At 34.6% G+C, this 144,179-nt stretch overlaps 3 protein-coding genes, 1 long non-coding RNA gene, 1 other non-coding gene and 1 pseudogene across 6 annotated transcripts; 3 read left to right on the top strand and 3 right to left on the bottom strand.

Annotated features, from left to right (window-relative positions):
* The first annotated feature begins 17,394 nt into the window (after positions 1–17,394).
* On the top strand, positions 17,395–19,069 carry LOC150038525 (uncharacterized). Its single transcript, XM_090313463.1, is given in 4 exon segments — positions 17,395–17,633; positions 18,426–18,510; positions 18,589–18,727; positions 18,852–19,069. Coding segments are annotated over 4 exon segments (681 nt in total).
* Positions 19,070–32,743: 13,674 nt separating this feature from the next.
* Positions 32,744–34,306, top strand: LOC150038524 (uncharacterized). Its single transcript, XM_090313462.1, has 6 exons — positions 32,744–32,836; positions 33,090–33,224; positions 33,331–33,475; positions 33,631–33,717; positions 33,881–33,965; positions 34,078–34,306. Exons 1-6 carry the CDS (start codon positions 32,744–32,746, stop codon positions 34,304–34,306), a joined length of 774 nt encoding a protein of 257 aa, XP_090169588.1.
* An 8,502-nt stretch (positions 34,307–42,808) lies between these two features.
* On the bottom strand, positions 42,809–52,833 carry LOC150038523 (serine/threonine-protein phosphatase 7 long form homolog; annotated as a pseudogene).
* Positions 52,834–60,268: 7,435 nt separating this feature from the next.
* LOC120089417 (uncharacterized) lies at positions 60,269–97,939 on the bottom strand. 2 transcript variants are annotated; one of them, XR_005485185.2, is made up of 7 exons: positions 97,665–97,918; positions 97,483–97,580; positions 86,212–93,500; positions 79,287–85,089; positions 63,078–63,146; positions 61,975–62,046; positions 60,269–60,586 (listed from the first exon to the last, which is right to left on the bottom strand). It is a non-coding gene; the product is annotated as an uncharacterized LOC120089417 (long non-coding RNA). The 2 variants fall into 2 exon arrangements; XR_016527385.1 differs by lacking the exons at positions 60,269–60,586; positions 61,975–62,046; positions 63,078–63,146; positions 79,287–85,089; positions 86,212–93,500 and having other exon boundaries at positions 96,071–97,580; positions 97,665–97,939.
* LOC120070369 (small nucleolar RNA R71) lies at positions 77,056–77,162 on the top strand. Its single transcript, XR_005479865.1, has one exon. It is a non-coding gene; the product is annotated as a small nucleolar RNA R71 (small nucleolar RNA).
* Positions 97,940–119,062: 21,123 nt separating the features above from the next.
* On the bottom strand, positions 119,063–122,137 carry LOC120088078 (uncharacterized protein At3g27210-like). The gene is made up of 3 exons (XM_039045126.2): positions 121,653–122,137; positions 119,962–120,042; positions 119,063–119,880 (listed from the first exon to the last, which is right to left on the bottom strand). Exons 1-3 carry the CDS (start codon positions 121,822–121,824, stop codon positions 119,474–119,476), a joined length of 660 nt encoding a protein of 219 aa, XP_038901054.1. The 5' UTR covers positions 121,825–122,137; the 3' UTR covers positions 119,063–119,473.
* Positions 122,138–144,179: the final 22,042 nt, after the last annotated feature.

Raw genomic sequence — 144,179 nt, 5'->3', positions numbered from 1 at the left:
CTTTGCGTCAAAGCCACTGTGGCAAACTTACCAATACCTCTCTTTTTGGTCACCATATCCTTAAGAAACTTCGCATATGCGGGCATCTCCTCAATCACTTCAATGAACAGAATATTAATATGCAATTGTTTTAACATAGTCATGAAGCGTTGGTACTGTACCTCATCATTCTTCTTCTTTCTGAGTCCCTGCGGGAAAGGTGGCAACTGTACTCTCACGGTCCCCTGTTCTTTTGGCTCTGATGTGGATGCAATTTATGGCTCTATCGCTTCTTTTTCTCCTTCTTCTTCTCGAGTCATCACAATCTTGAGTTCCAGCGCAATTGGAGTCATCCGGCTAGGCTCCTTCCTCTCCCCTATCATAGTCTTTCCACTCCGCAATGTCATGACTTGATATTGCTCTTTACCTGTTCCCCTTGGGTTGCGTGGAAGTTCTGTTGAACTCGACAGGGCTCCTTGCAGTCTGTTTTTGATTTCGCTCACAATCTGGCCCATCTGTAATTCCAGGTTGCGAATGGATGTCGCCTGGGTTTGAAGCACAGTTTCGTTCTTCTCGATATACTGCTTCAACAAACTTTCCAAGGAGGAAGATTGTGGCGGTTGCGAACTGCTGGCTTGACTACTCGTCTGACTGTTCGCGGGAAAAATCGGGTGGCCTTTCTTTTTTACGCCACTGATTTGAAATTTTGTTGCTGATTTTTCCACGCAAAGTTGGGGTGGTTTCTCCACCCAGGGTTGTAGGTGTTAGAGAATGGATTATTTTTCACAAAATAAATAGACCGTGGGTTCTGCGAGCATTCTTCCATTGTGTGTCCTTCACCGCAAGTCACACACCTTGCGGCAGTCTGATTAATTACGTTTACTTGCCCACTATGCGATGTTGGGCTGTTGATTGCGATTCCCTGAATTAGGTTCATCATCGTAGTCATCTGACTCTAAAGTGAAGCGATAGCACCATTGTTTGCGTCATTATCCTTTATTCTCAATCTCTGATCACTCTCTCTCCAGTCCTCGTGATTTTTAGATATGCGATCCAGGATGTTCTTAGCCTCATCACATGTTTTGTCTAGCAGACCACCAGCGACTGCTGCATTGGTAGCGGTCTGCGAAGTGAGATTTAAACCGTGATAAAAGATTTCCATTTGCAAGCAGTCTTGTTATCCGTTGTGTGGACAGTCTATTACTAGCCTCTTAAACCTCGCCCAGGCATCGCTGAGCGATTTGTCCATGTCCTGTTCAAAATTGGTTATTAGTTTCCTTCGTCTGGCATTCTCAGTAGATGGGAAATATTTCTTCATAAACTTCTCTATGATTTGTTCCTAGGAATTGATCTCCCCCAGTTCGAGAGAATACACCCATTTTTGTGCCTGATCACACAGAGAAAATGGAAATAGAGTTAGTCGAACTTCTTCGGTAGAGATATTTGGGAACACAAAAGTGTTGCAGATTTCTATGAAGCTCCGGAGGTAGGCTTGAGAGTCCTCGCCACGCTTTCCTTTGAACTGTCCTGCAATCTGGATCATCTGCAGCATCATTGGTTTCATTTCGAATCGGGATCCATTAAGGGTAGGCCTCATGATTCCCGGAGAGAAATCGTAGAGGTTTGGCGATGCATAGTCTCGAATGAGCCTATTACGATCATTTACTAGTAGGATTGGATTTGCCATGACATTGTTTTCGTTTGGTGCTCCGTTTTAAGGCTGCTCTGCCATATCGTCTTTATCTGGTTGTTGTTGTTGGTGGCTGTCTCTCAATCTTCGTCAGAACGTCCTCTCAATCTCTGGGTCGTAATTCGCCAGAGATTGAGAGCTGCAAAGAATTCAGAAAAATTACCGTTAGCATACTGATTTGCTGAAGTCCCCGGCCACGGCGCCAAAAACTTGATGCGTTATTTCATGTGATGAAATAATAGAATGAAATGCAGTGATGGAAATGCATTGAGCAACATGTTTTCTCAGCAGAATCCAAGTGTAAACCCTACTGAGTTTCCTGGCAAGTCCAGGGTCGAACTCAAGGACTAGGGAAAATGGTATGCGGTGATAATTTTCGAGAAGACTTTGCGGTAACCAATAAATCAAATAGTTGTTTTGGGTTGTTGTTTGCGGTATAAAATAAATGAATGCGGCGGCATTACGAAAAGAGTTGATAATACGAAAGATACGATGAATATGCGGGGAATGGGTTGAGAAGGGGTTCAGCTAACACTTCCTAAGATGCGTTCATGTTATGTGATCGTGCAACACACGTAAAATAGAAAATCAACTCTCAACGTAAATGTTACGGCTTCTAGTACTAGAACACATGCGATATATGCGATGTGTCTATAGGACCTACACATAAGCCTCTATTCTTATTTATGCGATGACAACATGACACACACACAAATAAGGCGACCATATAATATCATAACCTATCTCTAGGGTGCATGCGATGCATGTTGGCAAACAGAGCTTATCTTTAAGTCTCTATCTCTCACTTATGTAGATCTAATTTCGCTCTCTCGAGTCTAAATTCTAACCTAGCTCTCTCAAGTCTTAGGTTCTTTCTTTAGACTCTTTCTCAAGTAGCTCTAAAGGGATGTTGGGCACAACATAAAACAAGATAATCGCATGCAATGAAGATCCTAGGTCATGTTAGCTTAGTTCTTCTCAACCCATTCGATAAATTTAGCTACTCATGCGTGCTTTTAAGAGAGTGAACAGATGTAGATAAGCAAGTTCCATTGTATAGATATAGAGTTGAAATAATAAATAACAATGCAATATGAGAATAAAGAGTCTTGTAGCAATCTTTTGCTTCCCAAGGCTTTTACACTGTCTTTTCTACTCTGTTCAAAAGATAGTCTCGCTCTCGCGAAAGTCGGACCTCTCTCGGCTTTCCACGCCTCTGGGTTCTCTCTCAAGCTGACCAGAGCGATCTTCCAGCGTCTCTTCCCTTCTCTCGCTCTGCCTTCTAAATAAAAAAGAAAACTATGAACAAAGTTTTTTCTTGTTTAGGGAAAAATTCTCTAACTGTTCGAACTCTTTACTGAAGGTTGCTTTCGGTATTTATAGAGCTTCGGGGTGAAAGGCACATTCTCTCTTATGATTGCACTGATGGGATGACATTAATTCTCTGTCTGATGCACCGAATATTTGTCACCAAAAGGTTGAATGTACTTGCTACAGTAGTTCATTAGTGGCTTGTCAACTTAATTCGGACTCGACCGTCATCAACTTTCTATCTCCATCATGATTTATTATGATTTTCATCCAGATGCGCCCACCAAGTTGCGGTGGCTCTAAGTGGCAATTCTTCTTGAGCAGATATTTGCGAGCACAAATCACCACAAAGCTTGCGATAATGCTGCGCTCAGCCATTGCTTTCTTGTGATCGCAATTTACACTTTGCATCAACGCATATTCTGCACAAAAATACAAAAGTTAACTGTTTTTATGCAATGGATGCATGCGACTACAATATTACGTACTTAATACTTTTTGGACGCAGTTTTATATATTTTATCAACACAAACCTTCATTGTTTAATAACTTAGCACTGTAATAACGTGCATTTCTATCCGTTATCACTTTACAATTAGTTTATGACCATGAGTCAAATATTTTCCATCTGAGAATTTTTGGACGTGCAGTATTTGTTCAACTTGCTCCACCAAAATGTACTAAGATGGGTCCTCAAAGGAGGTTAGGAATATGTGTTGGATATGAGTCTCCATTAATTCTCAAATATCTTGAACCCCTGACGGGTGAGGTATTTATTGCATGATTTACTAATTGCCATTTTAATGAGACAAATTTTCCAACATTAGGGGGAGAAAGATACTATCGTTTAGTAAAACTCTTTTACTCGATAGTTTTTTCTTTTGTGAGACGATACGAATGAATCATCCTTTGATTTGGAAAACTATTTTCCTTTTTATCTCATAGTTATCATGAACCACAAATAACCTCCCACTCAAGTCGGTTATTAAGAAAAAGAACAATAATTATCACATAATCAATATATTATAAATAAATATAATAACTAACTTATCATATTATATTTATAACCTATAGGTTTAATATTACATCATATGCAACATATAAACTATAGTTCTTTTTCTATTTTATGACATTTAATATAAATCATATTTATATTAATTCCTCCAACCAAATAATGTATCAAATACATCATATCAATTCTATCAAATATAATTGAATTAATTGAATTATATCATATATAATCAAATTCCTCTTGTTAATTTGAACACTTCAAACTAACCCAAAATATGATTCTCAACTTGAACCCATTGAGCTACCAAGGGGACCTTATGGACTTGTAGCTTGAAGCTCCAACGGTACGTGAATAGCTAACTAAACTCTTTAATCACGATATATACCATCCATTAACTGTCAGGCATCACTCTAAAGATCGACAGTTGCACTCTTTGCACTACAAATATATTTCTGTGTCCATATAACCAATCACAATGTGATGACCCTTCACAAATCGCTTGTAAGTACAGTTGGGCCAGTTTACCGTTTTGCCTCTGTATTACATCTAACCCCTTAAGTACCACTGATTCCTCTAATGAACAATAATTCATAGTCCTACTATGACTGAATCATTTCTTCCCAAGAGAGGGTGTGGCTAGTATGCTCAAGGCCCAGAATCAGCTCTTAGGGATCAATTTATCTACTTATCTCTGCTTCGGGGAAGGAGTGAATTCCATCTTATGTAGCTGAGTTCCCAGCTCCCCAATCAGACGAATCCGTAAAATGGTAGGCTTGTTGAGTTGGCAATCTAGCCACTCTCACCTATACAAATCAAAGGACGACCCTCATAGGTAGGAGTTCTCAACTCACGCAGGATTAAGGTCATGTCACCTATGGTCATCCTAGTGAAATATAAGTGTCAATTATCAACGATGTTATATAAAGAGACTAATCATTTCGTGGTTTGGTCTTATACAAACTCTTTGTATAGGATACCCCTACTCACATGTCTCCATATGAATGGTCATGATCAGACCATTTGTAGCACTTTACAACACTTGTAACATCTACAAAGCAGGTCGTATCCGTAGTGTCACCAGGATAAGGTATCCCTCATTTATCCATCTACTACAGACCATTTAAGTTATTACTTAAGGCATGATCCACTTGTATGTCTCAACATACATGCCTAAGTTACATAAAATAACCACGAATCTTAGTTTATTAAATTGAGTAGATGCTTATAAAATGACACTCATTTTATTAATAACAATATGTTTATAGAATGTTTACAAACTACGAGACTACTAAAAGATTTAGGACACCAATCCCAACAGTACAGCACCTCGACTGCCCCTTGACTGGCAAGCCATCTATGACACCCTCGAGTTAAACTGGTTTCGCCCTCCCATGGGCTCATCAGGGGAGTGGGATAGCTCCCGACCATCCATCAAGATCCCTCAAGAGTAGGCACAAGCCTGTGGCACGTAGTCCGCTTGTTCGCTATCTCGCATGCCCCAATGAGCATATATTGGGACTAGCCAGCCCACTCGTGTCTCGCCACGACTGTCACGATCTTTGATCCGTGACAATAAGCCCTGCAGGAAGATTGTGTTGAATGAATTTTCTAGTGAAACTACTAAACCTTCAACAAGAGTTGTTGAAGTGCCCAACACCTCAACAAGAGTTGTTGAAGTTAGATTATCTAGTAGGTTACATCCACCTCAAGTGTTGAGAGAGCCTCGACATAGTGAGTTGTTTGTGAACCCGCATGTTCGTTATATGGGTTTAACAGAAACCCTTGCTAACGTAGCTGGTGGAGATGTTAAGGATCCATTATCTTACAAGAAGGTAATGGAGGATGTTGACAAAGATGAATGGATCAAAGTTATAGATCTCGAAATGGAGTCTATGTACTTCAATTCAGTTAGGGATCTTATAGATAAACCTTATGGGGTAAAACTTATAGGTTGCAAGTGGATCTACAAAAGAAAATGGTGTGTTGATGGCAAGGTGCAAACTTGCAAGCCTAGATTTTTGGCATAGAGTTATACCTCAGTTGAAGGAGTCGACTATGAGGATACTTTCTCAATTGTTGCCATGTTGAAGTCTATCCGGGTACTTCTGTCCATTGCCTCATATTACGACTATGAGATTTGGCAAATGGACATCAAAACTGCTTTTCTTAATGGAAATATTGAGGAGACCATTTATATGGAGCAACCTGAGGGATTCATAACCCAAGGTCAAGAGCAAAATGTTTGCAAGCTTAATCGGTTCATATATGGATTGAAGCAAGCTTTTCGATCTTGGAATATAAGATTTGATACTACGGTCAAATCTTATGGATTTGATCAGAATGTTGATGAGCATTGTGTTGACAAGAAAATCATCAACAGTTCAGTACCTTTTCTTGTGCTATATGTAGACGATATCCCACTCATTCGTAATGTAATATTTGGGAGAGGTGTAGTTTGTTCTGGGCATTCAGATCTTTAGAGATCAAAAGAACAAAATGCTAGCCCTATCTCAGGCATTGTACATTGACAAGATGGTTGCCAAGTTTTCGATGTAGAATTCCAAGAGGGGTTTACTTTCTTTCAGGCATGGAGTTATATTGTCTAAGGAACAGTGTCCTAGGACACCTCAAGAAGTTCAGGAATGTGACGTATCCCCTATGCATCGGCTATTGGTAGCCTGGTGTATGCGATGTTATGTACTAGACCTGAAATCTGCTATGCAGTAGGGATAGTCAGTAGATATCAATCTAATCCAGGATTTGATCATTGGATCGTCGTTAAGAACATCCTCAGCTATCTATGGAGAAAGAGGGACTACATGCTTGTGTATGGTTCTAAGGATTTGATCCTTACAGAATACACGGACTCTGATTCTCAGATTGATAAGGAAATTAGGAAATCCACATCAAGATCAATGCTCATTCTTAACGGAGGAGCAATAGTCCAGAAGAGCACCAAGCAAGGGTGCATTGTTGACTCCAATATAGGTTGAGTACGTAGCAGCTTGTGAAACCGCTAAGAAAGCTGTGTGGCTCAGGAAGTTTCTGACTGATCTGGAAGTGGTTCAAGACATACCTAAACCCATCACCCTTTATTATGATAATAATGATGTTGTGGCTAATTCCTGGGAGCTTAGAAGTCACAAGTGCGAAAAGCACACAAAGCGGAAGTATCATCTCATTTGGGAGATTGTACATCGAGAAGACGTGATCGTCACGTAGATAGCTTCAAAGCACAATGTTGCTGATCCATTTACAAAGGCTCTCATGGCTAAAGTGTTTGAGAGTCACCTACAGAGTATGAGTCTATGAGACAGGCCACATGTAGTCTAGGGCAAGTGGGAGATTTTATACTGGGTGCGTATTATGCCTTAGTTTATTGTTTTGTGTGTACTCTTATATTAGTATGACTTTTATATTGTACACCCCACTAGCTTTAGAACAAGTGGGAGATTGTTAGGATTGATGCCCTAGATCTCGTGGATTCTGTAGTTTGTAATTATAATGTACAAATAATTTTATTTATTTGATAAAATATGTGATATTTTATTCGACATTTAGTAGTATTAACCCAGAAACCAATAAATTAACATCGAAGGTTCTCTTCTGTAACTTAAACATGTATGTAGAGACATATAGGTGGATCATGTTTTAGTGATAACCTAAATGGTCTGTAGTAGTTGGATAAAGTTGGGTACCTTATCCTAGTGACACTACAAATATGACCCACTTTGTAGATGTTAGAATTGTTGTAAAGTTCTACAAATGATCCGATCTTGATCATTCATGTAAATACATGTGAGTGAGGATATTCTCTAAAAATGAGTTTGTATAAGACCGAACCACGAAATGTTTAGTCTCATTATATAACGTCATTTGGGTTTTCCCTTTTGTGTTGACAACGGAGTATATTACTTATTCTCTCTTTTTTTTTTCATTATTGCAACGTTTATGTTGAACATATTTGCTCAGACTGATCCCACCGCCAAATTTAGAGAGTGGAAGGATCCTCGCCGAAAACTAAAGACAGAATTGTTTAAAGATGCGGTAAAAGAGGTTTGAACAGAGGTTTGCACGCAACAAAAATTAGACTATCAAAATTTTGAAGAAGCTATTAAAGCAAAGTGAGCCACACAACTTTTAGCGAGTGGATTTAGTGAAATTACACAAGTATCATCATGGATGCTAATTTATCAAAACAAAAGAAGGCAGACAGGCAAAAGAGAATTTCAAGAGGATAACGTATACAAGATAACAAGAAAAGAATAGACGCAGGCAAAACGGTGATCGCATCAATGCTTAGAATTCATGTGGAAGAAATCATCATGCATTGAATAAAGGAGAGAGTCCTTCTTTCGAAACAATGCACCAAAAGGAGGTTATTATTGTAAGGAGCGATCACAACGAAAAACAGTCGAAAATCTAAAACAACAATAATCAAATAAATCAACTAAAGAAGTTAACTAGGAAAGCAAAGTAAAGATATGGTAGAAGACGTCCCTGGAGGAATTGGAGTGAAGTCACTGCAAGAACTCTTCAACATAGGGGGTCGGGCTTGCCTGCTTAGGTCAAGGGATTCGTTGTCCTGAATACTAGAGCCCTCAGCAATCATCGACTACATGACGACTGCCATGCTCTTCAGACTGCTTCCAGCTCGCGCGAGAAATAACCTTTCGATCTCAAGGTCAATATTGAATCCAGGTGCAACACCTTTACTTAAATACTGTTTGCAACTTGGTCGCACAAGCTACAATATGCCTAAGATCAAAAGGAGGCCTGTGAAAACACAAAACTAAACAAACTATTAGATGCCAAGTCCTCGGCAACGACACCAAAAACTTGGTGCTGATTATTAAGTTGATATTTGTTCATGATGATACGATGATCATGCACTGATCTAAGGAGTATGTGTTATGCATTAAGTTTGAATGCAATGATCATGCACTCCTATCACAAGTTTTCTTGCTCTCTCGTCACGTATAACAAGATCGCAAGTTTTTCAGGATGATCCGAGGTCAAACACGGGGACATGCAACTAAAAGAGGAATGTAAAGTGATGCGTTTGAGGTGGAGAAAAAAATAAAAAGAAAAAAGCTGATTAACTATGCGCTACTCCTACTCCTAGCTAAATAGATAGTGAGCAATTAAAATCTAACTATAAGAATCGTTAGAGATGCGACAACCATTAATGTGTGATAAAATACATGGAGAGGCGAAATTGGGGAGGAGACATCACCAAGTCGCTAAGTTTGGTCGCAAGGGTGATCCCAGCTCACCATACTCGTGCATCGCACACCTCTCGGTGGTCAGCTACATGTGTTATATCTCTATGACGCATGATTGATGTTGCGTTGATCATAAGGTTATTTCTATCTCTAGGAACACTTCTTACTTTGCTTAAGAAGTTCCACAACTACTTACTCTCTCGGGCAGTTGGTTATAACTACTTAATTCTATGAGTGATCATAGACAAGCTTTATCATAGTCTCACACTAAGCAAACAGGATTGACTCGCTATACTCGTGCATCGCACACCTCTCGGTTGTCACCTACACGTGTCATATCTCTATTACGCATGATTGAATATGTGATGATTCTTCCGATCCGCACTTAGTTCATGGTAATGAAGAAAAAACGATAAAGTAGAAGAAGATAATGGAAATTATATTGAAGGAATTAGAGAGATGCATTGATTAAAAAATGTATTAATATCTTAAGCCAGAATGTAATTCATGGTAATGAAGAAAAAACGATAAAGTAGAAGAAGATAATGGAAATTATATTGAAAGAATTAGAGAGATGCATTGATTATAAAATGTATTAATATCTTAAGCCAAAATGTAATATAATACAGAGGTGAGAAATAGAGATGGAAGGTTAGATGTAGGCAATTTCTTGTTTCTATAAGATGAATGTCAAGGTTGCCAGTGGTGCAATGGATGAGTGGTGGAGTAGGTCCTCTCGAGCTCTATCTTTGGCGAAGCTCCGGTCATCAATCGGAAGTGGTTGTGAAAGTGAAGAACTCTTAGAGAAATTCTTGCTTATGCTCTTGCCTGTGATCAAAAGAGTCTACCCAAGGCAGAAGTCCCAGATGTTTGAACATTGGCACCAAGGCTCTATTTATAAAGCTTAACGCCGATAGCTTTGATAATCCCGCTCTGATTAGCTGCCATCACTGACGCAGTATGTCAGAATGTCATCGTAATCTGATCCCTTGGATAATCCCGCTCTGATTAGTCACCATCACTGACGCGGTAGGCGAGAATGTCATTATGATCTTATCGCTTTACGCATTCCACCCACTCTTTACGATCATAAATCTATCATGGTTATCATTTTGTATTTCGATAGTGCATGTGACCAACTCTTTTTCATTGAGATCAACACATGCGATCAATTCCTGCGATAACTACAAAATAGACACTTTGACGTAGGATAACACATGATATAGGGTCACTAAGATTTTTAGTGTAAATTAATGCAAGTTTATTATTTCAAATGAACTCTTAATATTATCAACACATATTCTGCTCATCTACCCTCATTATTCTAAGTAAAAAGTCGGGATAGCTTGTATTTTTATAAGCTATCAGTAGCATTACAATGTTATAGAAGCAACGTTGAAGCTTAAAACCAAAATTCTGCTGTTGAGCACCTTTGCTTCTTTCTTCACTTACATCCTAAATTCAACTCCATTGACTTTAATAAATTTACACTCTGAAACACACAATAAGACCTATCAATCAAGAGTCAATTACAAGAATTATAACAAAAATGAAGAGAATTTAATGCCAAAACTGGAAAAGAAAACATATAAGTCTACCATTTTCATACATCTTATGAAAATCACCCACCAAGCTAAAATTACCACGAATTGAGTGCTTAAATTTGTCTCTGATACCAATTGTTGGAAGTGACAAGCTAACAACGAAAGAATCCAGGATAATTAAGCACTCTAATTCATCAATTTTAGCAAGTAATTCAACATATTCATAGAATATCAAGAGGGTTTCATAAATACATTTGATGCACTCCTTTGATTCCATGAAATCAGCTTCAATTACTACTCCAAAAACTTGTGAACCACAAAGGATCTTCCCTACTATTTTCTAGGACCTTAGATTGAGTTGTAGGACTCAAAATAAGCTTAATTTAGGGAAGAATTTTAGAAGTGAAGGTAGTTTTTTTGTGTTTTGTTGAAGAACTCTTCTTCAACTTCTCTAATATGAAAAACTAAGCTGCATGGCTACAATTCTTCAGCAAACTCAAATGGTTTTCATTATTCATTTCATGCAATCACATTGCATAGAAGAATTCCAGCTCCTACTTGATAATTGTATTGGATTTGGATGACACAAGTTGGAAAGACCCACTAAGATTGGGTTTTTCCAGTTTTCTCAATTTTCAAAAATCAATTCTTTTAAAATTGATCTAAAATCAATTATTTGAAATTTCTTAAAAATTAAATTTTAATTTAATTTTCCTAAAAATTAAATTAAATTAAATTGATTTTCTAATTTTGAATTTTCACAAAAATTCAATTTTTAAATTTCAAAATTTAATTAATTTAATTAATTTAATTAATTCTATTAATTTAATATCAAATACTAAATTAATTAAACACTAATTCCACTACCATGAATCCCTCCATATTCATGAAATTGATATTTAAATCATATTTAAATATTAATTAATTTTCCAATTTCATTTAATTGAATAATTAAACGAGCAATTATATTGCATATAATTACTAATTCCTTTGTTTTGAATTTGAATGTTTCAAATTAACTCATCACACTATTCTAAGGTTTATTCCGTTTGTGAGCTAGTAAGAGACCTAATAGACCTACAAATCATGGGCTCCAACAATCAGAGATTAATTTTCTATACTCTTTAAAGCAAATCAACGTCCATTCTTTAACTACCGTGTCACTCCATTAAAGCCCAGTAGTTACATTCCCTCACTGTAGATATATTGTGTCCACTCGATATAACCATGATTAGTAAGTTAACCCTTCACAGGTTGTTCGTAATAACAACTGGGTCAATAGTTGTTTTACTCCCGAGATTACCTCTTGTTTTTTAAGTCTCATTGATCCTCTAATGAACAATTGGTTTGAGATCCAATCACCAAACCGAGTCTCTCTCGAGCCAATGAGAGGGCGGGGCCCCTTACTTAAGACCTGGAGTCAGCATTTAAGGGAACAACCTCTCTACTATCTTTAAAAGTGGGTAGGAATAAATTCCATCTTGCACCCTATGACCCCAGCTATCTACCCGGTCTTACCCTTGAAATAGGAGGCTTATTGAGTCAGCGTTGTTGAGCCAACCCTCACCCATGCAAATCTAACGATAATACCAAATAAATAGGAGTTCATAGTTAGCTTAGGATTAAAGTTAAGTTACCTAGGTCATTGTTATAAAATAGTCAGTCTTAAACAGTAAACAATGTTATAAAGTAAGGGTGACTTATTTCTTGGTCCGATCTTATGCAAACTTTACATAGGAGGCCCCATTCCTCATGTCTCCACATGAACGAATCAGGATCACTTTGTTTGTAGCACTTTACAACATTTATAAAATCTAAAAAGTGGACCACATTCGATAGTGTCCCCAGAATAAGGTATCAAACCTTATTGGTATACTATAGATCATTTTAGCTATTTACTCGTACCCGATCCATTCTTATGTCTCCACAAAAGTTCAAATACTCATGTAATAGCCATGGATCTTAAGTTTATTGGATTTATTTCTAAAATGAAATGAGCAATTCATATATTCAATAACAACTTTATTGAATTAAAACTTTAATAACATCTTTATTGAATAACAGAATAAGTTTATTGTTTATAAACCACGAATTTTAGGACATAAAACTCAACAGTTCCCTTTTGAATCAATTGGAATTTCCTTCAAATTTCCTTCAGCTTGCCATGAACTCTTCAAACTTCAATGTCTTCAGGTGGCAACAACACTTCTTCTTTCAGGCATGGAAAATTTTGGCAAACCATTTCTCTTCTTCATCAAGTTAATTTATACTTAGGTTTGCATCATATTTCAACCTAATTAAATGCACCTGGAATACTTATCTTTCAATTGACGTCTGCAAGGCTGCCACCTGACTTGCTTATCAGTTAATTAAGCTGAACTCTTTAGCTTAATTTTATCGCGTGGCCTTGTAGTCACTTAAACTTCTTTCTATCAATGCATACTTCTACTTATCATCATATCCTCTGGGCATCACCTTCAACACATAATCTTCTGTTGCCTCGTTCGTCAACCTAACCCTTAACATCTGCATACAAGGTTGGTCGTATAGTTCCCTCATATTGCATTGTTGTACTTAGCCATAACGTCTTCTTCTTGGACCTTTATACTTAGCCATAACCCTTAACATTTATTGTTTTATACTAGTTTTATGTACACCCCACTTCGCTTTAGGATAAATGGGATATTGTTGGGGTTGATGCCCTAAAGTCTTGTGTCCTGTAGTTTGTAAACAGTTTGTACGAACGCTTGTGTTGTATAATATATGATATTTACTTCACATCTTGTTTTTTGCTCAGTTGCATGTTTTATTTGCTTTACCACAAAACCAATAAACATAAAATCCCTGGTTACCTATATGTAACTTAAGCATGTAAGTGGTGACATATAAGTGCATCATGTCTTTGGGTGATAATCAAAATGGTTTGTAGTATATGGATGTAGGAGGGAAACCTTATCCTAGTAACGCTACGAATGCGGCCCACTTTGTGGAATGGTCACAAGTGTTGTGACTTGTCACAGATGGTCTGATCCCGATCATTAATGTAGGGGACATGCGAGCGGGGGCATCCTATACAAAGAGTTTGTATAAGACCTAACCACAAAGTATTAACGTCTCGTTATATAACACCGTTCATGACATAGACTTCACTTCACTAGGATGACCATAGGTAACATGACCTCAATCCTGAGTGAGTTGGGAACTCCTGCCATTGAGGACAGTCCTTTGATTTGTATGGGTACGAGTGGCCAAGTCGCTGATTCAAACCTAGCATTTTAGGGATTCGTCTGATTTGGGAGCTAGAAACTCAGCTACACAAGATGGAATTCACTCATTCCCCGAAGCAGGAGTAAGTAGATAGATAGCTCCCTTCAGGGCTGATTCCAGGACTGAACGATGTGGTGTCACACACCTTCTCTTGGCCCGAGAGGTGTTCATACATAGTTGGACTATGTTGTATTGTTCATTAGAGGAATTAGTGGTACTTAAGGAGTGAGATGTAACTATAGGGGCAAAACGGTAATTTGGCCCAGCTGTACTTACGAGCATTTGTGAAGGTTCATCGTACTCATGATTGGTTATATCCGATGGACATAGAAATATATCTGTGGTAAGAAGAGTTCAGCTGTTGGTCTTTGATGGAATGCCTGACAGTTAACGGATGGTGGACCTCATGGCTAAAGAGTTAGTCAGCTATTCACTAACTGTTGGAGCTTCGAGCCACAGGTCCATTAGGTCCCCTGAGTAGCTTGGATAAAGTCAAGAATCAGTATTTGGGTTAATTTGAAATGTTCAAATTGACACGAAAAAGTTCGATTATATATGATATAATTGGACTGGTTAATTATATATGATATAATTGGCTAAATGTATGAGATATATTATTTTGGAGGAAATTAGATATAAATATGATTTATATCAAGTAGAGGAGAAATTACTATAGTAGATATCTGATATCAAACTATAGGGTAAGAATATAATATTCATATTTATTAATTATTTAATTGGTTAATCATATGATAATTGGCTTAAAATTTCTCTCGGATGTGCGTTAGTGGGAGTAGCCGCTTCGGTTATTGTAACCGAAGAATAAAATAAAATTTTGTTTCATTTTGCAAAAGTTTGAAAAGTTCGAAAAATTTGGCATCGGTGTGGAAATGTTAAATGATCGCATAGTCGAGAGCCTATACGATAGTCCCTCAGCACCTAAACGACTGCACACCTCCCGTCTAAACAATTGCACGCTAATTCCTAAACGATCGCATAGCTTTCCTAAACAATCGTATAGTGTGCCGTGTATTCTAAACGACCGTCTATCTTTTTCTAAACGATCGCTTAATAAAACCTACACAATCGTGTAGCTTCTTCTAAACGATAAGCATTTTACGATAGCTTCCTTTTCTCTCCCACTTGCTTATCGTCTACACGATTTGTTCTTCCTTCTACCTCTACCAAACTCACCAAAGACCACACTTTGGATTCTCACTCCGAGAATACCAAGGGCTCCATTTTGGTGGTGTCGTCCCCGCTGCGTTCATTTATTCGTGATTAATCGTGCTGCTACAACCGATGCATTTGCTGGGCGATAGAGATCACGTAGAGGTCTTCTGCTGCATCTGAGCTCCAAAGCTTGAAGAGCGTCTTCAACTGGTATGAGAACTCTTTCCCTTGTATTTTGTGTTCAAAGGATGCCATTAATTACTGTTTGTTTGCATAACTGTATGTTAGAATGTATGTGTTGTATTTCGGTTAGGATGAAATCGAAAAGATCTGAATTCGCTCATGGATGCTCTTCGTTAAGAGATCCTTCAGCTACTGCCTTCGGTTGCTCTTTGTCGTCTTCTTCTTCTTCCAAAACTTCTCAAAATTTTGCTCTTTTCTCTTTCCAAAACTTATAAAAAACCGCTCTCTCTTTTTTACTCTTTTTTCTCTTAGATCATCTTTTCTTTCTTCTTCTTCCAAAAATTGTTACTAAATCCTCTTCTTCCCCGCATCCGCCATCAAATTGTGAGGTTTGTACATTTACTTTACAAATTTTAATTTTTTTAAAAAATAATTATAAGTTTTGTTCCTATTCTCATCCTATTATATTTCTTTTATAGTTTTTATTGTTGTGTGGGAAACAAAGGATAAAAAAGGTAACGTTCACTCAACAAAATTCCTAGCTTTTTTTCTAAATTAAAAATAAGTTATAGTTCCATATTCTCAAAATATTCTAGTTTTTCGTAGTTTTTGTTGCCGAATAACAAATAACAAAGAAAATATGGACCATTGTCACTTTGAGGAAAAAAGTAAAACCGCTATTAGATTTTGTGGGTTTACTTTTTATTTGTTACTAGTTTTTTTTTTTTATATATATTTATATTATTCTAGATATACCATTTTAATTCCTTATATATTGATGTTAGTAGATCTATCAGGTTAATCTTTTTAATAGTTGTTGAATTCAATAATATTTACATATTGGTAATCTTATTTATATTATATTAGACCTACCATGTTAATGTTTTTTTTTTTTTTTTTTTTTTGCATTTTAAATAATATTAGATTTTGTTAGTATCGGTATTGTTCTTTTAGTATTGTTGAATTTTAAAAAGTTTACTAGTTGTTTTTGTTATTTAATACAATTTTTTTTTTGTTATTTAATATATATTTCTTATAACATTCAATGGTAAGTATTTAAGTTTGAGGTTCAAAGTTTTTTTTATTAGTTTTTAATATTTTGTTTATATTTTTGTTTTTTTTATTTGTATTTAAGTTTGACAAGTAGTAAAATAATTAGTAATGTATTGGTTGTCTTTTTTTTTTTTTTTAATTTATTACTAGTTTTTTTATATATTTATATTATTTTAGATATATCATTTTAATTTCTTATATATTAATGTTAGTAAATCTATCAGGTTAACTTTTTTTAATAGTTGTTGAATTCAATAACATTTAGATATTGATGTTAGTAGTTTTTATATATATATATATATTTTAATAATCTTATTTATATTATGTTAGACCTACCATGTTAATGTTTTTTTTTCTTCTGTATTTTAGATAATATTAGATTTTGTTAGTATTAGTGTTATTCTTTTAGTACTAGTGCATTTTAAAAAGTTTAGTAGTTGTTTTTGCTATTTAATACAAAAAGTTTTTTTTATTTAATATATATTTCTTATATATTCTATTGTTTTAGTATTTAAGTTTGTTGTTCAAAGTTTTTTTTATTAGTTTTTAATATTTCTAATATTTTGTTTATGTTTTTGTTTGTATTTAAGTTTTATAAGTAGTAAAATAACTGGTAATGTATTTTTTGTCCTTTTTTTTTAAGAAAATGACGGACAAATATTTGGGATTTATGTTTTTTTTTTACAAATGGTAGTATGGTTGATGGTGTTGATGGAGTAGATTATGACCAACTACCATGTGGGGGGTTTTAGCATCAATGTAAATTGTGGGCTTGTTTTTTAACAATTCGTTGAAATGGTAGGGATGTCACTTGGTGTAGTCACTTGGTGTAGATATGAGAGTAAATAAATTATAAATAATATATAGATATCCTAATCTATCACTTCAGGATCAGTAAGGTTTATGTCATTCTCTATTCCTAATGAACAAGCAATGAACTTGATGTTCTGAATCGCGATGTCACTCTCGAATTTAGTGCATTTATATGTTAGTGTGAATAGCATATGGTTGGATATAAACATGAATGCATCCTTTAGTCAGTTTGAAGATCCGATTCAATGTATTAACCCTAATTCTGAATCAGTTGCACCACCTTGTGATGATAAAGATATGGTGGCTAACAATCAATACATGGATTTTAGAACAGAAACGGATGATGAATTTGAAGAGTTGGATTTTGATGGTTGTGAACATGAGTTACCTTTAGATACAACGATTTGGATATGAATGTAAAAAATAGAATTCAAGAACATGGCCCAATTTTAGCCCTTGTGGATGTTGACAATACCTAATTGTATAAGGAGATGATTTTTCAAAACAAAGAAATGCTATAACACGTAGTCAAATGTTTTTCTATTAAGTGTCAAGTACCATATAAGGGTTTGGAATCGACACCGACAATTTAGGCAATTCGCGGTAAGAAGTGGGAGGAAGGTTGCTAATAGAGACTTCGTGCAACAAAGAAAAAGTCGTATGGTTTTTTTGAGATCACTAAGTATGTTGATCAACATACATGTTTTACTCAGAACCTAGTCAAAGTCATGTGCAGTTAGATTTATCGATGATTCCACTAGAGTTTTGTGATGCTGTAAGTGAAAAACCATCCATCAGCGTGGCACAATTGCAGTCTGGCATAAAATTTTTTTTAGATATCATGTTCCTTACCATAGGGTGTAGGAGGGCAAAAGAAAGACATTGACTGAAGTGTTTGGTGACTGGGACGAGTCATACAAATTGTTAATGTACACTTTGCCCAATTTTTGTACAAATGGTCAAAACATATTGCGGACGATAAGTCCTCTCATATGGTTTCACATTGGTGAGTGGTTTCGAGCAGGATGTCCCATTGCCTTGTAATACTGAACCCCAATTGCATGACATCGACTTAAGAATTGGAGATTGGTCTAAAAAACCTGCACACTTGGTAGTGCGATGGCACTATCGTGCAAGGTTTATTGTAATGGGGGTTTCTATTGGTAATTTGATAGGGATGTCACTCAAAATTACATCAACTGGTACGATAATATTACAAGGCGCTATGTTACTCATTCAGGAGCAGTTGTGGGTCATCTAGTACATAAATAAATATTGTCTAGTTATTTCTAATTTAAGTTTATTTTCAATATTGTCTAATCATTTTATAATTCATAGATATCGAACAACAGTAGACTCTGTGATGTTGCAAATAATCCGAACCAGGTTCTTGCTATATGTCGTAACAACGAAAGCTATATGGAGAAGATACATTATATGTACGATACACCTATTGTTCGTCCGCCAGTTCCTAAATGTAGGGGACCTATTCGAGAATAAGAAGATGAGTTTGATGAGTTGCCACAATGTGGAAGAATTACCTTCTATGATGCAGATGTAGAGCCAAATTGATTATGTTAATCCGATGATGATGATGCTAGTATTTAGTTCAGGATATTATGATTTAGAGGCTGGTCCATCGTCATCATACGTGCATAGACATGGTCGCGGCCGTGGAGAGCATAATGAATATTTATGCTATAAAGTGCCTGCAAAAGTACCAGAGCAACATCAAAAGAAACCAAAGCAACCTCAAGTTCAAAGTCGACGACGACAACTAGCTTGAAATTGACGACGTCCACCTTGTGGGATACATTGATTTTTTAAAATTATTGTTAAATGAATCAGATAATAGTTGTATTAATATGAACATTTTAATTTACATTTTATTAGTTTTAAATTATGAAAGAAAGCGTGAACACTCGACTGTTATTAAGAAATACAACAAGAAATATAATTACAAATAAAATAGTGGTCGAAAATAATAACAAAGAAAATGAAAATGGTTGTCGAAAATAATAAATAATAAAATGCCTTTATCGAGTGTTCAACACTTGACTTGCATACTTGTCGAGTTTTCAACACTCAACTTGCAATTTTCGAGTTTCAAATACTTGAGATACTGAAATAGAAAAAATATAATATTTCTCTAAATTGTACGGGGTGTTCATGGGTTGGGTTGGGTTGGGTTGAAAAACTTTTTAAACCTAATCCAATTGTTCGGGTTGTAAATTTTTTCAACCCAAATAACCCTTATTAAAAAAATGAACCTAACCCGACCCAACCATAAAATATGAGTTGGGTTGGTTTGGGCTAACCGGGTCATTTATTTAAAATTTTGTTCTAAAAAGAAGCAAAATGTAAATATGTAACAATGATCAAGAAGTGATAACTTCTCCTTTCAAAATGACTGATGTACTAGAAAGCGAAACAAAAGTACCAACATTAAAATATATTCAAAATATACAATTACAGAATAATTATTCCAATAAAATTTTACATACAATATCCAACCAAGTGGAAAGAATAGAATCTAAACCCGAACCCTAATATTATCCTATAAAATCACAACCTCAACCAATTAATAAGACAAAACCTTTATTTAGATCTTTTAAAATTTCATATAGAGATTTAAAATTAATTAATTTTTCAAGTAAAGAATTTAATAATATTTTAGACAAAATCAATTACAAAACTTAAATCTAAATTCATCAAAAATCTTAAATACATCAACATCAAAAGTTAATACCGTAAATGAAACTCCCGGTGAAAATCATTTTGACATACATGAACTAGAACAGAATTTGGATAATAACTTGGAAGAACAATTTTACAACCTTACTCTTCAAAAGATAAAAAATCCTAACTAAAATTAAGAAATTATTATTCCCGACCATCTGTCTCTGACATGCAATATGAAAAAAGACATTAATTAACCCAGGCTCAATATATAGGAAATGACATCTATGAATGAAATATAGATGATATGACTGAACATCAAATTCTAAATTTAATATATGAGATGACCTTAGCCGCCACTGCTAATACACCAAAATACAAACCACCAAATTGCTTAAATGCTAATTTTCAAATGCACTAGAAATTTAAATGAATGGTGAAAAAATTGTGTATTCTCAAGTGACAAAACAAGAATATTAACTGTCATTAAAGTTGAACAAAGTGGCTCAAGAATAAATCAAACACAAGATGCTATTGCAACTTTGATTTACAACACTACGAAAAACTTTATAGGAGAACCCGTTCAATTCCAATAACAAAGTTCTGAAATACTTTCCAATCTTATTGTCCAAAACTTCAAGATTTCATATGGTATAAAGATATTTTCTTAAGTAAAGTTTACACTCGAACAGACTGCAAAAATCAATATTTGAAAGAAAATTTTCTCTTAGGATTACCCAAACAATAAGACAAACTTATCAAGGTATAATTCCTTTTGATAATCTAACCTACGGTGAACTAATTAACGTTATCAACAATGGAGGATTAGCTTTATGCACATACCTTAAATTAAAGGCAAAAATGAAAGATGAATTTCATAAGCAAAAGTAGGAACTTGGATCTTTTTATACTCAATATGGTTATGAGAAAATACATGCTTCATCAGCAAGAAAACGACCCAAGAAATGTAGAAGAAAATTTTACAGAAAACTCTACAGAACCCAAAGATGTTTTCAAAATAACTAAAGCAAACAAAATTATAAATTAAAAAAAAGATTTAAAAATTATAGAACTACTAAAAAAAGAAAATAAATTACTTGTTATAAATGTAGGCAAAAAAGACAAATAGCTCCCAACCATCCTATGAAAGGGAAAATTAATAACTTAGAAATAGAACAAGACTTAACAATTTAATTATTAAATTTATTAACACCTTCAGACTTTTCCTCTTTCTTAGACAGCGGTGAAGATATTGGAAGGTATTAAGGTGTAGCGGAAGAAACTAGGATCCATAAGCACCCTAATTCATTAATTTTGGTATAAAAGAAAACATGCTTCAACAGAAATAAATGGGTTTCATGACATACCTTTGAAGAACTTCCTCTAAGCTTTGATTCAGCTGCAAATCTCCGTAGAATCTTGTTGTTGACCACCCCAAGATCTTCCCTACTATCCTCTTGGAGCTCAAGATTGATTAGTGGGACTCAAAATAAGCTGGAATTAAGGGAATTTGGAGAAGCTCACAACAGCAACCAAGTAGAAGAACAACCTTCTTCTCTAAAAAATTTCTCATAAATTTTGTTCGGTTGCATTACCTTTAAAACACTCCAATCTCTTCAATATATTGCAGGCATTCATGCAAAGAAATTTTCTGCATGAGATGCAGCTCATGCTTGGAGTTAATGAAGAGTTAATGTGAGTTGTTGGTGAGCTAGTAGAAGAAGACAAAGGAAAAAACAATTTTTCAATTTTTGTTTTTTTCCTTTTTCTTTTTCAATTTTATCTAAATTGATTTCATAAATAAATTTTATTTAATAAAACTGAATATATTATTAATTTTACAAAATTAATTTCATAAATTAATTTCTTTAATAAAATTAATAAATAAATATTTGAACAATTTAAATAATTATAATTAATTTAATATCAATTATTAAATTAATTTTTACACAATTCCATCTTCAAATATTTAAATCATATTTAAATATTATTTCTCCAAATTCATTTAATTCTAATTTGAACTTCAAATTAACTTACCACGCTATTCTAGAACTTATCCATTTATGAGTTAGTAGGGGACCTCGCGGACCTAAAGATCATGGGCTCCAACGATCCAAGATTAATCGGTTAAACTCATTAGACCGATCTAACCTTCATTCGTTAACTAATGGGTGATTCTACTAAAGCCCATAGCTGAACTCCCCTCACTATAGATAAATTATGTCCACTTGATGTAATCATGATTAGTAAGTTAACACTTCACAGGTTGCTCGTAATAACAACTAGGTCGAATCTCTGTTTTACCACCAAAATTACCTCTTGTTCCTTAAGTTCCACGGATCCCCTAATGAACAATTGATATGTGATCCAATCAACAGATCGAATCCCTCTCAGGCCAATGAGAGGATGAGGACCCTTGTTCAAGACCCAGAATCAGCACTTAAAGGGAATAACCTCTCTACTAACCCTAATCGAGTAGGAGTGAATTCCCTCTTGCACCCTATGTTCCCAGCTATTCATCCGGTCTTATCTCCAAAATGGTAAACTTATTGAGTAGTGGCAATTGGTCTACTCTCACCATTTGTAGATCAAAAGATAATCCCAAACAAAGAGGAGTTCATAGTTAGCTCAGGATTAAGGTTAAGTTACCTAGGTCATCGCTTTGAAATAGTCAGTCTTAAATAGTAAACAGCGTTATAAAGTAAGAGTGAATGGTTTCATGGTCTAATCTTGCACAAGACACCCCCACTCTTCATATCCCAACATGATCGAATTAGGATCACTTCGTTTGTAGCACTTTACAACTCTTTGTAACAACTACAGAGTAGGCCACATCCAATAGTGTTACCAGAATAAGGCACCCAATCTTATTCATATATTGTAGATCATTTTGATTATTTACTCGAACCTGATCCACTTGTATGTCTCTACATAAAGTTCAAGTACTCATATAATAGTCAAGTGACTTAGTTTTATTGGATTTCTAAAAATAATATATTCAACAACAACTTTATTGAATTCTCAGAATAAGTTCTTAATGTTTATAAACCACGAGTTTTAGGACATAAAAACTAACAGAAGAATCCTCTTATTACCAAATATTTGAAATCCAAGAAAATACTGATAATTGTGATTATGAAACATCATTATCCTCTAGTGATAATCAAATAGAAACATATACATGCAATAAAACTATAAATGTTATTTAAGAGATTAAGAAATTCTTTTTGAAGTCATTAGTCCAATTGAAGATCTAGAACTTAAAAAAGAATATTTTGAAAAACTTAAAGACCTTGTTATAGAGTAACCTAAACAACAAAGTTTCCAACATTACAATCTTAAAAATATATTTTCTCACTTCGAACCTAAAACAAAACCCATAACTATTTTGACCTTCAAAGAGAAATAAATTCAATAAAAGAAGAAATATCTAACATTAAAAAAGAAAATTCTCAAATTAAATTTGAACTTTTATCACTCCAAACTCAACAAATTATTGATCAACCTTCTACTTTTGAAAATCCTGAAAATATTGAGATTGATAACAAAGTCAATGAAATTTCTCAAGAATCATTTATCAAACTTATAAATAAAGTTTAGCTACAAAAATTGTTCTCTATTATTAATCTTGTCATAAATAAGGAATACTATTTAACTTCTACGGTTTTAATCGACTTAGGCACTGATCAAAACTGTACACGAGAAGGTTTAATACCTACCAAATATTTTGAAAAAAACCTCATAAAAATTACATGGTGTCAATGATCAAAAATTAAAATTTTGCTACAAACTCTCAAATGCACATATTTGCAATCAAGGATATTGTTTTAAAAATACCTTTATATTAGTTAAGGACTTAGATGAAAAAATAATATTAGGAATGTCATTCCTATTCCAACTTTATCTATTCTCGGTAAATGAGAAAGGAATAATCTCATAGATTTTAGATCAAAATATTACCTTTAAATTTGTAAATCTCATATCTACTAAAAAATACGTTCTATTCAAATTTTCCTCAACATTTAAAACGGTTAATTTTATTAAAAGAAAGTCACAACAAATAAAATTTTTAAAAGAAGAAATAAATCATAAAAGAACCGAAAAATAATTAGATGATCCTTATATTCAAAACCAAATTAATCAATTCAAGGAATTAATTGAAAAAGAAATATGTGCTTCTATTTCTAATACCTTATGGGAAAGAAAACAATACATTATTAGCCTACCATATATTAAAAGTTTTCATGAATAAAAAATTCCTACCAAAGCAAGACCTATACAGATGAATGTTGAACTATTAAAACACTGTTGTCATAAAGAAATTCAGAAACTTTTAGAAAAATGATTCATACGACCTAGTAAATCATCCTAGAACTATGCAACTTTTTATGTTAATAATCGAGCAGAAATTGAACGAGGAGTCCCTCGTCTTGTAATCAATCACAAGCCTTTTAAATTCTACTTTAGATTGGATATGTTATCCCATTCCAAACAAAAAGAACTTAATCAACCGAATACAAAATTCCTTAGTCTTCTCAAAATTCAATATGAAATCTGGATTTTGACAAATTCAAATTGCTGAAAAAGACAAGTATAAAACAACATTCAATATTCCATTTGAACAATATGAATGGAATGTAATGTCATTTGGATTAAAAAAATGCCCCTCCTGGATTTCAAAATAATAAGAATGACATTTTTAACCCATATCAAGAATTCATAATTGTTTATATTGATGATGTTTTAACATTTTCATAAACAATGGAAGATTGAAAAGGGCAAAACCCTCAAACAATACTATTATCAAATAAATTCCAAATTTTGGGATCATCAATCATTTCAAGACCTTTTGCCTTGACAATCAACTCTTCTCCTATCAAAGCTGAGGAGACATCCACTCCTCCAACCACTTCTATCCAAGCCATTACAAATTCAAACTCTCAAAATTTAGAAGTTATACCCTGAAGCAAAATCTTTATTATCGATCATCTTCATCTACCTCTTACCATAATAAAATCCAAACTTCATATATTACAATCCATGAGCCGGAATTTCTAGGTAACTCTATTCCTAAAACAATCCAAAAAACATTTCCATCAAATTTCCATTTTATTCCAAATCATCCACAAAAAAACTCATTTATTCTATGAATTTATTCTTGCTGATACCAACTCAATTGAAATCACTCATAATAGAAAAAAAACGATCCCAATAGAATTGCCTTTTCAAAAATTAGATTCTTCGTGTTCTAACTCTAACCAAATGAAATCAAAGTATTTACATCGAAAAAAATATTTTCTCATCAATTTCTTCCACAAATTTATTTATACATTGATTATGAAGAAACTCAAGTATCATCTTTCTTTCTATGTGGTGTGGTGGTGATCTCGAAGGCAACCGTTTAACCATCTTTCATGTGTATTGTTTAACTGTATTATATATATATAAAAAAAAACCATGATATGAATTATGAAATTAGGATTTCATTATTTGGAGTAAAAAAAATATATAAGAAGTACCGCATAAACTTAAAATAATTTTAAAAGCATAACATTTTTAAGGTAAATAATTCTAAAAATATGATATTCTTAGTTTCAATAATTAAAAAAAGTTAGCATGATTCAAACTTAAGAATTAATAATATTTTAGTTGTCACATTGCAAAATTCACAAATACGTGCATTACACGTGATTAATTACTAGTATGTATGTATGTGTATATGTATATATATCATTTTGTTATATTACATTAAAAGGTAAAGAATCAAATGTTTGAAAAAAAAAAAAAAAACTTTCTGATGAAAAAACCAAAAAATGCCAAAAAAAAAAAAAAAAAAAGAATTAAAGAATTGGTTTTTAAATCTTTTTTTTTTTGAATTAACATTTTATGTTGAATGAAAACCAAAATAAGAATAGTAATAATAGCAATGATATGTTGTTTGTATTTCAAATCTTCCAAAATTAATGGTTTGAGTCAATGTTTTGTTTGAGTTGGCTTCCAAAGAGTACAACATTTTCCATATGTCTCCGGTTCATGTTTTATCTCAGTTAGCTTCTAAAGAATACCTCATTTCTTATGTGATTTGAATTCAATATTTTGTTTGTTCAAATAATGCAAGAATTCATGAAAAACTTTCATAAACCATAAAAACTAAACTCAAAATTAGGTCTAAATGGGTGTGCATAAACCATAAATTAGGACTAAACTTAAAACGAATGTCGTAAACAATAAATCTATCTCATTAAAAAAAAAAAAAAAAAAACCCTAACCCCCTAAAAAGACCCCAAAACCTAAACCCTAAAAAACACTAAATATTAAATCCTAACCCCCTAAAAAAACCTAAACACTAAATCCTAACCCATATAAAACCATAACCCCTAAAAAACCTCAAACACTAAATTCCTAACCCCTGAAAAACCCTAACCCCTCAAAAAATCACAAGCACTAAATCCTAACCCCTAAAAAAACCCTAAATCTAAGTGATTGAGTGTTAAAAATTAAGAGTGGGAGAGTAGATCAGATATTCATTTTATTGGAATATGATATGTCTTTGGGATGTAAATAAAATTATTATGAAATTGGGCATTCAAATTGTGTGGTGAATATATGTTACATTTTTCAAAAAGAAAAAGGAAAAAGTTGTTCAATTTTTGCACTTCTCTTGAGTTCATGATCGGTTTTTAGGAATGAAAAAAATATGTTATGTAGTTGAGTGTTCAAAAACTATATTCCAAATTTGTATTTAGTGTATGTTTACTTGGTAGAAATTTCTTATAATTTAAGAATGAGAAAAAAGGATATTTTTTGGTGCAAAAAGTTTTAGGAAAATATGTGTACATTTGGAAACTAAAGAATGAAAAAAAAATTCAATAAAAAATCAATTTTAATTGCAATATTAAATACAATGATATAGTAGAGTATCAAATGCGATATTAATTTAACAATTTGAACCTTGCATGTTTATTATAAAATGACTCAAATCTATCAAATAATTCTGGATGATGATCAAATAAAATAAGAATATTTGAATTCTATATGTATACCAAACTCAAAATCTAAAAATTAGATTCATAATAAACAATTAAATATTAATTGAATTAAACATAGTATCATTAACAAATAATGCATACTTTAGATTAATCATAATTAAATATTAACTCAAATAAATGCATACTGATCGTAACATGTAAAATAAAAACTAACATGATAGTCATACTAAATCACATATTTAATCACAATTAAATATAACAATATGATTTTAAAAACTAAAACTTTGTTTCAAATAAGAAAAGATAAAACAAGACGTTTATTACATAAGAAAAAATAGATGTATTTTCTAAACCAACATAAAATTTGGAAATTCCAACCTTTATTTATTTTTATTTAAAAATACCAACTAAATCCATGGTGTATGAAATTTGAATTTCATTTCCTACCGTTTTTTTTTAACAAAGTAGTTAAAGTTCATGAAATTAGAATTTATATAATATTGCACACTTAGTTAGTATGGTGTAGAAACAGATATAAAACACATTAAAATAATAATAATTAAAAAAAATAGTCAAACCCAGCCCAAATTCAATCTTGCAATCCAAACACACTAAACTCAATCATGCACTCTAAACATTATAATCAGATCTCAATAATCCTAATTATATTCCAGTCTCATAAACAATTCCATATATTATTTTAGCTTTTAAAAATTATAGTCATTAAACTATGTGAAAGATAAGAAGAGCAGATGAAGGACAACTTTTTCTTATTTATTTTCATTAATGTAATTTTTTTTCTTTAATTTTTGTGTGAGATTGAGATTTAGGTTGAATAATCTTTTCTTTAAAGAAAGTTGAATAGTAGATATAGATATACAAGGGATCGTTTGATAATCAATTTATTTTTTAATTTTAATTTTTAGATATATAAGAAATCGTTTGATAACTAATTGGTTTTTGAATTTTAATTTTTAGTTTCTGAAAATTGGATTTGTTTAGTAACCAAATGAGTTTTCTGCTTTTTCAATTTTGAAAACATTTTTAGATTTCTTTAATAATAATAAATATTTCAACCTCTCAGACTAAGGTTCGAACCCTGGATCACAATTTTTTTTGCTTTTTTACTATATTCTATTCATTTTTTTGGAATCTTATGAAATAAGTAGGGCTGACAAGAGAAACAGCAAAAAGTTTCAAAATAATAAAAATAGCAAAACGAATTTATATACTAAAAAATACTAATTAGTAAATGACAAAACTACCCTAAAACAACAAAATTAAGTACAAATGAAAATGTAGAGATACACTCCTTCAAAAACAATACGAATACCACAAATACATAGTATTTAAACATTCCAGAAGCAAAATTAAAAACCACCCATGGTCCTTTATGCAAGGGATCATGACGAGCAGTCCATGGGGGTCATTAGAAACTTATGGATGTATACAACAATAGACGTCCTCCAAGGTGAGAAAGAGCAAAGAGTTGTTGTTGGCAAATGAATATGCGAAGGAATTGCAACTTCATGACGATGTGACCATTGGAAATATGATTGCTTTGGACACGAAACCAGTTGTAGGGAGTCTCATCATCTTCATTCCTTGTAACCATTTTGCTCATTGGATCTTGGAAGCCAACTTTAAATACTATCAATCCCAGAATGTCATTGTTGAAAATGATGTTCAAAGTAGAAATAAAAGCAGAAAACATGTGTGCAAGCGAAAAGGGGTCGACAACCTAGTGAGGGTGGTCATTAAAAGCTAGCCAAGATGATGGAATTCAAGAAAGAATTGCTGAACCAACGATTGAAGACATGAGATTGCAAAGGAGAAAATGAGATTTTGGGGGCTGCTAAGTAAAGAAAATGAAGAAAATGAGATTTAGGGTTTTTTGTTATATTCTTTTAATAAATAATAATAATAATGATAATAAGAACAATAACAAGAATAAGAATACTAATAATAATATTATTATTAATATTAATATTAATAATAAACTAAAAAATATATATATACACACACCCACATGTTTCAAATATTTAAAATTTAATTCTCATTTATATGTTTTTTTTTAGGTTCAAGAAGCCATTTTTACATGTTTGTATATGAAAAATTGAAAACATAAAAAATATAAAGAAAAAAATATCAAATTAATTTGATAATAATATGTATAAAATAATAAAAAAAAATATTTAGATACAATTGATTTTGTAACAAACATATAAACAAATAAAAGTTAGTTGGATAAAATCAAATTTGATAATAAAAAAATAAATTCAAATATAAATTAGAGAGAAAAACAGTAAATTTTTGTTTATTCTGATTAAAAAAATTTGATAAATAGTTAGATAAAATCTAATTTGATAATAAAATATAAATTCAAATATAATTCGAGGAGAAAATTCAGGAAGATAGTTCGTTTATTTATAATTACACTGTATTCATAATTTCCTTTTCATAAGCTTCAACAAATACACTGTATCAAGGTGAGCACCGCCCCTGTGTCTTCTAGGGTTTAGCATCGCCGCTGTCGTAGGTGGTCCATGCGTAGGTGGTGGACGGTCCGTTCGTAGGTGTGAGGAAATTCGTTTGTGGGATTCCGTTCTTCGCGATCTGTTCTGTCCATTCAGTTCGACAGTCCGTCTTCTCCAAGGCGTTCTTCACCGCTTCAGCTTCAGGTTCGTCGAGGTGGAGGTGGAGGGTCTTGATCGGTTCCTCGCGATCTGTTTTGCTGGTCTCTTCAAGTGGAGGTGGAGGTGGAGGTCGGTTCGTCAGGTTCCTCGTGATCTGGTCTCTTCAGGTAGTTCAGTCGAGGTGGAGGGTCTGATTCGTGTCTGGTCGGTTCTTCTGGTTTCGCTGTTTAGTCGAGGTATTTGGCTGTTCTGGTTTCGCTGTTTAGTCGAGTTATTTGGCTGTTCTGATCCGAGGTAGTTCGTGCCTTTGGAGTATTGAGGTGCGGGCTAACCATAGTGGAAACGAGTGACGATGGTGTGTAAGTAGTCGCCTTTAAGACTAAAGGAGAAGAATGAAGGTCGAGTTGCTCGACAACCCTTTGGCCTGCTTAGACCAGAGATTGATGCTCATTCTTCGGAGGTGAAGGATCTAGGGTCGTCTGACGGTCGTTCTGAGGAGGGTGACGGGTCTGGTAGGAGGAGTGTTGACAATGTAAGGCTGGGGAGGTCGACGGTGGGTGTTTTGGGGGCGATCGAAGGGAAGTCTTTGTCGCCTAACCTAGATTCGGTAGTAAGTCGAGTTGTGGGTGTTGATCTGGGTGGGCAGGGTTTTGGGTCAGTTGATGGGCAGGGGAGTTTGGGCCCTTGTGGAGTTGGGGACCAGGGTCTGAAGGGTGTGTCTGGGAGCATTGAGGGTGTTGGGGGCTCGGATAAAAACCGGGTTGTAAGGGGTGTTGGGTTGGGCCTTGATGGAATTGGGGTGATCGGAGTTGAAGGGGGTGGTCTGGTTCTGGGGGAGCTAGAAAAAGGGTCAAAAAGAGTGGGGGGTTTTAGTGGGTGGGCTGCCTGCTGGGCCGGAGTTGGGAGGCTTGGGGGGGGGGGGGGGTGGCAGAAGTTAGGCAGGGAGAAGGTTTCATGGGCTGGACTTTTGGTAGTGAGGGTCGCTCAGTGGACACATGGGATCTTTGTGTTCGGGAGGAGTAGGATCCCAAAACTGGTTTAGCTAGGGGGTTTGGTTCTAAGTCGATTATATTGGAGGAGGAAGGTGTTTCTGGTGGTTCTGGTCACGGCGTGAAAGGGGGTAATTTGTGGGCGGCTCTTTTTGGGTCAAAGTTGAGGGGAAATTTAGAGTTTATTCCTCCAGTGGTTGAAATGAAAAGGTTATTGTTGAACCCTGTGAGGAAATTATTGAAGAGAGTGTTTGTCTGTGGGAGAAATCTTTGGTTGGTCAGTTTGTGGGTGCTAAACTCCCGTATACTGTTATTTGTCGAATTATTCAGAGAATTTGGGGGCATGTAGAGATGCCAACTATTACCTTGTTGGAGAATGGTTTGATTATCTTTAAATTTTAGAAGGTAGAGTCAAAGGATTGGGTGCTGGAGAATGGTACGTGGCACTTGGGTGGCAAACCCATTTTATTACGATAGTGATCCCCAGGTATTATTCTTGAAATCTTTGTTTTTTATTCTGTTCGTATCTGGATTAAACTAGAGCGTGTTCCCTTGGAGTTGTGGACAGATAGAGGTTTAGCAATGTTAGCTAGTGTCGTGGGTAAATCTGTCTTTTTTGATTTGCAACAAGAGAGCGGCGGCGGTTATCGTTTGCGAGGGTTTGTGTTCAGGTGGATGGTGATTCGTTAATGCCCTCTTCAGTCACTGTTAGAATGCAGGGCAGGAGTTTATTATTCTAATAGTGTATGAGTGGAAACCTCGTAGGTGTGCGTGTTGTGGATCCTTTGGGCATATTGGGGCTGTGTTAAGAAGAAGGGTGTGGAAAAGAGTCAGGAGTTATGTATTGTGGCGGTAACTGAGGGGTGTTGGGGAGAGAATGAGGGTATTGAGAGTATAAAGAAGGGGCAGGACGTGGGTATTGGTGAAAGGAGAGATAACCCAATGGTTGGGAGTAAGGGTGTGAGGAGTGTTGCCGAGTTTACTATGGTCAGTCGTCGTAGGCGGGATAGAAGAGGTGTAGGCCATAGGGGTGGCAGTGGGTCATCGGACTCGGTGCCTTTGAGGAACAGAGCAGTATATGGGTCCCCTGGAATTACGGGGTTTGTAAAGCATGTTGATGATCACAATAAGTTTGATATTTTGTGTGATAGGGGGGAGACTCGATGGCTTTGGCTTTAATGTAGGTAGATCCTGATCCATTGTCTGTTATGGATGAGATGTTCAAGAGTTCGAGCAAAGGCCCAATGGGAGGTGGTAGGTGTGATCTGTTGCAAGGTCCATGATTTGGTGTTCCTGGAATGTTAGGGGGTTGAACGACCCTGTTAAGTGTAGGGTGGTGACAGACTTTCTGGCTTCATCCTTTGTTACTTTTTGCTGCTTGCTTGAGACAAGGGTTCGTCGTGAAAATTTTGGTATGGTAATGGGTAGGTTTGGTGATGCGTGGAGTTGTGTGTATAGCTATAATGTGTGGGGAGTTGGGAGGATCTAGGTGATGTGGCGGAAGAGTGTCTATGAGTTTTCTATTGATGTCAGTGGGGATCAGTTCATTTCTGGGACCTTAGTGAATATTGTATCTACTACTAGGGTACATATCGGTGTTGTGTATGCCTCGAATCATGTGAATTAGAGGAGGAACTTGTGGTCTCAGCTGATGGATATGTGTATCTCATGGCAGCTTCCTGGGGTTGTTTTGGGGGATTTTAATACTATTCATTGTAGTTCGGAGGATTTTGGTGGTTGTCCTAGCTTGAGGAAGATGGAGGAGTTTGATGGGGCGTTATTGGAGGTGGATCTAGTTGAGTTGGGTGTGATAGGCAATTGGCTTACTTGGACTAGTAAAATTTAGAGGAATGGTATCTTGCGTCGATTGGATCGTTGCTTGTCTAATGAGGCATGGAAGGTAGCTTTTCCATATTTGGAGGTTAGGGTTGGTCAGTGGGGAATTTATGATCATAGCCTTATTCTGGTGTCTACAGGGGAGACGAGGAGTAGGCCGCCTCCCACTTTTCGTTATTTTTCTCATTGGCCGGAGGTTGAGGGTTTTATTGATACTATCAAGTCAGTGTTGAAAAGGTCTGAGGATGTGTCCCCGATAGTTAGCTTTGTGCGAAATTTGAAGGCAGTGAAGAGAGTTTTATGTGCTTTGTTTGGGAGACGTATCTCTGTATTAGCTGATGAGATGAGGGCATCTAGGTAGGTTATGGAGGTTGCTCAGGCGAAGGTAGAAGAGGATCCTAATTCAGAGTCGGTGTGTGCAGAGGCGACTCGGGCCACTGAGGTGTTCTGGTCAGTGGTGAGATTGGAGGAGGCGTCGCTCTGATGGTGAGGTGGCTGGAGTTAGGTGATATGAACACAACTTTCTTTCATCGTTGTGTTCGTTCTCGATGCAGCTGTAGTGGTTTATTTACGGTCGGGATGCTGGGGGGACTCACTAGACAATGCATGATAAGGTGGCAAGGGTGGCAGTAGATTTTTTTAGGGGTTATTTAGGGTCTCAACCAGTGAGGTATAGGGATCTTACTACCTGAATTGAGGATAATGTGCAGTTTAGCTGGTCCGATGAGGGGGTGGAGATGCTTGGTCGCCCAGTGAGTCGGGATGAGATTAAGAAGGCTTTATTCTCGATGAAGTCTGAGAAGGCTCCTAGGCCTGATGGGTTTTCGATTGATTTTTACAGAGCTGTATGGATTGTGGTTGGGGATGTTTTTGTGATGTTGTGCTGAATTTTTTTGAGACTGTTACCTACCTGGTGAACTTAATTCTACTGCTATCACTCTTATCCCAAAGAGGCAGGGAGCAGAACTTATGGAGGAGTTTCGTCCTATTTCTTGTTGCAATGTTGTGTATAAGTGTATCTCGAGGACCTTAGTTGAGAGATTGCGGTTGTGGTTGCCTGCTTTCATTAGTGGTAACCAGTCTGCGTTTGTTCCGGGTAGGTCGATTTTCTTACATATTATTGTGTCAGGAGCTTGTAGGGGGTTATAAGAAGGGCAGAGGGAAGCCGCATTGTGTGTTGAAGGTAGACCTTCAAAAGGCATATGATTCGGTCAATTGAGATTTTTCTGTTTGGAGTGTTGCTGGCTATAGGTACGCCCCATCAGTTTGTTAGTTGGGTGAGGGCTTGTGTTACTTCGCCTATGTTCTCTGTGATGGTTAATGGTTCCCTTGAGGGGGGTTTTTTTCCTCGTAAGAAAAGGTTGAGATAGAGGGATCTGTTATCTTCTTTTTTGTTTGTGATGGTGATAGAGGTCTTGTCTAGGTTGTTGAATAATCCTCATGTGTGGTAGGTTCCATGATTGGTGTGAGCGTGTGGGCCTGACGCATTTTGTTTTTGCAGACGATTGGATGATTTTCTGTGCAGCTGAGAGAGATTCTTTGGAGTTTATGAGGCAGGTTCTGGCAGATTTTGCAGGGTTGTCTGGGTTAGTTGTAAATGTTAGAAAGAGTTCCATGTTTGTTGCTGAGTGTAGAGTCTGGGGAGGAAGAGAAACTAGCTGCATTTATTGGTTTCTCTTTTGGCTCGTTACTTGTTAGGTACCTGGGTTTACCTTTATTGGCGGTTTGGTTGAGGGCTGAGGATTGTACTCTTATGATTCAGAGGATTACAACTCATATTAGAAGCTGGGCAACGCGGTCCCTTTCTTTTGCTGGGAGGTTACAGCTTGTTAGGTCTGTCTTACAATCCTTTCAGGTGTTTTGGTGTAGCATTTTCGTGTTGCCTGCGTGTGTAACTCATGAGGTTGATCGTCTGTTACGTAGTTAAAGGGTAGTGCAGTGAGTCGGGGTGGTGCACGGGTGGCGTGGGATGAGGTGTGCTTGCCATTGGGCGGGGGGGAGGGGGGTTGGGTGTGAAGCATGTGGCATATTGGAACCAGACTGCTGTTATGAAGCTGCTCTGGCTTCTCTTAATTAAATCAAGTTCATTATGGGTGGTGTGGGTGGAGGCTTATGTTTTGCGTGGGCGGTCTCTGTGGGCTGTTCGGAGTGAGGTTGGGAGGTCTTGGTGCTTGAGGGCTATCTTGTGAAATAGAGATAGATTCAAGCATTTGGTTCGTTTGATGGTTGGCGATGGTCGGTCTTGTTTTTTTTGGTGGGATCCTTGGCTGCCGGGGGGTGCGATTTTGGATTCATATGGGTCTACGGTAGTTTATGATGCAGGGAGTAGTTTGGAGGCGCAGTTGTTGGAATTTATGGACGGTGAGGGAGGTTGGAGTTGGCCTATAGTGTCTTGGAAGCTTCTTGAGATCTGGGGTCTTATTCATGTAGTAAGACCGAGGGTGAGGGGAGAAGATTATTGGGTGTGGGTACCGAATGCAAGGGGTTGGTTTTCTATCGCTAGTGCGTGGGAGAGTTTGCGTCCTCATCGTCCTAGGGTGTCTTGGGTTGGTATTTTGTGGTCGGGGGGTGGTATTCCACGTCACTCCTTCTGTGCGTGGTTAGCTGTGAGGGACAGGTTGGGTACGCATGATTGGTTGAGGAGTTGGGGTGTGTTGTTAGATGGGGGTGCCTTCTGTGTGGGGGAGGTGTGGAGTCACGAGATCATTTATTTTTTGAGTGTGGGTTTGGAAGAGAGGTGGGTGTGTTGCGTCAGTTGGGCTCGTCGCATCGGAGGGCGAGTTGGGATGTGGAGTTGAGTTGTTTGTGCCGAGTGGGGTCGGGTAAGGGGGTGTGTAATAAGTTATTCTGTATTTTCTGGTGTGCTTCCATATACTACATCTGATAAGAACGTAATCAGCGACTGCATGAAAATAGACTGAGGTCGGTGTCAGCTCTAGTTCACTTTATGGTCTCTACGGTTCGTGCTCGTGCTTTTTCCTGACGGGTTGATCTTCTTGGTCTTATATAGTGTCTTTACGGATGTTTTTCTTGTTGTATTTCCCGTTGTTCTTTGTTTTTGCTGTTGTCCCTTGTTTGTGGGAGTTTGTTTTCTTTTCTCAGGCTTTCTCTCTAGTGGTCTGCGAGTTTGTTTCCTTTTGTGTTGGTTTTGTTCTGATCTTATCTTGTAGGCTTTGTTTTGGGTTTTGTTATTCTGTCTTTGCTTGTGCTTTGATGCCTTGATTCCGGGCTATGAGATCCCCCTTGTTGTTGTATAATAATATCACCTATTCTAAAAAAAAAAAACAAATACACTGTATTTATAGCTTCATCAACCAAAAAAACCTAAACCTATGAAAAAGGCCTAACTCATTGTAGAAGCATAGCAAAAACAACAAGATTGCAAAATTGAATACTTATTTATTTGTCAAAAAGAAAAATTAATTATGTAATAATATAATAAGATGATAATGAATAAAAGGTAATTAAAAAATACAAAAAATAATCAAATGTAAATGAAATATACAGTTTATTAGAGGATAATATGTATAAAATATTATGTAAAATCCTAATTAAAATAAAAAAAAATTAATCCGAATTTAGAATAATAAAAATGAATAAAATAATATAAAAACTAAAAAAGATGTATTATAAATTAAAATCCAAATGGTGATAAACAAATTAAATATTGATTAATTCGAAATATTTTCAAAAAGTAGTTAAATCAAATCGAAACAAATAGTTAATTTGAATCAATTAGGGGAGAAAAAGGGAGAAAAATGAGGAAGAGATTGGTTTATTTTAAATCAATTCGAGTAGTTATCAAAACTTAATTTTTATATTAAAATTAAATTTCAATTTTAAAAGAGGGAAAAATGAGGAAGAGATTGATTTATTTTAAATCAGATCCTAATTGTAAAGTTATAACAAAAACAGTAGATTGTTAAAGAAACTACAAGAAAACCTAAATCGATGAAACATTTGTGTAAGTAACAAAAGTTATGGCAATATATGGAGTAACAGTCTTGTGCAATCAACAGGACCATTTTTTAGGAAGTGATTTCTTTTCCCATAACATTAAAATAATATAAAAATAATATATACAACTAATTTATTAAAAATATGAGAAATATACAGTTAATTAATTAAAAATGTATGTATACAATTATGAAAACAATATAGAAATTTGAATAAAATATATGGATAAAAGAAGTTTTAATAATATATGGATATTTCAAATATAAATTTGGTAGGAAATTTTGGATATTTTATTAAGGTGAGATAAATTCGAAAAGTGATTAAATAGAATCTAAAATAATAATAAAATATAGAGAATATGTTAACTACATGAGCAAAATTAGGAGGGCAATTGTCTTTGACAAATATCAATAATTACCCTGTATATATACCTTGACGTTTTCTATTTGTCAAATATCAATAATTACCCTGTATATATACCTCGTCCTTATTTTCTATTTTGAGATTACCTGGTATTTAGTTTCATCAACAACAACATCTTCGAACAAGACAAGGATGGATTTAGAAATTTATGGTCATGTGCATGTCACATGAGTTGCCATAATTCTTATTCTAAACAGCTTTTTTCATTTTTCAGAATGAAACCTCAAATTCTGTCATACACTCCAATTTTCCAAATAAGTATTCAAATGCACAGGTTTGAATCCCAGCTCTTCTCTATAAATTTGTCATTGTTTGCCATCGCTAATCGGAGTAATCATTCGTCGCTGCTTCGTGTTTTTTTCAAAGTTGCTGATCGTTCGCTACTTAATGTCGTCGTTTGCGGCCACTGAAAACATTGTTGAAGGAGCTGGCCGAATCCTGTGCTGACCTTAGAGGGGTTTAATCCTGTGTTAGCTCCTAATCATCTTGATCTTATAGAGGTCCAGATCATCTGTGCGCTCGTGTCATCTAAGGATGGTGACATTAGTAGGCTCCTTTAATGTTCTCCATCCATTCAGGCTTAGAATATGTCCAAGCCCAATGAAGTTCACCATCCTTCCCCTCTTGTTTCTTTTAGATTATGCAACTAAAACTTATTTCTCTTTGGTGACCTTTTTTTTTTTTTTTTTTTTTTTTTTTGTAGAGCAATGGTTTACTTCATGAAACACAAACACATTTCGTCTGGGAAGAAACATCTTGTAATTCTTGCAAATATGAATCAACCTATAATAAATGGACTTAGCCTTCTTGTGGAAGAGCCATTGGTTAGTCCATACACAAATGTATGACTTGATTTGGACAACGACATGACCCCATTCGAGCCTTTTGTGAAGTTTAGTACCCTTCAACCAAAACTTTTCACACTATGGGGGGTGAACTATCAATTTTCCTATGGGACCTATGGTCATTTGGCGGCCTTTTGATTAAAGGGGGCTTCTATGTAGAGGTCATTCCCTACCTTAGAGAGCTGACCGGCTCATGAGACAAGAAGAGATATCTTCCGAAGACTCGTGAACATCTTTTTCGAGCGTACCATTCGATAATTTTCTTGCATAAAAAGGATCGTGCAACGTCCTTTAAGAATGATTCCCTAGTGACCATTAGTTCTTGGATTTCATTTTAGTTCCTAGGACTCGAAGATACGATAAGCCTACTACACGGAAGCAAAAGAAAGCCTCTCGCTTCCAATTTACTCAAAACCCAGAAGGTGCAAACATCAAGCCTCGGGACCGGTCGAGTAAAGAAAGTATGTTATTCAAGTAACTTAGGATAGAAGAAAATTTGAAGGTTAAAACATACTTGGTTGCAATTTTATCCTATTGGTTGTGTCTTTTTGTATTTCATTTTAGTCTTAATATGAATGAGATTCTTTCTGACGTAACTTTCTTTATGGTTCTTCAGACGAGTTACCAGCGTCTATCCTTCATCTGCATTTTTCACTTGCTCTTCTTTTCCTAGGAGTCAACTTTCTAGAAGTCGGCCTTTTGTGAGGCCTCTATAGGAGAATATATAATAACAGGCTCAAAAGATCCAAAATGGATTAAACTCCCTGTTGCAGACAATCGAATATTAGAATGGATCATCACTGCAGCATGATTTGTCTATGCCACATTGTTGAGGTATAGCTCAATCTTTTTTTCTTGAGCTAACTTCAAAATTAACTCCTTCAGTACGAAATGTTTTTCTACTAGATGACTAACAACTCGATGATACTTGCAGTAATTGGGTTCATTTACTCTCCCCATTTCTGTAGGTCGTTTACATTCAAGAAGTTCAATGAGTTATTTTTCCAGTAATTGCTCTAACATATCAGGCAGATTAGAATCTTGAAAAGGATAGACTTTTTCTTGTCTCTCTTTCAATGTCGGACGCCTTTTCTTGCCCCCATCTTGGCATTTCTCAATCTTTTTCTCCTTGGAGATAAATTTTAGAGGGGTCGTATTGACGACCATAACTTCTTTAGTAGCACCCTTCAATACCTAATGGATTCTCTTCACTTCTTTCTTTTCTTTCTTTACTTCTAGGACTAGCAAATCGTTGTTTCCTCTATTGGCAATGCTTAGTTTCATATCATGAGTGTGGGTTGCCAATTCTTCAAAGGTGTGGAGTTTTATCCCTTGCAGGATATACAGAAGTCCTCAATACATTTCTTGAGTGCACATTTCCATCGCTGACAGTTTAGTTAATCTATCTTTTCAATTAAGACTTAATGTTCTCCAATGATTGATGTAGTCAATGACCGACTCACCTTTTCGTTGTTTTGTGGCAGTGAGCTCTATCATGCTGACGATACGCCACGTGCTGTAAAAGCAGCTGAGGAATTATCTTTCAAGCTGCTCCCAACTATCAATAGTTTCAGGTTCAAGGTCTGTGTACTAGTTGAAGGCATTTTCCTTCAGAGTTCAAATGAACTGTTTGACCATCATATCTTCTCATGTACCAAAATTCTCACATGTTTCGTTGAAATGAACAACATGTTGTTTTGGGTTGCTCTTCTCATCAAACGGTTGGAATTTGGGTGGTTGGTATCCATTTGGCATTCTTAGATTGTCAATCCTCTTAGTATATGGCTTAAAATATAGGAGGGAAATTTGAGTAGGTCTACCATACTAAACCTTGATGGAATTGGCAATCATCACTTGCAATTGTCGGACAGACAACGAAGCAATTGACGTCAAATTTTATGGTTGCCTTTCTTACAAAATACTCTTTCCCTTGTCATCATTCCTGACTATAAGCATATGACTTGATTCAGCGTCGTCACGACTTTTGATGTGATTCTTGAGAAACGCAATTTTATAGTTTCTTTTTTTGACTGCCTTCATAGCATGTTAACTCTCTTTTTGAGTTTCGTCATCCTTTCTTCACTTGTTCCCACGTCGTCTATCATGACGTACATTATATTTGGGTGTGATGCTTCTTCACTTGATTGTTTAGAAGGTGGAGTATGCTTATTGACTGCAGGACTTTCTCTAATGACCCACCTTGCAGTTGTTTTAAAATTTGTTCCCATATGTTCCTTACGATCTCAAAGGGTGCTAGCTCTTCAGATTGTTGAATCCCCTTAGAGCGACTACGAGTAATTGGTTTGTTATGGATATCGCTTGAAGTTTTAGGATCGTTGTTTCTGGACGCCACGATTTCTTTGAGTAGATTGTGTTGTAGAGAAATAAATGAAAGGTAGAGACAGACCCATTGAGCGTGCCAAACTGTTCACACGAGATTTCAAAGAAATTTAATTCGTGGAATTTTGTATTGATTTCAGTATAGTAAAGTGAATACAATATCTAATGTTTGATCCTTTGATGCTTTCTCTAACACAAGGGACAAAGTTTAAAATTTCTAAATCTTCAATCTTCAAGCAGTTTCTTTAAACTTCAATCTTTTAGAATACAAGGAAGTTTTAATCTTCCAAGTCTTCAATCTTTTGGAATATAAGGAAGTTTTAATCTTCCAAGTCTTCAATCTTTAGAAGATTATGATCTTGAGATCGATTTGATCTTTAATTTTCTAGAATTCAAGGAAGTCTTAATCTTCCAAGTCTTCAATCTTCAAAAGACGACAATCTCGAGATTACTCGGAACTTTAAAATCATTAGAGCTTCAGAGCTTTAATCTTAATCTCTAGAACTTCAACACTTTCTTGCCAATGTTCCAACTTCTTTCAAATGAAAGAGAAAGACCTAGAGGACTTCCATGGGTTTTAGGTGGGCTTGGGCCCCATTTGCCTTTGGGCTTTTGGGCTTGGGCCCAACTACTTTTTGGGTTTAAGCTAAAGTTGGGTTTGGGCCAATCTCTTTTCTTCGGCCCAAATTTTCTACCGTGGGCTTGAATTGGGTCGAATTTTGGACCCGAGCAATTTTAAATACACGACCCAATCCAATTTATGATTTGAAGCCCAATCGGTCATCTAGCCAAATTTATTGATCATGGTCTAGGTTTTACCACCTTTGAAGTTAGTAAGCCCAATATTGTGATCAAATGACTGGATGGAAGACAGGTAGCATTTTGTGACTGGACGAAAATTCTTCTCCAACAATTTTTTTTTTATTTTCATTTTATTTGTGATTAACTAGTGCATTTAAAACTATTGATATTTTTTTATTAATATGGATTTTTTTAAAAAAAGGATATTACCTTATAATTATATATATTAGATGAAAAATATTGCAAAAAATGTCGATTTTATTTTTATAAAAAAGAATATAAAACTAAAAAAGTCATCCAAACTTATTTTGAATTTTTAGAAACAAAAAGCAATTATCAAACACAATGGTCGTTTTTCAATTAAAAAGATAGAAAACTAAAAGCAATTACTAAACATGTAATTTGTTTTTTTTTTTAAAAAAAAAAAATAGGAATCATAAAACAGTTACCAAACATGTATCGCTTTTGTCTTTTGAAAACCAAAAATCGAAAACAGATTTTCAAAAATCAATTAGTTATTAAACGAGACCTTAGAATTGAGCTTTTATTTCTAATAAAAGTGGTTAGCTTTTACTTACCCTCCGTTTGGATTCAAGAAAGTGTAAGAAATGATTTTAAATCATGTGATTTAAATTTTGAGAAATAATTTTAAATTAATTACTTTATATTTAACGAGAAAAATTTAAAATGGATGTCTTTAAAATTTTGTGTTTGGATGGTAACTGGAAAGGAAAAAAAGTCAAGAATTTACTAATGTAGGATTTTAAGCATGATATTTTAATTGAAAATTAGAATTTGACAAGGTAATTTACTTTCAAATCATATGAAATCTGAGCATTTTAGTCAGAAAAGTTTTTAAAGTAAAACAGGATTTGAAATCACTTCGGATTTTTAAATCATTATATTTCCTATCGTACTAAACAATAGAATTCATTTAAAATCCATTATGAATTTGAAATCCCTCAAAATCATGAGGATCCAAGGATACCATTAAAATCTCTTACTATAAATATAAATATTATTATTATTTATTTTTTCTTAATATAAAATATTTAAATTAGGAGATAAAAATTTCGATTGAAAACATTAAAAATAGTTTGAGAAAACATGATAATTAATTCAATTTTTTTTAAGTAATATAAACAACTTTAAAAAAAATGTAAATAAACAATCAAGATATTTTACATGGTAAAGTTAGAGTAATATTGTTGTTTAAAAAAGTATTTATAAAAATATTGTTATTTTCAAACCATTTATAAAAATATTGTAGTTTTTTTTTCTTTTAAGTTGTCGAGTCTTCAAAATTCGACCTTCATTCTTTTTTTTTTTTTAATTTTTCATTAATTCGGCCTCCATTTTTTTCTATTTTTTTAATTTAATATATTCCATTTTATATTTTTTTTATTATTTTTTAAACCATCTTAACTTAACTCTAAAAGAACAAATTTTTTTAAAAAATATCTCATAAAAATAATAAAGTGTAAATTAAAATATCTCATTTATATAAAAATAATTACAAAAATCAATGTGTCTCATAAAGCGGACGTCGTCGATTTCGAGCTGGTTGTCGTCGTCGACTTCGAACTTGAGATTTCTCTGGTTCTTCTTGATGTTGCTCAGGTACCTCTGCAGGCACTTCATAATATAAATATTCATTATGTTTTCCACGACCTCAACCATGTCCATGCACGTATGAAGACAAAGTACTAGCTTTTGAGTCATAATGTCTTGAGACAAATGCTGGCATCATCATCATCGGACTAACATAATCAGTTTGACTCTGCATCTGCATCACAAGGGAAAACTCTTCCACATTGTGGGCAACCTCATCGAACCTATCCTCTTCCCGAACAGGTTCTCTACGTCTAGGAGCTGGTGGAGGAACAATAGGTATATCATACATATAATGTATCTCCTCCATATAGCTCTGGTTGTTACTGCCTAGTTCGGATCATTTGCAACATCATAGAGTTTATTGTTATTCGATTTCTATGAATTATAAAATAATTAGATAATATTTAAAATAAATTTAAATTAAAAATAATTAGATAATATTCATTCATTTACCAGATGACCCACAGCTGCTCCCGGACGAGTGACGTAGCGCCTTGTGATATTATTATACCAATGAAGTAGTCTTGAGTGACATCCCTGTCAAACTGTTCAATAGAAACCTCAACTGCAATAAATCTTGCACGATAGTGCCATCATACTACCAAATGTGCAACTTTTTCGGACCAATCTTCAGTCCTTAAGTCAATATCATGTAGTAGGGATTCAGTATTACAAGGCGATGAGGCATCCTGCTGAAAACCAAATTGTCTCATCACTCTGTCAGGAAGATGCCACTCACCAATGTGAAAACATATGAGAGGACTCATCCTCCGCTGTATATTTTGACCATTCCTACAAAAATTGGGCAAAGTGTGGATAATAATTTTGTAAGGCTTCCAAATAACCTGAAACACAAAATATTATATTGAAAAATATTAAAGATAAATACAATAAAAATGTGTATAAAATAATGGAAATTTGTATTGAATAATACAAATGGGAAAAAAATCTGATTATATATACCACATTTTTAATATTTGCTATTATAGCAAACATTGACCAGTAAACCTTTTCTTTTTTTCGGAATTCCAAATTTACCCTCTCTTTCCCTTTATTAACTTTCCTTTTTCACGTTCGTGACCTCCTTTGAAGTTTGCCATTTGTGACCTTCTTCTTCTTTCACAGTGAAATATTTATTGTCTCCATGAAATCAGATCAATGAAGCTCCGTGATACTTTTTGCTTTCCTTTTTGCCATTCTTTCATTTTTCTTTCACGGTGAAATATCGTTGAATCAGTCTCCATGAAATCCCATTCGTGAAGCACCGTGATACTTCGATCAATTCCGATTCGTGAGTTCATTTTTCTTTTTTCGATTTCATCTTTGATTGGGAGTTTTTTTTTTTCTTTTAGCGTTCTTGTTTTTTCGATTCTGTTTTTCAATTTTTCCTAAATAGTTTTCTTGTCATTTAGTCTTGCTTTTCTCAAGAACGTAATGATTTCTTCAGCTCACTGTGAACATAATGGATTGTGAGCAGAGTTTATGTGCTTTCATGAAATTTTACTTTGTTCATTGCGTTGATATTTTGAGTTTTGATTGATTAATTAAGTTAGAGCTTGCATTCTTCACTGTTTCATTTGATACTGTATATTCTTTCTATAAACATATCAGTGTATTTTGATGTTTGATATTACAACTACATTGGCTTTGTGTTTGCCATTGATAATGTCTATCAATGTATTGGAAGATATTAGTGGCTATCATTGATAATATCTATCACTGATAGAATGTGTGATTGCTATCATTTTTTATTTGTTCATTAATTTTTATTGATATCTATTGAAAGACATGCCTAGTTTTAGACTGGTATTAATGATATTGATAGATTTATATTTGCTTTTGATAGCTATTAGAACCTATTGATATTATTATTCAAGAGTTTTTGTTTTACTTTTGCAGGAATTTTAAAACATGGTTATTTCAATAGTTTTTTTTCATAGTGGAATATGGAATGAAAAATACTGTTATCTGAATTACAAATCTACTGGAGTTTTAGTAAATGATATAATGGTTTTTAAAGATTTTATGGGTTTAATAGTTAAGGAGATTTGTTTGGATGTGTCTACTTCTTCTATAGAACTTTCAGTTTTATTAGATTTTGTTATGAATGAGGTTCAAAATGTAGTTCAAATTCGTGAAGATCCATAGCTTGGTTTTTGACTTTAGTTAAGGAACACAATACACGACATCCTTTGGTTGCTCATGCCAGTAGTTCATGTTTGGAAGTGTCTTCTAAAGTTGTTTCGAGTGGAGCTGAAAATTATTTGTCTACTGTTCCTTCTTCTAAACCTATGATTGATGATGGTGATTTTCAAGTGATTATGGATATACATATTGCTCGTGATTTGAAAGAAAAAGATGTGTTTACTAGTAAAGAGATTTTATCAAATTGTTTTTACTTGATAGCGATTAAGAAAAATTTTGAATTTAAGACTATAACGTCAAATTCAAGAGCAATTGTGTTTCGATGTGTTCAAGATGGTTGTCAGTGGTATGTGAGCGCATCCCGTTACAAGCGGAGTGTTTTGTGGATGCTTAGGAAGTTTATTGATATTTATGATTGTTCTATAAAAAGTATTCAAACTTGTCATAGGCAAGCTTCTTCGTCCTTAATAGCTTTATGTTTAAGAAATGATTTTAGATTTAGTTCTTCTCATACATCAACTCCTAGTGATATTGTGAATAAAGTCCGTAAGGAATTTGGAGTAACTATTAGCTATTATAAAGCATGGAGAGCAAAAGAGCAAATAATGAAGTCTTTGAAAGGCGATGCACGTGAATCATATGTTTTGATTCTAAAGTTTTTGATGAAGTTAGAAGAAAAGAATCCAGGTTTTTTGTTTCTGACTTATTATATGATCTATGAATGATAGCTTCTATCACTGATTGGAGTCTATCACCGATGTCTTCCATCATTGATAACATGAAAATAATTGAAGTTATTGGTGATGGACTGCAACCAGTGATAGAAGTTATTGGTGGTGGGCATTAATCAATTATATACTTTTGTAATCTGGCTTAACTGTTTATTTTCTTCTTCATTTACTACCTATGAAGCTGACATAAATAAGCATTTTAAGTATTGTTATATGGCTATTGGAGCATCAATTGAGGGTTGGAAGCATTTTAGGCCTAATATATTAGTTGATGAAACGTTCTTGAAATGTAAATATGCCGACACGCTTTTGACGGCTTCAACAATTGACGGTAACAATCAGATTTTTCCTCTTGCTTTTAGTATTGTTGACTCTGAAAATGATGCATCCTGGAGATGGTTTTTTGAGAATTTAAAGAAAAGTTTTGGTGAACGAGAAGGATTAGTCATTATTTCTTATCGGCATTTTAGCATTCCGAAAGGTGTTATGAATGTTTTTTCAAATGGTGAGTATTGTGTTTGTCTATGACACCTTTTGCAAAATATGAAGTTTATTTATAAGGATTCTTTAATTGATGACATATATTATAGTTGTGCAAAAGCTTATACAATTGATAAGTTCGAGTTTTATATGAAATGGATGGAATCAATATATCCTACAATTCGAGAATATCTCAGTAAAGTTGGTTTTGAGAAGTGGGCACGTCCACATTCTAGGAGAAGAAGGTATAATATGATGACTACTAATATTTCAGAGTGCTTGAATAATATTTTAAAAGAGCCTAGGGAGTTCCCCGTTGCATCATTACTTGATTATATTAGAGAAATACTTCAAAATTGGTTTTATGAAAAAGGTCAATCAGCATTATCCATGAAGACTGTTTTGACTAGTTGGGCAGAGTCTGAGTTGCGAGAGCAACACAATCAGTCAAGAAGCTTCAAGTTATAAATACCTTAACTATTAGAAAATATCATTAATAACATGTTATCAGTGATTGATAGTTTTTATTTTCACTAATATTTTTTGTTTTCACTGATAGCTTGAAAATATTTAATCAGGTAGGGATAGTATCACTTACAATTTCGTTTATATTTTAGTTTTCATTGACATTCCATTAGTTCACCTAGTTGATTATATTTCATTGACTGTTTTATTTTTCAGGTTGATCCTATTAACAATGAAGAATATAAAGTAGTTGATTGGGACAATCACTTTTTGGTAAATTTGGCCTATAAATCATGCAGTTGTCGTGTTTGGTATTTGGTGGAGATTCCATGCTTGTGCTGTTATTCGTGGGCTAAATTTAGATATATATACTTTTGTGTCGGACTACTATTTTTGCAGTACATTGTTATCAACCTATAAAGGATCAGTTTATCCTATTGAAAATCATTCTGATTGGAGATCTATCGATGTTGGTGTGAATGTATTACCTCCAATAGTTAAACGTCCGACTGGACAACCACGTAAACAAAGAATATTATCTATTGGTGAAAAGAAAAGGAGCTCGAAGTGCAGTCGATGTCATCGTCGTGGCCATAATTGTAAGACATGCAAATTTCCACCAGTTGTTTAATGAAGAAGCTTGATTTGTAATTGATGTTTGTAATGAAGAAGCTTGTTTTGTAATTGATGTTTGTCATCAATTTATCAATGATAGTGAGACAGCCGATGTTTTTTTACCAATTTATCAATTAGATTGTAGTTGTTGCTTGTGGTCATCAATTTAACCATTAGATAGTGAGACAATTTGTTATTGATGTTTGTCATAAATATATTAGAGACCTTGTTACTAATGTTTTATTAGTGGAACAGACTTTGTTGTTGATATATCCATTCTTTAGTCAATATGATGCTTCACAATATGGCTTTTATTTATGAAGCTTTCATTTTCCTTTAGCCACAACAATTGAAAGAAATGATATCAAGCTATCTATAATAGCTTCTGTCAGCAATTAATACAATGAAGTGATAGATTCTATCACTGATAGTAGATAAGCATTTTTGTTGAAGATCCATCAATGATAGATTCTGTCACTGATAAAATCGCCAACCAAATGCTACACGATCGTATAGCATTACTGATACCATACTATCAGTGATAGAAGCTGTGCAGCTTGTGTTTAAACAAGTTTGTAGAAGGAAGTTTCTTAAAAAGAGCTCTGGATTGTGAGTTATGAATTTTTGAAGTTGTACCAGGGAATTGGTGCATAAGCAAATAGCTGCTTGTGAAGAACAAGCAAGCAGTTCATCGTGGAGAATTACAGTGGGATTTTTTAAGGAGGATATCGCTCTCGGGGAAATCTCGCTAGGAATTGAGGTGAGTATCACTAAGAATTTCACAGGAAAAGCTTGGGATCGCTCTAGAAGGTATCGTTGGTGTCACTGTCGCTCTAGAGGGTATCGCTGGTGTCGCTCTAGAGGGTATTGTTGGTGTCGCTCAAGATGGTATCGCTGGTGTCACTCTAGAGGATCTCGCCAGTGTCGCTTGTGGGGATTTGTTATTCTTCAGTAAATGTAATGTCTTGGTTGCATGCATGTATTTATGTAATCTTTGTAGAACCTTAAGGGAGGTTTGCTATTTGTATATATTACTAGTGCTTTAACAGGTTGGTATTTAGATTAAAAGTCTTGGGTGGTGGGTGCTGGCAGGATACGCTAGTAACTACCACAGTCATATTCTTTTCCAAAATAAAAGAGTAATCTGGGAGGGGGTGTGACACTATATGATCGCCTACCAAATGCTAGACGATCACCTAGTAAATGCTACACGATCGTGTACCAAATGATATAGATCGCTGAGCTCGGCTAAACGATTGCTTAGCTTTGCTACACAATCGCTTAGCTCTGCTACACAATCACTGAGTAACAAAATACTATACAAAGTTGCAACTATATCAATCACATTTATGAATCAATCACATTTATACTATACGATCGCCTTCTTTTCCCTCCAATCAAACAACCTCTAAAATAAATTGAAAGTTGCAACTATATCAATTACATTTATGAAGGATTCATATTGATTCAATATAACTATCATTGATCTTGTAAAATAACAATGTAATTTCCAAAATCATAACAATCACTGTATATTGTCAAAATAATTTCCAAACTATTGTGAAACAGAAGTTTATTGTCAATAAACAAGTCTAGCTATTGTCAATCAAAGTTGTGTTATTTTGAGATCAAAGCTTTTGGCGTCGTCATTCCACCTTGTAGCTTTGCTTGGAGACACCTTGGTAGACACCTTGGTAGACACATTTAGAGAGACCTTCTTTTTTTCTTTCTTTTGTTTCTTTGCGTTCTCCAAAATTTTCTTCGTTTGTTTTACTTGTCTTTTTGGTCTCTTGTTGTCCTCTATATTTTCGATGACAACCTTTGGTCGATATTTTTTTGGACTCTTTTTAAGAGTCTTTTCAATCACCTGAAATCATGGAATCAAATATAACATGACATCAATGTGCTATCAGTATCGGTCAAGTAGATAAAGCTTCCTATTATTTACACTATCACTAATAACAAACTATCAATGATAGCGTGTTATCACTGATAGTTGGTTATCAATGATTTCAGATATCACTGATAGCATGCTAATGTTATAATTAAGATCATCAATCAATCAATACTTGCATTCTTTTTCGTCATATCTTTTTTATCTTTTTCTTCTTGATCTTCCTCTTCATCTTCAGGATCATCATGCAATTGTTCTTGCTGGTCATTCTCTTGATCATCTTGAGCCTCCTTGTCCTTGGTGTCAACTTCAGTCTGCATGCATATATCATTTTTGTTATTATACTTCTTTACTGAAAAAGAAAATCACAAGTTTTACCTCTAGAACTTCCAAACTTGCATCTAAAAGCTTCAAACTAGATGATGGCACTTTGTTCTTCTCAAGAGATTCTTGAGATTGCTTTTCACCACCTTCTTTTTGTGGAAGTTTATCACTGATAGCTTCTTTTATGTGGCCCAATATATCAAGAATCTTCTTGTGCTTTTCATTGATGTTCTTCTTAATATCTTATTGTCCTCTTTTTAATTCTTCAATTGCCTCTTGTAATGATGCAATTCTTCTCCCGGTTGACATTTGTTTTCCTTCTTTTTCTTTTTCAATATCCATCTCCCTGGTTTCCAACTCCACAAAACAGGCATAATAGTTGGATTGAAATTCTTGTTCAGTTGGAACAAATGAAGCAACAATAAACTGAAAGTTTAATAAAGATGTTAGTGATACAACTAATTTATAGAAAAAATCACTAATTTCAAGCTATCACTGATTGCTTCTATCTACAATAACATGCTATCAATGATAGAAGATATCACAACAGTTCCAAATGACTGATAGACGCTATCACTGATAGTGGTATCTTCTATGTCATAAAAGCTGAAACATCAGTTATAGTTTCTATCATTTGATAGCATGCTAATAATATATATAAATAAAGAAAATAACAGTGATAAAAGACTTACACCAGTGGCTTTGAAAATATTGTTGTTGATGTGTTGTTAATCATTAGGTTCTTGAGACTTCCATTGAGTAAGTCTAGGTCCATCACTTTTTATTCTTCGTGCATATCTAATAGTGGGGTTAGATAATCTTGGTATAATTTCAAAAGCCCAATATACCAAAGCTAGTAGAAATCCTTGGAGGAAAATGGAAGATGGCTTATTGATGATAGCCTTCTTAAAAAACTCTATAGTTAGTTCAAAGGAAACCCTGCCCCATGGATAAGATCTAAACCTTTCTTTGTCATCCAACATTTTTAGATGCTTCCAACTTACTTTGTTATGTCCTGGTGTAGGAATTAGGAAGCTTTCTAGAAAATACAAGTGTGCAAGTTTGACCTTTATATCAATGGGTATGTTGGCATCAAAACCTAACAAATTAAAAGTAGTTGGAGCTCTTTTCTTATAATTTTTGTATTTTTCTTGAAAAAGAAGTTTCTAATTGTGTTGTCCATTGATTCCTGTTCACTATAGATACCATCTATAGGGTAATCATCACAATTTAAACCTGTTACTAAACAAAAATCCTTGAGGCCAAATTCTGAAATATGTCCTTCTAAATTAAAGGCACATATATTTTGCTTGGTAGTTGTGCATTGCCTTCTAATAAGGTGTGATATGAGTTGGTAGGCATCCTTTTCATTTTCATATCTAAGAAGTGCCCAAAAGGACCTTCTCTAAATAGTTGGAGTGATGGCTCATCTAATTTTTCTATGTTAGATAGGACATCTAAACTTATGAAGGAGCTGACTTTTAATGGATTTGTCCATTCACTTTCTAGAACAATTAAGACATTTTCCTTTATATATAACAATAACATAAATGTAAGAAAAAAGCAACCACAAATCTATAAAAATTTATAAAATATCATTAGATTGTGACCTTGATCTTCTTGTGTTTTTTCCCAAATGTTGATCCTTCCAATGTTTTCTATTTTCTTTCTCTATTTATCTTAAAAACAAACATGTGGAACTATTACATTCATATCATTGATAGCAATAATAGTGATAGATACTTTTCCTATGAATAAACAATCATCAAATCACAGTACAGGGAACTAAATTAGCATAAATGATAGCATCCATCAGTGATAGTTTGTTGATAGACAAATCCATCAACAAACTATCAATGAACTGTCAACATATTCCCTAAAGCATCAGTGATAACTTCTATCCTAAAAACAAACATGTGGAACCATTACATTCATATCATTAATAGCAATCATAGTGATAGATACTTTTCCTATGAATAAACAATCATCAAATCACAGTACAGGGAACTAAATTAGCATAAATGATAGCATCCATCAGTGATAGTTTGTTGATAGACAAATCCATCAACAAACTATCAATGAACTGTCAACATATTCCCTAAAGCATCAGTGATAACTTCTATCCTAAAAACAAACATGTAGAACCATTACATTCATATCATTAATAACAATAATAGTGATAGATACTTTTCCTATGAATAAACAATCATTAAATCACAGTACAGGGAACTAAATTAGCATAAATGATAGTATCCATCAGTGATAGTTTGTTGATAGACAAATCCATCAACAAACTATCAATGAGCTGTCAACATATTCCCTAAGGCATTAGTGATAACTTCAGTTAAACAATAATAAATAACTAAATTAGCATAATATTCACTGAAATAACAGCAAATCACAACGAAACACAATACTAATCTTCACATAATTAGCAATCAAACACAGTCAACAATAAACTATCTACACATTCCTCGAAAAACTATCAAATTACAATCAACATTATAAATAATCTTCACATAATCAACATTTTGATGACTATTAGTCTATAATGACTATGCTGTGATGACTACACCGTGATGACTACACTATGACCAAAATGCATAATAAAATGAAACACCTAAAAAAGCTGGAGAATGCATGTAGCCCAAATTTGAAATAACTATTTATCTTCTTATATAAATTGTCAATGGAAGAAGAACGAAGACCTATGTTTTGAATTCTTGCTATCGGTGATGAAGAGATGAACAAAGGAAAAAGAAGAAACGAAGAAACGAAGAAATGAAGAAGAACAATGTACCTTTTGAAGTTTGGAGCGAAATCAATGGGGAAGAAGACGGTACTGTCGGAGCAGAAGAAGACGGCACTATCGAAATCAAAAGGTTGAAATCGAAAGGAGACGGCACTGTCGGAGCTCGAAAGCGTTGGAAGTGTTTTTCGCGTTTTTCGAAAGAAGATGAAGGGTCGAAATGAAATTTATAATTAATAAAATAGTCCTTTACATTGTCGCCAAACGGTTTTATATGGGCCCATGTTCATTTTAGTCTTTTCCTTTTCTGGGCTAAATCTTCAATATAAAAAATCTATATTTGCAAATACTTTTATCTTACTACATAAACTCTAATATTTATTGTAAAATAAATATTCATGCAACTTCCCCTAAAATAATCAATCTGGTTCAGTGTTAATGTACCTAATCAAGTTGAAGTATATCAAATATGTATCTGTACTGGCTGACTACATGTGTAGCTGTCCTAGTCACACAAAATTTGTCTCTCCACCTAAAATTTTAAACTGATAATTTAGATTCTAAATTAACTAGATCAGTCATATAAAAATTAAATTGAATTAAAATAACATACTGAGAACCATGGGCTCGTCCAGCTTACTGAGCCTCATTTACATATTGTAGCTGTGGAGCCATTGTTGGAAATCGCTCCCAAGCCCATAGTTGCAAAAGTATGAGAAGCCCAGCTATCTCACGAACTTCAGGTCTTGTTGCTTTGCATAGTTGTCTATACAACCATGCCAAACATGCTCCACCCCACGAATATCGCCCAGCATCATAGAGGTTAGCTAATAGTGGCAGGAATATCAAATGAACAAAATGACTTGATTTGTTGGAAAACAGACTTCCACCCATCATTTGTAGTATATATGCTCACACATATCTTATGATGGTTTCCTCATCTACATCATCTGCGAGCTCACGGAATTGTGTCCCTAACCATATCAAACTTAACCTCAATCTTTTAATTTTGTCGACAGGTGGGGTCATACCGAAGTACAGTTGACAAACTTGTGACCAGTCATCATACATCACTCCGATGACCGACTCACTGTCAACAGGTAACTCCAATAATACTTCTATGTCTTGTAGAGTGATAGTGCACTCTCCAATAGATATATGAAATGTATGTATCTTAGGCATCCATCTCTTGGCCAAGGTTGTGATCAGATGCTAGTCCAACTGAATAAATCCCAATCTAGCAACCCCATAGAATCTAGATGTACGGAGTAGCGGTATTATTCGAAGGTGGAGTGAGATAGTGTGCTGGACAACTGCCTCTCAACGCCTGCAAGATATTTCTCCAGTCGTACGATCTCGCCATACAACAGATGATCGATGAATGGACTGGTCGTACAAAACATCAGGATCAATAGGTCCTGTGTTTAAAGCCATGATTTGAAAAAAAAAATATTTATTTCTCAATTAAAAAAAAATATTTATTTCTCAATTAAAAAAATATTTATTTCTCAATTAGAAGAATAATGTACAACTTTTTAAATTGTAATAAAAAATTGAAAATACAATAAAAGTATCATCTACACTTAATTAAATATACATGATAAAAAAAATATTTATTTCTCAATTAAATAATGTACAATGTAACTAACAGAACAATGTACAACTTTATAAATTATAATAAAAAATTGAATATACAATAAAAGTATCTATACTTAATAAAATATACATGATAAGAAAAATATTTATTTCTCAATTAAAAAAATAATGTACAACTTTATAAATTATAATAAAAAATTGAATATACAATAAATGTATCATCTACACTTAATTAAATATACATGAAAAAAATATTTATTTCTCAATCCCTAACTGTCTGGAGCTTGTCTTAGTAACAAAGGACACTTCCTTCGATTATGGCCTAACTGATTACAAAATTCACATCGTTGTCAAGTAGTTTGTTCTGTCCAATCCATCTCGTTATGATAAAATATGCTTGAAACAAATTGTTAATGACATATATATATAAAATAATAATATTATCGGATGTATTTCTCGAAATAATACACGCATTTGAAGAATGTTATTTAAGCAAGAACATTTATCAGTAAGATTCGAGCTCCTTTGAGGACACCATTTATGCACTCGGATAGATTTGTCGTCATCCACCATATCTGAACCTTCCATCATGTGCTTGAGTCCATTGCTCTATACCAATGTTGTCATAAAAACATAAACAGCTTCGATTTATTCCTTTGATGTCTTCAATTTCTTTATTGAACTTCCGAATTTGAAACTGACACCCGACACAATAAATATAATTTTTCAATGTATTAAATTTGTACTTTTTATTAAATTTGTTGACGATGTGTCGTGAGGAGAAACGATGGTGACATTTTGGTCCCCTCTAACCATTTGCTGGATTGTTCACTACGGCAATTATGCCAGCATGTCAATCTGAAATTAAACACACTTCTTTATGTGTTACAATTTCTCTCAAGTGTTTCAGGAACCATCCTCATGAGTCCGCAGACTCTTCATCTGCAACGGCAAATGCAAGTGGAAGAAGATGCCTGTTCGTCAACTGATGTAACAATCAACAATTTCCTCGATGTTTACCATACAAATGGGTACCATCTATTTGAATTATCGGTTGACATTTATTAAAAGCTTCTATACAAGAACCAAATTCGCAAAATACAGAAGTTAGGATAACATGGTCTTCAGTAAGTATTTCTTTCACTCTCCACTCTACACGTGTTCCGGGATTGGTCTCTTAACCATATCCAACCACTTTGATAATAATTTGTAAGACTCATTCCAATCACCCAACACTTTAGCCAATACTTTTCTTTTGCCCTCCCATACCCTATGGTAAGGAACATGATATCCAAAATTTGATTTGATATCGAACTGCAATTGTACCACATTGATAGATGGTTTTTCTCTTACGACATCACAGAACTCTAGTGCAATCATTGATGAATCCAATTGCACATGGCTTTGACTCAGTTCTAAATAAAAATATGTATGTTGCTCATCATACTTAGTGATCTTGAACAAGCCATGCGATTTATTCTTTATTGCACGAAGTCTCCATTTGCAACATTCTTCCCACTTCTTACACCGAATTGTCCAAATTTTCGATGTCGAATTCCACAACTTCATATAGTGCGTGACATTTAATAGTAAAACATTTGACCGCATTTGTAGCATTTCTTTGTCTTGACAAATCATCCCTTTTTACAACTGAGTATTGTTAACGTCCATATGGGTTATAATTGAGTCATGTTCTCGAATGCTATCTAGTACATTCATATCCAAATCGTTGAATGTATCTAAAGGCAACTCATGTTCACGACCATCGAAATCCAACTCTTCAAATTCATCGTCCGTTTCTGTTCTGAAATCTCTATACTGATTGTTAGCCGCCATATTTTCATTATCACATGGCAATGCAATTGACTCCGGATCAGGATCAATACATTGAGTTAGATTTTCAAACTGACTAAATGGTGCATTCAAGTTTATATCTAACCCTATCCTATTTATATTTACATGCAAATGCACTAAATTCGGCAGTGGCATCGCGATTGAGAACATCAAGTTCATAGCTTGTGCATTTGGAATAAGGAATGGTATAAACCTTACTAATCCTGATGGTTCTAGGTTAGGATATCTATATATTATTTATTTGTTCCATATCTACACTAAGTGACATCCCAACCATTTTAATGAATTGTTCAAATACAATTCCACTTTTCACATTTATGATAAAACCACCACTTGGTGGTAGGTCATAGTCAACTTCATCAATACCATCAATCATAATATCATTTGTAAATAACATAAATCCCAAATATTTGTCTGTCATTTTCTTAAAAAAAAAAAAAAAAAAAAAAAAAAAAGGAGACAAACAATACAGTACTAATTGTTCTACTAATTATCAAACGTAAGCAAAAACAAATTGCAATAAAAATCACAATAAGAAATATAAGAAATATATTTAAAAAATTACAATAAAACATAACAATAAATTAAACTTTCTAAAACTATTTTTAAACATAACAATAAATTAAAATTTTTAAAACTATTTTTAGACATAACAATAATTTTGTATTAAACTAAAAGTATTAAGGTTTATGAAAAGCAACTTTTTAAACATAACAATAAATTAAACATTTTAAAACTATTTTTTCAAAGTTAATACTAAAAAAATCAAACATCATAAGAAATATATTCAAAAAATCACAATAAGTTTGTATTAAACTAAAAATACTAAAGCTTTTAAACTATAAACATCAACCTTTTAAACATAACAATAAACCAAATTTTTTAACACTATAAACATCAAAGTTGATACTGAAGAAATCAAATATCATAAGAAATTTATTAAAAAAATAACAATAATTTTGAATTAAACTATAAATATAAACTTTTTAAACATAACAATAAACTAAACTTTTTAAACTATACTAAACTTGTTAACTAAAAAACAATACTAAAATATAGAATATCATTAAAAAAAAGGACAAATAAATAAAATTACTTCTTGATCTTCAATTAAAAAATAATATTAAAAAATTAACATTATCATGGTAGACATCAATATAAGGAATAAAAATGATATATTTAGCATAAAAAAATATTAAAAACAAAAAACTACTAATAAATAAAAGTTACAGTTCAACTCATAAATTCGACAGTAGTTCTTTTTTTCTTCAAAGTGACAACATTCACCCTTTTTTCCCATTATTTGTTATCCGACAACAACTACAAAAAATAAAAAAAAAAATATTAGAATCTATATAAAAATAATAATATAAGAACAAAAATAAAATTTATAATTATTCTTAAAAACTAAAAATTTAGTAGAGTAACGAACCAGTATAGTTTGTGATCAAGGGAGAAGTGTATTTGTATCAAACGAAATAGAAGAAGAGAAATGGAAATGGAAAGCAGTGAGGTAAAAAATGGAAGGAGAGGGATTTCAAAATGGAAATTAAAAGGCAGAGAAATGGAAATGGGAAGAAGGTAGAGGTTTTCAAAAGGAAGAAGGAAGAGACTTCATGTGATCTGAGAATGAAAGGGGATGTGTTTCAAAACATGTAGGTTGAGTGTTGAACACTCGACCCACGAGAGTTGAAATTAAAAGCAGTGGTTGGGCACGACAACACGACTATTTAAAGCTACCCAGATTCGGTTAGCAGCGGCGATGAGATGAGATATCAGCTTGTCGAGGGTTGAACTTTCGACCTACAAGTCGAATGTTCAACCCTCGACAAGTCTCCAAGTAGAAGCACCAAGGTCGTCGAGTTCTCAACACTCGACATCCACTAGCGTTAAGTTCTCAACCCTCGACATCCACCTTTGTTGAATTCTCAACACTCGACATCTACATGTCGAATTCTCAACCTTCGACAAATGCCTCGAACACACAAAACTACCACAAATCTCTAATTAGTTTTAAAACAACCATATTTTCCTAAAAAGTTTTCAAAACTACAATATTCAAATAAAAGATCCTATTTTACGTTGTGGACTTGGATATATTTAGGGGTAACTATAGAAATGGCCCAAAAAGAAGCCTATGATTGTCATTATTTGGGGGTAAGGGTACCTTTAATTGTCATTATTTTGTCTAGATGGATTGGACAAATGTCTAATTTTAAAAGGAATTCTTGAAAGGGCTAGTTGCATAAATAGAATTCATGCCCAAAATAATAGAATATTTAGTACATGGATAAAATAATTGAATATATAGATCAAAAAATAGTAAAAGATTAAAAAACTCATGCTTAGCCACCATTTTTCTTGCTTCTTCCTAGTTTTCCCAAATTATAAGCTATCATTGATAGCAATTATTAGTGATAGCCACTGATAGCTACAAGCTGCTATTACTGATAGCTTCTATCAATTGCTATCGATGATAGTTGCTATCAGCAATAACTTTCAATTTGAGAAAAATTAATACAATCTTGAAATATTAGCTTTAAATTTTCTATCAGTTATCAATAGCTATTATTGATTTACTTTCATCCATTGAAATCAACCTTGAAATATCAATACTTAAGGCTATCAATGGCTATCAATGATAGATTTATAAATAGTGATCAACTTTGAAAGAAGACCAACAATTTTGATTACCACAGTAGCTATCACTAATAATCTTTTATCATGGCTATCACTGATAGCAGCTATCAGTTGTTATCAATGATAGACTTTCATCAATTAGAATTAACCTTGAAATATTAATACTTAAAGCTATCAATGATAGACTTCTATAACTGGTTATCACCTTTGAAAGAAACTTGATATATAAATATCACCTAAGTTCTATCACTGATATCACTAACATCACTCACATTGTAGTTATCTGTGATAACTTCTTTTACTGATAAGATGCTATTAATGATCTCACTGATACATGCTATTAGTGATAATTCTATATCACCGATAACGTGCTATTAGTGGTAGCTTCTATCACCAATAACATGCTATCGTGTAGCTTCTATCACCGATAACGTGCTATCGGGTAGCTTCTATCATTGATAACATGTTATTAGTATTAGCTTCTATCATTGGTAACATGCTATCAGTAGTAGCTTCTATCAATCATAGCCACTGAACACCTTTTTGCCCCTTTCTTGTCCTTCCCAAACATTTATAAGTCCCTTTTCTTTTCGATGATAGCTTCTATCACTGATAAACATACTATTAGTGATAACTTCTAGGTATTCCACTAATACTAAGTTGGGTATCAATGATAGATTTCTACAAGTGGCTATTAACTATGAAAATATAATAAAAGATTAAGTATCAATGATAGAAAATATTAGTGACTATCACTAATAGACTTTCATTTGCTATTTATATTTATTATTTGTTATAATAATTAAACTTGATGATTGACTTATTGGTGTTAAGTCACTTATGAATTGAGTACTTTCAAGTCTTGGTATGAAACTTAGCCTCATAATTCTTGTGAAAAAAAGAAGAAAAAATCCAAATAAAAGAAAGAAAAAATTTAAAAATAAAAGAAAGAGAAGAAGAAAAAACTGAAGAAAAGAAAGAAAATTAAATAAAAAAAAAAGGAAGCAAAAACTGGATAAATGAAAGAAAAATTAAAAAAAGAAAAAGAAAGGGAAGAAGCAAAAAATCGGAGAAAGAAAAGAAAAGAAAATAATAAAAAAGGAAGAGACAAAAATCGAAGAAAGGAAATAAAATAAAAATAAAAAAATGAATAAGAAAAAACCGAAGAAAGAAAAGAAAATAAATAAAAAGGAAAAAAAAAAGGAAAAAAGAAGGAAATGAAAGAAAATAAAAATAAAAGGGAAGAAGCAAAAACTAAGAAAGAAAAGAAAATGAAAAAAATGAAAAATGTACAATAAGATAAGACAAGGGAGAGCGAAATTGGAAATTAACTCATTCATATTTGCAAATATTTTAGAGATGTAATATAGTTTTAGATTTTTTCTCTTATTCTACTCTGTTATACAAATATCCTTTTTTAAAAATGTCTAAACACACAAAATCTTAGTTTATTTAATTTAAAAATGGACAACTATACCCCTCCTAAAATTAGTAGTATAGAAGTATTTAAACACAAAATCTAATAACAAATCTAATCAAAAGAAAATAAACCAAATCTATAATCTAGATTATAAAATCAAAATGAAATAAAAAAGATTAGCAAATCTTAAAAAACGAATCAGTTTTCTGGCAAAAGAATAGAACAACGATGGAAAAATCAAATTTTATTTTACAAATAAGAAAAATACCAAAAACTAAAACCTAGATTATAGACAGAGTACAAGTCCCTCAAGTTACCCATATAACAACCCCTATGATATAAGCTCTGACAAGTGTTTCTACTCTGCACTACAACAAATATCACGAGACTTTCTATAGATGTTATTGAAAGTCCCTGACTTTCCATAGCATTTTTTTAACGTTATAAAAATCAACTTTTGATAGCACATATTTAATGTTATGAAAACGTTTCATAGCGTTGAGATGCCAAAACACTATAGAAGGTCTTTTATGGCATTTTTTATAACGATAAAAAATACTATAAAAGACTTTCTATAGTATTTTTTATAGCGATAAAAAAATGCTATAAAAGACTTTCTATAGTGTTTTTTATAGTGATAAAAAAAACGCTATAAGAGACTTTCTATAGTGTTTTAGGATGCTGTTGTTGCCAATGTTATAAAAAGTTCTTGACTTTCTATAGCGTTTTTTAATGCTATAAAAAAAAACTACAAAATATCCATTTTCTATTACATAATTTTAATGTTCTGAAAAATTTTCATAGCATTAAAAAAATGCTATAATTGACTTTTGATTGCAGTTACGAGATTCAAAATACAATATGTTTTTTTAGTAATTTTTTTACAATCGTAAAAAAATTACTAAAAAAACATATTGTATTTTGAATCTCGTCTTGATAGTCAATTTTGATCAAATTGTATATAGTTTACATAGCACTTAAGTATATATATTTAATATAATCAAGTATACATTTACATCAAAATGAATTCTCAAGAGACTAAACTTATATACTTCTCCTAATGTGATGCATTTATCACTACAACATTTCATGTACATAAATAATCATTTTTTTTTTTTTTGGAAGGTTCTCTATGTTCTTCAGATTACATTAGAGTCAATAATTTGTTTCTTAAAAAAAAAAAAGAAAAAGAAAAGTAACTATCTTTCTAATTTCCAGGATATATATGTATCTTTCAATCTTCATTTTTTCAATGCAATACAACATTTATTCTCCACAATCCCAATGATCTACTCAATCTCTTACTGTTGAGTGCTGCAAAAGGAACTCATGTTAGTTAATACAAAACATTAAAAGAATGATAGCATCTTTATCAGCATCATAGAAACCATGGAACTTTAAAATTATAAGATAGGGCATCAAGATCCCGTGTAGAAGAGCTCTATACATAAATCATTCCAAGTCTTACACAACAAAACATGGGAGCTATAATTCTAACCAATGAATTGTAAGTTAACATATCAAGCAACAATCCTAACATATAAATCTCACATAAGCACACAAACTTCATATTTTTTTTCGTAGCACATCAATCTCAGAGCATCCAAGCAACAGTCTTATAAAGCTTGAGCAAGAAGTGAAATAAAGGCATACAAAAATCTCTTATATAGTCTAAAGCATTTGTAATTCATGCCAAACAAAAAAAAAAAAAAATCAAAATGTATAATCGTGGCAAACTTGTAATATGTGACAGTCATTCTTTAAAGCCCAAATGAAATTATCAACCGGCCCATATCCAAATACCCACAAAAACGCACAATGCCCAATCACATAATCTTTAAAAAAACACACAAAGCACACAAATTGGACTGACGATTATAATTTGAACCAACAATTTTCAAAATTGATTATCTTTAACAAAATTGTTGATAATCTAATTTCTAAGCGATTATCTTAACTTTCCTAAGATAATCGCTTTGACTTCTACCAATGTCAATTTAACAAAATTGACGATTATAATTTGAACCAACAATTTTCAAATAAATCTCAATAATTTTGCAATCATCAACATCTCCAACCAATTTTTTAACCTTCCATTAGAGGTAAATTTTGAATGTGAAACTTCAATATTACATTTCACAAAATTAACAAATATTAAACACTAACCTATCTTAGGAAGGGAGCAGTCTAGCAATTCTGCCATCAAATGATGGCTAATAACCCCACACTTGTTCAATCTATGTTTGATGTACAAGTCAATGAACACATCTTTAACAACTCAAGCAATATGAGCCACTAAGAGAGCCTTGGTAGGAAGATCAAGAGACTAGTCTAGAAAACAAAAACTAATAATATGCTAAACAAAAATGAGACCAATACATTATATTATTAGAAAATTTGAACCATTCAAGTACTTTGATCATACATGAACAAGGATCTTAAGATCTTAATAGATAGAACAACTACTTAAGTTATTTCCTATCTGAAAGTGAAAATAGAGAGAGTTGGATGTCAAATGGCAATGAATATATTATGAAAACAACCCAACCCCCCCCCCCCCCCCCAAAAAAAAAAAAAAAAAAAAAATCAAAAACCAAACAACCTGAGATGTGTGGTTTTCAGTTAGTTAGTCCTAAAATGAATTGCAAAATAGAATAGCAAAAGTTCTCCTCTAAGTAAGTCTCAGGAACTCAATAACTTACATTGGCTCAATTTCCATGGTTCAACAAATGTAGCAAGATCCATTGTGTTCATTATTTGAAATGTATCAGTACCTACAAAGTACAAAGCATTTTAGTAGTGAAGCTTTAATCTTCTAAAACATGCATTGATACATGGCTCATCTACTTGCTTCAATTTCTACCAAATTTCATATACTCAATAGGTAAAAGTTCCAAACAAAATCCATTCTTATAAGTTTTTTCACCCAAAAAACATAACAAGATTCCAAGTTCCTGACAAAATCATAATAGAGTCAACCTTCTAGTGATAGGAAATTTGGTAAAGATATAAAATAGTGCAAATACAATGATAAACAAGAAAAATAAGAAAGTTCCAGTGAAGAAGACACATACTATTTGAAGAAGACATAGCATTTCAAAACATTAAGGTTCTCAACCTTTATACTATTCAAATTTAATCATAAAACAACACACCACTAGAACTAATGAAGTTTTGGAAATTTATACATAAAAGATAAAATGGAAGCTGATAGTAGAAGGATAATAAATTGATACATTGATTGTGTCTAGGATATTCCCTTTCATTTGCAAAACCAATATTCCTGGCACAACACACACATGTCTTGAATTCATCATCAATCAACCAATCAACTCAAGCATATTAATAGGCTTCTACTCTACCCACTTCATTTCTTAATGACATTCTATAATTATAACCTAGTCATTCATTTTTCTTGACCTATAACAACCTAATTGACACATTTCCACACACTCATTCCCTTCCAAAACCATTACGTGCTTCAAATGTTTGTCTCTTCAACCTCCCTATCTTCTTCACCAGTCTCTTTTAGTTCTATAGAATCTTGTTGATGAAATAGCTAATGAAATTTTAGTATTTAAATGTCAAGCTACATATTTTCTTTAGGAACGTTTCTTCTTTCTATCAATCATCACTACAAACCCAAATTGCCTAAACCAAAATCATCTTAATCAACAAACAAAACTAAGAATAAAATCATCCATAAACAAGAACCAAAATCATATTCATAGACAAAATAGACAAAACCCAATTGAAAAATAGTTCTAATTGTTAAAATCCCACAAGAATATTAAGGAATACTTACCGATTCACAATTGTTTCCCCAAACCCTCTTTCAAGTTGAATCAATCTCTTTATCATGGCTGCTTCAAATCTAAAAAATACAAAATAATAAAAAGAAAGCCATAAAATCTACTTTTCCTTTTAGCTTAACTATAAATCAAACTTTTGAATTAGATGTGTGCTAATTTACTATAGGTTATCCCATCAAAAAATGCTTCCTCGCCTAAAAAGTTTGTCACGAGTTCCATTTGGCCCAAATGAATGAGGAAAAGCATGTGCAAAATGGATGGAGGTGGAGTACAGATGAGGGTGTTCAAGTAATAAGGAAAGCAAAAGAAAACAGGGACTTAGCTTCTATATGATTTCATTGTTGGATATTGTAGAAGATGTAAGTGAGGAAAATAACAAAGAACATGTTGAAAAATGGTTGTTTTTTCCTAGGGGCTTATTTGTAATTTCTTTGTGGGCCTAGGGCTTTCTATCTGTCTATTTATTTGAGCAAGTTTTCTTGTATTTCTGTATCACTTGAATAATAAAAAACAAGTCTAGATCATGGTTTTCCCTCTAGCCTAGGGTTTTCCACGTACACCATTTGTGTGTTTCGATTCTCTTTCCTCTTTTATTTTTATCATGTTATCAGAGCAAGGCGACGAAACTCTAGCTGCCAATGATGAGTCCCCGTTGACGACCAATTCCGAGATGGCTACCACAATTAAGGAAGCTATCCAACAATACCTAGAGGTTACCTTACCGCATCTTCTTCAACAAATGTGGGTCGACTGACAACCCAATCCGTCGACGAACAGATCGGGTCGCGCCTAGCCATAGAGGATCACACCCAGCCCAGAACCATCGACGGTGCTCTAACTATGCGCGGAAAGAACCCTATCGACGGCAGCGCCTAGACCCACTTCAGATCCATCGAAATCTCAGGTGCAGATGAACAGTGGCGTCCGATCGAAACCCAACCAGCCGTGCAGCGGATTGATCCCTCGGGTACAGATGATTATCGGTGTTCGTTCGAAGCCCAGCCAGCTGCAAGCATACCCATTTCGCGGCAAACTCTCGGGTGCTCGGTTCAACCAGTCGTGGCTTCGGTTCTAACCAGCAGCCGTCAGTGGATCAGCCAGCCCAATCCGACTGCACGGGTTCCGTTCTTTTTCTGGCGAGTTCTCGGGCTGCTGCGAGTAGGGTTTTTCCTGGAGAGATTCTAAAAAAATTTACTTTTCTTCAGTAGCAACTCGCGAATCTTTGTACGATTCTTGGTACAAACTCACCAAGTGCTCAACCTAAGCTGTCCAATCTTCAGTTATACTCCGAGAACCCGATAAACTCTTTCCATTCTTTACCTATTGCAAATTTATTGTCTGGATCAATGGGACATTCTGCAGGAATTATTATTGGCGAAAAGCTGAATGGCCAAAATTATTTCTCCTAGTCATAATCCATCAGAATGGCTCTGAAAGAAAGACAAAATTTGGTTATCTTACCGGGGAAATACCAAAACCTAAACCTGGTCACCCCCAAGAACGCATCTAGAAAGCAGAAGATTCATTACTATGGTCAGCTCTAGTGAGTAGCATGGAACCTCAAACAGGAAGACCGTTGCTCTATACGGCAACTGGCAAAGACATTTGGGATGCTTTTCAGCAGTTGTATTCAAAAAAGTAGAATGCATCTAGTCTATATACCTTACGCAAGCAAGTCCACAAATGCAAGCAAGGGACAATGGATGTAATGTCGTACTTCAATAAATTATCCTTCTTATGGAAAGAAATGGACTTATGCCGTAAAATTATTTGGAAGTGTGCACATGATAGGACTCAACCTCAAGCAGATGGTCAAAGTAGCTCAAGTGCTACCGGGGTCAGTACTATTGCACACTCAGGTATGACTCAGTCTTTTGGTTTTATTAGCATTAGTGGTAAAAAGCCCTAGATTGTGGATTTTGGAGCAACAGATCACCTGACCAGTTCTTCTGATAATTTTATATCATATCATATGAGTGCTAGACATGAGAAGATTATAATTGCAGATGAGTCCTTTGCCCCTGTCGTAGGAAAAGGATATCTTTCCCCTTTTAAGGGTCTAATATTGTGTGATGTGTTGCATGTTCTTAGAATTTCATACAACTTATTATCTATCAGTAAAATTATAAGAGACCTGAACTGTCAGACTATTTTGTCACCCGACATTGTTTTGTTTCAGGATCTAAGCTCGAGGACGACGTTGGCACTGCCCGACACGACAGGATCTAAGCTCGAGAAAGGTGACATCCAGGGATTAATTGGGTGTTAGGATACGACTCTTTGAGACAGTCAAGGGGATTGTGAAAGGCTAAGATACGGGAAGGCATGCAGTTGATAAGGTGGGCTGCTGTGAGGATAGCATCACCCCACAGATAGGAAGGAAGAAAGGTAGATATCATTAGGGAACAAGCGACCTCTACCAGATGCTATTCTTTCTCTCGGCTATTCCGTTCTACTGGTGAGTATAGACACATGAGCTTTGATGGACAATCCCTTTAGAGGCTAGAAAGTCCCGAAATGAGTTATTAACAAACTCACACCCATTGTCACTCTGTAAAATGGCAATTTGTGTGTTGAACCAGGTTTCTACGATAGCACAGAATTGTTGCAAAATAGAGGACACCTTAGACTTATCAGTCAAAAGAAAAACCCAGATTAGTCTGATGTGATCGTCAATAAAGGTGACAAACTAATGCTTACCTGTAGAGGTAGTGGTTGGTGAGGGACCCCAAACATCACTATGAATAAGACTGAAAGGTTTGGATGGTTTGTAAGGCTGAGAATGAAAGAAGACATGACTTTGTTTAGCCCGGATACACACATCGCAATGTAAGGATAATATATTAATATTATGAAATAAATTCAGAAAAGATACTTCATATATTTAAAATTAGGATGTCCCAGACTGCAATGCCATAACATAAAATCATTTTCAGCAGTAGAGAAATTCAAAGAAATAAAACTAGTCCTATAACCATCCCGAGAAGAAGTCTTATTAATCAGGAAATAAAACCCCCTATCGTGTCGGATAGTGCCAATCATCGTCCCCGAGCTCAGATCCTAAAATAAAACTGTCGGGTGAGAAAAAAGTCTAACAGTTCAAGTCCCTTGTAATTTTATTGACAGATAATAAGTTATATAAAATTCTAGGAACATGCTGTACATCACGCAATATTAGACCCTCAAAAGGAGAAAGATGTCATTTTCCTGCGATAAGGGAAAAGAACCTATCTGCAATTCTAATCTTTTCATTTCCGGCGCTTGGGTGATATGATATAAAATGATCAGAAGAACCGGCCATGTGATCTGTTGCTCCAGAATCCACAATCTAACACTTTTTTCCATTAATGCTAATAAAACCAAAGGTCTGAGCCGTACCTGAGTGTGTAATCGCATTGACCTCGACAGCACTTAAGTTACTACGACCGTCAGCTTGAGGTTGATCCGAGGCCTTGTCATTCATCAAGTCACTTACCAGAGCCCGTTCAGGACCAAACTTGTCCTGTGATTGACGTCGTTTTTAATTTGGAGGTTTTCCATGCAATTTCTAGCACTGGTCTTTTGTGTGTCATGGTTTTTTGCAATGCTCACAAATAGGTAGAGGTTTCTTGTCACTATCAGATCCAGAGAACTTTGTGGCAAAAGCAGTAGTGTCAATAGATGTAACTACTAAAATATTCATTGCATTAGACCTATCTTCTTCCAGGCGTATTTCAGAACACACCTCCATATGCGACGGTGTAGGACGTTGGCCCAATATCTTGTCACGAACACCGTCAAACTTCAGATTTAGCCTAGCCAGAAAATCATACACTCGATCAGCTTACTCAATTTTGGAATACTGAGTCCCATCATGTGTACACTTCCAGATAATTTCACAACATAAGTCCATTTCTTGCCATAACAGGGTTAATTTGTTGAAGTACGATGTTACATCCATAGTCCCTTGCTTACATTCATAGACTTGCTTGCGTAAGGTGTATAGGCGGGATGCATTCTGCTTCTTTGAATACAACTGTTGTATTGCATCCCAAATGTCACCATATAGAGCAATGATCTACCAATTTGAGGTTCCATGCTATTCACCAGAATTGATCGTAGCAATGAATCTTCTACTCTCCAGATGCGTTCTTAGGGGTTACCAGGTTCAGGTTTGGGTATCTCCCCAATTAGATAGCCAAATTTTTGTCTTCCTTCTAGAGCCATTTTGATGGATTGCGACCAGGAGAAATAATTTTGGCCATTCAACTTTTCTCCAATAATAATTCCTGCAGAATTTCCCATTGATCCAGACAACAAATTTGCAATAGGTAAAGAATGGAAAGAGTTTACCGGGTTCTCGGAGTAGAACTGAAGATTGGACGGCTCCGGTTGAGCACTTTGTGAGTTCGTGCCAAGACGACTCAAGATGCGTGAGTTGTTGCTGAAGAAAAACAAATCTTTTTTTAATCTCATCAGGACATACCCCATTCACGGCTGCCGAAGAGTTCGTCGGAAAAGTGACGTGTCCCGCGCCACTGTAGACGAATTGGACTTATTGATCCATTGACGACTTCTATTCAAAAACGAAGCCAATGAAGCCACAACTGGTCGAGTCGAGGAAACTATCGTGGCTTCCTGTCTGCACCCGAGGGTTCACCATGAAGTAGGTCTACTGCGGTCGAGTCGGGACGCCATCGAAGGATCGGATCTGCGCGGCTGGCTGGGCTTCGATCAAATTTGGACGCCAATTGTTTGCACCAGAGAGATCGACAAATCTAGTGCTGCTGAAGTAGGGTTGGGCGCCGCTGTCGATAGGGTCTTTTTTGCGTGCAATCGGAGCGCCGTCGACGTGTCTTGAATAGGTGCGTTCCTCCATGGCCGACTGCGACCCTATCTATCTGTGATCCTCTATGGTTGGGTGCGACCCAATCTGTCCATCGACAGATTGGTTTGTCCGTTCGGTGACACTCATTTGTTGATGAAGACGTGATAAGGCATCCTCTATTGGACAGCTTCCTTAATCGTATCAGCCATTTCGGAGTTGGTCGTCAAAGGGGACTCATCAATGGCGACTAGGGTTTTGTCGCCTTGCTCTGATACCATGATGAAAATAGAAGAGGAAGAAGAATGGAAACACACAAATAATTTACGTGGAAAACCCTAGACCAGGGAGAAAAAACCACGATCTATGCTAGTTTTTTTATTATTCAAGTGATACAAAAATATAGGAAGACTTGCCCAAATAAATAGACGGACAAGAAGCCCTAGGCCCATAAGAAAATTACAAATAAGCCTCTAGGGCAAACCAACCCTTTTCGATAATCTTTTGCTCCTGTGGCTGGGAAAGGTCGTCTTCCCCCTTTGAGGGTTTAACTCTACTAGATGTGATGCATGTCCCTAAAATTTCTTATAATCTATTATTTGTTAGAAAGATTACAAGAGATTTGAAATGTCGAGTTACTTTCTCACCTGATGCAGTTGTTTTTTAGGATCTGAACTCGGGGACGACAATTGACACTACACGGCATGATAGAGGGCTCTATTTCCTTGCTGAAGATGCTTCTTCTAGGTTATGTGATAGGACTAGTTTACTTTCATCATGTTTTTCTACTTTTGAAACTGATTACATGTATGGCATTTTTTTTTTAAACACCCTAGTTTTCAATATATGAAATATTTATTTCCCTATCTATTTCACAATGTTAATTTCTCGAACTTGACTTGTGATGTGTGTATTCGGGCTAAACAACCTTCATGTCTCACTGAGCTTTCAATCTTATAAGCCTTCTAAGTCATTCACTCTCTTCCATAACGATGTTTGGGGTCCATCACCTATTACTACCACCACTGGCAAACGCTGGTTTGTAACCTTCATTGATGACCATACTAGACTAACTTGGGTTTTCCTTCACACCGATAAGTCTGAAGTCTCGTCGGTTTTCCAACAGTTCTACAATATTATAGAAACCCAGTTTAATACAAAAATCGCTATCCTTCAAAGTGATAATGGTCGGGAGTTTTTTACTAATTCTTTCCGGGAATTTTTAGTTTCTAAGGTAATTGTCCATTAAAGTTCGTGTGCATATACTCCCCAATAAAATGGGGTAGCTGAACGAAAAAATTGTCACCTTATCGAGGTTGTTCACTCCCTTATGTTGTCAACCTCACTCCCGTCCTATTTATGGGGAGATGGTTTCTTAACATTAGCTCATTTGATAAACTGGATGCCTTCCTGGGTCTTAAAATTTCAAACCTCGTAGAATGTTTCAAGGAGTCCTATCTCAATAATCGCCTTATCTCTATTGTTCCGCTTCAGGTGTTTGGATGTGTTGTGTTTGTCCATACCCATGCTAAACAAAATATGTCTTTGTGAGGTATCCTCTCCGTCAGCGTGGGTACAAATGTTACCATCCTTCCTCACAAAAATATTTTGTCTCAATGGATGTGACCTTCATCAAAGATCAATCCTACTTTCCCATTAGTCATCTTCAGGGGGAGAGTACTAGTGAAGAGACTAATTGGGGTCCAAGTTCGTCCGTGAGTAGGAGTGTCCTTCCTAAACCTGTTATAAGTGTCAACGAACCCATTTTTCCTATTGAACAAGTCCCATGGATCACGTATTATAGGAAGAATCTTAGAAAGGAAAGGCTCTAGTCCATGAGTCAGAACCGTCGTCAGTTCCAGGTACTAGTATTCCTACCCCTAATGATAGTAGCATTTGTGTTGAAAATAATGCTTGTGTTGAAGATGATGTAAGTAAAGACAGAGAAAATGGTGATAGTACCAACAATTGTACCAAGGACGTTGTATGCGGAGAGGACGATAGTTGTGGAAAACCTATTCTAGCAGATAACATTGTTGAAGGTCAAAGAGATCTCTTAGAAGATAAGATTCATGAGCAAAAGACTGAATGCAGTGGAGAATCAGAGGAGAAGAAAAACCATGATGCCTCTCTTGATCTTCCCATTTCCTTGAGAAAAAGTACGAGATCCTGCCTGAAGTATCCAGAGTTACTTATCTTACAGTAACCTATCTTCCGAGTTCAAGCCCCTTACTATGAGCCTGGACACATTTACGATACCAAGCAGTATACATGTAGCGATGGAGATTCCTGAATCGAGAACTATGATTATGGAGGAAATGGGGGTGCTTGAGAAAAATAACACTTAGGACCGAGTTACTTTTCCAAGGGTACACAAGGTGGTTGGGTGAAAATGGGTGTTCACCGATAAATACAAGCTTGATGGAACGATTGATAGGTATAAGTCAAGATTGGCTGCCAAAGGCTTTACTCAGACCTTCGGAATAGATTACTCCAAGACTTTCTCCCTGGTAGAAAAGTTAAATACTGTTTGTGTTCTAATCTCAGTTGTTGTTAAAAAAGACTGGCCTTTCCACTAGTTTAATGTGAAGAATGGCTTCCTCAATGGAGAATTAGAAGAAGAAGTCTACATGAGTCCTCCTCTAAGGTTCGAGAAACAGTTTAATCACCAGATGTGTAAATTGAGGAAGTCCTCGTATGGTTTGAAACAGTCTCCAAGAGCCTGGTTTGGCAGATTCACTACCTTCGTAAAATCACAAGGGTACAGTCAGGGACATTCAGATCACACCCTCTTTACGAAGAAATCAGTATCATGGAAAATTGCAATTCTGTTTGTGTATGTGGAAGATATTTTCATATAAGGTGATGATGCTTCAGAAATTGCCAGGCTGAAGAGGAAAATGGCTGAGGAATTTGAAATTAAGGACCTCGAAAAATTGAGGTACTTTCTCATAATGGAAATGGATCGATTGAAAGAAGGGATTTCAGTTTCTCAACGAAAATATACTCTGGATTTACTTAAGGATACATGTATGACGAGTTGTAAACCAGTTGATACCCCTATAGAAACCAATGCAAAACTCAATAACTTGAATAATAGTGTTTTGTGTTGGATCGATATCATCACGCAGCGGAACAAATCAGGATCTATAAGTATTCTAATTCATTAATTTTGGTTGAAAAGAAATATGCTAAAACAGAGTATAATGGGTTTTAGGAACATAACTTGGCCGAACCTTCGAAATCTCTATTTCCAGCAAATTCTCCAAATCCTTGTTAAATCACCACAAGATCTTCCCTACTATCCTCTTGGTGCTCTAGATTGAGTTGTGGGACTCAAAATAAGCTGGAATCAAAGGGAATATGAAGAAAGCTCACTGAACCAACCCATTGAAGAACACCTTCTTCATCCAAATTTTTCAGCAAAAATTCAATCAGTTCACCATCTCTTTCTTCACTCCAATCTCTTCAATATATTGCAAACTATCATGCAAAGAGATTTTCTACATGGGATGCAGCTCACTTGGAGTAAACTAAAGAAAGAGGTGGATTTCTTATAAGCTAGTTGAAGATGAACATGAAAAACCCATTTTCAATTTTATGTAATTTTTCAATTTCCAAAATCTATTTTGATTTTGAAATCATATTTTATTTCTAAAATCAAAATTTATTAATTTTACAAATTAATTTCATAAATTAGTTTTCTAATAAAATTAATAAATAATTATTCAAGAGATTTCAATAATTCTAATTAATTTAATATCCAATATTAAATTAATTTTTACAAATTCATCTTCATATATTTAAATCATAATTAATTTAATATCCATTTGATTCTAATTTGAACGTTTCAAATTAACTTATCACGCTACTCTAGAGCTAATCCATTTTCGAGCTAGTAGAGGGATCTCATGGACCTACAGATCATAGGTTCCAACGATCCGAGATTAGTCGGCTAAACTCATTAGACTGATCTAACCCCCATTCGTTAACTAATGGGTCACTCCAATAAAGCCCATAGTTGAACTCCCCTCACTATAGATATATTATGTACACTTGATATAACCATGATTAGTAACTTACCCTTCACAGGTTGTTCGTAATAACAGCTGGGTCAAATCTCTGTTTTACCCTCAAAATTACCTCTTGTTCCTTAAGTCCCCACTGATCCCTTAATCAACAATTGTTTGGTGATCCAATCACAAAATCGAGTCCTTCTCATACCAAATGAGAGGGCGAGATCCCTTGTTCAAGCCCCAGAATCAGCACTTAAGGAAAACACTCTCTACTATCCCTAAAGCAGGTAGGAGTGAATTCCTTCTTGCACCCTATGTCCTCAGCTATCTAACCGGTCTTACCCCGGAAATGGAAGTCATATTGAGCCGGCGCTGTTGAGCCAACTCCCACCTATGCAAATCTAAGAGCAATCCCGAATAAATAGGAGTTCATAGTTAGCTCAGGATTAAGGTCAAATTACCTAGGTCATCGCTTTGAAATAGTCAGCCTTAAACAATAAACAGCGTTATAAGATAAGAGTGACTCATTTCGTGGTTCGATTGATAACCGGCAGAAATGCCAGTTATTATAAGCCTTTTATTTAGAATTATGAGGGCTAACAGGTAGAAAATGCAGTGATAATATTTAGAATTTGTGAAAAAATTAGTTTTGCGTCGATCAGCACCTAAATCCTCACTGACCCAATATTATGCGTTATTCCGTGCCAAAGTGTCTATTTTTATAGCTATCGTAGGAATCAAACGCATGCGTTTGAAACTAGTAATCACAGACAAACGCATGCGATGAAGTCAGGCGACTGCAAAGACGAATGAAGATGGTAATCGTATGCATCCGACACATGGAAGTTGTAGTAAATGCATGCATCCAACGCATGGAGAACACGGTGAACAAATAGAGATTGCGGCCACGGAGTGACAGCCATAATAGAAGATCGCAAGATGGGTAGAACGCGTTGATAACTTCAGCTAAATTCAGCTCGAACACATACCTTGAGAGTATCAACAAGATAAGGCAATGTGACAATGACCATACCACGACAAAAGCAGCAGTGAGCCATACCTCCATCATTACAACTGTCGGCGTCCAAATTCTATAAATAACCCTTGAAACCTTCATTTTGAGACATCCGAGCTTCTGCCTCAAGGCAGAGGTTTGTGATCACAGATGAGAGCTTGAAAGAGATTTCCAGTGAGAATTCTTCATCAATACAACCCAGACCGAGTGACGATTGGAGCATTCGCCAGAGATAGAGCTCGAGAGAGACATCTCCACCATTCAACCATGGCACCACCAGCAGCCTTGACGCAGAGTCCTTCATCTCCCTTCTAATCTCTGTATTGTATTACATTTTAGCTTGAGATATTAAGATATTTTGTGATCAATGCAAATCTTAACTCCTTTATTACCGTCTTCTTCATCATCTTCATCTCTATCATGGTTTATCTTTAGTGTTTATTTATTAAAGTAAATTGCATGCTTAATCGTGTAGCCTAGAGATAGGATGCATGAAACAACCCACCGAGAGATGTCGTTGTGCGAGTATAGTGAGATAATCCTCTTTGCTCGGTGAAAGGCTGTAGCAACGCTTGTCTATGGGATGTTGCATTGCTTGTCTATAAGTTAAATAGCTGTGTCTAACTGCCTGATAAGGTAAGAGATGGAACGTATTAAGCAAGGTTCGCATTGTTCCTCAAGATAGGCACAATCTTATGCTCAATGCAACCATGCACTATAGAGATATAGTCATGCGGCTGACCACCGAGAGGTGTGATGTGTTAGTGCAACGAGCTGGGATTACTCGGGCGATTTAAGATAGTAAATATTACTATGCATTAATGGTTGTTGTGTTTCTACTTATTCTCATTGCAAGTCTTCTATTGCTCAATTTGTTTAGTTAGGAGTAAGAGTAGTGTGTAAGTCATTTAAAACCTTCTTCGCTTTATTTTTATTCTTATTTATCACCTCATACGCATTACTTCACAAATATTATTGAATGAAAAGTCCTCGTGTTTGACCTTGGATTACCCGAGACACTTGCATTTATGTTATACTTGGCGCAAGCGTAAGAAAACTTGTGATAGGAATGCGTGGACATTTCATGCTAAGATTAACGCATCATCATTCTGATGCATAACCTCAGACGCATGGGTGAAAACGCATAAGCCATGTCTAACGCATGATTTCATGTTCAACCCCATCCGTCCTTAATAATAAATAAGACAAACCGTTCCTAAAATTATCCCAACAAGTTTTTGGCGCCGTTGCCGGGGACTTGGCAGCTAATGTTTTGTGAAGTTTTGTGTTTTTGTAGGCACCCTTTCAATCTTAGGCGAATTGTAGATTGTGCGACCAAGCTGCAAACAATATTTGAAGTATAAGCGCTGCGTCGAAAGTTAAATATTGACCCTGAGATAGAAAGGCTATCTGTCGCATGAGCTGGAAGCAGCCTAAGACGCATGTCAACCATCATGCATCCAATAACTGCTGGAAGCTCCAATGGTCAGGGCGAACCTCTTGACCCAAGCAGTTGAGAGCCATCTCTTGCATGGGAGACTCCTTATGGTGACAACACTCCAATTCCTCCAGGGACTTCTTCTGCTCTATCTTTTACATTGCTTTCTTAGTTTAGGTTATCACTTTTATTTATTGTTATTTTGGATATGCAGCTGCTTCCTTGGTTGTGGTGCGTTTGCTCCTTGTAGGTGCGATAATAACTCTCCTCGGTCTGCAGTTACAACGGAAGAATCCTCCACAACCTTTAACGCATAACTTCAATCGCATGAACTCCAACACATTGTCGCATGCGTTCTTCTACTTAAGGTTCTTTTCTTGTTATCTTTTATGCATTATCCTTTTGGAATTCTCCTTGTCTGACTGCAGTTCTTTGCGATGCGTCTATGATGGTACAAATAATTCACCGCGTCCTCTAGTTAATCATTACAAGGCGCTATTTACTTTTAATAACTTCTTCAAATTATGAAAGTCTATAGTTTTATTGTGTGCAAACCCTTACTCAAACACTTGGTATCACATTCCTATTAAGTTTGTTTTCAGCTTGCAGTGAGAACGCTGCCACCCTCTAAGTTTGGGGGTGGCAGTGGTCTCGAAGAATTACGTTCATCACATTGTGGTCATTTCCATAAAAAAAAACTTTTGAAAATAACAACTCCTCTGTCATCGCAATGGGGAAATCCATGTTGATAAGAGTTGAGTTGTGAAAGGCATTTACCCGTAGTTGGATGTCCGCATGATACCCGTGGGGGCAAGCCAAAACGAAGGTAAATCGCCAGGATCGACACATCAGCGCAACCCTCTGTCTGGCAAAGCCAAATTAAGCAAGACATGAGTTGAGTTGAATATGGAATGCAACCGAAGTTGGATGCCCGCATGACACACGTGGGGGTAAGCCAAAACGAAAAGCGTAACTAGGTTCAACGCCGCATTCGAATAAGTAAATGCATAAGCTTGAATTGTTTTGAACGAACGCTTGTCTATGGGATGTTGCATTGCTTGTTTATAAGTTAAATAGCCGCGTCTAACTGCCTGATAAGGTAAGAGATGGAACGTACTAAGCAAGGTTCGCATTGTTCCTCGAGATAGGCACACTCTTATGCTCAATGCAACCATGCACTATAGAGATATAGTCATGCGGCTGACCACCGAGAGGTGTGATGCGTTAGTGCAACGAGCTGGGATTACTCGGGCGATTTAAGATAGTAAATATTACTATGCATTAATGGTTGTTGTGTTTCTACTTATTCTCATTGCAAGTCTTCTATTGCTCAATTTGTTTAGTTAGGAGTAAGAGTAGTGTGTAAGTCATTTAAAACCTTCTTCGCTTTATTTTTATTCTTATTTATCGCCTCAAACGCATCACTTCACAAATATTATTGAGTGACAAGTCCCCATGTTCGACCTTGGATTACCCGAGAAACTTACGTTTGTGTTATACTTGGCGCAAGCGTAAGAAAACTTGTGATAGGAACGCGTGGTCATTGCATGCTAAGATTAACGCATCATTATTCTGACGCATAACCTCAGACGCATGGGTGCAAATGTATAAGCCATGTCTAACGCATGATTTCATGTTCAACCCCATCCGTCTTAAATAATAAATAAGACAAACCGTTCCTAAAACTATCCCAACACCGATCTTACAAATTCTTTTGCACAAGGACACCCTCACTCCTCATGTCCAACATGAACAAATTAGGATCACTTCGTTTGTAGCACTTTACAACTCCTTACAACAACTACAGAGCAGGCCGTATCCAATAGTATTACCAGAATAAGGTACCCAACCTTATCCATGTACTATTGATCATTTTGACTATTTACTCGAACTTGATCCACCTTTATGTCTCCACATAAAGTTCAAGTATTCATCCAATAGTCAAGGGACTTCCCGATACCCTCAACATTGCGAGGAAACTCAGTTGAGCTCGTAACGCTCCTTGTGGTCTATTTTTCAGCTCGCACAAAATTTGTCCTAGTTGAATTATGAGTTTTCGATTGGATGTTGCTTGATTCTGAAGCACTGATTCGTTCTTATCAATGTACTGCTTCAACAAGCTCTCTAAGGATGAAGATTGCGGTGTTTGTGAGCTGCTAGCTTGGCTATGCGTTGGACCGTTTGTTTGCGGAAAAAATCTGGGTGGTTCTTTTTCTCTACGCCGTTGGTTGGAAGTTTTGTTGCTAATTCTTCCACGTAAAATTTGGATGGTTTCTCCACTCGGGGTTGTATGTATTTGGAATAGGGATTATTTTTTATGAAGCATACTGACCGGCCATTCTTCCATCGAATGAGCGTTTTCACAAATGACACAACTTGCGGTCGTTTGAGCAATTGCGCTGACCTCCTTTTCTTCGCTCTCGTGTTATTAATTGTGATACCTTGTATTAAACTCATCATCGCAGTCATTTGGTTTTGCAGGGATGCGATGGCCCCATTGTTTGCGTCATTATCTTTTATGCTCAATCTCCGATCACTCTCTCTCCAATCCTCGTGATTTTTAAAGATGCGATCAAGGATGTTCTTAGCCTCCTCATATGTTTTGTCTAGCAGACCAGCAGCGGCTACCGCATTGGCAGCAGTCTGTAAAGAGGGATTCAGTCCTTGGTAAAAAGTCTCCATCTGCAAGCAGTCTGGTAAGCCATTATGTGGACAGTCTCTTACCAGACGCTTGAACCTCGCCCAAGCATCGCTGAGCGATTCGTCATCTTCTTGTTCAAAATTTGTTATTAATTTCCTTCTCCTGGATTCTCGGTTGGTGGGAAATACTTCTTCATAAACATTTCCACCACCTATTCCCACGAAGTGATCTCTCTGGGCTCGAGGGAATACGCCCATTTTCTTGCCTGATTACATAGAGAAAATGGAAACAGAGTTAGTCGAACTTCTTCGGTAGAGATATTCGGGAACACAAAAGTGTTGCAGATTTCTATGAAGCTCCGGATGTGGGCGTGCGGGTCTTCGCCACACCTCTCTCCAAACTACCCAGCAGCCTGGATCATCTACAATATTACCGACTTTATTTCAAACCTTGATTCGTCTAACGCTGGCCTCATGATTCCGGGAGAGAAATCATAAAGATTGGGCGACGCATAGTCCCGAATGGGTCTATTGCAATCATTCGCCAGAAGGATGGGGTTGGCCATTATATTGTTCACGTTTGTGGCCCTTACTTCCGGTTGCTCTGCCATTCTTGGGGTTCTGTCTTGATGTTCGCGGTTATCTCTTAGTCTGCGTCAAAATGTTCTCTCAATCTCCGGGTCATAGTTTGCCAGAGATTGAGAGTCTGCAAAGAAATCAGAAAAATTACCATTAGCACACTGATTAGTCGAAGTCCCCGGCAACGGTGTCAAAAACTTGATGTGTTATTTTATGAGGTGGAATAATGGATAAAATGCAGTGATGGAATTACATTGAGCACTCAAGTTTTCTCAGTGGAATCCAAGTGTAAACCCCACTGAATTTCCTGGTAAGTCCAGGGTCAAACTCAGGGACTTGGGAAAACGGTATGCGATGATAATTTCTCAGAAAGACTTTGCGGTAACCGATAACTCAATAATTATTTGGTTTGTTGTTTACGGTAATAAAAATAAACAAATGCAACGGAGTTTTGAAAAGAGTTGATAATATAGAAAATGCAATGAGTATGCGGTGAACGGGTTGAGAAGAGTTTCATCTAACACTTCCTAGGATGCGTTCATGCTATGTGATCATGCAACACACATACAATAGTAAACCATCTCTCGACGCGAATGCTACGACTTCTAATGCTAGAACACATGCGATATATGCGATAAGTCTATAGGACCTACACATAGGCCACTATTCTTATTTATGCAATGACAAAATGACACACACACAAATAAAGCGACCACATAATATCATACCTATCTCTAGAGTGCATGCAATGCAGGTTGACAAACAGAGCTTATCTCTAAGATTGTGATAAACAGGACCTACACATAGTCTGCGTCCTTTCCAAACACGCTCTTGAGGATCACCTAGCCTTGGTCTCGATATCTAACCTGTTAGATACGCAAATTTGTGATGCCTTTCAAGGACCATCTTAAATGATTGTGATGAAAAATAGAAAGAGAAGGAAAATAGGGCACACACAAGGATACATGGAAAATCCTAATACAGGGAGAAAAAAATCACGATATAGAGTTTTTCTTATTAAGATTTGATACATCAGATACATAGAGACTTCACATTTAAATAGAAAAAAGGGAAACCCTAAAGTACAGTGAAAAGACAAAAATGCCCCTAGAGCTAAAACCCTATTTTCAACACTCCCTTCAAGTTAGGCGTAGATATCAATAAGGTCCAACTTGCCAATACATGAGTCAAATATCTGTCTGGGAAGCCCTTTTGTAAGAACATCTGCAATCTGTTGACTAGAAGGAATATAGAGAATACAAGTATTGCCACTGTCAAGTCTCTCCTTAATGAAATGCCTATCAATATCCACATGCTTTATTTTGTCATGTTGTACTGGGTTGTTCGTGATACTTATTGCAGCTTTGTTATCATAGTAGAATTTCATTGGATCGTCATGACCTTGATTAAGATCACTTAGGACCTTTTCCAGCCAAATTTCCTCACATATCCACAGACTCATGGCCCTGTATTCAGCTTCGGCACTCCTGACAACAACTCCTTGTTTCTTACTTCTCCATGTAACAAGGTTACCCCACACGACGGTACTGAATGAACTTTTATTCAAGAGTATCTATGAATGGAAGTGAATCTTTCCAATTCATTGTGACAGAATTTCCACATATACATTCAAACATATAGATATGCATTGTAAAGCTAAATAACTAGCATGCTTAAATAATCAATAAATAAGATACCAAGAGATCATACCAGTTGAAGACTCTTCTTCATAGTAAATCTCACTTTCGCTGGAACGGCAAGCTATCATTCAGCAACACCCAATCGTCTACCACGAACAATCTCCACACGAACAGAAAGAAATGGGGACGATACAACCACTCAGAGCCCTCAGTATTCTTGGAGTGAGAATCCAAAGGGTGGGCTTTGTTCGGATTTGGTAGAGGGGAGGATGTAAAGAGATTGTATACAACGACCAAGCAAGTGGGAGAAAGACTCGTCTATCGTATAGACAAAATGTTTGATCTTTTAGGTGAAGTATACGATCATGTAGGAAAAGGTAAGTGATCGTCTAAATGATCGTGTAGGAAAAGCTAAGTGATCGTCTATACGATCATTTAGTAAAGCTCGGGCACTAAACGATCGTTTAGTGAAAGATAAGCGATTGTTTAGTACAACGCACGAGCGGGTGTAAGCGTTAAGCGATTGTTTAGCAGAAGGCGCGCGCGGGTGTAAGCATTAAGTGATCGTTTAGCACTATCGTATAGGCTCTGATTTTACTAAGCGATGACACACATAAATGCTATCTCTTATGCTTAACACACTGTGAGTTATTTAAGCGTCTCAAAGTGATTCTTATCTAACTCATCCGTTACGAAAACAGAAGAGATGTCGGTCAATTCCCATAACTGTCCAATTAATAAATAATAAATGTAATCTTATTATATTCATAATCTATGGCTTAATATCATATATTAACCATAGTAATTTTCCTCCACTAGATATAAATCATATTTATATCCAATTTCCTCCAAATTAATGTATCTCATACATAAAGTCAATTATATCATATATAATTAACTAGTTCAATTATATCATATATAATCGAATTCCCTCTTGTCAATTTGAACATTTCAAACTGACCAAAAAACTGATTCTCAACTTGTATACAAGCTATCGAGGGGATCTTATGAACCTATGGCTCGAAGCTCCAACAGTACGTGAATAACTGACTAAACTCTTTAGCCACGATATTTACTATCTGTTAACTGCCAAGCATTCCACTAAAGACCGATAGCTGAACTCTTCTTACCATAGATATATTTCAATGCCCATTGGATATTACCAAACATCAGTACAATGACCCTTCACAGATGCTCGTACGTATAGTTAGGCCAATTTACCATTTTGCCCCTGTAATTACATCTTACTCCTTAAGTACCACCAATCCCTCTAATTAACAATACAACATAGTCCTACTATGTGTGAACACCTCTCGGGCCAAGAGAAGGTGTGTGGCGCCACATCATTCAAGCCTCAGGATCACCCCTTAAGGGAGCAATCTATCTACTTACCCCTGCTTCGGCGAAAAAGTGAACTCTATCTTGTGAAGTTGAGTTTCCAGCTCTCAAATCAAACGAATCCCCAAGTGGTAGGTTTGAGTTGGCGCTCTGGCCACTCGCACCCATGTAAATCAAATGACCGCCCTCAATGGAAAGAGTTCCCAACTCACTCAGGATTGAGGTCACGTTACCTATGGTCATCCCAGTGAAGTGAAGTCTTTGTTATGAATGGAGTTATATAACGAGACATTAACACTTCGTGGTCAGATCTTATACAAACTCTTTGTATGGGATGCCCCCGCTCGCATGTCCCCTACACGTCACAACACTTGTAACTATTCCCAAACTGGGACGCCTCCGTAGTGTTACCAGGATAAGGTTTCCTTTATTCATATACTACAGACCATTTTGGTTATCACTTAAGACATGATCTACTTGTATGTCACTATATGCATGCTTAAGTTACATAAAGACAACCGGGGATTTTAAGTTTATTGGTTTGTGGTAAAGCAAATAAAACATTTAAATGTGCAAAGTCAAGAAGTGAAATAAATATCATATATTATAAATCACAAGTGTTCATACAAAATGTGTTTACAAACTACAGGACACGAAACTTTAGGGCACAAACCCCATCAGGTACAGTATCTAAAGGTCAACTTTCTATCTACCTTAAAGCCTGCCCAATCAGCATCCATGTATGCCTTGATGTGCCGTCTGTCGGACTTTCTGAACATCAACCCTTTGCCCGGAGAGGTTTTTAAATACCTCAAGATGTGCTCCACTGCTCTCATATGTTCTTCATAAGGAGACTGCATGAACTGACTAACTACACTGACCGCATACACAATATCTGGTCTGATATGGGAGAGATAGATTAGTTTCCCAACAAGCCACTGATATATTTCCTTGTTAACCACAACACTGTTACTCAAGTTACTGAGTTTAGCATTAACTTCCATAGAATTGTCCACTGGTTTACAGCCTGTCATACCTGTCTCCTTAAGTAAATCCAGAGTATATTTTTGTTGAGAAACCAAAATCCCTTCTTTCAACCGGGCCACTTCCATTTCGAGAAAGTACCTCAATTTTTTGAGATCCTTGATTTCAAATTCCTCAACCATTTTCCTCTTCAATCTGTCAATTCTGAAGCATCGTCACCTGAAATGACAATATCATCTACATACACAATCATAACTGCAATTTTCCCGGACTGATTTCTTTGTAAAGAGGGTGTGATCTGAGTGTCTCTGATTGTACCATTGTGACTTTACAAAGGTAGTGAATCTAACAAACCAAGCTCTCGGAGACTGTTTCAACCCATACGAGAACTTCTTCAGTTTACATAGTCGATGATTGAACTGTTTCTCGAACCCTGGAGGAGGACTCATGTAAACTTCTTCTTCTAATTCTCCATTAAGAAAGGCATTCTTCACATCAAACTGGTGGAGAGACCAGTCTTTATTAACCGCAACAGAGAGAAGAACACAATCTGTGTTTAACTTTGTTATTGGGGAGAAAGTCTTGGAGTAATCTATTCCTTTGCTACTGGGGACAAGGTCTGATTGAAGCCTCTGGCAACCAATCCGGCCTTGTACCTATCAATCGTTCCATCAGGCCTATATTTAATGGTGAACACCCACTTGCACCCAACTTCCTTGTGCCCCTTTGGAAGGGTAACCTGGTCTCAAGTGTTGTTTCTCTCAAGCGCCCCTATTTCCTCCATGAATACAGCTTTCCATTCGGGAATCTCTATCACTGCATGTATACTGCTCAATATAGTAACTGTGTCAATGCTCGTAGTAAGGGCTTTGAACACAGAAGACAAGTTGCTATAAGATTAGTAACTCTGTCGTGGATACTTTGTGCAAGATCTCGTACCTTTCCTTAAGGATATAGGAAGGTCAAGGGAGGCATCATGGTCTTTCTTTTCCTCTGACTCCCCACTGCATTTAGCCTCCTACTCATGTGTCTTATCTTCTAAGGGATCTCCTCCACCTTTAACAATGTTCTCTGCTGGAACAGGCTTTTCATAACTACCATCACTTGTATCAATCACATTCTCAGTACAGTCATTGGTGTTGTCATTTTCTTCTCTATCTTTACTCACATCATTTTCAACATAAATGTTACCATTATCAGGGATAAGATTACTAGTACCTAGAACTGACACCCGTTCTGACTTATGGACTAGAGCCGGAGAAGTAACAGGTGGCGTTATTTCCTTCCTAAGATTCCTCCTATAGTACGTGATCCATGGGACTTGTTCGATAGGCAGAATGGGTTTGTTGATACTTATGTCAGGAATAGGTTTAGGTAAGACTGACAGACTCGGACCCCAATTAATCTCTTCACTAGTACTCTCCCCCTGAAGAGGACTAATGGGAAAGAAGGGTTGATCTTCAAGGAAGGTCACATCTAAAGACAAAATATTTCTTGGAGGAAGGATGGTAACATTTATACCCACGTTGATGAAGAGGGTATCCCACAAAGACACATTTCTAAGCAAGGGAGGTAAACTTGGTTCAACTAGGACCATGGGTATGGACGAACATAACACACCCCAAAACCTGAAGCGAAACATCAAAGATAAGTCGGTTATCAAGATAGGACTCTTTGAAACAGTCTAAGGGGGTTTGGAATTTTAAGACCCAGGAAGGCATTCAGTTTATCAAATGAGCTGTTGTTAGAACAACATCTCCCCACAAATAGAACGGAAGAGAAGTTGACTACATAAGAGACCGAGCAACTTCGATAAGATGATGGTTTTTTCGTTTGGCTACTCCATTTTGTTGAAGAGTATACGCATACGAACTCTGATGGACAATTCCTTTAGAGACTAAGAATTCCCTAAAGGAATTATTAAAAAAACTCCCGACCATTGTCACTTTGAAGGATAACAATTTTTGCATTGAATGGGTTTCTACAGAACTGTAGAAATGTTTGAAAACTGACGTGGCTTCAGACTTATTAGTAAGAAGAAAAACCCAAGTTAGTCTAGTGTGGTCATTGATGCATGGTTAATGCGATGAAATAATGGTGTAGAATGCGATGGTGGAATATGTGTTGTGTATGCAAGTTTTCTCAGCAAGATCTAAGTATAAATCCTACTAAGTTGCCTGATAAGCTCAGGGTCGAACACAGGGACTAAGGAAATAGTATGCGATGGTAATTTTTGGTTACTTTGCGGTAACAAATAATTCAATGCGTTGGTTGGTTTGTTGTTTAAGGTAAAAGGTTTATGCAACGAAATTGAGAAAAGAGTTAATAATGCGAGAGATACAATGAGTATGTGGATGACTAGCGTTTCCTGAGATTGCGTTCAAGTTATGCGATCATGCTACACACATGCAACAACAGTTCATTTTCTAATGCAAATTCGATAGCTTCTAGTTTTAGGACGCATGCGATGTATTCGATGATGTCTATAGAGCTTATTCCTAAGTCTCTACTTCTTGCCTATACAATGATGAATGATGCACACAGGTACAAGATGACCACATACAATCATATCCTATCTCTAGGGTGCATGCGATGCGTTAATAGCAAACAGAACTTATTCCTAAGCTTCTATCTCTTGATTATGCGGTTCTAATCTGACTCTTCCGAGCCTAGATTCTAATCTGACTTTTCCAAGCCTAGATTCTATCTTTAGACTACCCTCTCGAGTATCTCTAAAGAACGAATGATGCATACATAATACAAGATGATCGCATAAAGTGAAGATCCCAGGTTATGCTAGCTAAGTGCTTCTCAACCCATTCGACAATTTAGCTACTCATGCGTAATGTAAAGAGAGTGGACAGATATAGAGATACAATTTCAATTTTATAAATAAGTTTAAAATATTAATGACAATGGAAGATAAGGATGGAGAGCCTGGTAGCAATGTCTTGCTTTCCAAGGCTTTTACACTGAGTTTTCTCTACCCTGCCCAAAAGATATTCTTGCTTCCGCAACAATTGGCCCTCTCTCTGTTTTCGACGCTTCTCGACACTCTTCCAAGTTAACCAAGACAATCTCTCAACGTATTCTCCCTTCACTCGCTTCCGCCTTCTAAGTATATGAAATTATGAACAAGGTTAACTATCGTCTATATGGTGAATTCTCCGAACAGAACGAACTAAACTCCTTAAACGAAGGTGGCCTTTAGTATTTATAAAGCTTCAGGGTGAAGAGCATTTTCTCTCGAATAATTTCACTGATGGGATGTCATTAATTCTCTGTCTAATGCGCTGAATATTTGTCACCGAAAAGTTGAGTGTACTTGCAACAGTATGTCATTAACGGCTTGTCAACTAATTTCATATTCGACCGTCATCAGCTTTCTATTCCATCGTGATTTATTAAGCTTTCACCTTGATGCGTCGGCTCTATGCGGCCACCTTCTTGAGCAGATTTTCGCGAACGCATAGCCTTGCGGTTGCAATCTCTTAATGTGCTCGGACGCTAATTTCCTTGGATCACAATTCCTCTTTGCGCCAACGCATTTTCTGCACAAAATATATAAGTTAGCTATTTTTAATGCAAAGGACGCATGTGATCACAATGTTATAAACTTAATGCTTTTGGACGCAACTTTATATATTTTTACCATCGCAATCTTTCATTATTTTATAACTTTGCACTGAAATAACATGCATTTCTGTCCGTTATCACACCCCTAAATTTAAAACAATGCTTGTCCTCAAGCATAAGCTAAAGATTTTCTCTAGAAAGTTGACCGCCTTCTTCTTTCCTAGATTTCTCAAGGATGCCTTATTCAAATCCTATCTATCGAAATCTCCTTAATTCTTATCAGGTCTCTTCTTAAAATATTTCAAAAATTAAGGGACCGCAAGTTTAACCTTCAAAAATACTTTCCTAATTTTCAGGGCATCGCATGATTTATTTCATATAAAAAACTTTCTACTGGGATATTTTCAAATGTTTTTTATCCTTGCGTATTTTAGATATTTTTTCTAAGACCTTGCGCTGATCCAAGTACCTAGCCTTTGTTTTGGCTTTCCCCCATGTGTGTCATGCGGACATCCAACTACGAGCAAGGCGTTCTTTCTCAGTCTAAACTCATGCCCATTTGGCAGTGGAGTTGCGATCATTTTATTAATGCGTTGATCACGATTTCTACCTTCGTTTTGGCTTGCCCCCACGTGTTTCATGCGGACATCTAACTACGAGTAGGATCCGATCGCAACGTTATGATTTTGTTTTTTGTAGAGCCTAAAAATAGCAAGGGTGAAAATGAATACCGCACCCCCAAATTTAAACGCAACAATGTCTTCATTGCTGAAAGATTGAAAGAAGTCATGCGATGCTCTTAGGAAATTACGTAAAAATTAGTTTGAAAGAAAGCTGGTGGACCACTAACTTCTAGAAATATTTCATGAGTTAACTGTCCTAAAATTAAGTTGACTCTAGTATATACGAAAAAATAGGGGCATGTGTTTCATCATTGAAATGATAATTGGCAAAGAGAAATAATGCGGTGACCTACTAGATTAATCAATGTGTAATGATTGCGCCGACTAAAGAGGATGCGATGATAAAATTATCAAAGTTAAAATGTGATACGAGAGAGCAAAATTTGGAATAACAAAGTCAAGGAAAGATATAACCCCCAAATTTGCTCTGTCACCCGCATTATTTATGAACACATCCTTCTTTGTGGCGAACTGCTCTCTTCGATTACAGTGGCGGAATAAGCTAGTTGCATCTTTCGTGCAGCTCCTCCACAATCGTTCACCACGATTGTTGCAAAGAAAACATTGAGATGGTCAAATAAAAAAATAAAAACAATTTTTTTTTTAAAGATGCAAAGACAAATATACAATAACAAATAAAAGGGTAATGAAAGTTCATGAATCATTGATAGGAAAAAGGATATTCCAAAAGACTTGTGCCCTTGATGAGGTTCTGTCGCATAACAACGCAGGGGCCACTCGATTTTTCTTCATTCAGGATTTCTCAGGTCTACAGAGGTCTTCTCCCGATGAAAATCACCTCCGCAATATATCTTGACTCTTTGCCCGTTAACCTTAAATGTGCCGGTCCCTTCCTCATTAGTCAGTTCGATCGCACCATGCGGGAATACTTCTTTGATTATAAAGGGTCCAGACTAGCATGACTTTAATTTTCCGGGAAAGAGCCATAGCTGCAAATTGAAAAGTAAGACCTTTTGTTCGACATGGAGATTCTTGCTTCCCTTGCCAACCTTTTTCGCGCTCTTTGTAAATTTTGGCATTCTCATAAGCTTTCGTTCTCCATTCATCAAGCTCAACCAACTGAAGTTTCCTTGCTTCCCTTGCCGCCTTCAAGTCGAAATTAAGCTTTTTAACCGCCCACATTGCTTTATGCTCTAACTCAAGTGGTAGATGACATGCCTTTCCGAACACCAGCGCATACGAGGACATGCCTATAGGTGTCTTCTAGGCGGTTCTGTATGCCCACGGGCATCGTCCAACTTCATTGCCCAATATTTTCGTGAAGGTTTTACCACCTTCTCTAATATCAGCTTGATTTCTCGGTTGGACACTTCAGCTTGACCATTTTTCTGTGGGTGCTATGCGGTGGCCACTTTATGAAGGATATTATATTTGAGCAGCAACTTGTTGACGATGTGATTAACAAAGTGGGAGCCTTCATTACTTATTATGGCACGTGGAGTGCCAAAACGAGTGAAGATATTTTTCTTCAAGAACTTGGAGACTGCCGCCGCATCGCTTGTGATGCACGATACCGCTTCTACCTATTTAGAAACGTAGTCGGCGGCTAACAGGATGTATTTGTGACCATTTGATGGTGGAAATGGTCCCATGAAGTCTAGGCCCCAGACAGTGATGTTCATGGGCATCGTATGCTTCCATGAAATGTTTCCCATGCGTTGTCACCGGTCGCATTTCATCGCATAGTCTCTTGCATCCTTGAATAATGTTGGCCAAAAATACCCACTCTGTAATACCTTTTCTGCTGTGCGTTGGCCTCCAAAGTGCCCTCCATATGGCGAGTCATGACATTGTGATAATATGCGTTGGTGAGCAGCATCTGGTATGCATAGATGCAAAATCTGGTCTGATCCCCTCTTATAGAGATTTGCCTCGTCCCAATAATATGATTTTCATTCATGTCTGAGCCACCTCTTTTGGTGGCTGTATAGTCTTCAGGAAATTGTTCGCACACCAGAAAATTGACCACGTCCCCATACCATGGTAAATCTTCAATTTTCAATAGTTGCTCGTCTGGGAAAGTTGTGTTCACCTTTGACTGGTTGTGGTCAACTTCTAGATTTTCTAATCTGGATAAATGGTCCACAATCTAGTTCACCGTCTCCTTGCGATCAATGATTTCCATATCGAATTCCTAGAGGAAGAGAACCCATCTAATCAATCTCGGTTTCGCATCTTTCTTTGTCATCAAATATTTTATTGCCGAATGGTCAGTGTGAATGAACACTTTAGTTTCCAACAAATAAGCTCTGAATTTTTCCAACGCAAATATCACTGCAAGCAATTCTTTTTCTGTGGTTTGTTTGAGCAGGATTCAAAGTTGTACTCGCATTTGCAATGGGGTGTAGCATTGTTTTCCTCTTTTGTGCCAGTACTGCTCCCATCGCATAACCGTTTGCATCTCACATTAATTTAAAGGGTTGTGTCCAATCCGGTGCGATCAACACAAGTGCGGTTGTTAATGCATTCTTCAGTATCATAAATGCGTTGCGGCATTGATCATCAAAGTCAAACTTTCTTTCTACCTCCAACAATGCACTAAGTGGTTGTGCAATCTTTGAAAAGTCTTTCACAAAGCAACTATAAAAGCTAGCATGTCCCAAGAAGCTCCTGATAGCTTTCACATTTGCTGGAGGTGGAAGCTTTTCAATCGCCTCAATCTTTGCCTTGTCCACCTTCAGCCCATCCTTGGAGACTTTGTGTCCCAGCATAATACCTTCCTTCACCATGAAGTGACATTTCTCCCAATTAAGCACGAGGTTCGTCTCTTCACATATTTTCAATATCTTCTCTAAATTGTTGAAACAGACTTCGTATGTTTGCCCATACACCGAGAAGTAGTCCATGAAAATTGAGAAGTCTTCCATGAAAATTTCTACAGAGTCTTCAAGATATTCCGAAAAGATGACCATCATACACCTTTGGAAAGTGTTCGGCGCATTGCATAGGCGAAACAGCATGCGTCGAAACACAAATGTTTCATAAGGGCAGGTGAATGTGGTTTTCTCTTGATCTTCGGGAGCAATCATGATTTGGTTATAACCGGCATATCCATCCAAGAAGTAGTAGAAATCATTTCCAACTAGGCTGTCTAGCATTTGATCGATAAAAGGCAAAGGGAAATGATCCTTCTTTGTTACCGCATTTAGTTTGCGGTAGTCCATGCAAATCTGCCATCCAGTGATGGTCTTCATTGGTATTAGTTTATTATTTGCATTGGGGATTACCGTCATCCCTCCTTTCTTCGGCACACATTGCTCGAGGCTGACTCATGTGCCATAGGCTATTGGATAGATAATGCCCACGTCCAACCACTTGATTATTTCCTTCTTCACGACCTCCTTCTTCGTAGGGTTGAGTCTGCGTTGATGTTCGATCGATCTTTTGTGATTGTCCTCGAGATGAATTCTATGCATGCAGTATGTGAGGCTGATTCCTCTAATGTCTGCTAACGTCCAGCCAATTGCTTTTATATACTTTCTCATGACGCTTAGCAGTGCAACCTCTTGATCTTCATTAAGTTCAGAGGAAATTATTACAGGTAGCATTTCATTCTGCCCCAGAAATACATACTTCAGGTGGTTTGAGAGGGTTTTCACCTCTATTGTTGGTGGTTGTTCCAAGGATGGCTTTGTTGTTTTTCTTTCTTCACTCGCTGTCGGCTTGTCTTCTTTAGGTGCAACTTCTTTGGTCGTTTTTTTTGTCATTATGTTGCAGACTACTATGGATGCATTCGCATCCTTATCTTCATTTTCATCTTCAGGCTTTTCTTCTTCATTCAAACTTGGTTCATCATCGGATTCATTGAGGTCTTCTTCTTCAGGATATTTCATGGCTCGGATAATATCAAACCTGAGCTTCTTTCCATTCACGCTCAGTGTGATCTCTCCCTTGTACACATCAATCCGAGCACGACTAGTGGATAAAAATGGTCGTCCCAGAATGATGGGTACATCTTTGTCTGCTTCATAGTTCAGGATGATGAAGTCGGCTAGTAATATAAATTTGTCAATCATAACTAGAACATCCAAAACCTTCCCTTCTAGATGCACAAGGGATCTACCAGCTAATTAGAGAGTCACCGTCGTGGGTGCCAACTGCCTCGCATTCAGCTGCTTGAAAATTGATAGGGCAATCAATTTGATGCTGGCTCCGAGATCGCAAAGCGCTTGACCAATGTATGACCCTCCAATAGAGTAGGGTATGGTGAAACTTCCAGGGTCACGCATTTTCGGTGGAATTATAGATTTTGAACTTTGCGTCAATGCCACCGTTGCGAACATACCAGTGCTTCTCTTCTTTGTCACCATGTTCTTCAGAAACTTCGCATACGTGGGCATCTGTTCAAACGCCTCAGTGAACGAAATGTTAATATGCAACTGTTTCAGCAAGTCCATGAAGCGTTGATACCATACCTCATCATTTTTCTTTTTTTTTGAGTCTCTGGGGGAATGGTGGCAGTTGTATGTTCACGGTTCCCTGTTCTTTCGACTTCGAGGTGGACGCAATCTTCGGTTCCATCGCCTTCTTTTCTTCTGTTTCTTCCTGAGTCAAAGGGATCTGAGGTTCCATTGCAATTGGAGCGGTGCGACTAGGCTTCTTCTTCTCCTCCGCCATAGTCTTTCCACTCCGCAACGTCACAACTTGACATTACTATTTTCCCGTACCCCCGAGTTGCGCGGGAGCTCTGTTGAACTCGGCAATGCCCCCTACGGTCTATTCTTGAGTTCACCACAATCTGTCCTATCTGAATTTCCAGATTGCGGATAGACGTCCCTTGGTTCTGAAGAATTGTTTCATTCATTTCAATATATTGCTTCAGTAAACCCTCCAAAGATGAAGATTGTGGCGCCTGTGAACTGCTGGCTTGATTTTATGTTTGACTATTGGTTCGTAGGAAAAATCCTGGTGGCCCTTCTTTTTGTGCCACTGATTGAAAATTCTGTTGTTGATTTTTCCATGCGAAGTTAGGGTGGTTCCTCCACTCGGGGTTGTACATATTGAAAAATGGATTATTTTTCACGAAATAGACTGACTGTGGGTTCCTCGGGCATTCCTCCATTGGATGGCCTTCACCGCAGTAGTACAACTTGTGGTCGTCTGTTTGATTGCATTGACTTGCCCACTATGCGTTCCTGGGCTACTGATTGCAATTACTTGTATCAAATTCATCATCGCAGTCATTTGGTTTTGAAGGGATGTGATGGCCCCATTATTTGCGTACTGTCTTTGATACTTAATCTTTGATCACTTTCCCTCCAATCTTCATGATTTTTAGAAATGCGATCAAGTATATTCTTGTCCTCATCGTAAGTTTTATCAAGCAGACCTCCAGCTACTGCCGCATTGGCAGCCGTCTGCGATGCAGGATTCAGTCCGTGGTAGAAAATTCCATCTGTAAGCAATCTGGTAAGCCGTTATGCGGGCAATTCTCTTAAACCTCGCTCAAGCGTCACTGAGCGATTCGTCAATATCTTGTTCTAAATTGGTGATCAACTTCCTTCTTCTGGCATTCTTCGTCGGGGGGAAGTACTTCTTCATGAACTTTTCAACTACTTGTTCCCATGATGTAATCTCCCCTGGTTTGAGAGAATAAGCCCATTTTCGTGCTTGGTCACACAACGAAAACAGGAACAATGTTAATCAAACCTCCTCAGCGGAGATGTTTGAGAACACAAACGTGTTGCAGATCTCAATGAAACTCCGGAGGTAGGCGTGTGGATCCTCGCCATGCCTACTGCCAAACTGTCCGGAAATTTGAATCATTTGCAGCATCACCAGTTTCATTTCGAACCTCAATCCGTCAAGAGCTGGTCTCATGATTCCTGGTGAGAAATCATAGAGGTTGGGCGACGCATAGTCCCGGATGGGCCTACTGCGATCATTCCCCAATAGAATGGGATACGCCATGATATTATTTTCATTTGGTGCTCCATTTTCTGGTTGCTCCGCCATGTTTGGATCTTTCTCTTGTTGTTGTTGTTAGCGGCTATCTCCTTTTCTTCTTTGGAAAGTTCTCTCAATCTCTGGGTTGTAAATGGGCTCAGGATTTTTTCCTTTGCTCATACGACGTCCGCTTCTTCCCTTACCTAAGGAGAAGAAGTGCACAGAGATGGAGAGTCTACAAAGAAAATCAAAAAATTACCGTGAGCACAATGTATTGTCGTAGTCCCGACAACGGCACCAAAAACTTGATGCATGGTTAATGCGATGAAATAATGGTGTAGAATGTGATGGTGGAATATGCGTTGTGCATGCAATTTATCTCAGCAAGATCCAAGTATAAATCCTACTGAGTTGCCTGGTAAGCCCAGAGTCGAACACAGGGACTAAGGAAATAGTATGCGATGGTAATTTTTGGTTACTTTGCGGTAACAAATAATTCAATACGTTGGTTGGTTTGTTGTTTAAGGTAAAAAGTTTATACGGCGGAATTGAGAAAAGAGTTAATAATGCGAGAGATACAATGGAGTATGCGGAGGAACGGGTTGAGAAGGTCTTTAGTAAGCGTTTCCTGAGATTGCATTCAAGCTATGCGATCATGCTACACACATGCTACAATAGTTTATTTTCCAATGCAAATGCGATAGCTTCTAGTTTTAGGACACATGTGATGTATACAATGATGTCTATAGAGCTTATTCCTAAGTCACTACTTCTTGCCTATGCGATGATGAATGATGCACACAGGTACAAGATGACCGCATACAATCATATCCTATCTCTAGAGTGCATGCAATGCATTAATAGCAAACATAACTTATTCCTAAGTTTCTATCTCTTGATTATATGGTTATAATCTGACTCTCCTGAGCCTAGATTCTATCCTTAGACTACCCTCACGAGTATCTTTAAAGGACGATTGACGCATACATAATACAAGATGATCGCATAAAGTGAAGATCCCAGGTTATGCTAGCTAAGTGCTTCTCAACCCATTCGACAGTTTAGCTACTCATGCGTAATGTAAAGAGAATGGACAGATATAGAGATGAAATTTCCATTTTATAAATAAGTTCATAATACAAAATGACAATGGAAGATAAGGGTGGAGAGCCTGGTAGCAATGTCTTGCTTCCCAAGGCTTTTACGCTGAGTTTTCTCTACTCTGCCCAAAAGATTTTCTTGCTTCCGCAAGAGTTGGCCCTCTCTATGTTTTCGACGCTTCCCTGCACTCTTCCAAGTTGACCAGGACGATCTCTCGGTGTATTCTCCCTTCACTTGCTTCCGCCTTCTAAGTATATGAAAACTATGAACAAGGCTAACTATCGTCTATATGGTGAATTCTCCGAATAGAACGAACTGAACTCCTTAAACGAAGGTGGCCTTCAGTATTTATAGAGCTTCAGGGTGAAGAGCTTTTTCTCTCAAATGATTGCACTGATGGAATGTCATTAATTCTCTATCTGATGCGCTGAATATTTGTCACCAAAAAGTTGAGTGTACTTGCTATAGTATGTCGTTAACAGTTTGTAAACTAATTTCGGATTCGATCGTCATCAGCTTCCTGTCCCATCATGATTTATTAATCTTTCACCTTGATGCGTTGGCTCTATGCAACCACCTTCTTGAGCAGATTTTCGTGAACGAATATGATCGCATAGCCTTGCAGTCGCAATCTCTTGATGCACTTGGACGTTAATTTCCTTGGATCGCAATTTCGCTTTGCGCCAACACATTTTCTGCATAAAATATATAAGTTAGCTGTTTTTAATGCGATGGACGCATGCGATCGCAATGTTATAAACTTAATGCTTTTGGACGTAATTTTATATATTTTTATCGTCGCAATCCTTCATTATTTTATAACTTTGCGCTGTAATAACGCACATTTCTGCTCGTTATCAGTCATCAATGAAAGTTACAAACACTGTTTGCCAGTGGCGGTAGTAATAGGTGACGGACACCAAACATCGCTATGAAAGAGGGTGAATGGTTTGGAAGGCTTATAAAGCTGAGGTTTTAGCGAGACACAAGGTTGTTTAACTTGGATACACACATCACAATTCAAGTTAGAAAGATTAACATTGCGAAACAGATGAGGAAACAAATATTTCATATAATGCAAACTAGGATGTCCAAAACGATAGTGCCATAATATATAATCAGTTTCAGAGGTAGAAAAACAAGATGAAAGTAAACTAGTCCTATCACATATCCTAGATGAAGCATCTTCAGTAAAGAAATACAGCCTCCCATCATTTCGGGCAGTGCCAATCGTCGTCCCTGAGTTTAGGTCCTAAAAAACAACAGCATTAGGTGAGAAAGTAACTCGACATCTTAAATCCTTTGTAATCTTGCTAACAGATAATAGATTATAAGAAATTTTAGGCACATGCAGTACATCTTGAAGAACCAAACCCTCAAAGGGTGACAAACGGCCTTTCCCGGCCACAGGGACAAATGACCCATCAGCGATTCTGATCCTTTCATTCCCAGCACTTGGATTATATGAAAGAAACTATCGAAAGAGCCAGTTAAGTGGTATGTAGCCCTTAAATCTAGAATCCACGACTTGCTACCAGTTATACTAACAAGACAAAAAGATTGAAGAGTACTTGATTGAGCTATCACACTTACACCCACTGTATTAAAGTTACTCTGATTGGTTTCCTGATTCTGAGGATGAGGACCTCTGGTTGCCGATTCACCTGCCAGTGCTCGTCCAGAACTTGACTGACATCGTTTACCATTATGTGGACGACCATGCAGCTTCCAGCATTGGTTTTTAGTGTGCCAAGTTTTTTTACAATGTTCACATACCAGAGTTGGCTTGCCATATTTCTTATCATTGACAGGACCTGACGCTTTAAATGCAAAAGAATCAATTGGCGAAACCAATGTATTATTCATAGCACTGGACCTTTCTTCCTCAAGGCGAACTTCAGAGTAAACTTCCATCAGGGATGTTATTGGACGAGTTCCCAGTATCCGACTCCGTACCGCATCAAACTTAGAATTCAGCCCTGCCAGAAAGTCAGAAACTCGATCAGTCTCCTCAGACTTGTAATGTAAGACTCCCCCACATGGACAATTTCATACCATCTATTGACATAGGTCTATTTCCTGCCAGATAAAAGAGCTTGTTGAAGTACGCTGTAATGTCCATTGTTCCCTGCTTGTATTCATGGACTTGTTTGCATAAAGTATAGAGTCGGGAAGCATTCTATCATTTGCAGTACAACTAAGAATAGATAGAAGTAAAAGTCTTCTCCCTTCCATATACGTTCTTGAGGGTCACCAAGTCTCGGTTTCGGTATCTCGCCCGTTAGATATCCGAATTTATGACGACCCTCGAGGGCCATTTTATGGATTGAGACCAAGAAAAGTAATTATGACCATTTAATTTCTCCCCTACAATAAAGCTAGCAGAATTTCCTATTGCCCTAGAAAATAAATTTTTTTTGTAGATAAGGAAAGAAAAGAGGTTACCAGACTTCCTAAGTTAGCTGGTAGACTGGAGGGGAGTTCTGATCGGGCATTAGAGGTAGCTCCAAGAACTTCTCCAAGGGTAGCCATCTATTGCTGAACTAACTCATTCTGCTGTTTAATCTAGAGTTGAAGTTGAGCGAACTATTCTTAGATATAGTCAAGTTTCTGTTCCGGATATGACGAAGACGATTCACCCATCTCCAATTTTCCACCCATGAGAATTCCTTGGCTGAAACCGCTACCCACACTTGGCTAGAAAGGAGGCATCGTGGCTGGAATAGAGAAAACTGCAGGTGCGGCTAGGCAAGGAACACGACTCAGGTCTAAAAGTTCGCGGCCGGTTGGAATGGCAGCACTGAAGCTGAACGGCTGGATCTATGTGCAGACATCTGCACTAGAACTGAGCGACAGCTAAGGACGATCAGATGTCTGCACTCGACTGGAGTCAGTCCAGAAGGCTTCAAATCGGTGGGCGCCGGACAGATTACTTCTGTCTTCGATCGGCTGGCTACTGCTCGTGGAAGGACCGACGCGAAGCTGCGATCCACCCATCCTTTGGCTTCCGATCATCTAGCACGTCATAGCTTTTGTAGCCACCGTCTGGTGGTTGCTCCAATCAGCTGATAAAGATGAGGTAAGACCGTCTGGAAGTATCATTCTATGGTTGTTTGTACGATAGCTGCAATATCCGTGGTTGTGGTGCGAGATGAAACTTTTGATTCTCTTGTTTCATTTACCTGAATGGTGGCAAGTTTCATCTCTTTGCTCTGATACCATGATGAAAAATAAAAAGAGAAGGAAAATGGGGGACACACAGGGATACGTGGAAAATCCTAATATAGGGAGAAAAAACCACGATATAGAGTTTTTCTTATTAAGATTTGATACACCAGATACATAGAGGCTACACGTTTAAATAGAAAAAAGGGAAACCTAGAGTACAGTGAAAAGACAAAAATGCCCCTAGAGCTAAAACCCTATTTTCAACCGATTGAGACTAGGAAAAGTAATTCTGATTATTCAGTTTTTCTCCTATAATACATTCTGCAGAGTTTCCCACAGACCCAGAAAAAATATTCGTTGTAGGTAAAGCAGGGAAAGCATTTACCGAATTTTCTGAGTACATCGGAATATATGAAGATAATTATGGATTCACCGAGTTCGGTTAGAGGTTTGTGGACATCTTGAGGGCTACCCTGAGTGCTGCAATTTGTTGTTGAAGACTATTAAATTGCAGTTGAACCATTATTGGGGAAAGACCCACTAAATTAGTAGCATCAAGGTTGGTCGGAGTAGGCTGCACATGGCTGGTTGTCATCGAACCAGTTGGTTGATGCCCACTGTTGAATGACGATGACTCCCCCAACTCAGCAACGCACCACCAATCACCATGTCCATTTGATTAAAATGGCCAGATTTTGGTAGATTAAGGCTAGGAATCGACAGCTGCCCAATGGTCGTTACGAGCAGATCCAACGCTGTGGAGGTCGATCTCGCAGCGGCTAGAGCGGCCTAGGGAACCGACTGATGCGACTGGTGCAAATGGCTGAGACGGTCAGCTACGGAGCCGGCTCGGTCAGATCCAACTAGCGCGACAGAATTGGCTGGTGTGATAGGAATGGTTGCTACAAACTGAAGCATATCAGATCGGCATTGCCCATCAGTAGCTGCTATTGCGACGGTGTCGTTTGACCAAGGTGTGTTGGCAGTTGGAAGGTCTGCTGCGTCATCTGACCTAGAAAAAATGAAAAAGTTGTCCTGAGGTAACGATCAACTATCACCTGTATAGTAGATGCGTGGATGTCCTCAGCAGTGGCTCCACTCGTTTCAGCGACTAAATCGTTGGCTCTTTCTGTCGATATAGGCTGAGAGCCTTGCAATAGGTTTTTGTCAACGACGGGTAGGATTTCTTCACCATGCTCTAAAACCATATTGAAATAGAAAAGGGAAGAAAGGGAAAAGGCACAGTTTATGTGGAAAACCCTAGGTCAGGGAGAAAAAACCACAATATAGGAGTTCTTATTAATTTCACACATTTATAAGGTACAACGGAGCCAAATAAATAACTAAGGCACACACTAAAAATAGCAGAGAATAACAAACAACTAAAATGTGCTTAGGGAAAAATACACCACTTTCAACAACATTTAATTGGATCATAAGATCAATAATAAAATAAATCAGGGGATCATTAATGATAAACAAGGGAGAAACACAAAAGGTTCAACATACCCATGCCGTACAAGTTAAATTATTGACTGGAGGAAGAAGATTTGGCCATTGTAGTGCTGTCTGATGAACCCTAGAAGTGTTATGTAGTGGTCGATGACCTGTGTATGAAATGAAGAGATAATTAAGGGAGAAAGGCTTGAAAATAGAGAGAAAGATGAACTGAGAAAGGAAAGAAAAAAGACCAAGAACTCATCAATGAAGATCTTAGGCGAATGGTAGTCATTTTGTTGTGCAGTGGTCGGTGGTCGACGGAGAGGAAAAGAGACATCGAGAGAGGGAAAGGGGTTTTTTTTTATACTTTGATTTTGTGGAAGAACAAAATTTTTGGCAGATGCAATTATGAGGTGAAACCGAAGAAAGTAGAAGAAAGGAAGATATTGTTGGAGATAAGAAGTCAAATTTTTGGAGGGATGTCTGAAAATAATCTCGTGAGAAAGGGAAATAAAAATTTAGGAAATAGGAAGAAGATAAGCACCAAATCACAATTTTATTTCCGTTTAGCACTAGTTTTTTTTTTTTAGCGCAACTTTATTTTTATTTTTCAGCGGTAATAGATCCAATTCTATAAATGGATGCTATAAAAAGTCATATTTGTTGTAGTGCTGCTAGGTTATCTAATATCACTATAAGAATTTTCACTTTTTCCCAAGCAAAAAAATGTCATGTAAAGTCGGGACAAGTTATGCCGACGCATTTTTCTGCGTCGGTATAATCATCGTCATATCCATATCAGGAGAAGTACCTTCTAAAGAAAATTTTTTTGGTCGGCATAAATACACTTCTGTCGACGCAATATATTATGTTGATATATGCGTTTTCCCAACAAACTATATGTTGCGTCGACAGAAGCATACTTCTAAATAACAACAATTCTTAGTTCAATAGACATATTTCTGCCGAAATTTATTTGTGTCGGCATAAGTTGTTTACAATTTTATATATAATTTGTAATAGTTAAATAACCAAAATTTTATTTCCCTAATACTTAATTGTGCACAAACAAAATTTAATCTTCAAACAAATCAATTAGGGATAAATATAATAAAAACAAGCATATATATTAAAAACAACACTAATATTCAATACCGTTTGTAAAATTCTATGAATAAAAGTAATATATATATATATATAATTAATTAATTAAATTTGAGCATTTCTAGCTTCTTGCAAATCCCCTGTACAAAAAAAATAAATAAATAAATAAAGTTTAACATTCTCGGAGCCAAACGAAATGAGATGCTAAACAAAAATGACTCCTCTCCCAAGCTACGAACGCCCCCCCCCCCCCCCCCCCCACCCCACCCCCTTTTCCCCGAAGCTACTAGTTCCCCCTAAACAGCTTTTAAACAAAGTAACAACAAATACATAGAAAGTGTCGAAGTGAAGTATCTATAGTGGCTACCATAACTGCAAGATAGCCACATAACAACCAAATTAAGTTCCTAAATCCACTAAAATACACATTTGAAGTGACTACTATAATTGCAGGATAGTTACAAAACAAACAAATTAAGTTCCTAAATCCACTAAAATACACATATTTGTAGTGGCTAGAATAACTATAGGAAGTCATACAACATACAAATTAAGTTCCTAAATCTACTAACCATAACTAAAAGTTGTCATAACATACCTAACTGTTCGAAGGTCTATCGCTATGTTTAATCCAGTTCTTATTCATCGTTGAATACAATGAACAAATTTTAATCCGGTAAGAGTTAGGGCAAAAAGTTGGATAAACTTTGTTCCATAAACCTAAGGATACTTTATAAGGTCCTATAATCATGCCTAAGTAACAATTTAACTCTCAAAACATATTAAAAATTGTCAAACTCACTTGAAATCTATAAAGTTTCCTAAATGTTTGCAAGTGCTACTTTAACACAAAAAAGCTACAAAAGTTCCTAAAAAGTGATACTTTGACTTTCTCAACACAACCTAAAAGATTCTTTCAAAGTCTCTGATTGACACTTTTACTCTCAACACAACCTAAAAAGTTCCCAAGTGTTACTTACAAGCTCCTACAAAATGTCCAAGTAACACTTTAGCTCTCAAAACAACCTAAAAATGTTTTATAAGGTCATTTGACTCTCTAAACCCAAACTAAAAAGCTTTTAAAAAGTGTCCAAGTAACCCTTTGACTCTCAAAGTAAAGCTTTTTAGGAAAATATCCAATAAGAACAACCAACACAATAATGTATCTTTCCAAAAAATATTGCATCGAGCTTTCTCCATATTTATTAGTATCTATTTATCTTTAATTAGAAAATATTAGAGAAATATGAAAAGTATTATTAACATATTAGGAGGGCATGTTTGTTATTTGGAGATACTAGTAAAAATGTTGTATAGTAAAGTGATGATTTCAAATAACTTAGGCTCCAATGAATAACCATTTTGTTAATTTACTACATTCATGTATGTATATCCTTCTTTGTGTTGCTATCTACTGAATTTACTAAGTCAAAAATTTGAAGAATAAAAGAAAAAAGTTATGTTTTTCAATTTGGCATATGACATAAAATGTATTATGAAAAACATACCAAATAAGTTTGAGCTTATGTTAAGGTAAATTAAAAAGATTGGTTGGTAATAAATAATGTTGAAAAAACAATAGGTTGATATGGTAGGAGAATATCACATTTTTGTTGGTAGAAATGTACCTATTTTCAGGCTTATATCTCATATTGGAAGTCCACCCACTAACCACTATAACTTTATGTTCTTCTCAAATCAGAGAAAAGCCCTTGTTTGTTACTCAACCAGCCCCAGCTTCCCTTAATTTGAAATCCAAAACAAAATTCCCCTTAACCATTACGATCAAACGATTCAATACAACATTCTCTGCTTAGTTGACATGGATAAATATTTGCAGTTATTAAAACTAAATAAAAATAATAAAAGAATGTGAATCACTTCTGCCCAACAAAGTTCCAAGCCAAAAATCCCATACATTCACATTCATCACCTCTTTTCCTCAATTTCTTTCCCAAAAGAAAAAGAACAAAAAAGAAAGATAAAAATTTCCGACCATCAAAACCCAACTCTCCAATTCACATTAACACAAAGAAAGAGATAAACTCACAGTCAAACTAAGACTTTGAAAACACAAATTCATAAAAGAAAAAAACAATAATAAAAATTATGTTGTTTCATTTAATTTAACAAAAAAACCAAATGGTGAAAAATATAATGTAAATCTTCATTGAAATCTATGATTGCAGTGAAATATATGAAACTATGGTACACTTTACAAAGAAATACTTATAGAGAGTTTAAAAAAGAGGAAAAACTTTACAAAGAAATACTTATAGAGAGTTTAAAGAAGAGAAAAGGGGAGGCAACGCGGACAAGGACGAGTGGGGATGGGGATGGAAAAAGTGGAGAAAAGGAAAAATGGGAAAAGGAAAAAGGGGGAAAGAAAAAGTGGGGAAAAAAGAGAGTGGAGAAAAGGAAAAAGGATTTTTTTTAATGACTTTGATCCATGAATATTTTCGTCAGTAAAAACATATACGTACACGTTGCTCTATTTTGGTGACGAATTCGGGGAAATACATCTATGCCGACGAAAATGTATGCATTGGGAATGATAATAATGAAAATTTAAGCAATAAATAAATGAATACCTTACATTTAAAATCACTATCATATGAGTCTCCTTAAGCACCTTCTTTAAAACTGAGCCTCCTTAAGACTAATCACTATCAAATGAAGCCTCCTTAAGACTAATCACAAATATGTTATACTGAAATACAATACTAAACAACTTAAATATTCAATGTACTGGTCGATCACACAAGTATCTCTAAAATCTCTTTATCAAATTGAGTATATAAATACTATCCACTTATTGAGTCATACAAAATACTTTGTACTAACAAACTAGATCTTTCGGAGATAATAAGCTTTTCTAAGAACAAGTTAGTGCAACACGCTTCTAGAAATAATTGGCACACACTCGAAAATAATTGTTGGAAAATAAAATAATGCACAAATACCTTGTATTCTTCAACAATCTTCAATAGGATGAGATGCACTAGTGTTGATTTTTCACTCTCAATCAAAGATGCAAACACAACAGAGCAATCCAAATGGAAAAAATCTACTAAAAGCTCTCAAACATTTAGAGGCATATGGTTGAGATTATAGGAATTGAAGAAATTAAACCCATGCCCAACAACCCATTTATGCAATACCCTAAAAATTTGAGTATATGGTTTGATCCAATGTATTGAACTGTAAATGAAATTTGACCTAACTATTGGCCCAATTTGGCCAATTAGGAATGTATTTAATTATTATTTTTTTCTCAAAGATATTGAATTACTAGATCGAGTAACGAACTTCGCAATCTGAAGTCAAGAAACAAACCAACATAACCACAAGAGTTATAATAAAAGACGAGAACATAATTAATATGCCTAAAGGACCCTTAAAACACATCTGAAATAAACAAATTAGAGATGAACCTATATAAATCCTTTCAATGGAAGCTCCAAACCACTTAAAACAACAAAAGGATACATTAAGCTAAACAATCTGATAAATAATCGGGGGCACAGCACCAACGACCCAAATTATTATTGTTGTTGTGGAAAAGTTCCAATTTACTTGTCACGTTTTAATCAATCTTGGTATTAAAATTTTAATTTCATCGAATTGGGCCTTAAATTTGATTAAATGAGACAATTTCTACTATATATTCAACTTTTACTAGTTTACCTATTTTTAACCAAAAGTAACGTGAAGTCTCAAACACACTAACCTAAACAAAATCTAATTTGTAAACATTTAAATTTGGGAAATTATCAATTTACATCCTTAAACTTTAGAGGATATATCAGTTCAAATCCTGAACTAATAATTTTATCATTTAAACCCTAAATTTTTATAACTATACCAGTGTACACCCTCATTTGGACTTGGTTCGAAAAATATCGTGTGAAACATATAATTATTTCAATTAAACTTATAAATTGTTATAAGTGGATCAATTTAGAACCTTTATTAAGATAAAATTTGAAAATCTTCCATGCATTCAATTATTACACGTGTGTAAACATTGATTTATAATTGATGCATACACAATTTTCAAAAGAAATCTATTAAGACCCGATGTCTTAACTTCGACCTATTCCTCAGATACACTCCAAAAAAAACAGACAAATTGAACAATAGAAGAATGAATACATAGATAATATGAATACTTACTAGCTTTCGTATTCCAAAGAACAATAGAAAATTAACAAAACAACTTCCTTGGAACAAAAACAGAAACAGAGAAGCAACAGAACAAAATTAACACTAGGAACCTAGCGAGAATTCGAGAGAGCTAGGAAATCTCTCCATGAAGACTCTCTTCCTTATTTTTCTTCACGCCCCCTTAGGTTTCTGGGCGTCCTATTTAATCAGTTGTTGGTGGTCCCTGCCTCAACCGAAATCCTCTCCCACTATTCCTCCTGAAACCGTATCTTCACCTCCCACTTCCTTCATAACCGAATTTCCTTGCCCATTTCCCTTTTTGTCCTTCTCTTATAAGTGTAGATTATCGGGGGCTTTACAAAATCTTAATTGAGTGTCTAAATTGGTTAGTTTATGAAATCTTAGGGGTTCAATTGATAAAATTATATTCTCATGTGATGTTTATCCAAAGAGAATATAATGGAAAGAGTAAATTGATACAAAGTTTAGAGTTTAAATCGATACAACTATTAGTTCAAGGTTGAAATTGATACAACTCCAAAATTTAGGGGTATGAATAGATACTTTCCTTTAAATTTAATTATGCACAAATAAACTAATAACTTTGCCATAACTCAAAAATTTGAACAAAAACATATGAGAGGATTTTTTTTTTTTTTTTTAATGAATTGTCAAATGAAAAAGTATTCAAAGGGTAAAAATTGAAACTTTTTTCATGTTTCAGGTTAAAATTCTATTACTTAACTAAAATTGAGGTGTAATTTGATGATATTTAGGAAGCTTAAAGTAAAAATAATACAACAAGACTAGTTTACGAGAAAATAATAATAATAATACTATTTATTATGGTAAAACATGTAGAGTAAGGATTCAAATCTCTAGCTTATTGTGGATAATATAAAATTTTAAATAATGTTTGAAAATATAGCATTACAAATGTGAAGGCATGAATAGAAATTTTCAATTTAGAAGATAGGTTAAATGTCTTAATATTCACTTATGTACACCTCGACTTGAATAAAACAATGGCTAAATTATATAAAATATTTATAAACTTTATATTTTATGTCAAATATATTTCAACTTTAAAATTTTAAAAAGTATTCTTAAACTTTTAAAAATGTGTTAAAATATATTTTTACAATAGTTTTGGATGGAACCGTTAGTATTTTATTTCAAAAGTACTCCTAAAGTTTCAAAAAAAATATCCTTACTGTTAAGTACATAAACATAAATCTTTAATAGTCGTTTTAAAAATAGAGTAGGTTCCACAAATAACAATCAGTTCAAAATAATAAAAGTTGTAGCACAAGGATAAACATATTAGGGATATGACATAAAATTAGGACCAGATATTACAGATAGTAGCTATCAGTGATGGCCATATTGGTAAAAGACTAAAAAGCTCGTGTGCAATCCACCATTTCACACGCTTCTTCTTCCAGTTTTCTCAAATGGAAAGTTATCACTAATAGCAACTATCAGCAATAACCACTAATAGTAGCTATCAGTGCCTATCATGATAGTTACTATCAGTTATAGCTTTCAATTTGAGAAATATCAATACAACTTTGAAATATTAGCTTTCAATTTGCTATCAGTTATCGGTGGATATCATTGAAACACCTTCATCAATTGGAATCAATCTTGAAATATTAACACTTAAGGGTATCAGTGGTTATCAATGATTATCAATGATAGACTTTTATAAATAGCTATCAACTTTGAAAGGAGACTATCAACTTTCCCAAATTAATATTTAAAATTATAAGTGATAGAAGTCTATCCATAAGAGGTCTATAAGGAGACTATCACTGATATTTACCTAAGTCATATCACCAATATCATTAATATCATGTGTTTAACTGATATATACCTAAGTCATATCACTGAGAGCTTCTATAATTGGCTGTCACTATAGTGTCTATCAATGGCTATCATCGACAGCTTTTATTAGTGACTATCACTGATAAACTTTCACCAATGGAAATTGTCTTTGAAAGATTAACACCTAAAGCTATTTGCAGCTATCACTGATAGACTTTCATCAACAGCAATCAACTTTGAAAGATTGACATTTTAAACTATCAATGATAGAAAGATATCTGTGGCTACCAGTGAAAGACTTCTGGTGGTTATCAACTTCGAAAGATTGAGTTATTTACGATATGAAACTATTAGTGGCTATAACTAATAAATTTTTTATCAATGATTATTAACTTGTGAAAGATTACACTTAAAGCTATTAGTGATTATGATTAATAGACATCTATCATGATTATAATTAGGAGACTTCTATAAACGGCTATCAACTTTCAAAGATTAACACGTAAAGCTATAAGTGATAGAAGTGTATAAGTGAATATCATTGATATCTACCTAAGTCATATCACTGATATTACTAATATCATCGATATTATTGATATTTACCTATGTTATACAATTGAAATCATCGATATATGAATGTCACCTAAGTTTTATCATCGATATTACTGATATCACTTATATGTAGGTATCGTTGGTAACTTCTATCACTGATAGCATGTCATCAGAGATAACTTCTCTCATTCCTTTCTACCATTGAATAATATGCTATTGTTGATCGCTTTTATTGATGATAACATGCTAACTTTTAAACGTCCCACTTACACGTTAGTTCGAGATTCAATTTTATTAATTAAATTCACTAAGTTGACTATCAATGATAGACTTCTATAGATGGCTATTAAGTTTGAAAGAAAATCATCAAGATTAAGTTATCAATGATGGAAAATATTAGTATCTATCACTGTCACTGATAGACTTTAGTGACTATCAATTTTTAAAGATTAACATACTTTAGTGACTATCAATTTTTAAAGATTAACATTCAAAGTTATCAGTGGTCATTATTGAGAAACTTTTATCATGACTATTAATGATAGACTTTTATCACTAATAGATTTATATCACTGATACCTACCTAAGTATGATATCGTTGATATATTTATTGACTGATATCTATCTAAGTTCTATCACTGATATTACTAATAATTGATATAATGGATACACTAATATTAATGATAACTACCTAAGTTATATCACTGATTCACGTAGTTTGTCAGTGATAGGAACTTTGTCACGGATAGACTAAGTTTATATTGATATCACAGGCTATCAGTGACAGAAGTTAATTATTTTTACATTTCATACTTTTAAAGTTCTCCAAAAAAAAAAAAAAATCGTTTGTTATGTTCTCATTTCTCATTTTGTTTCTAAAAAAGATCTCAAATTTTATAAATTGAGAAAAGTACTTTCTTTTTAGTTCCTTGGTTCGAAACCTAGGTTCCTCAATTCTTTTTTAGTTAATTAGTTTTAAATTAAAAAGTAATAGTAAAAGTAAGCAATAAAAATATTCACAAGAAAAAATTGAAGATAGAAAATCAAAATTAATAACTAAAATAAGAAAGAAAAAAATTAAAAGTAAAAGTAACCAATGAAAAATTTAAAAAAAAAAATGATGCCAAATGAAAAAAAAAAATAAACACACGGGAGAGGAAAGGAAAGGAAAAAAGAATGGAGAGCATGACATGGAAGAAAGAAGAAAAAGGAAAAAATGAAGAAAAAAAAAAGAAAAAGAAAAAGGAGGAGGAATAGAAAATGGCAAACTTGAAAATTAAAGAAAAAAAAAGTTTAAAAGGTCGTTGGTCAACATTTGCCATACATGCATTTATTTTTAAATATTGGTAGATATTTTCCTTTATTTTGCTTTTTATTATATTTTTTCCTAAAAATATTATTGAATTTTCAAAAATTGCATTAATACTCTTCGTCTTACCAAAAAAAAAAATTAAAATTTTCGTACCGATAGTATAGTGATCGATTGTTTGAAATTTTCTTGAATTCGAAAATAACTGATTTTAAAACAAATTATATAGATATCCTTTTTTCATATAGATATATATCTCTCATATATCTTGTTTCTAAAAAAGATATATATTTTTTCATTTAGAAGGTTCCATCAGCTGCTCCTAGATTTTCTCTGCGAAGACAAAATCTTGTTATTGCTCCTGCATACTCTCCTTTGAATGGTTGCAGGTGACAAGGTTCTGTGTAGGTGTTGCTTGCAGCAGTTGCTTTGGATGCAGCTTTCTTTGATGTCATTAGTTTACTTGAACGTTGAGAGAGATGAGAAGTAGAGATGTCCCACTGGGCATGCCAATTTGTTTGCACGAGATTTCAAGAGAAATTTATTTCGTGGAACTTGAACTTTCTATGTGTATTAATTTTATGGAAAGTGAGTACAATCTTTAATACATAGTATTTTGATGCTTTCAAAATAAACTATAATCTTTAAGCTGGTTGATCTTATTGAACGATCGGCCTTTAGGCTTGTTGATCTTCTTGGGTGATCGATCTTTGGGCTTGTTGATCTTCTTGGATGATCAGCCTTTGGACTTGTTGATCTTCTTAGATGATCGACTTTTGGGCTTGATGATCTTCTGGGATGATCGGCCTTTAGGCTTGTTGATCTTTTTGGATGATCGGCCTTCGAGCTTGTTGATCTTCTTGGAGGATTAGCGTTCACACGAGGCTTCCGAAGAAACTTGTTTCGTGGAGTTGAACTTAATTTGGTGTTCATGTTGATGTTAATTTGACGCGACGTGGTTCGATCTCCAGTGCTTGATCTTCTGATTCTCTCTCGGTTGAATGTATACGCTTGATATATAGAGCGGGGTGTGTGGATGTTCTTGAGCTACGAGTCTTGGAAGAATGCTTGAATCTTCAAAGGACTTCAGTCTTCAAGCGTGTTCAAAATGTTTGTATCTTCAAAGGACTTCAGCCTTCAGAATGTTTGTATCTTTGAAGGACTTCAGTCTTCAAGCATGGTCAGAATGCTTGTATCTTCAAAGGACTTCGATCTTTAGAACTTTGATATGTTTTCTGATCTTCAGAGCTTTAGGAGTTATGTTCTTCAGATCCTTGGAGCTTCAGACTTCTAACATTTAAAGAGATTTTGTTTCAAGATGTTCATCGAATAAGCAAAAGATGAATTTTTAGTCTTTGAATTTTTTGTTCCCGAATAAACTTTAATTTGAACTAAAGTAGAATTTATCCTCTACTTTAATTTCAAATTGAATTTTAAGTATTATCCCAAATCCTACCATTTTTTTAGATTTTGGAATATACTCAATTCTTGATGCAAATTTGAAGTAGAATTTTGACTTCGTCTTTCTCTTTCCTTCAACTTTGATTTGGTGAAACTTAGAGTATGTCATATTTTGATTTGGGTCAACATTTAAATTATATCAAAATTTTGACAGTGGGTAAATTTTGGTTGGCCCAAATCTTGGTTTGAATTTGGAATATGATTTTAATCTTACTCCAATTTCGATTTGACATAGCATCAAGTTTGGAGTGTATCAAATTTTGAATATAATTTGAACTCGATCCAAAAATATGGTTTAGATTAAAATCCAACTACCCACTTATACAAAAATGAGTATAGCAAACATTGAGAGAAGAATTCTATCCCAATTTTGGCCTTTAATTTAATTTGATCTTTAGTCAAATTTTAATAATATAGAATGGGTTTCTAACCTATCAGAATATGAGGTAAGTTAAAATGAAGTCTTCAAAAAGAAATCTAACCAAATAAATCCTTGAATTTTGGTAAGCATTTAACTTAGGATAGAATCACAACTTCCAACAATTCCCCATCGGTATCGATATCTCAAATGAAGAGGAAATTCTTCAGTCATTTTATTATGTTCAGCCAACAAGCATTTTTTTTAACTTCTTCCACCACTTTTTCTCAATCTTCTTCTTCCTCCTTTTTTTCAATTTCATTAGCAAGCTTTCGACCCCTTTTTTCCTTTCACCTCTTCTTTTTGTTTCAAGATGTTCATTTTCTCTTTTCAATTTTCTCCCTTTTCTTCTATGTTTTTAATCGATCTTTGAATGTTTTTTTTTTTATTTGAGTGAAATTTTCAGTCATGACTTACCTGAATTTTGGAGGATTTGGTAGAGAAAGATTTGGTCTCTGTTGAGAATTGAATTCCTTGTTGGTTGCAATTATTTCTTATCCACTATCTATAAATGGGAATGGGCACAACCGAAATTCTCCAATTCTTCAAGCCATTGAAACGTTTGATCCTTGTTGAAAAAGAAATTCCTCCCTCTTTGTTGCCACTATGGGTCACTATTTTCTTTTTTCCTTTTTTTTTTCTTTTTTTGTGGCTTCAAAGCTTGTTGCCGAGAAACTCATTCACCTCTCGTATTTTTTCCTTCTTCTTCGACATCAATGTGCAGCCTCTTCCTTTTGTTTTAGAGTCTTCTTTGTTTTCTTTACTGAAAGTGAAGCTCACCCTTTTGTTCTTATTTATTTATTTGTTTGTTTGTTTTTGTTTTTACTTCTTCACCCTCTTTCTTACGCTTCTATGGTTGATCATCTCCTTCAAGACCTACCAACACTACATTGCACTTGATGTGTGGTTGCCAACGACATCAACTTTTGCTTCTACCAGATTTCTTTTACTGCAAGTTTTACATGGTGCCGAGATAATACGTGAGAAAGGAAGAGAATAGAGAGAGTTGTTCTTTTTTTTTTTTTTTTGGTGGAGGTGCCGAGATGATGTATGTATGTATGTATGTATTTTCAATTTTTTTAAAAAAAATTTAAAATTTCTTCATTTATTCACCTTTTTTTCCAATTTTTTTTCTTTCTTTCACAAGTTTTTTCCTTCTTTTTTTTTCCACAACTTTTTTCTTTTTTTTTTTTAACCATCTCTTTTCTTGCGTAACTTTTTTTTATACTTCATATTTTTTCTTTACGTGAATTAGAACAATTGCGCCTCAATATCTTGGAGATGAAGCGAAGCCACACCAATATCTTGGACATGAAGCGAAGCCCGCACCAATATCTTGGAGATGCAACGAAGCCAATATCTTAGAGATGAAGCAAAGCCGCACCAATAACTTGGAGAAGAACTGTATCTTACTAATAAATTTACTGAAAATGAAATATTTGGTCTTGTATTATTAGCAAGATACATAAGTGCACCAATAGCGCTAAGATATGGTATTTCAAGATCAAAAAGTTCTTTATTATCATCTCGAAGTCGAAATATATATTTCCTCATATCTAATGAACAAACTTCCATTGGAATGGTCAATGGATGAGCTTTGTCCATATAAAATCTTTTTAAAATTTTTTTGGTGCTAAGATATGGTATTTCAAGACCAAAAAGTTCTTCATTATCATCCCGAAGTCGAAATATATCTTTCCTCACATCTAATGAACAGACTTCCATTGGAATGGTCAATGGATGTGTTTTGTCCATATAAAATCTTTTTAAAATTTTTCCTGTATAAGTTGATTGAATGAACAAATATCTCGTCTACTAAATGCTCAATTTGCAAGCCAAAGCAAAAATTTGTTTTTCCAAGATCTTTCATCTCAAATTCTTTCTTAAGATATTCTATTGCCTTTGAAAGTCCTTCAGGAGTTCCAATTATATTTAAGTTGTCAATATATACAGTTATAATAGCAAATTCTTACTGTGATTTCTTTATAAAACACATGGACATATTGGATTGTTTTAATATCTTTCTTTCAACAAATATCTAATCCGGCGATTGTACCACATTCGTCTTTATTGTTTCAATCCATATAGCAATCTCTGTAACTTTATTGAATACAATTTTTGGGAATTTGATATACATATTTCAAGTATCTTAAATTCTTTTGAGATTCTCGTACAAATATCATTATCAAGAAATCCATATAAATATGTCAGGACTATATCCATAAGATGCATGTTCAGACTTTCATACACAGTCAGGCATATTAAATATTGTAATGTAATTGCATCCACCATCGAAGAATACATTTTCTCATAATCAATACCAGGTCATTCTGAAAAACCTTGCGCAACTGGTTTTTCTTTATATCTTATGACCACATTATTTTCATTTTTTTTCTTACAAATGTTCATTTGTATCCCACATGTTTGACACCTTCTAGTGTTCGGACTATTGGTCCAAAAATCTAACGTTTTGAAAATAAGTTTAATTTTGTCTCGATTGTTTCTTTCCACTGAAGCTAATTTTTTCTATGTCAACATTCTTCAACAGATTTTGGTTCAAAATCCTCATTTTCGTATATAATATCAAGAGCAACATTATATGCAAAAATGTTGTCAATAACTACATGAGTTCCGTTCCATCTTTTTTCTGTCATGACATAGTTTATTGAAATCTCATTATTATCTTTAGGTATTTTATTGAAATCTCATTATTATCTTTAGGTATTTCACCTTCCTCACTAGTCACGTCAAGGATTTCTTTATGGGTATTTACATTATCAACCAAGTCTTCTTGACTATTAATTATTTTTCTTTTCTGAGGATTTTTATCTTTAGAATGCACTGATCTACAACGCTTCTAGCGTGTTCCAGACTCATTAGTGACAACTCGTTGTGTTGAGATATCAATCTTCGATGGAACATTTGCAGTTGGCATATGTGATTTAGTTACTTTCTTTGTATCTATAAATGCATCTGGTAACTGATTTGTTATATTTTGCAAATAAATTATCTTCTAAATTTCAAATTTACATTGATCTGTACGAGGATCTAAATGAGATAATAAAGAAGCATTCCATGTAATTTCTTTTTCCAACTTCTTAATTCCTCCCCTTAATGTTGGAAAATTTGTCTCACTAAAATGAAAATAAGCAAATCATACAGTAAATACATCACCCGTCAAAGGTTCAAGATATTTGATAATTGATGAGGAATCATATCCAATACATATTCTTAACCTCTTTTGAGGACCCATCTTAGTATGTTGTGGTGGAGGAACATATACTGCACATCCAAAAATTCTCAGATGGGAAATATCTGGCCCATGGCCATAAGCTAATTGTAATTGTGAGTACTTAAGATAAGCTACTAGCCTAATGCATACAAGTGACACTGCATACAAAATAGCATGTCCCCATATAGATGTAGGAAACTTAGCTCTCATAATCAATGGTCTAGCAATTAACTACGAACATTTTATGAATGATTATGCTAAACCATTTTGTGTATGAACATGAGCTACAGGATGTTCAACACTTATCCCAATTGACATACAATAATTATCAAAAGTTTGAGATATAAATTCACCAGCATTATCAAGACGAATAGTCTTAATTATATAATCAGGCTCTTAATTTAATTTTTTGAGCAAGTAATCTTGCAAATGCAAGATTTCGACTTGATAATAAGCACACATGTGGCCATCTGCTGGATGTGTCCATAATACCATAAAATATCTAAATGGTCCACTCGGTGGGTTAATAGTGAAGGAACTCTTATTCAATAGTACCTACGAGCGGAAGCGGATCTTTCCAATTCATTGTGATAGAATTATCGCATATACATTCAAACATACTTTCAGAATGCTAAAGGATCAAGAAATCATACCAGATGAAGATTTCTTCTTCACAACGAGTCTGAAGCCCAACCGTCTACCTCAAACAATCACCACTCGAACAGGAAACGGAGAAGACAACACCACTCAGAGCCCTCATTATTCTTGGAGTGAGAATCCAAAGTGTGGGATTTGTTCAAATTTGGTAGAGGGAAGGAGGAAGAAAGACCGTACAAAATGATCGAGCAAGTGGGAGATGCGGTCGTTTATCACATAGACAATATGCTTGATCGTTTAGGTGCAGTATACGATCAGGTAGTAAAAATAAGCGATCGTCTAAACGATCATGTAGGAAAAGGTAAACGATCGTCTAAAAGATCGTGTAGGAAAAGAGTGAGCGATCGTCTAAACGATCGCATAGGAAAAACTAAACGATCATCTATATGACCGATTAGTAAATATCGAGAGCTAAACATTCACTTAGGAAAAAGGTAAATGATTGTTTAGAAAATAGTGCACGACGGTGTAATCGGTATGCGATCGCTTAGCAATATCGTATATGTAAGCGATCGTGCAGTCACTATCATATAGGCACTGATTTTCTTAACGATGACATTATCTTTTCCATAATATCCACGCACACTGAGATCAACACACCGTCTGTTATTTATAATGCACTCATCCATTATTTAGAACGAAGAGGCGCCTTCCCATTTCCTTTATAACCGTCCAATGAATGTGATCTTATCACATTCATAACTTATAAATTAATATCATATATTAATTATAATATTTTTCCTCTACTAGATATAAATCATATTTATATCCAATTTCCTCCAAATTAATGTATCTCATACATAAAGTTAATTATATCATATTTAATTAACTCGTTCAATTATATCATATATAATCGAACTCCCTCTTATCAATTTGAACATTTTAAATTGACCCAAAAACTGACTCTCAACTTGTATCCAAGCTACCAAGAGGACCTTATGGACCTATGGCTCGAAACTCCAATGGTACGTAATAGCTGACTAAACTCTTTAGTCACGATATCCACCATTTATTAACTGTCAGGCATTCCACTAAAGATCTACAGTTGAACTCTTCTTGCCATAGATATATTTCTATGTCCATTGGAAATAACCAATCATTAGTACGATGACCCTTCATAGATGCTTGTAATTGCAGCAGGTCAATTTACCGTTTTGCCCTTGTAATTACATCTTCCTCCTTAAGTACCACTAATCTCTCTAATGAACAATGCAACATAGTCCCACTATGTATGAACACCTCTCGGACCATGAGAAGGTGTGTGGCGCCACATCATTCAAGCCCTGGAATCAACCCTTAAGGGAGCTATCTATCTACTTAACCCTACCTCAGGGAATGAGTGAATTTCATATTGTGTAGCTGAGTTCCCAGCTCCCAAATCAGACGAATCCTTAAAATGGTAGGTTTGAGTTGGCGTTCTGGCCACTCGCACCCATGCAAATCAAAGGACCACCCTCAATACCAGGAGTTCCCAACTCACTCGAGATTGAGGTCATGTTACCTATGGTCGTCCTAGTGAAGTAAAGTCTCAGCTATAAACGGTGTTATTTAACGAGACGTTAACAATTCGTAGTCAGGTCTTATACAAACTCTTTGTATAGGACGCCCCCGCTCGCATGTCCCCTACACGAATGATCAGAATCAGACCATCTATGACAAGTCATAACACTTGTTACCATTCTACAAAGCGTGCCGCATTCGTAGCATTACCAGGATAAGGTTTCCCTCCTATATCCATATACTACAGACCATTTTGGTTATCACTCAAGACATGATCCACTTGTATGTCACCACATACATGCTTAAGTTACATATAGATAACCAGGGATATTAAGTTTATTGGTTTGTGGTAAAATAAAAAAACATCTAAATGTGCAAAGTCAAGTAATGAAGTAAATATCATTTATATTATACATCACAAGTGTCCCTACAAAGTTGTTTACAAATTACTAGACACGAGACTTTAGGGCACAAACCCCAACAAATAGGTCCACATATATCACCATGAATTCATTCTAAAAATGCAGGTGATTCAATCCCTACTTTAGCTGGTGATGATCTAATTATCAATTTTCCTTGAGAGCAAGCATCACATGATAATTCATTAAATTAAAGAATCTTCTGGCTTTTCAATGGATGTCCATTTGAATTTTCAGTAATTCTTCTCATCATTATAGATCTTGGATGATCCAATCGGTTTGCCAAATTGTAAATATGTTTGGACCTATGAACTTCAGGTTCGTTGTTGAATATGTTTCAATTACTCTGTTTGAATATAATGTAATCTAGAAGATAAAGCAGGCAACTCTTGTAGTATACGTTTTTCATTTGAGATAGTAGATATGATATATAGATATTCCACATTATTCTTACTACCAGTCTCAATATGATAACCATTGCAATGTATATCTTTAAAACTAAGTAGATTTCTCTTTGATTGACTAGAGAACAATGAATTGTCAATTGTAAATTTTATTCCTCTAGGCAAAATAATATTTTCTTTTCAAAGCCTTCAATCAGGTTTGAAGAAAGTGATATCGTATTAACTTTTGCTTCCAGCATTGTCAGTTTGGAAAAATATTTTCTATTTATAAGTAATGTGTGTAAACCCCGAACCCTATTTTCTCTACTTAAGCATGTTAATTAGTATGTTAATTAAGATTAAGAATGAGTTAATATTATGTTGTAGGGAAGAAGCTTGAAGAAGAATAAAAATATTATGAGTCTAGAATATTTTGGTTCTCGGATGTTAAAGTGTAAGTATGTATGGTTAAAAGAAGGAAAATTGGCTAAATATGGAAGCTTTGGGTTGAAAGGCTTATTGAGGTATCCAGCAACCTAAGCATTTTTTAGGTTAGTTGAGCGCATGTTGGGTGTGAGGCAAGGAGTAGACGGCTAAGTGTTGGCCGAAGGGAGTACCATGCATTGGGCATGAGCTATGCAATGGCCAAGCCTTATGTTAAGGTTAGATGGGCATGGATGCGTGCGGCATGGCAAGATGCCTAGGCGATGGGACTATAGTGTGTGTTGGCTAAGCGAAGGGCTGCGTGCGAGAAAGCCATGTGGCGACCAAGGGACAAGGTGATGGGCACAAGAGTCGTCGAGGTATGCATTGACCAGGTAGAAACGAATGTCGAGTGTACCTTGCGATGAATTAAAGAATCATACGTTGGATTAAAGGGAGTTCTCAGCTTAATCACTGACTTAAGTGGCTAGCTGTGGGTCAGCTGTCAAGATTAGGAGAATTAAACCCACTTAGTGGGTGAGATGGAAGCCTAAGGTTTAAAAGGGGGCATGCAGTTCATAATATAAAAAGAAGACCTCAATTCAAAGGGTCAGTTTGAGCTGTCTACTTGTGCAAAAGAGGTGATTTCAAAGCCATTTGAACGAGTGGGGAGTGTATTTGACGACCCTAGGTTGCTGAGAATAAATTCTTAGAGATTCAAGTTGAAATATGAAGGATTCATTAAGAAGGTCAGACTCTTGGATGAATTTGGGCCAGTAGTAGAGATCGAATGATTCAGATCACGAGGAATTTGAAGCTCAAATTTTAAGGTAAGCAATTTAAGATAGTTTTTAACAAGTTTGTAGAAGGAAAGTTTTCAAGAAAATGTCTGAAAAATAAGTTATTCGAGCTCAAAGATGATCTGGAATTCTTTATTTGAATAAACAGGTAGCTACAACCGTTGAGCAAGAAAGTAGCTCAATTGGCATGTTGCAGGCACGCGCAAGGAAAGGTTGACACGAGACATTGCGCCAGTGCGTATGCGAGACATGGGCATAAGGGTTGCATTGTGGGCAATAGGGCACGTGTTGGTATTAAGGTGATGCAACTGTGGCGTGCAGTTGAGTGGACGCATGGGCATGCGTTGACACCTTGTATGGCATTGTTGGCAGTATAGCTAAGCTTTACAAATCAAGAATTTTCTAAGTGTTGAACGCATAAGGAAGGTATGCGTTGAGCTTAAGGATGATGTTCTAAGTTGAATGTTAAGCTTGTTTATATGAGTTAGTCTCATGAGGAGACTAATAGCATTGACAAAATATGTTTATCATTTCCACAAGGTTAACGCCAATAAGGAAGACTTATCAACCCTAGAAAGGATGCATAAGGTTGTGAGTGACGAAACTAAATGTTTTTCCAATGTTTTAGTAAACTCATGTTTTACTTAAAAGTTCAGACTCATGCTAGCTCTATGTATAAGAATGTTTAAGGCAGGTCCAAGCAATCTAGTTTTGAAAGTGCCTATTAACGCATGACTTAGTTTAAAGAAGTTATGAAAGCATGTTCAAGTATTTATATACTTTATGTTACTAGCATGCATTGGAAGTTCATGATTATATGATAAGGATGTTTAAGCATATATTTCATGCTACTTTGCTTTTATACATGTTCTAATGAGTAAGTTTTTATGATGATTATGATGAACCCGATACTGGGGGACAATAGGATTGAGAAGGTATCCGGGCCGTAGTACCTAAAGTATGACGATATTTAGTTATTACCACGTGCACGTAGGTAGAATTAACATTAGTTGTGATGAGATTACTCTACACCAACTAAGGATAAAGGTTAGGGGATTGAACAAAAGGGTTCTCTCTCAACAAGATTTAAGAGGAGTTATGATGTTTTAATAGATTCTATGTTTAAAAGTTTTAAGTATGAGTTTGCTTGGCAGTTTTCAGTTTAAAGCATGATGATTAAGTTTCACAGTCACTCACTGGGTTAGTAGCTCATTCTTTCAAATGTTTTCTTTTTCCTCAAGTAGTAGTCATCTCCCCAAAGGTTAACTGCTCTACCACTCAAGGACTTAAGACAAGCTCAAAGACTAAGCTGACGTTCTAGATGTCTATTTTGTCTATGTCTGTACATATGTGTTGTCCATGCTAGGAACTAGTGAAGAATGTTAGGACCCATTGAACTTTATAATTATTATTGTGATGTATTTATGTTGTGTATTGGATCCTGGTGTTATGAGGTTGTTTTTAAAGTTTTCTTAGTTTACTGAATGTTATATATGGGATTCAGGGTTCCTTAAGCAGGTTATGGAGGCTAGTCTGGTAGTAGGTGCCACAAAATGGTTGGTAACTACTATCGTCACATTCTCTTCAGGAATAAGAGGGTAATCTGGAAGAGGGTGTGACATTGTATGTGTAATTGCATTGTCTACCAGACATAGATTTTCTTTACTCATTTTTTAGTCATCCAGCATATGAAAATGATCCAGGTTTTTTCATTAAAAGAAAATAATTACAATAAGAAAAACAATATTTGGAATATACAAAGGTTAACATCTACTAAGAGAAGAGGAAAAAAAACATGAAGATGAAGAAAAACATTAAATCTATATATTTTGAAAATCAAACGAAATACTTGATGTTCCATCGATTCTTTTTCCTTCAAAAGATTCAAAGAAGTTTGTCATATCTAAAATTGTCATATGGGATGGTTCAAATGTGTCACTACCCTGGTATGTAAAATTTGTTTTCACATTTTTCTCTTTTTCTTTTAGGGAGGTTTGATAGAGCTTAACTAAGTGTTTTGATGTACGACAAGTACATGATTAGTGCCCAGTCATTCTGCATCGAAAGCATTTATTTTCAACACTTTTTGAACTCTTATCTTGTGGGAATTTTCCTTTGTGATCATCATTCTGTGTTGTTCTTTTGAAATTTGAATGATTAGAATGACCACCACGAAAATAATAATTTTTTCTTCCTCTACCACGGTCACGACCTCGATCACGACCACGACCACGATTATTATTAAAATTCACAACATTCACTTCAGGGAATGGTGTTGTTTCGGTTGATCGAGATTCATGATTTTTCATCAATAACTCATTATTTTGTTTGACCACGAGAAGACATGAAATTAATTTAGAATACTGTTTAAAACTTTTCTCTTGATATTCTTGTTGCAAGAGCATATTCGAGATATGAAATGTAGAAAATGTCTTCTCTAACATATCAACATCTATAATTTTCTCTCCGCATAATAACAATTTCAAACTAATTTTAAATAATGTGAAGTTGTAATCACAAACTTATTTAAAATCCTATAGCCTCAAGTGCATCCACTCATAACGAGTTTTAGGAAGATAACTAGTTTTATGATCATAACTCTCTTTCAAATTTTTCCACATGATATGGAGATCTTTTATTATAGAATACTCTATTTTCAATCCCTAATGGAGATGATGACGAAGAAAAATCATAGTTTTTGTTTTGTGATGTATTTATTTCTTTAATAGTCTCTCCAAGATTCATAGCATCCAGGTGGATTTCGACATCAAGCACCCATGACAAATAATTATTGTCGTTAATATCAAGGGCGGAAAATTCTAATTTTATGAGATTTGTCATGCAACACTATCATAAAATATTGTATTTATGTTAGAAATTTAATAGATAATTAAATATGCAAAATAACATTAAATGAATTAATTATAACGAAGAGGGAAAAACCGACATCCTTTTAAGGCTTACCTTTAGCGAAAAAAACGACAGGAGCTCGTGCTGATAACGTGTTATGAATTTGAGGAGCACAACGGGAACACAAATGCCAATAAAATATAATATTAAAATAAATAAATATAACATAAATATGTGGAATAAATCTATTAAAATACATTAAACATAATATATATAAATACATAAAATAAAATAAAATAAATAACAGTAGTAAATAAAATAATAAATTATGGATTTCTCCACTTTCTCTAAACTTTTTGGAATTTGCCCAATGTGTGTATTTCAAAACTCACCAAATGCTACTAATTATAGACAATTTAGCAAGTAGAAGATGAATTACATAGACACTAATAATGAGTATTTACAAGACACATTGACAACACTTTGAAAAAATTGGAACATGACAATGGTCAATAGACACTAAGTATGAGCATCTAATGAACATCTATTTTCTATAATATTTATAATAATAATTAATTTATTTTTCTTTTATTAACTAACACATAGGCTGTTTATTATAATTCTCATAGTAAGAAACAAACTTAAGGTGCCAAAAAAAAGAGTCATATTACTTTACTTCCCTTTCCTTTTCCTCTCTCCTCTATGTTTTCTTACATATTCTGATATGATATGAGATACTGTACTAGGAGTCTGACATATATATGTATGTATATATATAACCATTGCCTTCAACAACAGCAATATTCTGATATGCTATGGATCACTGCTGCTGCATCTGTATCTGATATTTCAGAACTTTACACATTTGTGAACAATTGTGAGCTCCATGAGCTTTGGGGTGTCTTAATGGCAGAATCAGAGGGGATTTCGCAGCTTATGGCATGTTTCGAAGCTTGTATTATACGGCTATGGCAGGACTCGCCTTCTTCCTCCGGTCACCGAAGCTACGGCATGATCCCAAGCTCGGGAGGCAGCATTGTACAGATCCAAATGGCCTCTCCTTCTCACTCAAGACATCTCCATTTGGGGTCCTCTCGCTGCTGCATACGGAGTTTGTTCCTGACATGTAAGGCGTTTCGGGATTCGACTGCAAGGCAAGTTCATTTAGAGTTGGTTTGGCTTGTATGTCTGTGCCATTTCTAGAGCTCTCCCTGAAAAGATCAGCCAGCTTCTTCTTTCCTGTTGGTGATGGTTCAGGAATGGCGATTGGAGTTCGATCATCAACGACATGAACTTGATTGATCCGAGGAGTACCAAAGGAGAAGCTGGAGTGTACCGGAGTGTTTCCTCGTGAAGGAGTGAAATCTGCAGCCATTGCAATTGAATACTCTAGGAGAGGAGATGAATAAGGCAAACAGCATATAAAGAATTCCAATGTCTACTTACCACCATTGACACTGTAGAAATCATCTTCACAATCCGAATCCAACCAGCCTCGAGAATCGAAAAACGCTTCATCTTTGCTACCTATGAGAGAACAGCATAAAGCTCTATTGTCAACTTGCTTCTTTCATATAACAGCCATTTCAGAGTTTATACAAAAATAGATTGTGAGATAAAAAAAAAATGGACTAGTGTGAAAAACACTTGCAATAGAGGACATAAAAGAAAAAACTCACTATGACAAATATAAGCTAGAAAGAGTTTTGATAGTAGTAGCCTATGAAAGCCACAATCTCAAAGTCAACACAACAAAAACTTTTCAAGTTCGATCGTAAACGGCTTGGGTCACCACATCATAACAATAAAAGTTTGGAACTCCAAACATAGAAAGGATGAGTAAATAAACATGTGTTCTCAATGGAACTGAGTTACAAACATCCTTGTGAAAGAAATCCTAGAACAGAAACTGCTTCTACTATGCATTCTAGGAAGAAAAGTCTTACTTCCATCCATCATTTTCTCCTTCCTCTGATAAAGACTATACAAGGAAATTGATTGCATACCCCCAAAAACCAAATAGGTAGGACCAAACTAAACTAGTAATAAACTAGCATCTAGGAATAGTTATAAATTTGCCCGAAAATGCAGTCCTGTTGATAACGACTTAAGATGTGCGGGAGAAGCTCTTCAAGTTCCTGAGTTCAAGCTTAATAAATGAGAACCCTTGAAGTCTGTAGAGTACAGTAAGCATTCCTCACTTTCCAAGAACTCTAGCATGCTTCATGTGAGATGCAGAGAAACTCATGACAACATCCTTATCAGAACAGGGACATACATAATCTAATCTAACACCACTATGCAACAAATTATAAGAAACACAAATCAAAGGAAACAAACCCCTTTATTTTAAAGTTCAAAAAGTAATAATAGAATCAAGTAATAAACACAAAGGTGTTTTATAAATGACTAGATGTGATCAGTACAATATGATTGAAAATCAGTAAACTAAACTAACTAACAAATCTCGATTGCACTTATTTTTCTCTTAAAGCTTTTTATCTGTTAATAATTAAGCACAAAATCCACTGATAACAATACATAGCTTCATTGGAAACAGAGCCTCCACTGGAGAAAGCAAAAGAGTCGTTCTCCATCTCTATTACACAGAACAGTATCAATTCTTTCTCAAATTTTCATCATCAAACCATAAGAAAAGAAATCTGGGGTCTCTCTAATTTTAATGAATAATTATTAAAAAAAGAAAAGAAAGGGGGGAAAATAAAATCCTTCCTTTCATCAATATCTGTAGATTTACAATGGAAAAGAGATGGGTTTCTCAGTTTTTTTTAAATAATATAAACAAATGGGCCCTAGATTAACTTTATCATAGCAATTAAACAATATATGTCCAAAACCAAAAGGCAATGATTCAATAAGATATTCAATTAGAAAAAGAAAAAAGGGTTAGATCATGTGAAAGCTATCAAAGTCAAATCAGGGACACGCAAGAAGCAAACACTTTAGATCGCATATAATTTTGCTTCTGAGATGAGTGGGGTAAAGAGGCAGTGATTGTAAAGCATCAAAGTTCAAACAAATGAACAAGAAATCATTAAGAGAAACGGAACAAAAAGAAGAAAACACAGGCGATTATAGTATTAGAAAGTGAAGAAGAAGAAGAAAAGGAGCAGTACCCAAGTGAGAAGGGGAGGTTTGAGATTTGGGGAAGAGGCTGGCGTTGATGGGAGTGTTGTTATCTTTGATGGGTGAAGGGGGAATTGGCATATCGTTGGTTTTGGAGGCAAGTGAAAGTCTGAATTTCATGGCGGAATCGGAATTTCTATGGATTGAAGCACAGGAACCCATTGATGGGATGGTTTTTGGTTTGATCTCTTCTTAACTTGACGCTAGTGCGATCATCAGGGACTGTAAAATGAAGAATTGAAAATGGGGTTTTAGAAAGAAGTGGGGAAGAAGAAGAAGAGAAGAGGAGAAAGAGGAGGGATGTCTGTTGAGGGAAGTGGAAAAGTTGTAATGGAAAGAGAGAGAGTGAAAGGCCAATGAAAGAGAGAGAAGAGAGAATATGAAAGAGGAAAGGTTGCATTAACTTGTGGGGTAATGCCAAACAGTATTTGAAATGAATGTTGTGTGAATTCGGAGTTTTTCTTTTAATTAATTTAAACTTAAAACTTCAGTAAATCTATCCATTTATATTCTTCATTATATTTTATTCAGATAAATCGTGCGACATCTATAATTTTATCAATTAAATCATTTAAATTTTTACAAATAAATTAATTTATATTTTTAACTAAAATTTTATTTAAAAAATGTTCATGCATCAATTTTCTCACCGTCTATTTTATTACTTCATAGTTTAAATTAATACAACTTCCAAAATTTAACGTATAAATTTATATTTTTCCACTTTTCACAAAAAAATAAATAAATTTGACCATAAATTTTTTCCAATTTTAATAAAAGAAAACGACACGGTAGGTTTTTAAGCTACAAGTCTAAATCGTTAAATAATAAAAATCGACATTTAATTTCCTTAATAAATTTTTTTACAGTAGGGATTAAATTGTTAGAAAATTTGATAATACAAGAACTAAATTGTTACAAACTAAAGTATAATGACTAAATTATTAACAAATTCGAGGTACAAAGACTAAATTACTACAAATCAAAGTTCAAAGATTTGTTGACTCTATGAAACTTAAAAAACTAAAAGTGATTTTTGATCTTTTTCTAGTTCAACTTAGATAGAGATTCTAACATTTGATCTCAAAATATATGTCTCGAACTATAATTGGATTGGTAAATGAAAAATGAACCTAAAGATTTGTAATGAAAAGATTGAAATTTTAAATGGGTATCATTTATTTCATGTCATTTTTTTTATTAGGTTAAAAGTTACCAACTTAGTCCTCAAATTTCAAAAATTCTGTATTGATGAGTTTTGTTAATGGGTCTCAAAACTTTTTTTGTCTTGTCTGGATAGATTTTCTAATTTTAAAAGTATCTACTAGGTAATTTACTTATTCAACATTTTCTAAAATTTTAGATTATTTTATGAAATTGAAAAGTTATTAAAAAAATTATGTTGGCTCTCTCATATTGAGAAATTTTGTCTATTGATGTCAACAAGCGAAGGGTCGAAACTGGTATCAAATTCCACAGAAATGAACATGTCCACTAAGAAGGCCCGTTTCGTGATTGCCCCCTTCGCATGACCTAGAAAGAAAAATCAGTCCCCTCTTATGGTTAAAAAAGTGATTAACCATCATGATTGAATTGGTCCCCGTCACTCTTCGGGACGTAATAGAAGATGTCAAAGAAGAGTACAGAAGAGGAAAGGCAGCTGATTCTTCGAACATTTTCTGTTATACTCCACATTTTGAGTTTGTAGGTTTGTTTCCATCTAAAAGTAGGGGTATTCAAAAAAATTTGATGATCCAAAAAATTCAATAAGCTCAATCCAACCCTACAATTTGAGTTGGATTATGAATTCATTTAGGTTGGTTTTGTGTTAAAAAAATGAAATTTTTATGAGTTAGGTTGGTTCACGGATTCACAAAAAATAACCCAAACCAACTCAAACTCATCATTAATAATAAAATTATGTTTTTTTTAACTTCCAATACAATTATATATACTTATATTTGTTTTAGTTTCACTTAATTTTATGATCTTTTTAGATAACCACCAATAATTCAAAATAGTTTTTTAACATTGTGGAAATAGATTTTTCATAATACATTTAAAATTAATTTGCTAATCTTATTTTTTATATGAGAAGATAATTAACTAAATTATTTTATATTTTAACATGATGTTTATTTTTAAAACAAAAATTTTAAATAATGACTCGAGTAATCCGAACCAACCCAATCCAAAATTATCAAGATTTAGATGCATTGGGTTCCTTATTGAAGAAATTTACAACCCAAACAATTGGGTTAGATCTAAAAAGTGTTTTAACCCAACTTAATCCAATTCAACCCACGAACATCTTTAACTAAAAGTACGAAAGATAAGACTTAGGAAAAAATCTCTTAGGAATGAAACTAAAAATAATCCTTTAGGAATAGGTTCCAATAATTTTCACGTTTATAAATTATTTTTTATAATTGTCAACTTAAACAAAATTTAACACATAGAAAAGTTCCATCTCTAACCACTCATCTTAACTACTATGTTCAAAATTAACACTTGATTCTTAGATTTAATTGTCTTTTATTCTGATCTGACGTGACTAAAACTCTTTATGCCTTAAAAACAATTGAGTGTGTATGTAGATATTCAAATATATGTGCTTTAATTAATGGGCATCATTCAATTGGTATATAAGTATGTAACATCATTACTTTTAATCGATCACCGAAAAATAGCACTTGCCAAACTTAATGGTCATGTTTGATAATTTATTAGCCCACGTTCGAGAACAATTTTGTTTTTAGGCCACATTTATCAATTCTTAATAAAAATTGATGTAATCATAATGAGATTCCACTAATAGATCAATCGTAATGAGTTACAATCGCAAACATTGTTTGATTGCTTTTGATCATATTTACTTTTTTTTTCTTTTGAGTACAATTGGGGTAGGGGATTCAAACTATAAACCTCGTGGTTTTTAGTGCACTCACATGTCAATTGAGTTATGCTCAGTTTGACACGTTTACTTAGAATTATGAATCTGTCACATTTATTGTTACCATTACCATTATCATTTAGGGTCAAACGATAACAATAAATGTAACAAATTCATAATTCTCATGTTGTAACTGTAACGACATTGGCTAATGGATTCCACATAATTTTTAAATGCAATCGGGTTGAGCACCCTTCACCCGTCAATCAGTTTCCATCATTTTATTATATATTTGGAAGTAGGCCCCAGATGTCAATAGAATACGGAACACAAGTAAACAACACGAAACCTAATCATATGAGACTCACTTTTTCAAATTACCATTGATTTATTGTATTTTTCCTAGAGTATATGTGGCTTATAGTTCTTTATTTTTCAAATTTATACTGGCTTGTTCCTAATTTTTTTTTTTAAATTATAGTCTTCACCTCTGTTAAAGAAAATATTAGAATTTCAATCAAATTCTAAAAACAAAAACAAATTTAATGATTTTCAAAACTTAGCTTGATTTTTTAGAACATTAGTAAAAAAGTTGATAACTAATATAGAATATTATGGATAGAAATAGTATTTATAAGCTTAATTTTCAAAACTTAAATCACTATCATACCAAGTATTATTTTTTAGTTTTTGGTTCTTGAGAGTGAAAGCTTATATGAAAATCCTTTTTTTTTCTCAAAAGTTTATTTGTTTTGTTATCTACCTCAAAATTCATTAAAATTATTTTAAATGAAAAAACGGTTGAAAATATTTTTAAATATAGCAAATATCTATTCATTATAGACACGAATAGACAGACATTTTGCTATATTTATAAATATTTTGGTTCCTTTTACTATATTTGAAATCAATCCTAAAAAAATATAAATATATTATTATTATTATTTAGAATTCGACTAAGAAAAGGGATATTTTTCTCTAATTAAAAACAAAACCACTCAAATATTCGGAAGAATTAACAGGCTCTCGAAAACCATTAGTAAATTACAAAATTAATTGTCTTCGCTTAAAAAAGAAGGAAAATAAAAGTCTAAAATTTTATCTGAAGGAACAATGTGAATTGAAAATTCAATATCCTATTTGACTGTATAAAAATATTCCAAATCTTAATCGAAGTCATCTACATTTAACATAGACTTAGAAGTAATTTTATTATATGATTCCAAATTATTCAAGGAATATAAGATGAATATCTAATTATATATATAATAAAAAAAATAGAAAAATGCAGTTTTATGATTTAACGGACAATTCTAATTGTCCAGTGTGAACATAGTTCAACTGACATAAACTTGTATTATCAATCTAAAGAATTAAGGTTCAATTTCATTAAAGTTTGTTTAAATTGACCTTTATGGACAAAAATACTTTTTTAATCACCTAAAAAGTTAATTCAAACATGCTTATTTGATAACATTTAACATTTAAAATTTGTTTGAAAATTTAATGTTAAAAAGCTGAAAATAAAAAATTAGATGGTTATCAAATGAGACTTTCTAGTTTGGATTAGAATTTAAATTTAATTTAAAAAATATATAATAAAAAAAAATTAAATCCTACTTGTGGGACAAATTGGTGAGGCTTTTATGACTTTGTGGAGCAAAATGACCTTAAAGTTAGGTCTCAAGCAAAGTTTGAAGTTTTTGGAGTTCGAAATTGTACCATGTGGGATTTATTCTATTATTATAAATATCTTTGAGAAGAAATCATTTAAAATAAAATAAATAAAAGACAACAAATAGGCTAAAAGTCTTTGTTAAATTTTAAATTCAAGAGATCATTCAAATCATTTATATTTGATTATAATTGCAATATTGGAACATTATATCTCAAGTTTCTAACACTTTAGAAAGTTTCAATTGTGATTAGATAGATAAATTAAAAATGAGGCTAGATTATTATTGGAATAGATTAAATTAGAGTACATTGATTAGGATGGTAATTAATTGAAATTTAACAATTAATATCCAAAAATTTATCCAACTAATTGTCAAATCATACTACCTCATCCAAATTTTTGTATATGATCCTTGTCAATTTTGCGTTTAAAAAAAAAAACAAGATTGACCTAATTTAAAATCAAACCATGTAATCAAAGTATAAAAACAAATATGTAATTTAACTAGATTAAAGGTGTATTTAGTTTAACTGTTTAAATATTTAATTTTATAAATATGAAAAAATTGAAGTGTTTAACAACTATTTGAAATAGTTTTTAAAACATTTTCAAAGTGTAAAATTAGTTTTTATCAAAAGAGTTTAAATAAAAATGATTTTTCAGGAAAAAAAAAACAAATTTTCTCTATTCAATCTATTCAATCTATTCAATCTAAACAGATCCTAAATTACAAGTTTAGTTCAAGAGCTTTCAGATTTGTGTTTATTTGGTCCACCAACTTTGGAAAATGTTTAATAAGTCACAAGCTTTCAATTTGGTATCCAATACCTAAACTTCGAAAAGAGTGTTTAATAGATAACTAAAATTTCAATCGTGTGTTATGATCGATCCTTGAATTTTCAATTTTGTGTTTAATAGATCATTGACTTACACAATTGTATGGGTGTGTTAGACAAAAAGTTTTACTTCATATCTAATAGAGTAGATCAGTTATTTTTTTTAAAAAAAAAAATTGTATCTATTAATACATTTTAAGCAATAAAGAAAAAAAAATTTATAGACTCTTTAAATATATATTTTTTTTTTAATTTAAGAACCAAATAGCTATCGGTTTGAAATTGGAGGGATTAAACTAAACATAAAATAATTATAAAAAAATATAAACATAATTCAACTGACATAATACTTGTATTATCAATCTCGAGTGCTTGTAGTATCTAGGAGTGGCTCGAGATCATATGAGGCCTAAGACAAAACATTGATAGAGAGACTTTCATACAAGAATTATTATTATTTTTTTTTTTAGATGCAAACTTATGTATTAAATTTTGATAATGTAAGTTCATTAATATACCATTTTCAATGGATAATATGGCTGTTCACACGAGGTTTCCGGAGAAACGTATTTCGTGGAATTGAACTTGAGTTGGTGTTGATGATGGAGTTTGATGCGATGTGGTTCGATCTCTAATACTTGATCCTCTGATTCTCTCTTAGTTGGGTGAATATGCTTGACTTGGAGAAGGAAAGCACCGAACGTTCTTGAAGTAGAAGTCTTGGAAGCTTGGAGTAGAAGTCTTGGAAAAGTATTTGTGTGGTCTTCTGCTTTATAGGAGTGCAGCTTGAAGTAGAAATCTTGGAAGAGTATTTGTGTTTTCAAAGGCGTAGAAGTCTTGGAAGAGTATTTATGTTTTCAAAGGTGTAGAAGTCTTGGAAGAGTATTTATGTTTTCAAAGGTGTAGAAGTCTTGGAAGAGTATTTATGTTTTCAAAGGTGTAGAAGTCTTGGAAGAGTATTTATGTTTTCAAAGTTGTAGAAGTCTTGGAAGAGTATTTGTGCATCATAGAAGTGTAGTTTCAGGAGTTTTGGGAGTCTTATTAGTGAATTCTCTCTTGGTCTCCTTACAAATGAAGAGAACTTCTCTATTTATAGAGTTCTCAGGTGGGCTTCGTGGGTTTGGTTGGTCCATGGGCCTGACCCTTGGGCTTAATTAGTTAGTTTTGGGCAGAAATTTGGGTCCAATTAAACTTTTTTTTTTTTTTTTTTTTTTTTTTTTGTAGTTTGGACTTTAAGCTCAAATAGTAATATCAAATTGGACCAATTTAATCTCATCTGATTCATCCGCGTGACGTCATCGAAACTTGTTTTCAATTCAATTCGGGATATGTGTCAACTTTTGTCAACTTTTAATTGGACCCAAAGTCAATGATTTAGAAATTCGCCGACGATGTGATGACTTGTGATTGGTCCAAAATTTCTCATTCAACAATGGCCAATCCATTTAATCTTTTTGTGACATAATTGACCTTAAATAAGATTTAATTAATTTTAATTTTGAAAAGTTCTTTCAGCAAAAACGTATTGTTAATAATATTCAATAAATAATATATGTATTTGAAAAAATATTTACCTTTTTTATATAATTTAATATTTTAATAGGACAATCAATTTCATTTTACAAGACTTCTCTTAATATTTTTAATTCAAAATATAGATCTAAACCGTTAATATAAAAAATTGTATCATGTTCTAATGTAATTTCAAGATTAATACAATATCTTTCCAAATTATCATCATCTAATGACTTTAAAAATTTCATACCAAATAAAAATTTAAAGATATTTTCGTAGACTTGAAATTGTTCAAATCTAAAGTGAAGAAATTGTTTGATCTATAATATAGTAAAAGTAATCAATTCTAAAAGAATCTTTTGGTGATCATGTTTCTTTAATGTAACATCCTCATCGAATCATTTTTTTCTTTGAATTATTATTTTTTAACGAAATATTGGTTGTATTTCCATATCATTTGTAATTTCTTTAGCTAAAACCATAGCATCTGATAATCCATTTTTCTCTATATTTTTCCAAAAATGAAACTAAATTTTCTCCTATTATTAGATTGGGGTGGTTGGTTCCAATTCGACAAGAGTCGAATACGTGGTCGAAGGTCCAATAAAGTAGGTAGCAGGCGTTTTCGTTTTGGCTCCCGAGCGAGAACGAGAAATAGGCGATGCACCATCCTTGCTACTACGTACGTTGACCTTGACTTGACAGATTCATCCAATTGAACCCACACTAAAAGCAGGACCACAAGCTCGAGGCTCAACGAAACGGAAAGTATCATCATGTTGAAACTTCTCGGGGTTAGCAGTGAAAGAAAGAGCTCGACATTCATTTCTTCATTCATATTCATAGCTTAGTCTACTAAAATCAAAGGGGGACCAGCCTCATCGTGGTAATTAGAGGACATCTTTGATCGTTCACCTCTAATGTGACACGTTCCCTCCCAGTTATATGATCAACGGGATCAGCCGTCCCTCGAGCGGGGCTCTTTTTCTTCCGGAGAGGCAAAGTCGTCCCCTCTACTGACCAAACCCCCGAGTGATCTAAAGCAACATCAATATGTATATATTTTTATGTTGTAAGACTTTACTCATAAAATTTACGGCAAATAAAATGTCATATCATATAGTCATACCTAACAAGAATTCAAAATTTTCAAATTCATAAGTAGCTAAACAATTAGCTTCACTTTTCACTTTAGGATCTTCACCACTTTCTCCTAATTTTAATAAAGTGTCCCTTATTTGAGGCGCTTGAAATCTTATTGCTTTAACACTTTCAATTCAACTTTTCCATCGTATTTATGATAATGGTTTGATAGTCAAGTTGATTATGTGATCTAATAAAAGTTTCCACTGTTTTGTATACGAAAAAAATAAAGAATAAATACATTGCACAACTCCAAAAAATATCATAGTTCTATGACATGAGCTAGTCATGTCATAAAGTACTAGATTGAGATTATAACAACCATAAAGTGTATAAAATGCTCTAGGATTTTTTTCTAATAATATTTTTTGTACACCTTGTTGTTTTACTTTCATATTAGATCCTATCATACCCTTGTCCTCTTATATTCAATATATAAGTTAAAGATCCTTAATTGTGTTTATAAGCACATCAAATAAACATTTTCTAGTAGTATTTTAAGTTTTAAAAATTCTAAAAAATATTCTTCTATTTTTATTAGACTTGTTCAAATATTAACACACCTTAATATCGGAGATATTTGTTCTTGATGATTTACATCAGGTGTACAACCTAATATAACCAAAAAATATTTTGCTTCTTTAATTATTTCAATAATTATATTTCTTATTTCAAGTCCTAATAGTTGTATGAGTTCATTTTCTATATTATGTCTAAGATAATGGTAATAATCTCTTTATTCTGAATATGACGAAAATGCTCTTGTATTATTGGATCAAATTCGACAATCATTTCAATTAAGCTTAAAATTTTTTCATTATTTTCTTGATAATTTTTTTCATTATTTCCTTGAAATGCTAAATTATTTGTAACAATATTTTAAAACTAAATCTAACCTATCATATGCAATATAATTATGAGGGGGGTTTTAGTTTTGAAAAAAAAAACAAATTAATAAATATGAAATACAAAAGTCTTTAACTATCGGAACGTAAACTTATGAGAATTTTGTGGGAGCTATATTAATGGTTGAGATTTGTAAGGAAATTCGAAAGGAATTATAAATAGAAAGATAAAAGGTTAATAAATTTAAAATGTCTGTCAATCAAAATTGAGAGAGTTTATGAGCTCATTTATTATAAATTTTTTTAATAGTTTATACTTTTAATATTATAAGAAAATTTTTATGACAAGTAATAAGTATATTATTTTATATTTTAAATTTAATTCATTAAAAATTAAATTAAATAGATACAAATATTATAATACATACATATATATGTATATAGATATTTATATGTCTGTATGTGTGCACGTGCAAAATATGAGACCTTTCTAAAACGGAGGCCTTAGGCGATCGCTTCACTTACCTATAACTTAAGCCACCTTGGTAGTATCAACCTTGATCGAGAGGTTTGATTCTTCCATACAATATATATAAATAAATAAATAAAAAGCATGCCAATTTTGGTATTTTTTTAGGATAAGGTCAACATCTAAGCTATGAATTGTAGCATGCAAGAGGCGATATTCTAGCCACATATTCGTAACATTTAATTAATTTGTGGGAAATAAAGAATAGTGTATCAGTTCTCTACATCTAGCAAGGTGTTTGATTTGACTTAAATATTAGATTGGAAAATAAGATTCTAATTTAGATTTAATTAAAATCTAATAAGACACATTTTTCAACCCAATGAATACGACTATTTTTATTTATGCTAATGTATTTTTCCCCTCTTAATTTATAGTGCAATTTTGTTTCATATAATTATTAAATTGATGAAAGTGACTACTTATATTCGTAGAAAATCATTTTCTATTTCGAAAATAAACATAGTTCAACTGACGTATAGTATGTGTGAACAATTAATAGATTTGTTTTTGAATTTTTTCACCATTTATTATACTAAAAAAGTATTAAAGATAGAAAAAATACGATAGAACGAAGAGAATAAAGAAAATATTTAATATTTTAAAATTAAAAATATCACATCCCCATTAAAATAATACAAAAAAGAAAGTTTAATTAATGTGACATGAGAATAGTTAAGAAAGGATAATGATATTCAAACATCGAACATTGAAACTTGATGATCCCTCATCCTACTTACTGTAAAAAAAAGATAGCTATTTTAAAAATTGATAGACTAAAATGACCCAATTTATTTCTAAAAGCTAAGATTAAAAAGGTAACTTTTTTTTTTTAAATCTTAGGCCTCGTTTGGTAATCATTTAGTTTTTTATTTTTGTTTTTGTTTTTTAAAATTAAGCTTATTTCATTCACATTTCTTACCATTATTTGCATTTTTTAAAGTACAATGGTTAAACTCTTAAATAGATTCTAAAAACAAAAATAATTTTTTGAAAGCTACTTTTTTTAGTTCTCAAAATTCAAAATTTGTCTTAGTTTTTTAAACCATTGGTGAAAAAGAGATAACAAAAGAAGAAATTTGGAGATGAAAATAGTATCTATAAGACTTAATTTTAAAAAACAAAAACAAAATGAATATCAAACTAGATCCCGTTATCAACTTTCTATCAAATAGTTAAGAATAGATAATGACATTCATGATATTTTATGATATTCTAGATTGAAATTTGTTTTTATCCAAAATATAAAGATTGAAATAGAATATTTTAAATTTTCTAACCACATATAATATCAACATTTTTTTATAAGCAATGAAAAGGTTGTGAATATTTAAAATCAAAACAAAACCTATTTTATTTGAATAAAACTCCAATAATTGATTGTTGCTGTGAACCCAAAATTATTGAGGGTTGAAATGGAAATTGATGAGAAAATCATTGGATATGAAATTGTCAATTCAACTTTTGGTCTGCAACCCACTAATCTCAACTTCATTTTCCTCAACAACATAAAATAAAACAAAATGAAGAAAATAATAATAATCTTAACTTCATCACATTTCACTAGAGACAATTTTGAATTGATCCTCTAATTTTTTTAGCAATCCTCTAATTATGATTGCAATAAAGTTAACCCCTTTATAATTTTGGCATTTCAATATTAATAATACTTCCTTTACCTAATTTTAGACTTACTTTACCAAATTGATGTTATTAAAATATAGGTTTAAAATCTACTTTGATCTCCTAAATTAGAATAGGGATCTTTTTAAATATAAAAAATATTTAAAAATATTTACATTTTATAGAAAAATTTCAAAAATATATGTATTTTGAATTTTTTTCATAAATATTTTTTAGATTTTTTTATTTACACTTGATAGCAAAAAAAAAATTTCCGTCGACTTTCTAATTTGGTGTTCAAAATTATTAAAGTTTGCTTATAAATAGTTATAATATTTTCTAACCGTCATTTTTACACTAAAAAATCTATACATACACACACATATATGTGATGAAGATCTATAGGGTTATAATTAATTTGAACTTTGTAAAAGTGAATATGATTTAGTTGATTTTTTTTTTTTTTTTTGAACACTATAATACAAAAAAAATAGAAACGAAAACTCAAAAGGGTTATAATTTCTAAAACTTAATTAATCCCTGCTTTGTTTAATAATCATTTTCTTTCTTATTTTTTATTTTAAAAGTAATCATTTTTTATGGGGATCTATTGATAGAATCATCATTTAAAGTTGTCAGAGCTCTAGCAATTAAGCTTTTAAAAATATTAATAATATTTTAAAAATAATTTATGTGGAAGAGTAACTTATCTTTGATAACAATTGTAGAAGTGAGAATTCAAACAGTGAGTATCAATCTAAAATAATTTATGAAAATGTTCATCATAAACAAGAGAACACCCGACTCTGATACCAATTGTAGGATCGGTATGACAACCCTAGAAGGGGGTGAATAAGGTTTAATTAACTTAATGAATTTTTTTTTACTAATGTAGGCGCAATTAAACAAATCAACAATTTTTTTGCTAACAAGTAATTTAAATAATAAATTCATGCAAATAAATTCAATTCAAAATAGTCAAATAATTAAAACTAACACTTTTAAGCACCCAATTTGATTTTAATAAAAAAATTGGTATAAGGTATGTAAAGATCAATTTAACCAACCTAAATAAATATTAAGCAATTAATTTAAGGAACAAATACTGCAATTAATTTCATGCAATAAAATATAACAACAAATTAATTACAAAATTAAAGTAGGAGAGATAGAAAAATTAACATCGGGAATTTTATAGTGGTTTGGCGTAGCCGGCCTACGTTAACATCCCAAGCTCCTCTTGGGTACTTCACTAGAAGTTTTTGACTCTTTTCACAGCTTAGAGTCGAACCGCTACAACGTTCTTTTTTCGGGTGCAAGAATACACTTGATCCTTTCCACATTTGAGGATAAAACTATACAACGACTCTTTTTCTGGGATAAAAAACAACTGATGCATTTTAAATATGCGATAGAGTGCATGCTATGTGAAGTCTTATTAACGCATTGTTTTACCTAGTTAGACCCAAGTATAAATCCAACTAGAGTCTTGGTGAGTCTAGGGTCGAACTCAGGGATTGCGTTCTATATATGCATTGGCAAATATTGTTTCGATCTTGACGCGAGTTATTTACTGGATATACGATAATTTTGATCCTATTCTATTGCTAAAATAAAGAGTGATGAATGCGATGAAAATCACAATCATAAGTAAAACAGTCTATGCGAGAAGTACAAGATTCGAATGAATAAAGGTAAGGTTGAGAAAAAATATTCACTATCATTCCTAAGTAAATACATAAATCAAGCGTTCAAGCAAACTTACTCAAAAATTACAATCTACACTTCTCAGTGTATTTAACCACCATATCCTATCTCTAGGATGCATGCAATGAGTATTTGATGCAAAAGATGTGTCTTTATTTCTAAAGTTGCTCTCTTCTTGTTTTATGAGGTTTAAACCTTTGGCATTTTCTAACCTAGATTTAATCTACTTGAAATAATCTTTCGTCTTATTCAAATAGTTTATAAAGAATACATAAAATAACTTGAACGCATGATTAAGCCTTACATAGTTCATGTTAGTTACAATATTTCTCAATCCATAAAGAAATTAATTGTTCATGGTAAAAGTTGAGGAGATGGATAAAATATAAATCGCAGATGCATTCATATTGAGAAACAGGAGTCTTTCAACGTGCTACACAATACAAATAACAATTGTGAAGGAAAAGAGAGAGATAGAGAATCAAGTCGTGGCATGCAACTCCTTGCTTCCTCTAGCTTCATAGACGACTGCATCACAAAGAGTGTGTTGAGGGTGAGGTTCCCTTCTTGCTTCCAAAGAGAAATCCTAAGCTTTTGTTTAAGATTTCACGAAGGCTCGAAGGGGAAGTGTTTTTTTTTAAGTAAGAATTTGGGCAGAGTTTTCCAATATCTTGCCTCTTGGCTATCAGCTATCTTCTTGCATCGAAATCTCATTGGGTATTTATAGGTATCAAGGAGAAACTTTTTCTTCTCTCACTAATGATTATGTAGATAAGGTGCATTAATATCCATACCTTGATGATTCACCTACTCCGCATTAGAAGTTCATTGACTCTACTATGAAGCTTTTTTGTCAACTACCAACTTGATCTCTGATTTGACTTCCATCAACCATACATCATGTCATCCTCTATTGCATAAGGTTACCAACTATGTGATTCTAATGTTGGTATTGAGAATTCCTTGCGATCTCATAAGTAGATTTCCTGCACCCAAAAATCACGATTTTTTTTTATCTTTCGTAGATAATGTGTGTATGGTCGCATGATATAATTATTTTTATGAATTCCTTATCAAGTTGTCACATTTTCAAAGTTTTTTTCCTAATTGTTTTAGATAAAAGATGTAAAATAACTTGTATTTCTATAAGTTATCACACCCCCAAATTTAAAACAATGTTTGTCCTCAAGCATATATTTAAAGTCCTAATATATCTTGAACGTTTTGACGCATCACCTAGACCTCTCAAAGTGTCTCCAATTCTAGATTTTCTAGACCAGTGCTTTCTTTAGTTTTATTCTTCTACCTATGGAAATATTTCCAGCCTTTAGATGCGATAAGCTTATTCTTCAAAAATATCTTGCTCATTTCCAAAGTCGTCTTATATTCCATTTTCAGGAATGGGCTTTTGGTTTAAAATTTAGTAAAAATCTTCTCCTAAATGCACTTATGTAGGTTTCATCATGCGCTAATCCGAGCATCTCATCTTCATTTTGGCTTGCCCCCACAGGTGTCATGCAGACATCCAACTACGAGCAAAGTGCTTTTTGTAGATTTAACTCACACCTTCGAAGCTTTGAACATGGCAGTGGAGTTGCGATCCAATTATTTCCTGCGTTGGTCACGATTCCTACCTTCGTTTTAGCTTACCCCTATGGGTGTCATGCGGACATCCAACTACGAACAGGTTCCGATCACAACGCCATTTTTTTTTATAACAAGGAGATTTCAAGAGATTTTAAAAAATAACTTGATTTTGAACGCTTTAAGTTCAAACCTCCGACCCGCAAATTTAGAGGACAACAAGGTCCTCATTGCTGAAAATCGAATTATATGATGGCTTCAGAAAGATATCGCAAAAAAGGTTTGAGATAAAGCTTGCACACATACTAATTTCAAGAAATGTTTTCAAAAGCAACGTCCTAAAGCTTAGTACTAACACTAGTCATACTAATCATTGCGTTCGTAACACAGTACCATCATTGAGGTCATTTATGGAATGCAACAAAACACAGAAGACTATTAAGCGATTAAGAAAGATATGCAAGAGACAAGCAATGGTGTGTTATCTTCTGGGAATTGTAAACGAGCTTGGAGATGCGGGGGAATAGCTGGTCCAACAATGAGGCAAGCCACGACATCTTGGAAAAACTGAATCATGAAATGAAATTGCTCGTGTTGCCTCTGAGTTAGTTGGCATATGAAGCTTTTGGTAACGATCTGTTGGCATTGAACTTCTTGTACTTGGCGTTGGACAAATTATCTTAACTTGTTATGTTGCGTAATAAGTTCTTGGTGTTGCCGCATCAAGTCACTCATCTGAGTTATGATCATGTTCTTGTTATTGCGACAATTCATCAAGACCTCCTAAGATAGGCTCATGGAGGCCATCATGAAAGAATCTGTACCATTCATCAACTTCTGGGTCAACTTCTTCTTCAGACGCGTTGAAGTTCTGGTGTTGGCTTCTTTCATCAGCTTAGTGTTTGCTAACCTCACCAATGTTTGATCCTCCGCCTACTTCAAGTGTAGGAGTGTTGGGATTGGTGTCCTAATTCTCCTAGCAGTCTCGTAGTTTGTGTTAGGATTGGTATCCTAATTCTTCCAAAGTCTCGTAGTTTGTAAATATTGTACACATTTTAGTAATAAAATAAGAGTTATTTTATTTACATTTACTCATATCCAATAAACAAATATCCGTAGTTATTGTATGTAAACTTAAGCATGACTATGAGATATACAAGTGGATCATGCCTTAAGTAATAACCTATATGGTTTGTAGTATAAGGATAAAGGGAGGATACCTTATCCTGGTGATACTACAGATACGACACGCTTTGTAAAAGTTACATAGATCTAATAGAATTATTTTGCTGTATCTAGACTAATATCAATCCAACCCATTTCATGAATAAAATGTGACCAATTAACCAACCAACAAAACTACTTGTTACAAAGTGTTGTAAACTACTACAGATGGTCTGATCTTAACCATTCATGTGGAGACATGCGAGTGGGGGTGTCCTATACAAAGAGTCTCTTTGTATAAGACTGGACCACAAGATGTTTAATCTCTTTATATAACGTTGTTGATAATTGAGACTTACATCTCACTAAAACGACCATAGGTGACATGATCTTAATCCTAAGTGTTTTGGAAGCTCCTATCTATGAGGACGATTCTTTGATTAGTATGGGTGGCCAAATTGCCAATTCAACAAGCCTACCTTTTTGGGGATTTATCTGATTGGGGAACTGAGAACTCAGTTACACAAGACGGAATTTACTCTTTCCCCGAAGCAGGGGTAAGTAGATAGATTACTCCCTTGAGGGCTGATTCCGGGTCTTGAACATAATGGCCACATCCTCTCTTTGGAAGAAAGGACCCAGTGATAGTAGGACTATGATTTATTGTTTATTAGAGGAATCAGTGGTACTTAAGGAGTTAGATGTAACTACAAGGGCAAAACGATAAATTGGCCCAGTTGTACTTACGAGCGATCTATGAAGGGTTATCGCACTGTTGATTGGTTAATATGGACACAGAAATATATCTATAGTGAGAAGAGTGCAGCTGTCGGTCTTTAGTGGAGTGCTCGGCAGTTAACGGATGGTGGATCTCGTGACTAAAGAGTTTAGTCAGTTATTCACATATCGTTGGAGCTTCAAGCTACAGGTTCATAAGGTCCCTTTGGTAGCTCAATGAGTGTAAGTTGAGAATCAGATTTTGAGGTTAGTTTGAAGTGTTCAAATTAACAAGAGAAAATTCAATTATTGGTATGATGTATGAGATACATTATTTGGAGGATTTGATATAAATATGATTTATTTCAATGACCATAAAATAGAAAAAGAACTATGGTTTATGTGTTTCATGAGATGAAATATTAAAACTATAGGTTATAAATATAATATGATAAGTTGGTGATCATATTTATTTATATAAATTAATTATGTGATAATTAATTCTTTTTCTCTAATAACCAATTGAGTGGGAGGTAATTGATAGTTTTATGGTAATCGTGAGATAAAAGAAAAATTGTTTTCCTAAATTAGAAGTTTCCTCATTCGGAAAGAACTCACGGAGACAAGCTATCAAGTGAAAGAATTTCACTAAGTGATAGCGTCGAGAGACTACATGATCAGCTAAGAAATCGCTTACCTTTGACTATACGATAGTTAATCAGCTGATCGTTGCTACATGATCGAGTGGCTAAGTCTATATGATAGGCTGCCATTTACTAAACGATCGAGCACATCGTCTATACGATAGACAACTTCATATCTCCCACTTGCTCGATCATAGACCTCCAATCTCTTCCTCAAGCCAAGATCAGATAGAGCCCACAACTCTTGGATTCTCACACGAGAATACCAAGGTAACCATTATGGTGGTGTCCTTACTCCGTTCGTGAATTGAGTGAGACTCGATTGGGTTCGTGGAGGCTGTGTTCATTGTTCATGCTGTTAGTGTTTCTGGTCATTGCATTCGTGTGCTCGTTTGGATGCTTGGAGACCGTTCGAGGGATTCTTGAAGAATGGTTCTTCAAAGGTATGCATCCTCTATCCCTTGTATCATCGTTTAGCATGCTGTAATTTTTATGTTGCGTAACCTATTAGTTTTCGTTCTAGACTGTAATTGATTGTGTTCACTCTAATAGAATTTGGAACGATCCCTTCCGCTGCACATGGAAATCCTCGTGTTTGATTTCTTTCAGTTTATAAACACTTTGTAAACATATTATTATTAATAAAATAAGTGTTATTTTATAAGCATTTAGTCAATCCAATAAACTAAGATCTGAGGTTATTTTATGTAACTTAAGCATGTATGTGGAGACATACAAGTGCATCTACCTTAAGTAATAACCTAAATGGTCTGTAGTATAAGGATAAAGAACACTACGGATACGGCTCGCTTTGTAGATGTTACAAGTATTGTAAAGTGCTACAAATGGTCGAATCCTGACCATTCATATGGAGACATGTGAGCGGGGGTATCCCATACAAAGAGTTTGTATAAGACTGGACCACGAAATGATTAGTCTCTTTATATAACTTCGTTCATTGAGACTTACATTTCACTAAGATGACCATATGTGACATGACCTTAATCCTGAGTGAGTTGGGAACTTCTGCTCATGAGGGCGGTCCTTTGTATGTGTGAGAGTGGTCAGATTGCCAACTCAACAAACCTACCATTTTGGGGATTCATCTTATTGGAAAGCTGGGAACTCAGCTATACAAGACGAAATTCACTCCTTCCCCGAAGTAGGGGTAAGTAGATCAATTGCTTCTTTAAGGGCTGATTTCGGGTTTTGAATATAGTGGTCACACCCTCTCTTGGGAAGAGAGGACTCGGTCATAGTAGGACTATGATTTATTGTTCATTAGAGAAATTGGTGGTACTTAAGAAGTTAGATGTAAATACAGTGGCAAAATGATAAATTGGCTCAACTATACTTACGAACGATTTGTGAAGGGTCATCGCACTGTTGATTGGTTATATCCAATGGACACAAAAATATATCTATAGTGTTTGACGACCATCATTGCCACCGTTGATCAAGAAGGTGCTGCCAGAGATAGCTCGAGAGAGAACTTCCAGCACATTCCCATCTCAGTCACCCACAACAAACACCAAAAAAGGCCAAAGGGAGCAAGATATTGATCCCTACAGCTTGACTTTCTCTCTTACATGTTATCTTTGTCCATTGTTAAACTTGACTAAACTGGGATTCTGTAAAGAAAACTTTATCACCTATTCATTCAATCATGATTTCATCCATCTCCACATCTTTACACATGATTTCATCGACCATGAGTAACTAAATCTACTATTGGTTGGGATGAGTTAAAGGCTAATCTATTAAGTGCATGTGTATGAAGTTCAACTTGCTTAATATGTGCTTAATTCTTGTTGCTTGAGTCCATCTGATCAATAGATTTAAGTAAAAATGGTTAACTGCGTAAGAAAGTAAACGACTGTGGAAATCACTAAGTAAGGGCAATGGGTAGCTTTAGAGATAAAGTTGACCATGTTGTTCACTTATTAATATTATCATTAAGCATGCATCTTAGAGATAAGGCGTATGTGGCACCAGCACTAAGAGATGCTGAAATTAGACTAAGTAAGAAAAGAACTTGAACGAATCACACATGTACAAAGATTAGCAGATATTCATCCCAACTCTGTTTTAATTCACTGATTTCACAAAGGCTTATTAGTTGTAGCTGAGGAGTCAATGCATATCACTTTAATGCATACTTTCTCTCATCAATGCAACCATCTACTCTAGTCTTCTGTTTCTTGCACGTATGTTTAAGTTAGTGTAGTTTATACCCACACATCTTCTCTCATTTAGAAAAACTACTGCAAAAACTCATTTAACCTTCTCACGTTAGTTACACCTAAATCTCTTGTGTTTGCATTGGATTTATATTTGGGTCCTTCTCAAGAAAAATTATACTCAACTAGGGATAAGTTGGTACACGAATAATTGAATTTTATGCTACTTGCAGCATGTCACATCATAATTGAAGAATAAGAAAGAAGCCAAAAACAAAGCAAGAATTATCCTTAACATATTGCTATAGACTTGTTAATTTATTTAGGTAATCAATAAAAAAAAGTTCGTAGTCGAAGCTTAATTAAATAAAAGAACAAGTCTAAGAGTTTCAATGGGATGATGATTCTAGGGTTTTATTCCATTATGGATTTCCAAACAATTATTAACAATCAAATCAAGTGTTTAGATCGAAAGAGCTTAAAAATCTACATTCAAGACATCATTTTTCAAGCTCGATTCGTTCTACCTAAACATACCAAATTGAATTTCTTCCTAATGGTTATACTAATACCTTATGTTCCTTCAAATTTTAACCCCTATTATTCTCTATTCACATACATTATCAAATAATAGTTTAATCACTCAATCCAACCAAATTTCTCTCTCATAAGTAGAAAATTCAGCTCAATATGCATTTGTTTAAATGGAGAAATTAAAATTCAATCACCATAACAATTGATTCAAATGTCAATAATCTATTCAAATTAAATTCACAACGTAAACAACACCTTAGGATTAGGAGGTTTAGCTACTCATGTCTATGAAAACAAAAGCTTTAAGACATAATTTCATCATGGAACACAAGAAGAATATATGAATGGATAATTCAATCTCCCTTCATCGTCATCGTGTTACGATCTTAATCTCTAGATTCTCGTCGTATGAGTTCCGGATCGATCTCCAGCTGTGGTTATCTTCTCAGACGGTTGCACTCTCTTTTAGGTCAAAATCCCAATAAAAAAACTGCAAAAAATGAGTGAAATGGCAAGGGCTTAAATTAACTTTTGTATTGTAGTATCGCGACGCTCTTGAGTAGTGTCGCTACGCTATACGGTTCATTTCACGTGTGCAAGTTCAGTGTGCTGCTGTGCTATAAAAAGACAGTGATCTCGGGTCTCTGGCGTAACGCAAAGCGCCGCTGCACTCTCCAGCCTCTTTTCCTCTTGATTTTTGGCCTTTTTTCCCTTCCTCTTTGCTTGGTTGGCTCTATAATCCTTCAATTTGGACTTTTACTCTAACTTTATATCCATTTATGCTCAAATTACTCCAATAGCTTGGTTTCCTAAAATTCACTAAATAAGCCAATTAAATCACACTAACTAGCAGTAATAACTCTAAATTTAAAGGTAATTAAAGCACTTTCAAGTGCTTTTCAGTTGTCTCATCTAGGTCTCACATCGTTCAAGGCTACATCATTTCAAATCGCCTTATTCTAGATCATCACTTTGTTCTATGTCACATCTTTCGCAAATTATAAATCTACCATCGATAAAACGTCATAAAACTTTCCTTATCCCAATTTTTCCAACAACGTTAACAAAAATTTTATTAATCTGATTTCAATAATTGTTAAAACCATTTGAGTTTGTTGTATAATAATAAAAATTCTTTCTATAATGATGCACGCATCTTATCATAATTGGATCAAATATTCAATATGTGTATTTTGCATTGATATCAACTAATTATTTAAAGGAGAAGTACCTTTTTAGTAGTCCCTCAATTTTATAAAATATGTTTAAAAGATCCTTATTCTCATTTTATAAATTATTAGATTTTTTCTATATTCTTTTAAATTTTGGTATGACATTTTTAAATAAAAAAAGATATGTCTTCTCGTCTCTCTCTTCCCATTCACTCACTCTTCTCTCTCCTCCCCTCTCCACATTCTTCTCTCTTTCTCTTCCTCTTCCCCTTTCTCTCCTCTTTACTGATCCATTTTCTTCAACAGCAAAGCGTTTATCTAAAGAAGTCGGTCTGAAAGGAAGGAATTTTAGAGATCTCAAGAACCACCACGATTAAATTCGACAACACCAACTTGGCAAGAACTTGTTTTCTATTCAGTACCATTGGCATGGATAGAAAAAAATCAAATCTGCAACTTTTTTATATAAACATTTTAAAGAGTTTATACAATTTCACAATCTCCATTTGTATCATATTATCCTCATTTTTAAATTATTGAGTGTGAATCTGATAATTGAAACGATCTATGGCTTGGTGAAAGAATTAATATGGGTACAAACACTCTCATAAAACTTAAAGTTATTAAAAGTTTAATCTATCTCTACTTGACAACATGGCCGATTTCATGAAAGTTTAAAAGGTTTGAAGAATAAAAGAAAATGAGAAGTCAAAAGGAATATGTCCATGGGAGAAGGGAGAGGAGATGAACTAGGAAGGGAACGATGATGGAAGAAGGGGAGGAGAGTGAATGAGAGGGAAGAGGAGAAAAAAATATATTTTTATTTAAAAATATCACATCAAAATTTAAAATAATATAAAAAATATCTAATTAATTTAGAAAATAAAAATAAGGACCTTTTAAATCTATTTTGAAAAATAATTAAAATGGTTAAATTGAAACTTCAGTGACCAAATGCACCTATTCTTAAAAACTCAAGGACTAAATAGGTATTTTTTTCCTTATTTAAATATATAAAATCCTTCTTAAAAAAGTGTTATATAAACTAAAGTGGGCTAAATTATTATGTATGAAACAAGGCTTATTCTATAGATTTTTTTCCCTTTCTTTTCTTTTCTTTTTGTCCTTTGCAATATTAGACTTGTTAGGAGAAAAGGAGTGACAGGTGCTTATTAATTATCATTCAGTTAGCAAGTTGGTTTGAATATCAGTGTAAATTTGGGGGATTAACTACTCAAAAAAATCCATTTTAAAGGTCTAAAATGGTAAATGACCCAGTTTTTTTAAAAAAATGTCAGATGTCCTTTTGTTGATGTCATGACCACGTGAAATTACATTATTGCCCTTCTTTTTCTTTTTCTTCTTCTCCAATACGAGAAATCTTCTTCTGCACGTTGTCCTTCTTCTTCTCTGGCTTCTTCTCCTTTGTACGTCGTCGTCTTCTTCTCCTTTGGTACGACGAGTCTATGCGAGCAACTCCGATGCGACCAACTTCGCTGAGCAAGAGACGAGGGAGAGGAGTGATTTTGTGAGTGATAAAACGAAGAGAGAACGAGACGAACTAGAGCGAGAGACATAGTGATTTGTGAGTAAAAAAAGAAAGGAGAGTGAGATGAGCTACAACAAGACGAGAGAGATGAGAGATATAATGATTTGTGAATGAAAAAATGAGGGAGAAAAAGACGAGCGAGAGCAAGATTACTTTTCTGCGGGCGAGCAAGTATATTTTGATAGTTTCACTCGAATTTGATAT

The sequence above is a fragment of the Benincasa hispida genome, chromosome 1 (genome assembly GCF_027475165.1).
Source record: "Benincasa hispida cultivar pf3 chromosome 1, pf3_genome.v1.1, whole genome shotgun sequence".
Classification (NCBI taxonomy): Eukaryota; Viridiplantae; Streptophyta; class Magnoliopsida; order Cucurbitales; family Cucurbitaceae; genus Benincasa; species Benincasa hispida.
Note: the sequence above shows the minus strand (reverse complement) of the source record. Positions and strands in the feature narration are given on the sequence as shown.

Excerpts from the sequence above, each read along its gene's own strand:
- LOC150038524 (XM_090313462.1), top strand. The coding sequence starts at position 32,744 with ATGGAGGTTGCTCAGGCGAAGGTAGAAGAGGATCCTAATTCAGAGTCG. Across the intron at positions 33,476-33,630 it reads CCAGTCTGCGTTTGTTCCGG|GTACGCCCCATCAGTTTGTT; the intron begins GTAGGTCGATTT and ends TGCTGGCTATAG. Across the intron at positions 33,718-33,880 it reads TAATGGTTCCCTTGAGGGGG|ACGATTGGATGATTTTCTGT; the intron begins GTTTTTTTCCTC and ends TTGTTTTTGCAG.
- LOC120088078 (XM_039045126.2), bottom strand. The coding sequence starts at position 121,824 with ATGGGTTCCTGTGCTTCAATCCATAGAAATTCCGATTCCGCCATGAAA. Across the intron at positions 120,043-121,652 it reads AACCTCCCCTTCTCACTTGG|GTAGCAAAGATGAAGCGTTT; the intron begins GTACTGCTCCTT and ends GTTCTCTCATAG. Across the intron at positions 119,881-119,961 it reads TTTCTACAGTGTCAATGGTG|ATTTCACTCCTTCACGAGGA; the intron begins GTAAGTAGACAT and ends CAATGGCTGCAG.